Source organism: Pristis pectinata, chromosome 29 (genome assembly GCF_009764475.1).
Source record: "Pristis pectinata isolate sPriPec2 chromosome 29, sPriPec2.1.pri, whole genome shotgun sequence".
Taxonomy (NCBI): domain Eukaryota; kingdom Metazoa; phylum Chordata; class Chondrichthyes; order Rhinopristiformes; family Pristidae; genus Pristis; species Pristis pectinata.
Window position 1 is genome coordinate 6798323 of NC_067433.1, and position 144179 is coordinate 6942501.

Sequence of the window (144179 nt, forward strand, 5' to 3'; positions counted from 1 at the left end):
TGCTCTGCTGTCACCCCTTCCAATCAACTTCGGCCAGCTCCTCTCTCATGCTTCAGTAGTTGCTTTTACTCAAATGTAATACTGATATTTCCGATTTTAGCTTCTCTCCCTCAAATTGCAGGATGAATTCTGTCATATTATGATCACTGCCTCCGAAGGGCTCCTTTACCTTAAGCTCCCTAATCAAATCTGGTTCATTGCACAACACCAAATCCAGAATTGTCTTTTCCCTAGTGGGCTTGACCACAAGCTGCTCTAAAAATCCATCTTGTAGGCATTCTGCAAACTCCTTCCCTTGGGATCCAGCACCAACCTGACTTTCCCAATCTACCTGCATATTGACACCCCCCATGACCACCATAACATTGCCCTTTCTAACTTCTGTCATAATTTGTACCCCACATCCTGGCTACTGTTCGGAGGCCTGTATGTAACTCCCACCAGGGTCTTTTTACCCTTGCAGTTTTTTAACTTTACACACAAGGATTCTACATCTTGTGATCCCATGTCACTACTTGCTAAGGATTTGATTTCATTTGTTACCAACAGAGCCACCCCACCCCCTCTGCCCACCTGCCTGTTTTTTAGATAGGATGTGCAGTACAATAGAACTATAGGGTTAGAAATAGAGTCATACCGCATGGAAATAGGCCCTTCATCTCACTGAGTCTACGCCAACCATCAACCACCCATTTACACTAAAGCTACACCAATCCCATTTCATTTCCCCCCACATTCTCATCATCTACCTCCAGATTTTACGAGCCACATACACACTAGGGGCAATTTACAGTGGACTATTAACCTTCCAACCTGCATGCCTTTGGGCTGTGGGAGGAATCTGGAACACTAAGAGGAAAGCCATGTGGTTACAGGGAGAACATGCAAACTCCACACACAAAGCATCAAAGGTCGGGATTGAACCCTATTAGCTGTGTCACTGTTTCACCCCCTAAGTAGTTTGGTAAGCCACTCAGTTTGTGGGTAATTGCGGAGGGGCAATAAGCATTGGCCCGGTCTGTAATACTCAAGTCCGATGAATGAATAAATTAAAAAAAAAGTTGTCTCAATGTGCAGATGAGACAATTTTTTAAAATTTCTCTGTAGCACATGACCAGAGCTTAGCCTTGCACTTTTTTAGTGGTCAGCCACTGTCTTAAATTTAAAAATTCTTCCTCTTATTTCCAAATCCCTTCATGCCCTGAATTTCAGAAGCCTTCTCCAGTGCTGCAAGCCTTTAATGTCTCTGTTCTCTTCCAATTCTGGTCTCTCATTCATCCACGATGTAAATTGATCTGCCAGCAGCAATTGCCCGGGCCCTAAGTTCTGGAATGTCCCTAAACATCTTTACCTCACCTTCCCACGTTTAAAATGCTCTTTAAAGCTTTTGACTTAGCTTTTGTCTGCCTATCTGTTTGACAATATACAGTGCTTGTGGCTTGTCAAACTTTGGATAGAAACCAATGAAGACCTGTAAAACCAAAGTAATTAAGTTCACGTGGAAGGTTTTGAGTTGTGTAATTTGAAAAGCAGCATGGATATTAATGAAATATTACTCAGTGGAATGTCATGGGTTTAGCTCAAGGTTTTGGGAATGGAGAGAAAATGCGTATCAAAATTGTAATGGTAGAAAAGGAGGGTGTTTATCATGAATAGGAGGAGATTTGAAGCTCAATTTATGGTTATCTAAGATAAAGATCACATACGTGCATGCTCACATTTGAAATGTTTGTGCAGAAGGTAATTCTGCTGCCTCACATCTACCATGATCCAGGTTTAATCCTGACTTGGATAGGTTTAATCCTGACTTGGATAGGCGGTGTTGTGGATAGTGTGGAGGGCTGTTGGAGTTTACAGAGGGATATTGATAGGATGCAGAGCTGGGCTGACAAGTGGCAGATGGAGTTCAATCCGGAGAAGTGTGAGGTGGTACACTTTGGAAGGACAAACTCCAGGGCAGAGTACTGGGTAAATGGCAAGGTACTTGGCAGTGTGGAGGAGCAGAGGGATCTGGGGGTTCATATTCACAGTTCATTGAAAGTTGCCTCACAGGTGGAAAGAGCAGTTAAGAAGGCCAATGGGATGTTGGCTTTCATAAATCGCGGGATTGAGTTTAAGAGCCGCGAGGTGATGATGCAGCTTTACAAAACTCTAGTTAGGCCACACTTGGAGTACTGTGTTCAGTTCTGGTTGCCTCATTATAGGAAGGATGTGGAGGCATTGGAGAGGGTGCAGAGGAGATTTACCAGGATGCTGCCTGGATTAGAGAGTATTGAATATGAGGAGAGGCTTAAGGTGCTAGGGCTTTATTCACTGGAAAGGAGGAGGATGAGAGGAGACATGATAGAGGTATATAAAATATTGAGAAGAATAGATAGAGTAGACAGTCAGCACCTCCTTCCCAGGGCACCAATGCTCAAGACGAGAGGACATGGCATTAAGGTTATGGGTGGGAGGTTCAGGGGAGATGTCAGGGGGAGGTTTTTCACCCAGAGAGTGGTTGGTGCATGGAATGCACTGCCTGGGGTGGTGGAGGAGGCAGATACATTGGACAGATTCAAGAGCTTGTTGGATAGGCATATGGAGGAGTGTGAGATGGGGGGATATGCAGGAGGAAGGGGTTAGGTAGTGTGAGGGTGGTTTGATGGCACAACATGGTGGGCCAAAGGGCCTGTTTTGTGCTGTATGGTTCTATGGTTCTAGTGCTATTTGTGCAGAGTTCTGGTTGTACTTACATTTTTTGAGTGTACTTTGTATAATACTAGTGGCAAATACTGCCTGACCTGGTGAATTATGTCAAAAAATGATTTGACAATAACCTGGATTTGGAAAGCACGGTGAAACAACTGCTCTGAAAGAAACTTCCCAATGGGATCTAGCATGTCTGCTGCATGAGTTTTACCTTTACTGACACAGGCTGACATGGGGAGGTTTGAGAAGATCATGGCAAACAGTAACAGTGGAGTCATCAAGCTGGTTCAGCAGCCCATCCCATCAAAAAGTTGTGCTTTTTTGCCTTCAACTCTTTACAGGTTAGGAATAAATACTGGAACCTGAGATTTAATATCAGGTTGAAATCTACCTCTTTAATTTTAACATGTGTTCTCTTTTGAAAATCAAAATAAAAGCTGCAGTTGTTGAAACTCTAAAATAAAAACAGGAAATCCTGATAATAGTTAGTCAAGCTGCATCTGTGGGAAGAGAAACAGGGTTATGTTTCAGGTCAAAGACCTTTTATTGGGGACCTAACCTGCTATTTCCAGCATTTTCTATTTTTATTCTATTTTGTAATATATTCCATGGAATTAGAGCACAAAGATGTAATTTTGATCACAAATAAATATCTACTTTTGTCATCAGTACATTAACATCTTGCAGTTAATGTAGTAATTCTCAACTAACAAAGGACTTGCGCAAAAGGATGTATTTCACTGTGTTTCCATGTACATGTGAGTAATAAAGATATCTTATCAGTTTACCATATTTGAAAATAAAACTGAAGGAGGCTGGAAAACAGTTTGAGTGAGCATAGTTCCTCTGACATTAAATGTGAAAATCCAAATATTGATTGTAATCATGTGATAATTTGACAATGCAATGATGCCAAATGCTAATATCAGAATCAGGTTTGTTATCACTGACGTATGTTGTGAAATGTGTTGTTTTACAGCAGCAGTACAGTGCAAGACATAAAAATCATTATAAGTTACAAAATAAATAGTGCAAAAGAGGAATAACAGGGTAGTGTTCATGGGTTCATGGACCATTCAGAAATCTGATGGTGGAGGGGAAGAGGCTGTTTCTAAAATGTTAAGTGAGGGTCTTCAGGCTCCTGTACCTCCTCCCCAATGGTAGTAATGTGAAGAGGGCATGTCCTGGATGGTGAGGGTCCTTAGTGATGGTTGCTGCCTTCTTGAGGCACCGCCTCTTGAAGATGTCTTCAGCGAGGAGGGTTGTGCCTGTGATAGAGCTAGCTAAGTCTACAACTCTCTGCAGCCTCTTTTGATGCTGCACATTGAAGCCTCCATACCAGGCGGTGATGCAACCAGTTAGAATGCTTTCCACCATATATCTGTAGAAATTTGCAAGAGGCTTTGGTGACGTACCAAATCTCCTCAAGCTTATCTTCATTGGAAGTAGAATTGCTGGCATGCCATCTTCGTGATTGTATCAATGTGTTGGGCCCAAGATGGATACTCTGAGATGCTGACACCCAGGAACTTGAAGCTGCTCACCCTTTCCACCACTGACCCCTCAATGAGGACTGGTGTGTCTTCTCCTGACTTCCCCTTCCTGAAGTCCACAATCAAATCCTTGGTCTTGCTGATGTTGAGTGCGAGGTTGTTGTTGCAACACCACTCAACCAGCCGATCTATCTCACTCCTGTACACCACCTTGTCGCCATCTGATATTCTGCCAACGACAGTGGTGTCATCGGTGAATTTATAGATGGCGTTTGAGGTGTGCCTGTTTAGACAGAATAGAGCAGTGGACTAAGCACACTGAGTATTGATATAATTGCAATATTTTGCAATCATCATCTGCCACCCTTCAGTTACCCCAGCCCCATACTGTGTCTTTTTAGCTTTCTCTTGTATATCTGTCATCTGTATATCTATCTTTCTCTCCCTTCCACACCCCCCCCCCCCCCCCCCCCACCACCGACCATGCTCCCTCCTGCAGAAGAACTTTGGAACAGAAATAGCCTATTTGCATAAACAAAATGAACTGTGGATGTTGTAAATATGAAATCAAACCAGAAAACAATGACAATGCTCAGCAGATCAAGCAACATCTGTGGAGAGTGAAACAATTACTGTTTCAGGCCATTGGCCTTTCATCAGAACTGTTTGCTTAGCCCCGCAAGCCATTGCACCTAATGGACATGATCATTCCTGATGTGTGACTGAGCTGCATGATTTGCTTTGTTTAAGTTAAATCTGTCAACCTCAAGTTTAAGTTGAACAGGTGACCTAGTATCGCTTGTTGTTTCCAAAATAACTTTTCAAATTTCTACCACTTTCTGCAGATAGAAGTGTCTCGACTTCATACCTGAGGGTGGCACAGTGGCACAGCGCCAGAGACCCAGGTTCAATCCTAACCTCACCTGTGCAGACTTTACACGTTCTCCCTGTGACTGGGTGCGTGGGTTTCCTCTGGGTGCTCCGGTTTTCTCCCACATCCCAAAAACATGCAGGTTGTTAGGCTAATTGGCAGCTGTAATTTGCCCCTTAAGTGGTAGAATCTGGTAGAAGTTTCGGGAATGTAGGGAGAATAAAAAGGGGTTAGTGCAGGATTGCTGTAAATAGGTGCTTGTTGATCAGTGTAGATTTGTGGGCTGAAGGGCCTGTTTCTGTGCTCTTCGGCTCTGTGACTCTACCTGAAGAGTCTGGATCTAATGTTTAGTCCATGCTCGATCAGTAAAAGCAGCAGCATCCTTTCGCCACCTCTCGCTCTCCTCCCCATACTCACCCTCTCCTTCCTCCCTATCTCCCTCTTTTCTCTCTGTCCATTCCCTGTCTCCTCCCTCTCCATTGCACACCCCCTTCTCCCTCACCCACACTGCTGGATTGGTCTTCAACCTTGATTTTGTAACATATCAATAATGATAATAATAATAAGGCCTAGAGGGAGTGAGGAACTAAATCTCTGTCACTAGAGAAGAAGTACTCAGTAAACCCAGACACACCTTCATGGTCCATGAGTCTGACTTTGACTTAGACTTGCAAACTCCCACCAACGACAGTGTGACAATGTCCGGTACATTAGCAGGTTTGGTGAGTGTTTAAGTAAGGGATAATTCTTGTTAGAACACCCTTCTCTTAGAAAAGTGCCATGAAATTCTTTTGCATTTACTTGAGGGAGCAAATGGAACCTCAGTTTAATGTTACATTTAGAAGAAGACACGTCCAACAATGCAACATAGCAGTTTAATATGGAATCTCAGCCTCAAAAAAAAAACGGAACCCTTCTTTGAAGCAGTGATATGGATTCAATCCACTAACGTTTTCCAAGGTTTTAGAACACACTGGTCCTGATCTTGAAGCCCTTCAAGAATGATTCAATGCATTGTTACTTCCCCTTTAAGATAGAATAATGTTACTTAATATTGGGATATTTAATAAGATGGAAGTAAGAACTACATACTACCTGTATTTAGATAATTTGAAACCTGGACTCCCTGTAGCAGGCATCTTAACACAGATGAAAAAACCCATGAAAACTGTCTCTGCAAAATCTTCCAGATTCGTTAGATAAGTGAACCAATGTCCGTGACCTGCCCCTCCTGACTGCCGCTCTTTCCTTGTTGGCCCTCATTTATTCTTCTCCTGAAATTCTGCCTTTCCCTACTTGCACGACCCTCTCTCCCTGTTCTCCTCAACGTCCCTCACCCCCTTCTCCACATCTTTCCCTTAACCCTTCTCCCTCCCTCCCTCCCTCCCCCCCCCTCCCTCCCTCCCCCTCCCTCCCTCCCTCCCTCCCTCCCTCCCCCTCCCTCCCTCCCTCCCTCCCCCTCCCTCCCTCCCTCCCTCCCCCTCCCTCCCTCCCTCCCCCTCCCTCCCTCCCCCTCCCTCCCTCCCTCCCTCCCTCCCTCCCTCCCTCCCTCCCTCTCTCCCTCTCTCCCTCCCTCCCTCCCTCCCTCCCTCCCTCCCTCCCTCCCTCCCTCCCTCCCTCCCTCCCTCCCTCTCTCTCTCCCTCTCTCCCTCTCTCCCTCCCTCCCTCTCTCCCTCCCTCTCTCCCTCTTACTTCTCCCTTATTCCCATTTCCATCCTTCCCCCACCCCCCACAGCCTCCCCTTTCATCTCCCATTTTAAAGTTTCCCCTCTTCCCCCCTCAGTCCCTCCCACCTTCCCCTCCCACCTTCCCCCCCCACCCTTTCCCCCCCCACCCTTCCCCTCCCCCTCCACCTCCACCCCCCCGTTCACTCTCCCCCCTCCCCCCAACACTTTTTGCCCCCCTCGCTCTCCACCATCTCCTTCGTACTCCTTCCGATCCGTCCAAAACACATCATTTTTTTGGTGTGGTTCAGTGTTGCCGTTTATAAAGAACCGTGGATTTTAATCAGGTTTTGTCTGCCTATGCCCTTATGAATGTGCAATGTAGCTAGCTAGTAAATACGGGTAATTTAGGTGCTCCAAACGTTTGCGGAAACAGCCGTCGGCATTTAACATTGACGTTTCCTTGGTTGAGATATTTTTGCTTTACGCGTGAGTTCAGCTGCAGGGTGATTCTTCCGGCCCTCAGCCTGTCTGGGTCCCCAACTCATTGCGGGTACATCTGTCAGGCGTGCTGCTACAGCACCGTGCCCTTGCGTTCAGAGGGCAGTTAATTATACGATGTTTAACCGTTTAGTTGCCAGGAAACCACAGGAATAAATAATAGAGCAGAAAGAGCACTATCTCCCCTCTAATCATTCAGTCTAGATTAAGGGTGTCGATTCCAAACGTCAACTGTCCATTTTCCCACACAGATGTTGCCTGACCTGCTGAGTTTCTCCAGCAACTGCAGTCTCTTGTATCTCCTAAATACCTTTCTCCGCCACCCAAGGTCCAACCTCTAAGTTCCCACCCTTTCCAAATCGACTCTGGTTACCGTCTTCTGACGTTCCCTAATCAACCTGTTATCCACGGGCTACAATTTACACCTTAACCCCCGCAAATCAAGTCTTTGAGGGACTATTTGATTTCCCCGTGCGGAATAGAACGAGCGGGGCGGGGTGCTATCTTGTCGGAGCAACCTGGTAACAATGGGCCGTGTGGCGCAATTTTGCAAAGTCACACGACGCTGTATAATTGAGAAACTTTATAGATTGAGACTACGTGCCTGTTCGCACCATTTCCCCAAATGTCGACAGTTTCTCACTTTCCAGTTCCCTCTTCTGAGTATTAAACATTAACTGGAAAAATAATACTGGAAATTACGTATGACCAATTTGACAGCAGATCTTAATCGTCCGTGAACCAAACCACATTGATCACACCTTATTCAAGCAGAATAACAGCAAAATAAGGCAAGAATTCTCCCCGCCTCCGTAATGTCTTCAGACCGAGACCAAATTGGAGTTACATTTCTAAGAGGGCGAGAGAACAATGTTATTCCAATTCCGGATAACAGCTGGCGAAATGATTCGTCTGACTAACGCTACAAGCGAAGCTAGTATCCTGGGAATGACTGCTAGAGCCTTTTCCTAACATTCCAGCATTCTTGATCTCGGAGAATAACTCAAGGGAAATAAAAACACAAAATGCTGGGGATAGTCAATAGATCGGATGATATCTGTGAGGAGAGAAACAGGGCTAAAGTTTCAAGTCAGTGACCCGTTGTCAAAATGGAAAAGTGAGGGAATAGGTGTGCAGGAAGGGGTGAAGAGAACAATGCCCTACTGAGGTCGTCCTGATAACACTGTTGCTTTTTCTGCTGTGCTGTCTAAGAGGGGAATATAGTTCATCATAACTGATCTGCCAGGAGGACAGAAAGTTGAAGAAGGGCAATTCCACAAAGAAAACATGCTGGAGTATGAAATGCAGAGTTGTAAAGTGGGAAGCACAGTGCAAGCTCTCACCTACAATATAATGCATAACAATGTTCAGAACATTGGCATGCTTGTTGAGTGTTTAAGTAAGGGATAATTATTGTTAGAACACCAGAGACAACACCCCTCTCTTTGAAAACGCCATGAAATCCTTTTGCATTTACTTGAGGGAGCAAATGGAACCTTACTTTAGCATCACAGGTAAACAAAGGCACCTCCAACAGTGCAACAGCTGAGTGTAAGGTGGAATGTCGGCCTTAATAGAAATTGGAGTTCACAATTCTTTGAAACAGTGATATGAATTCAGTCCACTGACATTAACCAAAGTTTTAGAACACACTGGTCCTGATCTTGAAGCCCTCCAAGAATGAACCCAATGCATTGTTACTTCCCCTTTAAGATGGCGTAATGTTACTGAAGATTGGGATATTTAGCAAGATAGCAGTAAGAATTGCATTCTACCTGTATTTAGATAATCTCCTCCCCAAAATCCACAAGGTGGACTGTCCCGGCAGACCTATTGTCTCCACATGCCCTTCCCCCACGGAGCTCGTATCCTCGTACCTGGACACTATCCTGTCCCCCCCGTCCAATCCCTTCCTGCCTACGTCTGTGACAAATCACACACTCTCCAACTCTTCCATAGCTTTAAGTTTTCCGTCACACACAACCTCATCTTCACCATGGACGTCCAGTTCCTATACACCTCCATTCCCCATCATGATGGCCTCACTGCCCTCCGCTTCTTTCTTGACCAGAGACAGAACCAGTCCCCTTCCTACTAACACTCTCCTCCGCCTGGCTGAACTTGTCCTCACCCTAAACAACTTCATTTTTGATTCCTCTCACTTTCTACAGACTAAGGGTGTAGCTATGGGCACTCGCATGGGCCCCAGCTACGCCTGCCTCTTCGATGGCTATGTTGAACAGTCTCTGTTCCAAGCCTACTCCGACTCCATCCCTCAATTCTTTCTCCGCTATATCGACGACTGCATTGGTGCCACCTCTTGCACCCATGCAGGACTCAAGAGTTTCATAAATTTCGCCACAAATTTTCACCCTGCTCCCCAATTCACTTGGACTATCTCTGACACCTCTCCCTCCTTCCTCGATCTTTCCATCTCCATCTCAGGAGATTCCCCATCCACTGACATCTTCTACAAACCCACTGATGCCCACAGCTGCCTCGATTACAGCTCCTCCCGCCCTGTCTCTTTCAAGGATGCTATCCCATTTTCTCAATTTCTTCGCCTCTGCCACATCTGTTCCCACGATGAGGCTTTCCACTCCAGGACATCCGAGATGTCCAGCTTCTTTACTAACCGTGGCTTCCCCCCTACTGTGGTCGAGAGAGCTCGCACCCACATCTCTGCCATTTCCCGCACCTCTGCTCTCACCCCCAACCCACCCACTCCAAGACCCAACAGGGATAGAGTCCCCCTTGTCCTCGCATTTCATCCCACCAGCCTACACATCATTTTCCGCCGCTTCCACCATCTCCAACGGGACCCCACTACCAAGCATATCTTCCCCTCCCCACCCCCGTCTGCCTTTCGCAGGGACCACTCTCTCTGCGACTCTGTAGTTCACTCCTCCCCCCCCACCCCCACCCATTCCACTCCCACCCCGGGATCTTTCCACTGCCCCTGCCATGGGTGCAACACCTGCCCCTGCACCAACTCCATCCAGGGACCCAAACAGTCCTTTCGGGTGAGACAGAGATTCACCTGCACTTCCCTTAATATCATCTACTGCGTTTGGTGCTCCAAGTGTGGCCTCCTCTACATTGGCCAGACCAAATGCAGACTAGGTCACCGTTTCGTAGAACACCTGCGCTCTGTCTGTAACCATGACCTGCATCTCCCTATTGCCAGTCACTTCAACTCCCCTTCGCAGTCCATCACAGATATATCAGTCCTCGGCCTCCATCACTGCCAGGAGAATTCCAAGTGCAAAATGGAAGAACAGCACCTCATTTTCTGTCTTGGGACCTTTGCAGCCTATTGGCCTGAACATTGAATCCTCCCACTTTAAGTAATCCCCACAACCCCTCTCCCCCTACACTCCAACCCCCTTCCCTACCATGCCTCTTTTGTGCCCTTTCCTAGCTGATCTCTCTTTTTTTCTACCCCCCTTTTTTCCACCTTGCCTTTGACCCATCCCCCGGTGGATCTACTCTCCCCTCTTCCCCCGCACCTGCCTATCACCATCTCTTACCTGCATCTACCTATCACCACCTTGTGGCCACCCCGCCTCCTCTCTTTTGTCCACCTATCACTGCTCTGCTTTTCCCTCCTATATATTGGGCTTCCCCTTTCCCTATTCTCCTATCTTCAGTTCTGAAGAAGGATTCTGACCCAAAACGTTGACCGCCTGTTTCTCTCCACGGATGCTGCCTGGCCTGCTGAGTTCCTCCAGCATCATCGTGTTTTTCATCTAGATTCCAGCATCTGCAGTCCTTTTGTTTCTCAGGTACGAGATATACTTTTGAAGAGTGATCACTGTTTTGTAGACAAATATAACAGTCTGTAACAGCAACGAGATAAACGGTAAACAGGACTTCCTGTTCTTTTACAGAGAAACACTGTTTTGATTTAACATAACATGTCAATAGTAGCACTTCTGCCAATGCTGTAGTCTGTCAATCATCACTGCTGTGAAGCATTGGCTATGATAATGTGCTGATAGCTTAAAGTGGAGCTTGGAACTGCAACCTACTGCCACTAACTGATTTAATGCAGTATTATTGGTAACAACAGTATCAAAACATACTGAGGGCCAAATTTAATACCTGTCTGTTTTAGTTAATAGATTTTATTTTCTTGAGATTTGTTCAATTTACATTCCCTGAATGTCTGAACTTTTTCTTGATTTCTCAACACATTAAATTATTTGGAATAAGATTATTGTTATGTGTTTGATACTATTGAATTATGTCAACCAGGACTTTGTGGTAATCAATTGCTGGCTTACTGTTCAATAAACCCTCAGTGATCATGTCTCCATTATTCATTCGTCAGCGCTATCATTCAACATCAGCTGCCACCTTTAGACCAAACTAGTTCTGTACCCCACTGATTATTGATGCAAGGTCAGAGGTGATGAGCTGCTGCTTTCACGGTAATACTTATCGATGTCATTAAACCAATTACATTACCTGAGTAACTTCTCTGTATTTAGATAATTTGAGACCTGGACTCCCTACAGCAGGCACCTTAATGCAGATGAAAGGTCCCATCAAAGCTGTCTCTGCAAAATCTTCCAAATTCATTGGAAGAATAAGTGAAGCAATGTCAGTGACCTCTCCCTCCTCACTGCCACTCTTTCTTGCTGGCCCTCCCCATCCATTGCTCCTTCTGAACTTCTGCCCCTCCCTGCTTTCCCTCCTTACCTGTTCTACTCCACCTACCTCGCTCCATTCTCCGTATATCACTCTTCTCTTTCCCCACCCCTCACCCTTCTCCACCTCTTCTCCCTTGCTTTTTCCTCCCTCATTTCCACCTTCCACCTGTCCCTCCCCTCCAGCCTCCCTATTCATCTCCCATTTCATTTCTCCCCCCCCCTCTCTCTGCCTCCTCCAATCCATCCAAAGTATCTATTTTTCTGATGTTGTTCAGTATTGCAGTTTATGAGGAACTGTTGATTTTTAATCAGTTCTTGTTTCTATGCCCTTAAGAATGTACTATGCTCTGTAGGTAGGTGGTAAATATTATTAATTTCAATGCTCCAAATGTTGGTGGAAACAGCTGCCGGCATTTAACATTGACATTTCCCTGAGATATTTTTGCGCTTTATACTGTCTATCACCCCTCTATCTTTCAGTCCAGATGAAGGGTCTCAACCTGAAATGTCCACTGTCCATTTCGCCCCACAGATGCTGCCTGACTCGCTGAATTCCTCCAGCGTTTTGCACCTAGTTGCTGACGTCCCCCAATCAGCTTGTTATCCGTGAGGTATAGGTTGCACTTAAACCGCAGCAAATTAAGTTTCTGCGGCACTGTTTGATTTCCCCATGCAGAATATAACGAGGGGGGCGGGGTGCTATCTTGTCGGAGCAACCCGGCCGCTCCTGCCCACGTAACAATGGGCCGTGTGGCACAACTTTGAAAAATCTTAGGACGCCGTATCATTGAGAAACTTTGTAGATTGAGGCTACGTGCCTGTTTGCACCATTTCCCCAAATATCGACAGTTTCTCATGTTCCAATTCCCTTTTCTGAGAATTAGTTACTAGCTGGAAAAATAATGCCGTAAAATATGTATGAGCAATTTGATAGCAGATTTTAATCGTCACACTGTTCCCAAGTATAGTGGGTGTAAAATTAGGCAGGAACTTTGAACACAATTTCTCTGGTATTCTGCCTGTCTTTGCAATGTCTTAGGACAGAGACCAAATCACAGTTACACTTCCAAGAGGATGAGAGCTTGAGCAATATTATTCCAGTTCCCGGGTAAGAGCTGGCAAAATAATTCCACTGACTAACACAACAAGCTACACTAGTGTCCTAGGGGAACCTTCTCCTGACCTTCCAGCATTCTTGATCTAGTAGGATACTTAAAGGAAATAGAAACACAAAATGCTCGGGATACTCAACAGGGCAGATAGTCTCTGTGTAGCGAGAAACAGAGCTAGCCTTTCAGGTCAATTATCAGAACTGGAAAAGTGAGGTAATAAGTGTGTGGGGGTGGGGTAGGCGGCAAGAACAATGTCGCGATAGGGTGGAGACCAAGGTTGTCCTTGTGATACTGTTGCTTTGTCTGCTGTGCTGTTCAAGAGGGGAAATGTTCATCACGACTGATCTGTCAGGAGCAGAGAGATGAATGAGGGAAGCTTCAAAAGTAAAACAACATGCTGGACTAGGAACAAACAGGAAAAACTGGTTCTATGGAATTGTTGAAATCAGTATTGAGTCCTGGGGGTTGCAACATGCTGATCAGTTTATTTAATGTAATTGGAATAGTGTAAGAAGTCAAAGACAGAGAAGTCAAAGTGTTGGAGAATTAAAGTGACAAACTCAAGCTTTGGATCACCCTTACAGACTGAACAGAGGTGTTCTGCAAAATGGGAACCATGACTGGCAGACAAAGTTCTCTTAATTCAAATCTAACTCGGTCCCAGTTGATGAAGTAATGTCCTGTAATAAATTTGGAACTGCTCATTTAGATAATAGAAATAGAGCACAGAACAAGCACAGGAACAGGCCCTTCGGTCCATGATGTCTGTGCCAATCATGATGCCAAATTAAAGTAAACCTATCTATCTGCAAATGATCTATATTCCTCCATTTCTTGCCGGTTCATGTGCCTGTCTAAATGCCTCTTAGATGCCACTATCACGTCTGCTTCAACCACCACCCCTGGTGGCGTGTTCCAGGCACCTAGGACTCTCCATGCAAAAAAAACTTACCCTGCACATCTCCTTTAAACTTTCCCACTCTCACCTTAAAGCTATATCCTGTAGTAATTGACATTTCTACCCTGGGAAAGAGACCCTGACTATCTACCCTATCTATGCCCTCATAATTTTATAGACCTCTATCACATCTCTCCTCCGCCTCCAATGCTCCACAGAAACCAGTCCAACTTTGTCCATCCTCTTCTTATACCTAATACCCTCTAATCCAGCTAGCATCCTGGTGAACCTCTTCTGTACCCTCTTCAAAGCCTCCACATCCTCCCTGTAATGGGGTGACCAGAATAGCACACAATTTTAATTTTGTCCCTCCACTGCAGAAGAGACCACATTGTGAATGCAGTACACTAAACTGGAAGCAGTGCAAATGAATTGCTGCTTCGCCGAGAATGATTGCTTAGGTCCCCCTGAATGGTCGGAAGGGAAAAGGTAAAAGTGCAAGTGTTTCACATGGGGAGTGGTTGGTGGAGGTGAAAGTCATGGAAGAATTGACTCCTTTGGAAAAGGGATGGCATGGGAAAATAGGTCTGCTGGTGGAATCACCTCGGAAAAGCTAAGTGTTTCTTTTATCTTTTTTAGTGGGTTTTAAGTGTAGAGCTTAGTTTTTAAGAGGGGTGTAGTTTACTAGGGTTAGTTTGTTGTTTTAAGGTGCTTTTAGTAGGGTTGTAAAAGTTTTTAAGTGCTTGAGTGGGGGGGCTGGACTGCGCAGGCACGGGGCGGGCAGCTTAAAAGGCAAACAGCCTCTAGAGCGGGCAGCGTCGGAGCGGGCGGCGGAGTGAGAGGGAAGCAGAGTGGTCGGGCTTTGGCACAAGGGGCTTCGGCACACAGGGACTTCGCTAAGAGGAAGCCGGTAAGCCTGAGTACGTGCTGCTGAGATATAAGGTGAGGTCTGGTGGGTACTTTTTATCTTGATTTGTTGTAACTAATCTGGGAGCAGGATATGGGGGAGACAGTTAGAGCAGGGATGTGCTCCGTATGCAGTATGTGGGAGGTCAGGGTCAGCACAGTTGTCCCTGATGACCACACCTGCAATAGGTGCGTCCAGCTGCGGCTCCTAGCAGACTGAGTTAGGGAATTGGAGCAGCAGCTGGACGAACTACGGATCATTCGGGAGTTGGAGGCAGAGGTAGATAAGAGTTATCGGGGAGATAGACACACTGATAAGACAGGAGGAGAGTAACTGGGTAACTGTCAGGAGAGGGAAAGGGAGCAGGCAGAGAAAGCAGAGCACCCCTGTGGCTGTCCCCATCAATAATAGGTATACCGCTTTGGATACTGTTGGTAGGGATGACCTACCAGGAACTAGTTGCGGAGGTCTGGTCTCTGGCACCAAGGGTGGACCCTCAACTCAGAAGGGGAAGAAGGAAGAGAGGAGAGTGGTAGTGATAGGGGATTCTATAGTCAGGGGGATAGATGGGATTTCTGTGGGGATGATCGGGAATTCCGGATGGTCTGTTGCCTCCCTGGTGCCAGGGTCTGGGATACCTCAGATCGGGTTCAGGTTATTCTCAGGAGGGAGGGCGTGAACCCAGATGTTGTGATCCATGTAGGGACTAACGATGTGGGCAGGAAAAGAGAGGAGGTCCTGCGTAAGGAGTTCAGGGAGTTAGGTGCTAAGTTGAGGGGCAGGACATCCAGGGTAACAATCTCAGGATTGCTACCTGTGCCACATGCGAGTGAGGAGAGGAATAGGAAGATTAGGCAGATTAATACGTGACTGAGGGGATGGTGCGAGAGGGAGGGCTTCAGGTTTATGGATAATTGGGATTTGTTCCAGGGAAGATGGGATCTGTTCCAACGGGACGGTTTACACCTGAACTGGAGGGGTACTGACATTCTTGCAGGAAGGTTTGCTAATGCTGCTCGGGGGGGTTTAAACTAAATTTGCAGGGGGAGGGGATCCAGAATGAGAGAGAGGATAGCAAGATGGAGGGTAGAGGACAGGTAGGAACGACACAATTTTGGAACATTAATACGAATGGAGAGAGGAGAAATGGGTTAAAAATCCTATATCTGAATGTACGGAGTGTCAGGAATAAGGTAGGCGAGCTTGAAGCTCAGATACGAATGGGTAAGTATGATGTTGTTGGGATAACAGAGACATGGCTGCAAGGAGATCAGACCTGGGAAATGAATTTTCAAGGGTATACATGCTATCGTAAGGACAGGAAGGTGGGCAGAGGGGGTGGGGTGGCCCTGTTGGTGAGGAATGAGATTCAGTCCCTTGCAAGGGGGGACACTGAATCAGCAGAAGTAGAGTCAGTGTGGATAGAACTGAGGAACTGTAAGGGCAAAAAGACCCTAATGGGTGTTATCTACAGGCCTCCAAACGGTGGCATGGATATTGGGTGCAAGCTGAATAGTGAGTTAATGTTGGCATATGGCAAGGGTAATGTCACAGTAGTTATGGGGGATTTCAATATGCAAGTGGACTGGGAAAATCAAGCAGGTACTGGACCCCAGGAAAGGGAGTTTATAGAGTGCCTCCGGGATGCATTCTTGGAGCAGCTGGTACGAGAGCTGACCAGGGAGAGCGCTATGCTGGATTTAGTGCTGTGTAATGAGCAGGATTTGATAAGAGAACTTGAAGTAAAGGAGCCATTGGGAGGTAGTGACCATAACATGATAAGTTTTTATCTGCAATTAGCGAGGGAAAAGGGCAAATCAGAAGGGTCAATTTTGCAGTTGAACAAAGGAGCCTATGGAGCCATGAGGGAGGAGCTGGCTGAAGTTGACTGGGCGGGCATCCTAGCAGAATTGTCAGTGGAACAGCAATGGCCGGTATTCTTGGGAATAATGCACAAGGTGCAGGATCAGTTTATTCCCCAGAGAAGGAAAGACTCAAAGAGGGGAAAGGGGCCACCGTGGCTGACAAAGGCAGTCAGAGATAGCATTGTGTTAAAAAGGAAGAAGTATAGCAGAGCCAAGCTGAGTGGGAAGATAGAAGATTGGGAAATTTTTAAGGTGCAGCAGAATTTAACAAAAAAGGTAATTCAGGAAGAAAAAATGAGGTAGAAGGCAAGCTAGCCAGGAATATTAAGGATAGCAAAAGCTTTTTTAGGTATGTGAAGGGAAAGAAGTTAGTTAGGAACAATGTTGGGCCCTTGAAGACCGAATCGGGTGAAATTATTACGGGAAACAGGGAGATGGCAGTCAAATTTAATAAGTACTTTGGATCTATCTTCACCGGGGAAGACGTAAGAAATCTCCCAGAAGTAAGGATGGACAAAAGGCAGAGGGTGACAGAGGAACTGAAGTGGATTGACATTAGGAAAGAGATGGTGATGGGTAGACTAATGGGGCTGAAGACTGACAAATCCCCAGGTCCAGATGGTCTGCATCCCAGGGTACTAAAGGAGGTGGCTCTAGAAATTGTGGATGCATTGGTGATCATTTTCTGATGTTCCTTAGATTCGGGGACAGTTCCTGAGGATTGGAGAATGGCTAATGTTATCCCACTTTTTAAGAAAGGAGGGAGGGAGAAAACGGGGAACTATCGTCCAGTTAGCCTAACATCTGTGGTGGGGAAGATGCTAGAGTCCATTATTAAGGATGAAGTAGCGGCATATTTGGATAGCAATGATAGGATCGGGTCGAGTCAACATGGATTTACCAAGGGCAAATCATGCTTGACTAATCTACTGGAGTTTTTTGAGGATGTAACCAGGAAAATAAACGAGGGAGATTCAGTGGATGTTGTATACCTCGACTTTCAGAAGGCATTTGATAAAGTGCCGCACAGGAGATTGGTGGGTAAAATTAGGGCTCATGGAATTGGGGGGCGGGTATTAACATAAATAGAAAACTGGTTGGCGGATAGGAAACAAAGGGTAGGGGTGAATGGATGTTTCTCAGAATGGCAGGCCGTGACTAGTGGGGTGCCACAGGGCTCGGTGCTGGGACCAGAGCTGTTTACGATCTATGTTGATGATTTAGATGAAGGCATTGTGAATAACATTAGCAAGTTTGCTAATGATACAAAGTTGGGTGGCAGTGCGACATGTGTAGAGGAAGTTAGGAGAATTCAAGGTGATTTGGATAGGTTGGGTAAGTGGGCAGATACTTGGCAGATAAAGTTTAATGTGGATAAGTGTGAGGTTATCCACTTTGGGAGCAGGAACAGGAAGGCGGATTATTATCTGAATGGTGTGGGGTTAGGTAAAGGGGAAATACAAAGGCATCTAGGAGTCCTTGTTCATCAGTCACTGAAAGTGAATGAGCAAGTGCAGCAGGCAGTGATGAAGGCTAATGGAATGTTGGCCTGTATTACAGGGGGAATTGAGTACAAAAGCAAAGACGTTCTTTTGCATTTGTACAGGGCCCTGGTGAGACCACTCCTGGAGTATTGTGTACAGTTTTGGTCTCCAGGGTTAAGGAAGGATATCCTGGCTGTAGAGGGCATGCAGCGTAGGTTTACGAGGTTAATTCCGGGGATGTTGGGACTGTCTTATGCTGAGAGGATGAAGAGATTGGGATTGTACACGCTGGAATTGAGAAGATTGAGAGGGGATCTGATTGAAACATACAGGATTATTAAGGGATTGGACAAGATAGAGACAGGAAATATGTTCCAGATGTTGGGGAAGTCCAGGACCAGGGGACATGATTTAAGAATAAGGGCTAGGCCATTTAGGACAGAGGTGAGGAAAAACGTCTTCTCCCAGAGGGTCGTGAATTTGTGGAATGCACTGCCTCAGAGGGCAGTGGAGGCCAATTCTCTGGGCACTTTCAAGAAGGAGCTAGATAGGTTTCTTATAGATAGGGGAATCAAGGGATATGGGGACAAGGCAGGAACAGGATATTAATTGTTGAGGATAAGCCATGATCTCAAAATGGCGGTGCAGACGCGAAGGGCCGAATGGTCTACTTCTGCTCCTATTGTCTATTGTCTATTGAATCTCATTAAATGTGGTAGAATTTACATGGGATAATCCATTGAATGTGGAGACTGGTGGGGTGGACATGAGGACAAGTACGCTGGTTGGAGGAAAGGTGGTGAGGGCAGAAGAACCACTGTTGAGAGCTGGTCAACCATGGTGTGGTTAAGGAAGAGGAAGACAGCACTGCTGTAGAAAGTCTCACCATCTGAACATATACAATGGAGATGGAGAAACTGGGAGGATGGAATGCAGTCCTTACAGGAAGCAGGATGGGAGGAGGTGCGAATATAGCCGTGGGAGTTCTCTTCCAGTTTAGTGCTATGCATTCTGTGCCTTTAATGGAATTTCCTCTATGTTAGAGGAATCAAATGCGGATTGGATTTGGATTTGCACAAGGGTGACTCTGAGCTACCAGTCACTTGCCACTTCAATTCTCCATTTCACTCCCGATCTGATTACTCTGTCTTTGAAATTCTAGGCTGTTCCAACAAAGCCCAACATATAGTTGGTGAACTGCCTCGCATCTTCCATCCAGGCACATTGAGCCATTGGGACTCAATTCAACAATTTCAGAAAACCAGCATTTCCTGTTTTTGTCGGAACTAGTCACTTCTGTTGCACAATAATCAACCTGCAACAGTAATGAAAACAAAAACTCAGTTTAGAACATAGAACGTAGAACAATTACAGCAGAATTCAGGCCCTTCGGCCCACAAAGCTGTGCCGAACATGTCCCTACCTTAGAAATTACTAGGCTTACCCACAGCCCTCTATTTTACTCAGGTCCATGTACCTATCTAACAGTCTCTTGAAAGACCCAATCCTATCAGCCTCCACCACCATTTCCGGCAGCCCATTCCATGCACTCACCACTCTCTGAGTAAAAAACTTACCCCTGACATCTCCTCTGTACCTACTCCCCAGCACCTTAAACCTATGTCCTCTTGTGGCCACCAATTCAGCCCTGGGGAAAAGCCTCTGACTATCTACCCTATCAATACCTCTCTTCATCTTATACACCTCAATCAGGTCCCCCCTCATCCTCCATCTCTCTGTTTCTGCCTGTATTGGAACAGGTCAGTCCCTCTGTGATACTGGCTCATTTTCTCACTCTTCATTAGCATAGCCTGACCTGCAGGGCATGTCCTACAGCTCTGTATTTCACAACGTTTACTTTCCTTTAGTTGTACCCGCATTCTCTATCTATTATGGTTTTATTGTGCCTTTATCCAGATTCGCCCTCTCTAACTGCCCCATTAACCCATAGATTGGGTGTCCTTGTTTATCCCCACAGTAATCATCAAAGATGTTGCAATTATATTTTGCTTCCCTCCCCACCTGCCATAAAACAACTTATTTTTTCTTTCCCAGCTCTGACACCACAAGGTCTTTGACCTGAAAAGTCTGTTTTTTCTCTCCACAGATGCTTCCTGACTTCCTCAGTGTTTCCAGCATTTTCTGTTTTTAAGCCACCTGATCTGCTGAGTATTTCCTGCATTCTCATTTATTTCATGTTTCTAAAACCACTTCGTTCTGCAGCTTACAGTTCCAGCCTGTTGCTCTCATACTATTTCCTAATTTACCTACATTTCTATACAGAAGGAGGCCATTCAACCCAACAGGTGCAGCAGAGCAATCCCATCAGTCCAACTCACCCTCTCCTGTGTTACCCCTAGCGCTACAATGTTTTCCACTCTCACTTGCCTATTAAGTTCCCTTTGATTCTTTGTTTGCCACCAAGCACTAACTTACAGTAACCTGTTAATCTACTGACATACCTTTGTGGTGTGGGAGGAAATTGCTGGGAATCCACATGTACATGGGCAGAAAGTGCAAACTCCACACAGACCGCACCTGTGGCTGGATCGAACTTGGAGCTTTGGAACTGCACCCTGTTCTTTTTTTCTCTTGAACTGGTCTCCTTCACCTTCCTCTATTTACTCTCCTCTAGATAAAACAAATATGAATTTGTTTTCTTCTTGTAGACGGCACTGAAAGTAATTGGTTTCACCCTGGCACAGTCAGTTCCTTTGTTCTCTCCACCCTCCCCCTCTCTGCAACTTAAAACATGTTTGGTTTCTCACTTTTCCATTTATGATAAAGGATCATTAACCTGAAATATTAACTCTGTTATTCCCTCCATAGGCACTGCCTCACCTGCTGAGTCACCCCAGCATTCTGTGCTTTTATTTCCAGCATTCCATTTTGTTTTGGCTTTTCAGTAATATAATGGGGAAATCATTGCTGGGTTGTGACGTATGAAGGCATAGAAGCAACCAACGATTCTTGGGATGAGGGACCCCAGTAACAAGGATAGATTGGAGAGGGTCTTTGACAGAGGGGTTGAGGGCTAGAGATCACAGTTTGAAAATAATGGGGAAGAGAATTAAGAGTGACATGAGGAAAAGCATTTTTTAAGCAGCACATGTTTGGAATCTGGAATGGACTGCCTGTAGATGTGAAGGAGGCAGGTTCCACTGTGGTCTTCAAGGGGGAGTTGTACGGTGAAAAAAGTTACAATGCCATGGAGAAAGGGCTGAGCCTGGAGCTAGAGAGTTGGTTCAGTAGAGAGTAGGTGCAAACATGATGGACCAAATGACCTCCTTCTGTGCTGTAACCATTCTGTGATTCAGTACACTTGTCTAAGTACAGGCCAAACTCCAAGGCATTATTGACTTGTTCATTGAGGCATATGAGAGAATGGGCTTTACATGCTAAACAACCGCAAAACAAGTGTCCTCTTCCAATCTGTCCCTGGCTACACAATCCGAATTCCGCTTGGACAATAGAAGTCCAAGATGAGACCCTGGAAAATATGGACCACTTGCCACATCTTGGGAACCATTTCTCAGCAAAGGCAGACTTTGATGATGAAATTCCCCACAGCCATAGGCGTGTGGCCTAGCCATTAGTCATCTGTGGGAAAATGTGTTTTCACATCAAGACCTCAAACCCAGCACTGAGCTCATGGTCTACTGGACAGCAGTGATGCTAGCCCTTGTACAGAGACAGATTAGCAACAGTGGACATCTCAAGGCATGGAGAGCTTCCACCAAAATCCTCCAAATCCATTGGCAGGATAGACAAACCAATATCAGCATCTCCTCCAGATCAACATCCCCAGCATTGAGGCACTCAGCTTTTGTGTTGGCTACGTATTCCATATGTGGGACATCAGTTCTGTCATGGCAAGAGATTATTACCAGGAGGACCAAGTAACCCACACAATAATGTTCACAAAGCCTCCTTGAGAAAATGCAATATCTTCCTGCTGGTTGGAATCCCTGGCATGTGACAGTTTAAAGGAGAGAAAGAACATTCAGGATAGTATTGAGAATCCCGACTCCTTGCATTGGGAACTCACAGAATTGGTGGAAGGAATACACCACCTCATAAACTAAGTCAAGCACCTCCTGCCCCATCTGGGTAAATATCTGTGTTTTATCATTGGTCTGACCATAGAACCCACGGAATTAGAATGCAAGCAAGTCATTTCCAATCCCAAAAGACTGCCTGAGAAAAGGTAGACTAGTTTTCTAGAACACAATGTGTGCTGACTTCTTTTGAAATCCTTGCATTCCCAGAATCCTTGCTGTTCCTGCAAGTACTTAGTTGCTGCTGTGGTGATTTAAGTTAGCTGAACGAAGGGATCAGTGAATGTATTAAGCTCAGCTGATCCTTTATAAAGGAAGGCTCCAGGATGGTTTGTCTCTCTGTCTTTATTTCACATGTGTATTAACATGATCAGGCCTGGCTATGGGTGATGTTCTAATGCAGCTGCTCCCAGCCACAGCATCCTCACGCTTTGCATCACAAAACTGAGCTGCTTGCATTGGGGCACCCACATGGTATTCACCATTTTACAAATCAATTTAAACTGTGTGGCCAAGTTAATGAAGATGGAGAGCTAGGTAACAGATTAAAGAGCAGGCTCTTTAAGGTTGTACTCTCTGTATTACATCCAGTACCGCATGCTAGTGATATCTCAATTGGAGGTCAGGTGAATGTGTAGCTAAAAAGATAGTGTAAGAGGGAGGGCTTTAGACTTCTGGATGACTGGCCCTGTTTTGAGGAAAGAGGGACCTGCATAAACTGGACGGGTTGCACCTGAACTGGAACAGGTCCAACATCCTTGTGAGGAAGTTTCTGGTGCTATTGGGGTTTAAACTAATTTGTCAGGGGAATGTTTTTGGTGGGGTGGGGAGAAATGCAGTCAAATGTAGAAGGAAAAGTGTCAGCCCAGTAAGTAGAGTATACACAGGCAAGAAAAGGCACTTAGGAGGAATGCAGGGCTCAATTACATCTATTCTAAAGCAAGGAGTGTCGATTGGCACATGGACATAATATTGTTGCTATTACAGAGACGTAGCTGAAAGAAGGGCGGGACCTGCAACTCAACATTGCAGGGTTTAAAATCTTGAGCTGTGATGGGGGCAGGGGATGGGGAAATGTAAATGAGAAGGTGACATTGCAATATCGATTAAGGAATCTGTTACTGCAGTAAAGATAGAGGATATCAGAGGAGGCTTTTCAAATGAGGCCATGTAGGTAGAGCTTGGATACAAAAGTGGGCAGTCACTTTGTTGGGGCAGTACTACAGGCCTTCAAACAACCAGCAGAGAACAGAGAATCAGATATCTAGGCAAATCAATAGCGTAGTGGTTAGCGCGATGCTATTACAGCGCCAGCAATCGGGGTTCGATTCCCGTCGCTGTCTGTAAGGAGGTTGTACGTTCTCCCGTGTCTGCGTGGGTTTCCGCCGGGTGCTCCGGTTTCCTCCCACATTCTAAAGATGTACAGGTAGGTTAATTTGGGGTTTAAAATGGGTGGCGCGGACTTGTTGGGTGGGAAAGGCCTGTTACCACGCTGTAACTAAAATTTTTTAAAAAATTTAAATTTAAAAAGATTAGACTAGTGGGGGGGGGGTGGGGGGGAGGCGATTTCAACTTCCTCAGTATTAACTGAGATCACAGAGTGAAAGGCTTAGGGTAGAATTTTTAAAGTGCATCCAGGAGAGACTTTTGGGCCAATATAGGGATAGTCCCACTGGAGAAGTGGTGATGCTGGATCTAATCTTAGGGAATATAACCAGCCAAATGGCTGGAGTGTCAGTGGGAGAGCATTTTGAAGATAGTGACCATATCTCTGTAAGTTTTTTATGGGACAGGATAAGGATGGATTAGAAATTATTAAACTACAGAATCGGGGAAGGCTGATTTCAAGATTATGAGACAGCACCAGGCAGAAGTAGACTGAGAGCTGCTACCTGCAGGTAACTCTACATTTCCACAGGTGGGGATTATTCAAAAGTGAAATAGTGAGTCAATGTGTTCCCATTAGGGTGAAGGGTAAGGACAGAAAGTCCGAGCAACTCTGGGTGTCACTGTAGTGTAGCGGTTAGCGTAACGCTTTACAGCGCCAGCAACCCGGGTTCAATTCCGGCCACTGTCTGTAAGGAGTTTGAACGTTCTCCCCGTGTTTGTGTGGGTTTCCTCCAGGTGCTCCGGTTTCCTCCCACATTCCAAAGATGTACGGGTTAGGAAGTTGTGGGTGTGCTATGTTGGCGCTGGAAGTGTGGTGACACTTGTGGGCTGCCCCCAGAACACTCGACACAAAAGCTGCATTTCACTGTGTCTTTCGATGTAAATGTGATTAATAAAGATATCTTATGTTATCTAATATCACTGAAAACAGGCGAGATCTTCGGGAGTATAGAAAATATAGGAGGTACTTGAAAAAGAAGTTAGGAGGGCAAAGAGGAGCATGAAATATCGCATGCAGACAAGAGAAAAGAAATTCCTAAAGGCATTTTCTAAAGGCAAGAGGAGAACCAGAGGAAGAAAAGGGACCATTAGAGACAAAGGAGCAATCTCTGCAAGAGCCAGAAGATGTATAAATGAAATTTTTCTCATCTGTGTTCACTAAGGAGAAAGACATTGTAGTTTGAGAAGTTGGCAGGAGTTGGGGGGGGGGGGGGGGGGGCGCGGTGGAAACAGCGAATTCTAGAACAAGTTACCATTAACAAGGGAGAAGTGCTAGGTCTCTTAGCAGGATTGATGTTGGACGGATCTCCGGGGCCTGATGAGACTATCTCGGGATGCCATGGGAGGGCAAAGGGAGCAGTTGGTGGGATTATGACACTGGCCACAAGTGAGGTTCCAGGTGATTGGAGGACAGCAAAAATAGTAATCTGATAAAAGCAGGGAGGATAAACCAGGTAATTGCAGGTCTGTTAAGCCATAGATGGAGCGGCGTGTGCAGTTCTGGTCCCCACATCATAGGGAGGGTGTGATTGCAGTGGAGAGGGTGCAGAGGGAGATTCACCAAGATGTTGCCGAGGGTGGAGTGGTTTCGGTTATAAGGAGAGATGGATAGGTTGAGTTGTGTCTGCTTAGAGCAGCAGAGGCTGAGGGTGAACTAACAGAGGAGTACAAAATTACCGGGCAGTTACTGGGTAGAGAGTAGGAAATGTTTCCCTCAGGCAGAGCTGTCTAAAACTAGAGAGAATATGTTTTGGGGAAGGGAGGGGGTGTTGAGGGGATCTGAGTGAATCTGGAACCCTGCCTGAGACGCTAGTGGAGACAGTACTTATCCCAACACTCGTATCACTGAGGCAAAGAAGGCTGCAGATCAAGTGCTGGCACGTGGGATTAGTATGTAAAGGACATAGAACAGTACAGGAACAGGCCCTTCGATCCACAATGTCTGTACTGACCATGATGCCAAATGAAATTAAACCTGTCTGCCTGTACATGATCCACACCCCTCCATCCCCTGCACATTCATTTCCCAATCTAAAAGTCTCTTCAACACCACTATGGTATCTGCTTCCACCACTATCCTCGGCAGCCTGTTCCAGGCACCCACCACTCTGTGTAACAAGAGAACTTGCCCCGCACATCTCCTTTAAACAGCCCCCTTCGCACCTTAAATGCATTTCTACTTGGGAAAAAGGTTCTGACTGTCTACCCTATCTATGCCTCTCACAATCTTACAAACCTCCATCAGGTCTCCCCTCAGCCGCTGATGCTCCAGAGAAAACAACCTCAGTTTGTCCAACCTCTCTTTATAGCACATGCCCTCTAATCCAGGCAGCATCCTGGTGAACCTCTTCCGCACCCTCTCCAAAGCCTCAACATCCTTCATCTACACAATACTCCGAGTAGGGGTGGGTGGGAGTAGACAGGGTAGAACAAGGGCCTGTTTTTATGCTGTATGACTCTATGCCTCTAATAAGGTCCAGCACTAAATGTTGTTACAGCGGGTGGACGTGCAGTACGTGATATTGCGCGGACTCGCTCATTTAATCCCTGGGGATTTACTATAAATGGAATCACATCTCTGCGCCACTTTTACTTGGGAGGAAGCAATATCAGCAGCTACGGTTTAATTACCAGCTCTTTTATTTGATAGGATGCTTTTAGTACAAACTTGGAGGGTCAGAATGCAAAGAATCGTGGAATAGATTTTCCGATCGGCGAAACGTGTCTCGAAGCACTTGCTGACTGGACATTGCAATCGCTCGGATGTGCCGGCTCTTTATCATTGAGCCGGATCCACAACCATCCGGGCCAACGGGTTTATGAATCAAATTAAGATTCTAGAAGAAATATTAGCTACAGTGTCTATCTCAAGGCCAACGAGTTGACACGATAACCGCTCTCTTCTCCACAGACTCGGCCTGAGCTGCACGTCCTCAGCATTTTATGTTTGCACATGTTCTGATGCAAATTTCTACAGCCGGCGCGCCAAGTCAAAACTCCGCCAGCGTGTTTTGAATCTTAAACCTGATTAATTTGAATTTCTAGCACTTGCAAGCTTAATTTTAACCGTTTAATACCCGGCCAGTCTCCCCCCCCCCCCCCCCCCCACAGGCTGATTCTGCATTCTTTCCTCAAATGTTTAACAAGGTCAGGTCCAATTTTGATCGTTCGCTGTACATTTTATATTAAAACAATGTGGTAGGAAGGTTGCTCTATTTCGATGCTTTGCGTACTGCGCTTCAGCATACACGTGACAAGCAGCCTCGGTCACTTTCCTAAGGTGGACCCTCGAGTCAAGTCTATTGTCATATGCACGGGTACCATGAGATAAAGGTACAATGAAAGGCTTGCTTGCAACAGCAGTATCACAGGCAAGTAGATTCAGACAACAGACAAAGCATAAATTATACTAGAGAATGAAGAAAAAACTGGAAAAAAGACACTAGTGCAAACCTCCCAATCAGAGTTAAGTCTATGGTAGCCCAAGAGGTGGTCCGTAGTGTTCGGTTGCTGAGGGAGGGTTGGGGTTGTGCGGGTCGGTTCAAGAACCTGATGGTTGCAAGAAAGTAGCTGTTCCTGAACCTGGTGGTGTGGGGACTTCAGGCTTCTGTACCTACTGCCCAACAGTAGCAGCGAGAAGAGGGCATGACCTGGATGGTGGGAATGATAGATGCTGCCTTCTTGAGGTAGCACTTCATGTAGATGCTGTCAGTGGTGGGGAGGGCCGTGCCCGTGATGGACTGGGCTGTGTCCACTCCTCTCTGCAGCCTCAGGGGTCAGGAGGACCTTCCAAGCTTCAGTGGGTTCTGAGGAGGGTGGTTTGGCCAAAGTGGGAACCGCAGATAGAACATAGAACAGTACAGCACAGTACAGGCCCTTCGGCCCGCAATGTCGTGCTGACATTTTATCCTGCTCTAAGATCTATATAACCCTTCCCTCCCACATAGCCCCCTATTTTTCTATCATTCATGTGTCTATCTAAGAGTCTCTTAAAATGTCCCTAATGTATCTGCGACAGGGAGAACAGGAGGTGGCTACAGGGAGATGCTGCCACAAGGAGAACAGGAGATGGTTGATGGGAGGGATGGGCTGTCTCCTTCTGGGCCTCCGTGTGCTTGGGACAAAGAAACTGGAAGTTCACAGAGCTATCCTAGATGTTCCACCCTCTTCAATTTGAATGGTCACATATCAAGGATTCCCATGTTAGTGGGGATGTTACATTTTTTCATAAGGAAGAAAATTTCTGGGAGCATTTTGAAAGGGATCTGAGGAGGATTCTTTTTTCCCACCCAGAGGGTGATTTGAATCTGGAACCCTGCCTGGGGGGCTGGTGGAGACAGATACTCAGCAGCAAAACTTGAACCACCAAGGCACAGAAGGGACATTTTTTCCGAGTGTCAATCAGTCATTTCCCCTAGTAACCTCATGCCATGATGGACCTCAGCGGAGTGTGTGTTCAGGAGTCTGGTGTCGGGAACATGAACCATGTGGCCTGACCATTGGAGATGGCCAAGTGTAGTTATAGCCTCAATTCTGGGGATATTGGGCAGTGCCCAGTAATGTCTCACTTATCCTGCTAGTGGGTTTGGAAACCTTTGTGGAGACGGTATTGATGGTGAGTCTCCAGTGCTTCGAGTTAGCTTACGTTTCCAAAGCATGCAGTTGGGGATCACTACTGCCTGATCACGTGGCATTTGGGGCCTTCCATCTTCGAAAACTCTTTTCGTCAGGCTCTGCTGGAGAACTGGATTCAGTGCTGAGTCTCATCATTGATTTGCTGCCTTCATTGAGAGGTAGGGTGAGGTCCTGAATGTGATCCACATCCATCAGGATCACGTCGTAGGCACTTATTATTGGGGCAGTGCTTGCAAGTTGGTTTTGTGGATGTCTAGTGCAAGACGCATTCTCTTGTATGCTTCAGTGAGTAAGTCAATGATGATCCGGTAATGCTAATGTAAAGGCAGCTGGTTGCTAACATCGCCCAGTAAGGTTCTATAAAGGGGGACAGTAAAATTCCCAAATGTACATGTTGCAAAACACGTACTTAGAATATAGATCTAACAGAATGTCATTGGTGCACATTGCCATGGCAACACCGTGGCAACGGCCCAGGAGGCTATTTGATTGGTCTGCTGCTTCCAGCTGTACTGCAGCAGCATTTGTGAGCATCTGTCTCGTGACTGCGTGGCAGATGCTGGCACATGTTTGTCTGAATGAGCTGGTATGCATAACATCCTCCTGTTACCTTAAGGCAGGTTTTCAGAAGACATAATCATTTGCCAGCAAAGTGCAGTGAGTGCAGAATGGTTTCCTAACACCAACTGTATACATAAAATCAATCCCATTTGCTTACAACATCGATTGCTCAGGGAATTACTCATTCACCTCCGTTCTGCTCATTGCTGTCAGTATAAATACCCTTAACTATACCTCTCAATTTATTCTTAACTATTTAATAGAAAGCAGGATTAAAAAAAACTTTATAGCTTATGTGGGGAAGAGTAACCCAACATGTCAGACTTTTGCAGAAGCATGGAGAAACACAGAAATCTGAAGCTAGCTGGCACATGCTGCTGTGTTTTACCTGCACAGCTGCTCTACTCACCACTGAAACCAACAGTGAGGCGGTGATTCACTGAAGACTCAGGTGCACTTCACAGCCACGCCTCAGCTTCTTGTAAAGAGGGCAGGCATATGAACAGCAACCTCATTCAATTGAATGGGGATTTTGACTTTATGGAAAAAGACAAACATTGAGTAATTTTATTTTACTTCACAGATTTAAATTATTTATTAGCAATTTACTCTATTTTAATTGCATTTTTTTATCATTTCAATCTATTTCAATAGTATTTAAATGTCTCTGACTTACTGACTAACTGGCAAGAAGTCAACTACTGTGATAGTGTTCAGGGTACTATTGCCAAAGTCTGTCACCGCTTGGAACCTGGTTCACCTTCTGGGTGCCACTTGGGTGATGAAGGTTGGCTTGCCCAGTTCCCTGGGTCTGGAAATAGTATGTGCAGATGGGAAGAACAACAGATAGTGAGGGTTGGATCCAGGACTATACATCCCAATGGGTTTCTATATCAAATTAGCACATTTAAGGAATAAAACAGAGAAAGCTGGGAAGACTCGGCAGATCAGCTGACATCTATGAAGATAGGAAGAGTTAAAGATACAGATTGATGAACAGAGAGTTGGTGTCGAAGTCCATAGGCCCCTATAGATGGCAGCACAGGTAGATAAAGTGGTGAAGAGGCAATATGGGATATTCACCTTCATTAGCCGAGGCATAGAATATAGATGCAGGAAAGTGACAGTACCACTGTATAAAACTTTGGTTAGGCCAAAGTTGGAGTACTGTGTGCATTTCTGGTTGCTACAGTATAGGAAAGACATGATTCCACTTGAGAGAGTGCAGAGGAGATAAAACAGGAGGATGCCTGGGATGGAGTGCTTCATTTATGAGGAAAGGCTGGATAGGCTGCGCTTGCTTTCCTTGGAGCAGAGAAGGCTGAGTGGAGACCTGATAGAGGTGTACAAAAACATGAGGGGCACGGTAGTGTAACAGTTAGCATAATGCTATAACAGCACCAGCAATCGGGGTTTAATTCCCACCACTGGCCGTAAGGAGTTTGTACATTCTTCCTGTGACTGTGCGGGTTTCCTCTGGGTGCTCCAGTTTCCTCCCACATTCCAAAGACGTACGGGTTAGTTGGTTAACATGGGTGTAATTGGGCGGTGCGGGCTTGTTGGGCTGGAAGTGCCTGTTACCATGCTGAACAAATAAAGTTTAGAGATAGAACTAATAGCAGGAAACTTTTCCCCTTAGCAGAAATGTCAATAACCAGAGGGTGTAGGCTTAGGGTTAGGGGTAAGTTTAGAAGGGATCTAAAGAAGAATATTTTCATCCAGAGGCCTGAGGCAGTGACTCTCACAACATTTAAGAGATACCTGGACAAGCACTTGGCACAAAATGCTGCTGGTAAATGGGATTATTATAGATTGGTTCTTAATGACCAGCATTGATATGAACATAAGAAATAGGAGCAGGAGGAGGCCATCTGGCCCATCGAGCCTGCTCCGCCATTCAATAAGATCTTGGCTGATCTGGCCGTGGACTTAGCTCCACCTCCATGCCTTTTGTTCATAACCCTTAATTCCCCTACTATGCAAAAATCGATCTAACTGTGTCTTAAATATATTTAATGAGGTAGCCTCCACTGCATCCCTGGGCAGAGAATTCCACAGATTCAGTGCTCTCTGGGAAAAGCAGTTCCTCCTTATCTGCGTCCTAAATCTACTCCCTCAGATCTTGAGGCTATGTCCCCTAGTCCTAGTCTCATGGTGGGTCAAAGGTCCTGTTTTGTGCTGTACAAGTCTATGAGGTAGAAATAGATGAGTGAGAACCGAGGAGAAGGAAAAATGTGCTGGAACGGGAGGTACAAAACACTGTTGTTGCTGGAAATCTGATATAAAAGCAGCTATGGAGGGAAATGAACAGTTGATGTTTCGGGCCGGGACCCTTTCATCAGGAAAAGGAAGAGGGCAGAAGCCGAAACGTCAGTTGTTTATTTCCCTCCAGATACGTGCTGAGTTCCTCCAGCATCTTGTGTGTGTTACTCCTGCATCCCAGCATCTGCAGTCTTCCTTGTGTCTGGAAATATATGAAAATGTTGAATTCATTGTTGAGTCCTAAGGGCTGTAGTGTGCCTTGTGGGAAGATGAGATGCTTTCTGATTATCTACATCATTATTTCAAGGTCTTGAAATTGTTTTCCTCAGTTTGAATGGTGGGAAAATGAGTTTGGGAAGGAGGTGATTGTTGACCTTAAGCTAATATTGTAGCATCAAACATACTTATTGCAACTCATCAGTCCCTGTGCCATCACTTTACATGCCTGATAATGGGTGAAGAGAACATATATCACTTTACATGCCTGATAATGGGTGAAGAGAACATATTTGTGGCTGTATAAATATCTTCAACCTGATTAAACAATCTGCTTTCTGTCCTGGATTGGCAGTACCATTCTGGGACAGTATGGACTTGATTGAGGACTTTCCCCATCAACAGTCCTTAAAGTAAAATAAGAATAATATCAGCCAGGATTTGTAACTGGCCTTTGCTGATTTATCGCAATCAATAGTTTGTATAAAATTTTTGAAAGATAATCCTCAATGTCACATTGCATGTTTACACATTTAAGAACAAAGTATATAGAAAACAATTAATTGGTGCTACATTGCTGGGATTTTTATTGCTTCACCAGTGGTGATCATGCCTTCTTCTGTCTAGGCCTTAAGTTCTGAAATGTCCTCTCCAAATCTCCCCGTCTCTCTAATTTCTTTTTTTCTCTTTTAAAATATTCATTAAAATCTACCTCTTTAGCGAAGGCTTCAATCTGACCTAATATCCTCTTGTGATTCAGGGTCAAGTGAGCAGAAGAGTCAAGTGACTATTCTTCATTGCTTGAAATCTGATGCAAAAGTAGAAAGTGCTGAAAAATCTCAGCTGGTCAAGCAACATGTGGAAAGAGGAACAGAGTTAATGTTTCCGTTTGAAGATTCCTTGTTAGAGCAAGAAGGGAAGTAATTCCATCCGGATTAGGGCCTTGTATGTGATGGTGGGGATGGCAGGAAGTGACTCATTCACCACAGCTTCAGTTGAAATGACATTATTTTGCCTGGTCCAGCTGACTTTCTGGTCAATGGCAAAACCAAGGATGCTATAGGTGATATGTCGATCAGATCATAGAGTCATAGAGATATACAGCACAGAAACAGGCCCTTAGGCCCAACTGGTCCATGCTGACCAAGATTCCCATCTAAGCTAGTCCCATTTGCCCTCATTTGGCCCATATCCCTCTAAACCTTTCCTATCCATGTACCTGTCCAAGTACCTTTTAAACGTTGTTAATGTACTTCCCTCAACCACTTCCTCTGGCAGCTCGTTCAATATACTGACCACCCTCTGTGTAAAAAAAAAGTTGCCCCTCAGGTTCCTATTAAATCTCTCCCCTCTCACCTTAAACCTTTGCCCTCTAGCTCTTGATTCCCCAACACTGGGAGAAAGACTGTGCGCATTCATGCTGTCTGTGCCCCTTGTAATTTTATACATCTCTATAAGATCACGCCTCATTCTTCTGCATTCCAGTGAAAACAGTCCCAACCTGCTCAACCTCTCCTCAATCATTTATGGTGGCTGTTTCCTTTCTCTGAAGAATAATTGGAGGTACTTGAAATCTATGAGAGCTTTATCATTTACTTCATATGCCAGATTTACTTACTTTAGTTTCCCAGTTTGCCATGGTTTAACCCCTGGATTGCTAATCCACTTTCTTAACCATTACTCTGAAACTGCTGGTGCAAATCATTTGATAAAACTTGAAAATCCAAACCATTGCAGTTGCTGGGACCTTATGAACTTATAAACATGAAAGATTTCAGCTGTTTCTCTTTACCTAGATACTGCCTGACCTGCTGACTGTTTCCAGCATTTTCTGCTTTCATTTGATGGATCTTGCTGTGCACTATTTGAACCACTGCCCTAGGCAGAAGAAAATGTGATCTGTAATAAACCATGTCCTGGCGAACATAATTGTTGCTGAATTATGGCTGGCAAAGCCATTCATTATAATGCAGTGAGCAAGTTGGAATCTGCATTTATTTCTGCACTCGTGTTCCCCAGAGTTGTGAAGCCCTTCAGGATGTCCAAGAGCAATGGAGGTGTAAGGTCTTCTGCTGTTGCCTCTTTTGCTTCTGGAGATGCCAGGCACCTGAACAAATCTATTTTGTCCAGTTCAGTACAAGGAACAGATCATTCAATGCTGATCTAACTCTGGAACGCAACGTACACTTGTTCAGATGACTGATTTGCTTCTAAGGCCAATGAAATTCTTTCACCTTGTTGATAACTAAATTTCTTGTAGTGTGCTGCAGCCAGTATTTTACTGATCTTTCCCTTTTGAGAGTGTGTACACTCATTTAGATAGAGGTCAGTAACTGTGCCATAGCTTATCCAAGTGCCTATTCTTGAATCTGGACAAAGAGAGGCAGGCAAACTCCTTGTTTGGTTACTTGTGCTGATCTGCTCCAGATGTCATTGATTCTCAAGTTCAACATGAGTCAGTTGGTCACAATCAGGATTGGGACCCACAGCTAATCTTTTTCTCTCAGCTGCCGCCTTCCCTCCCACCTGATCTCAAGCACCCTGAAATTAATTGCGTGCTTAAATAACAGAGTTCAAGTTTGAGATTCCTTTGGCAAAACATAAAAGATATGCTCTGGTCTGTTGCTTTATTTCAAACATAATCTTTAAAGAAATAAGTTCATAATACACAAAAATATGTAATAAATGAGGTGAAGGATACTAGATTAAAGATGAAGGTTATAATGTTGTCAACTAGAGTTGTAAGTCTAAGGTTTTGGAAGAGTTTTATAAAGCAGTAACAGAAAACTAAAAAATCAATAACATGAAGATGGAATATGAGAATAAATTAGTAAGATAAATAGAAAATTGTAAGAGCTTCCACAACTACGTAAAAGGGAAATGAGTGGGAAAATTGAATGTAAATCTGTGAAGATAATGACGAGCAAGATGACAATGGAGAATAAAGAGATGGTTGAGGCACTGAATGAATATTTCCATATGCCTTCAATGTAGAAAGCACAATAAATGAAGCAGAAACAGTTGGGAACTGGAGGCTGATTGATCGTGAGGAACTTTAGGTGATCAACAGGTTTTAAGAGAAAGGGGATGAATTATTGATGACCTTTCAAACTTTGTCACATTTGGGAGCAGTCTCAGTAAATTGTAAGAAATGAATTGTCACTGAGTCATAGAGAAGTGCAGCCCTTCAATCCACTGCATCTGCCCTGACCATCGACTACCCATTTACGCTCATCCTATTATATTCTCTCCATACTCCCATCAACTCCCCCCAGAGTCTAACATGAATCTACATTGCAGGGGAAATTTATAGCGGACAATTAACTGACCAACACTTTTGGGATAGAGTCATAGATCAATGCAGCACGGTTACAGGCCCTTTGGCCCAACCAGTCCATGCTGACCATGGTGCCCACCCAGCTAGTCCCAATTTCCTGTGTTTGGCCCATATCCCTCTAAGCCCTGCCCCTCCATGTACCTATCCAAGTGCTTCTTAAATGATACTATTGTACCTGCCTCACCCACTTCCTCTGGCAGCTTGTTCCATATACTCGTCACCCTCTGTGTGGAAAAAGTTGCCCCTCAGGTCCCTTTTAAATCTTTCCCCTCTCACCCTAAACCTATGCCCCTTAGTTTTAGACTTCCCTACCCTGGGGGAAAGACTGTTACCATTCACCTTACCTATGCCTCTCATAATTTTAAACACTTCTATCAGGTCGCCCCCTCATTCTCCTGGGTGTGGAAGAAAATTGGAGCACCCTGAGGAAGCCCACGCGGTCACAGGGGGAAAGTGTAGACCCCACACCTGAGGTCAGGACTGACCCAGAGAGGAGGCAGCTCAACTAATTGCACCACTGTGCCAGAATTATAATGTTCTTTTAATTTCTTTAGTCTCCTGCCCTCTCTTTAAATTACATTTCCTCCATCTCTGCACAGACAGCGCCAGAGGTCAGGATTGAACCCGTATTGCTGGAGCTGTCATTCAAAAAAGGACAGAGAGGGGAAATAAGAGAACTACAGTTCAGTTGGACTGACATCACTTGTTAAAATAACAGAATCGTTATTAAGGACATATTAACACGGGAAATCACAATGAGGTTAGGTAGAGGCTGCATGGTTTATTAAAGGACAAATGTGTTGACAAATTCAATGTAATTTTTCTAATAGGTACCAGTGTATGCATTTGGATTCTCAAAATATCTGAGGATGTATCATTACGTAAAATAGAGACTCAAGCCAGCAGATCAGGCACTTCATTCATTCCAAGCATAACTAGTTTTTCCGTTACAACCACCAATCTCCCATCTGTTGCCATCTCTGTATTTTGTCAAATATAATTACCAACACAGAGTCACAGAGTCACACAGCATGGAAACAGGCCCTTCGGCCCAACTTGTCCATGCCAACCAAGTTGTCTACTTTTACTAGTCCTATTTGCCTGCATTTGGCCTATATCCCTCTAATCCTTTCCTATCCTGCACCTGCTTTAACATTTAAAAGTGCCTTTTAAATGTTTTTAATATACCTGCCTCAACCACTTCCTTTAGCAGCTCATTCCATATACCAGACGATACTCTGGATGAAAAGGTTGCCCCTCAGGTTCCTGTTAAATCTCTCCCCTCTCACCTTAAACTTATGCCCTGGTTCCTAATTCCTCAATCCTGGGAAAAAGACCGTGTGCATTCACTCTATCTATGCCCCTCATGATTTTTTTTACTTCCATAAGATCACCCCTCGTTCTCCTATGCTCCAATGAATAAACTCCTAGACTGCTGTCTCTATAACCCAGTCCTTAAGAGTCCTGGCAACATCCTCATAAATCTTTTCTGCATTCTTTCCAGCTTAATGATAGCTTCCCTATAAGTGCCGGGAGGGTCCTCAGTGGGGAGGGACAAGTGGACAAGGGAGTCGCGGAGAGAACGATCCCTACAGAAAGCGGAGAGAGGGCGGAGGGGAGGTGGTGGGATCCCATTGGAGGTGGCGGAAATTGCAGAGAATGATGTGTTGGATGTGGCGGCTCATGGGGTGGTAGGTGAGGACAAGGGTACCATTTCCCTGTTATGTCAGTGGGGGTATGGGTGAGGGCAGGTGTACGGGAAATGGAGGAGATGCGGTTTAGGGCTGCATTGATGGTGGTGGAAGGAAACCCCGTTTACTGAAAAATGAGGACATCTCTGATGACCTGGACTGGAAAGCCTCATTATGGGAACAGATGAGGCGGAGGCGAAGGCAGAGGAACTGGGAGAAGGGGACAGCATCCTTGCAAGTGACAGGGTGGGAAGAGGTGTAGTCAAGGTAACTGTGGGAGTCAGTAGGTTTGTAGAAGATGTCTGTGGTTAATCTGTCTCTGGAGATGGAGACAGAGAGATCCAGAAAGGGGAGAGATGCGTCAGAGATGGACCAAGTAAATTTCAGGCCAGGGTGGAAGTTGGAGCAAAGTTGATGAAATTGACGAGCTCAGCATGGGTGCAGGAAGCAGCACCAATGCAGTCGTCAATGTAGCACAGCTGGGGCCCATGCGAGTGCCCATGGATACACCTTTGGTTTGGAGAAAGTGGGAGGTGCCGAAAGGGTAGTCGTTGAGGGTGAGTACCAGTTCTGCCAGAGAGGAGGGTGGCAGTGGAGGGGAACTGGTTGGGTCCGTTGTCGAGAAAGAAGCAGAGAACCTTAAGGTATTCCTGATGAGGGATGGAAGTGTACAGGGTCTCAACGTCCAAGGTGAAAATAAGGCGGTCAGGGCCAGGGAACTGAAAGTTGTTGAAGTGATGGAGGGTATGTGGTGTCACGGGCGTAGGTGGGAAGGGACTAGACCAAGAGGGACAAAATGGGAGTTAAGATATGAGGGCAGGAGTTCAGTGGGGCAGGAGCAGGCAGAAACAATGGGCCTACCGGGGTTTCTGAAGTTAGGTTTGTGGATCTTGGGTAGGAGGTAGAAACAGGCAGTGCGGGGTAGGGGAGCTATGAGGTTGGCAGCTGTAGAGGGGAGATCTCCAGAAGTGATGAGGTCAGTGATAGTGCGGGAGACAATGGCCTGATACTCCTTGGTGAGGCGGAACATTCTGTCCTTAGCCGGGGCTTTACCTTTGTCCCCCTGCACCCACACCTCAACGTGCTCCGCGCCTGCCATGACACCGAACTCTTCTTCTGTCGCCTTTGTCTCTGGGCCTACTTCTTTGACAAGGATTCCCATCCCTGCAACCGTACAAGGTGCTACACCTGCCCCTACGCCTCCTCCCTCACCACCATTCAGGGCCCCAGACAGTCCTTCCAGGTGAGGCAGCGCTTCACTTGTGAACCTGAGGGTGTAATTTATCGCATCCGGTGCTCCTAGTGCGACCTCCTGTACATCGGTGAGACCCGACGCGGATTGAGTGACCACTTCGCCGAGCACCTTCGCTCCATCCGTTACAAAAGCAAACATCTCCCGGTGGCGGTCCACTTCAATTCCACACCCCACTCCCATACTGACATGTCTATCCACGGCCTCCTCTACAGCCACGCTGAGGCCAGACGCAGGTTGGAGGAACAACACCTCATATTCCGCCTTGGTAGTCTCCAACCTGATGGCCTCAAAGTCGATTTCTGTAACTTCTGGTAACCGCTCCCCTCTTACCCTCCCAACTTTTTCTCTCCCCCCCCCCTTTGTTTTCCCTCATTCCTGTGGCCCTCTCACCATCCCTCTTTCCCCTTCCCCCACCGTCACGACCTGCCCATCTATTCCCCACCTCCTTCCCTTTATTCCATGGTCTACTGTCCTCTCCTACCAGATTCCTCCTCCTTCAGGCCTTTGCCTCTTCTACCTATCACCTCTCAGCTTCTTACATCACTCCCTTTCATCGTCCCTCCTCCACCCACCTACCTTCCCCCATCACCTGCCAGCCTGTTCTCCTCCCCCTCCCCTGTTCTTATTATTCTGGCTTCTGCCCTCTTCCTTTCCAGTCCTGATGAAGGGTCTCGTCCCGAAACATCGACTGTTCATTTCCCTCCATAGATGCTGCCTGACCTACTGAGTTCCTCCAGCATTTTGTGTGCGTTACAACATTAGTGCAACTTCTGTATTATGGAGTAGATTATCTCTGTGAATTAAGGGAAGGAATAATTTGAAAACACTAATGGAACAAAGGACTCTTGTAACTTATTAATCAGGTCTGGTATTATAAGGTACTGCTGTAATGATAATAGAGGATATTATCTGTGACTGTAATGATCTTCTGACAAAGGCATAATAAAGATGATATGGTGGATAGGACGGTACATTGCCCACAGAGTTATAAAAGGATAAGACAGAGCTTAATCATGCCTTTTGAAGTACAAGGGAAAACAAAAATCTGATCTGAGATCAGATAGTTCTATTTTCCTTGCGACACAGTGCAAAGGCATTTTGGCAAATCTTTCTCCTTCTCAGAGTGCCACAGATTCACAGAGGTGTAGATCCTGGCCTTCTGCCCATCCTCTTCATGCTGGCCATTAAGTACCCATTTTCACTACCAGTGCTCGGTCTATAGCAATCTTTGCCTTGCTAATTGAAGTACTCGTCGAGATAAATGTTGTCACAGTATCTTCCTCCACCATTCCCTCAGGCAGTGGGTTCTGGATTCCAACCACCCTCGGGGTGAAAATAAGTTCCTCCTCAGATGCCCTATAAACTTCCCAACTTTACACGAATCCTATGCCCACTAGTTTTGGACACTTCTGCTGGAGGGAAAGTCTCCCCTATCTATGCCCCTCAAAATTGTGCATACTTCTGTCTTCTCCACTGCTAGGCTATCCAGTCTTTCCTCATAACTGAAATGTTCCACCCCAGCCAATGTTCTGGTATAATTACTCTTCATCCTCTTCAGTGCAATCAGATCCTTCCTGTAGTGTGGTGTCTAGAACTGCACACAGTACTCCAGCTATGGTCATATTCCATGGCCCAACTAATGAATGCAAATATCCCACACGCATTCCTAACAACCTTATCTTCTCTACCTGTGCTTCCACCTTCAGGAATCTGTGGACTTGTATACCAAGGTCCCTATGTTTTTCAGTATCGTCTGTGGTCATACCATTCACTGTGTTTGTCCAACCCTTATTTGCCCTCCCAAAGTGAATAACTTTGCACTTGTCAGGGTTAAATTCCATCTGCCACTATTCTGCCCATCTTACCAATTGATCAGTATTGTCCTGTATCCAAAGACTATTCTTTCCACTATCAACACCACCACAAAGTTTTGTGTCATCTGCAAACTTACTTATCCTACCTCCTATATTCACAACCAAATTGTTAATGTTTATACAAAAAGGGTCTCAGCACTGATCCCTATGGTACAGGCTTTCAATCACAAAAACAACTCTCTGTTGTCACCCCCTTCCTCCTATTACCAAGCCAATTTTGGATCCAATTTGCCACTTGCCTTGGATCCCAAGGGCTGTAACTCTGAGGACCAGTTTCGCATGTGGGATCTTGTCAAAGGCCTTACTGAAGTCTATGTAGACAACATTAATTGTACCAGACTCATCAATACATTTTGTTACCTCTGAAAAATTAAATCAAATTGGTCAGACATGACCGTCTCCTGACAAAACCATGCTGATTGGTCTGAGTGAGTCTGTGTGTTCTGATGCACAATTTATAAAAAGCTGGTATGCAGATACAACAAGTAATAAGGAAAGCTTTCTGAATGTTATCACTTACTGCAAGGTGAATTGAATACAGGAGCAGGGACTTCATGCTTCAGTTACATAAGGTGTTGGTGAGACCAGATCTGGAGTAGAGTAATTGATAATTGGTTTATTATTGTCACATGTACTGAGGTACAGTGGAAAACTTTGTTTTGCATGCCATCCATACAGATCATATCATTGCATCAGTACGCTGAGGTAGTACAAGGGAAAAGCAATAACAGAATGTTATTGTTACAGTTACAGAGAAAGTGCAGTGCAGGCAGTCAATAAGATGCAAGGCCATGATGAGGTAGATTGTGAGCTCGAGAGTCCATCTTAACATACAAGAGGTCTGTTCAATAGTCTTATTGGATAGACGCTGTCTTTGAGCCTGGCGGTACGTGCTTTCAGGCTTTTGTATCTTCTGCCCGATTGGGCGGGTGGGGGGGTGGTGGGGTGGTGGATAGAAGAGAGAATGTCCAGGGTGCGAGAGTCGTAGAGCACGGAAACAGGCCCTTTGGCCCAACTCGTCGAAACTGACCAAGGTGCCCATCTAAGCCAGTCCCATTTGCCCGCATTTGCCTGTATCCCACTAAACCTTTCCTGTCCATGTACCTGTTCAAGTGTCATTTAAATGTTGTTATTGTACCCGCTTCAACCACTTCCTCTGGCAGCTCATTCCATTGCCCACTGCGTACTGTGTACAGAATTAGTCTCCTTACTGAAGGAAGGATATTAATGTGTTGGAAGCAGCTCATAGAAGGTTTACCAGGCTAATACTTGGAATGGGCGTTTTGTTTCGTGACACAAAGTTGCTCAGGTTAGATAATGACAATTAGGGGAGTGAGACAGGACTTGATTGAAACATACTTGAACCTGAGGGGTCTTCACAGACTGGATATGGAGAGAAGTGTTCCTCTGGTGACAAAATCTAGAACCAGGGATCACTGTTTAAAAGTAAGGGTTGACCCAGTAAAGATAGGGGAGAGGGACTTTTTCTCGCTCAGGGGTTTGTGAGTCTTTGGAATGCTTTCCCAGCAGTGGAACAGAGTCTTTGACTGTTTTTAAGATAAATAGATATGTGGTGAGGAAGAAGAGATAAATACATACATGGTGAGGAAGGAGAGATAGATAGGTGGTGAGAAAGGAGGTGAAAACTTTCTGTTGGTGGGCAGCCATGTAGAGCTGAGATTACAGTCCGATCTGCCATGGTCTTGTTGTTTGGCATAGAATCAGAATCGGGTTTATTATCACTGAGATATGTCATAAAATTTGTTGTTTTGCGGCAGCAGTACATGCAAACATAAAGACATAAAATTACTATAAATTACAAAAATAAATAAATAGTGCAAAAGAGGAATAATGAGGTAGTGTTCATGGGTTCATGGACCGTTCAGAAATCTGATGGTGGAGGGGAAGAAGCTGTTCCTGAAACATTGAGTGTGGGTCTTCAGGCTCCTGTACCTCGTCCCCGATGTAGTAACATGCCCTCTTCATGTTATCCAGGGTAGAAGGCTCAAGGGGCTGATTGGCATCTTCCTGCTCCAAATACTTGTTGAACACAAAGCAAAATCCTGTGCTCTCTTTCCCATGGTATGAAATCTACCCATTGGGCTCTGGATTACTGTCTCTTGTGATCCAGCGCTCCCACAATGCTGGAGGAACTCAGCAGGTCAGGCAGCATCTATGGAGGGAAATCGACAGTCGACGTTTCTTTCCCTCCACAGATGCTGCCTGACCTGCTGAGGCCACACCATTTTGTGTGTGTTGCTGAAAGTTTGAGGGAGATATGTGGGATGTTTTTTTTTACACAGAGCGTGGTAGGTGCCTGGAACGGGCCGCCAGGGGAAGTGGTGGAAGCAGATACGATAGTGGCCGATAAGAGACATTTAGACAGGCACATGGATCTGCAGGGAGTGGAGGGATATGGATCATGTGCAGGCCGATGGGGTTAATTCAATTTGGAATCATTTTCGGCACAAACATTGTGCTAAAGGGCCTGTTCCTGTGCTGTACTGTTCCATGTCTATTATGTCAATGCACAGCAACGATTTTATTAGGGGCAGCGACTTCATCAACTGAATCGAGTTTCGTTTGAATTAAGAGATCTTCGTCCTCCAATGATATTGTATTTCCTCAGCAGGGAGGCAAACCTCAGAAGGTGGATGGTATTTGCGGGGAACGCTGGAAAAACGAGCTGCTCTGGTCTCTCGGGGGGGGGGGGGGGGGGGGGGGGGGGGGGGGGGGGGGGGGGGGTGGGGGGGGGGGGGGGGGGGGGGGGGGGGGGGGGGGGGGACTTGCCTACAAGGGGGCGGTGCGCCTTTAATAGCGGCATCCTGTCCCTGGCAGCGGCGGTGTGGGGACCGACCCTTCCCCCTCGCAGTCAAATCGAGAGGCGAGAAGTGTCGGTGTCACAGGCACACCCACAGCATTCGGCCAATGACAGCAGGAGGAGGAACAGGATGCCAAACGTCACCAAAGAAGCCGGTTTCTGCTGGAGAGAGATTCTCCAACATCACATTGTGAGCAGCAAACTCCTGTACGGGCACCTTTCTCGGTAGCGGTGCTCCCTTCTCACCGCCGGGAATCACCCCACGGTTTCTGCAGTGGAACAGAACGGACAGGCGGCCTCAACAGTATAAAGTTACAACAAACAAAAAACCGCCACGTTACTTCCAAGAATCCTCCCAAGATGATAGCTTCTCACCTTCTGGCGTATTACTTCACAGAAATGAAACATGACCAAGTACAAAAGGTATGAAATTGCTTTACATGTTGGATGAATTCTCTTTCACTTTTTCTATGGCATCGTTGGGCCTTAAAGAACATCGTAAAAAAAAACTTTCCCCCTCGTCAGAGCAACGTTTCCGCGTTTTGCTAAGAATTTTCCTTAAAATAATTTATTTCAGCCTCTCGATAATGATAATATGTGGCGTTATTTCCAACAACTGGGGACTTCTCATCTGCTGAATTGTCTTGGAATTCACATTGGTGTGTGTGAGATGTTGGGGGTTTCGAGGTGGTGGTGACGATGTTCTAACTTTAAAAGGTTTCTTTAAACTCTTAACACGTTGCTCACTGAGGCAAATGTGTCGTTTCAGGAGGTGTCCAGAACGCGGAACTGCTAGCGCGCTGATTCATTCCTGGGAAATGAATGAGTTGAACATTTCCTGATCTTTCATTGTTAACAGCTTTTAATTTGCCATGTGCTGAAGTGTCTTTGTGAAGCAAACAGTGCGAATCAGAAACGTTGAGATTAGTTGAAACTTCCTAGGGCAAAACTGTGATTCTGAAGGAGGCCCGTTCCTCCTTTGTTTCCCTTCTATAGATGAAGTAATTTTAACCCGATTTAGTTTATTTTAGCCATGGGGACATGTATTTTCATGAGCGGTTCGTTGTCAGGAAGTGGGAGTCTTCAGAAACAATGTTCCTCCAACAAGAAACAAGGCCGATCAGCGCTGGAGATCCCAGATCTTCAGGAGAAGGATCGCCGAACGAATTGTAGCAGGATCTGGGTGGCTTTCTTTTGCGGGCACTAAATGTTGCCTAATTGGAATTTTCAGAAGGCGTTGAAATAAGCAAGGACTGGTTAGTCCGTTCCTTGGAAACAGCAACAAAGTAAAGCCAAGCAAAGTAATAGACAGTAATGATTTACGGTTCATTAAGACACCTCGCACGCGTCTTTTCGCAGCAGTGTTCCTGGTTATCAACAGACAGGAGGAAAGTTGTGTCATGATCCCAAATCACTGGGCTGTTAATATTACACCTGGTACTTATTGGCAGTGAACCTGGCAGAAGTACCTTAGGTTTCCGTGGTTCCTTTACTTTTTCAAGCAGTTCTTGCCCCTCAGCTTTTACACTGGTTGTCTCCCCACCGTCTTTCAGTCTGGCTGAAGCGTCGACCCGAGACATCGACTGCCCATTTCCCTCCACAGATGCTGCCTGACCCGCCGAGTTCCTCCAGCATCTTGCTTGATGCTCTTTTCTTGCCCAGGCCGGAGTTACCAAAGTGCCCGTCCCGAGTTACCGCCTCATTTCTGGGACGGAGGCTGTGTGAACCGTCTCTCTGGGAAGTATTCTGCCCCCTCCGAGCTCCTGCCTTCGTAAACTGCATTCAACTCAGGATGCAGCATGACTAGCTGTTTCACAACCGCCTCTGCTTTATACCAGCAGACATGCAAAGGACAGGTACTCTATCCCGACCTCACCTAGTGTGCGCATCTTCAACACAGCAGCACATTTTCGGAAAGCTAGTCAAATTTAATTTGCGAAAAATATTAGCTGTGGATTAGATCAACTATCGACTGGGCTCTAGACCTCCCAGTGTAATAAAGGGATAAATATACGAAAAATATTTCCCCTCCGAACAAAACACTGGTGGGAGTCACGCGTCTACCAGGGCTATTTTTCTGCTCTTTCGGTAAATGTGACAATTTGAACGAATGTCTGTAAAAGAAGCCTCTTCCCCCCCACCCCTTTCCTTTCCCCTGTGTTTTCTGTTGCTTGCTGTTACCAGGAGATCCGTTGCACCTTGAGTGTAGACCCAGTGAACCCTGACTTTGTCCCTGTCAGAATCAGGGCTTGCTGACTCCGATGTGGATTCTTCTCTGAAATCCATGGGTGTTTGAGATGTAATGGTCGGTACAGTACGGCACAGAAGGAGATCCGAGTCTGCAGCACCTCTTTGCAAGAGCAATCCATTTAGTCCTAGTTCCTGGCTAGAATCAGTTCCAGGGTGAAATACCCTGTCCTTGCAATTTTTTTCAGGTATTTGATAATTTCTCTTCTGAAAGCTACTGTTGACAGTACCAACCACCCTGCTCTCCAAATTGTAACTGCTCACGGTATCCCCACTCCTTCCATCAACCAGCTTCATGATTTATTTGTCTACCAGCATTCACTATATTCTGCATTCTGCCTTCCTTTTTACTACCTCGACCTAATTAGTTCTGGCATGGTCTGTCTGGATGGCACACATTTCACTACACAAGTGACAATAATAAACAAATTCCAATTCCAATTCTGACCCCTTCAACTGCTGTCTAATTCCTTCATGAGCTTACATGTCTCTTACCAATGAGTATCAGTAAAATTAAAACTACTAGAAAAGCTAATGAGCCTGAAAACTGATTAATCCCCAGCACCTAATGATCTACATTGCAGAGCTTTGAAAGAGGTGGCTATTGAAAGATAGTGGATATCATCTTCCAAGATTCGATAGATTCTGGAATGCTTTCTGAAGATTGGAGGGTGGTAAATGTGACCCATCTTTTTCAGAAAGAAGGAGAAAATGGGGAGCTAATTGGGAGAAAATTTGTTGGCCCGATATCAGGAATGGGGAATAGGTTGGAATCAATTATTAAGGATATGGTATCAAGAGACGTAGAAAATAATATTAGGATTGAGCAGAGTCAGCATGGATTTGTGAAAAGCATATCAAGTTTGACTAATTATTAGGGTTCTGTGAAGATGTAGCTAGTGGAGTGGATGAGGGGAAAACCAATGGATGTGGTACATTTGGATATTCAACTTGTCCATCCCACACAAGAGTTTGATGAATAAGGTTAGAACACATAGAGTTGGCGTAATATACCAACATGGATCAGGAGTTGGCGAGCAAATAGAAAACAAAGAGTAGGAATAAACAGGGCCCAGTTTGGTAGGTTAGTGGGGTATTGCAGGAATCAATGCTTGGATCCAACTATTGATAATCTAGGGTCAATGATTTAGCTGAGGGCTCCCAATGTAACAAGTTTGCTGATGACACAAAACTAAGTGGGAATATGAGTAGTTATGAGGATTCAAGGAGGAGGTTTTTGCCAACTTGAGTGATTGGGAAATCATATGGCAGATGGAGCACAATGTGGAAGAATGTGAGGTTATAGACCGGTTGAAAAAGAACATAAGTGTTGAGTATTTTCTAAACGATGATAGTTTGGGAAATGATGTTTAGTGTGACCTGGGTGTGTTGGGATGACTCATGGAAAGGTCAGTGAAAATGAACCTTGCAGGTAGAGCAGGTGATGAGGAATAAATAGCAGTCCAAATGAAGGGTCTCGACCCAGAATGTTGTCTGTCCATTTCCCTCCACACAAGCTCCCTGACTCAGAGTTCCTGCAGTATTTTGTTTTTTGCTCTAGATTTGGACGTACATGGATAGCAAAGGTTTAGAGGGATATGGGCCAAATGCTGGCAAATGGGACCAGCTTAGGTGGACAGCTTGGTTGGCATGGACAAGTTGGGCCGAAGGGCCTGTTTCTGTGCAATATTACTCTGACTCTTAGACTGTATGATTCCACAGGTTCATCTCCCTCTGGAAGAATAAATTGTTCCTCATTTCAGTCCTGCATGGCTTTGCCCTTGTCCTTAGATAATGGCCTCTGCCCCTGGACTCCTTTGGCACAGAGAACATCCTTCCTGTATTTAGTTTGTCCAGTTCTGTTGGAATCGTGCAGGTTTTTATAAGATCCTGTCCCAATTTTCTGAAATCCAGTGAATAAAAGCCCAGTTGACCTTTTCTCTCTTTTTGTGTCAGTCCTGCCATTTGGGAATCAGTTTGATGAACCAATGCTGCAATCCCCTCATACCAAGAACATCCCTCATCAGATGAGAGGACCGAAGCCGCTCACAGTGTGGTCTTCCCAAGGCCCTGTACAATTGTAACAAAGCATCCTTGCTCCTGTATTTGAATTCTCTTGCCACGAAGGCCAATTACCATTTGCCTTTTTAACTGCTGCATGCTTACATTCAGTGACTGGTACACAAGGACACCTCCCCTTTCCCAATCTACTGCCATTCAAATAATAACCTACTTTCCTGTTTTGCCATCAAAGTGGATAACCTCACAATTATCCCCACATTACACTGCATCTGCCATTCATTTGCCACTCTCTCAACTTGTCCAAATCACTTGGAGCCTTCTGGATGAAAGGACATCTCATTGAAACCTTTGGGATACTGGAAGGCCTAGATAGAGTGGACATGGAGAGGATGCTTCCTATAGTAGGAGAGTCTAGGATCCAAGGATCATTACGTCTCTGTCCCCTTCTCAGTAATGACCCTGCAAAAGTTACGCGCTGCTTGGAATAAAGAGTGTTACAATCTCACCATATTAGTGCACAACTAAAATCCTCCTCCACCCAAGTACTTATACAGGCCATCCCAGCCAATGAATGGGTTCCACTTTTACTGACGTTCATATGCAATTTTGTTTGTAAGTTGGACAATCACTTGATATGGTAACCAAACCGCCAACGGTATTGTCATGAATGGCATCCAAAGTACGTAAGACTGGGAAGAAAGAGCAACTACTAAAAGTGGAGAGAGAGACAGGAAACTAGTTCTGCTGGTTGTAGAAATGAACATATGTATGTATGCTGGACTTCTGAATTTAATAATATTATGGGAGCACGATCGTATGTAGGGGTGGCCATAAGACGGGTGTCCATAAGATGGGTGTTCATGACCCGGGAGAGCCTCTAATCTGTTTTGGGACTGCTTCAATTTTAATGTTGTTTATTCCTTGACTCAAGTCATTGAATCTCGTAATGCAGTCAGATGAAGTTTAGTGTTGGTGAATCACTTGCAAAAACATGCAAGAGCACTTTATAACCTAAATAACCACACATATTTAAAACTTGGTCATAAGCTAATTATTTCTGAAGGTTGCCATGTATCCTCCAAACACATTTCAATTTCTCTGTCTGAAAGTGAACTTTTCCCTACATTACAAATTCAGTACCACTATGAAAAATGTTGTATAAAAGTGTAATTAAAATACCAGTTTGTCTTGCAATATCCAGGAATTGTAGGTTAGTCTTGTGGAAACTATCCAAGAAGATGGTAAATAAACAAACATTTATTTTCTTTGAACATTTGGAGGAGGAGGAAAGATCAAGCCTGAAAAATGGGGCAGGGAGGTTGGAGGCAGGATGTCATGTCATGAAATCTCCAGGAAGAAATCCAATCAGAGTCAGCAGTCCTACTTTAAACTGCTGAGTTGTCCATATCAAGTTAACCAGCACGGTGTGTGCTGGAAATACATACATTCACAATCTAATTTGTTGCTTTAGCGGCAAGCAGGCTAGAATTGGATTCATAGAGTGATAGAGAGATACAGCATGGAAACAGGCCATTCGACCCACCGAGTCCGTGCTGACCATCAAGCACCTATTTACACCAATCCTACTTTAATCCCACTTTAATCTCCAGATTCTACCACTCACCTACACTCTAGGAACAATTTACAGCGGCTAACTAACCTACTAACCTGCATGTCTTTGGGATGTGGGAGAAAACCGGACCACCCGGAGGAAACTCACACGGCCACAGGGAGAACATGGGAACTCCACACAGACAGCATTGGAGGTCAGGATTGAACCCTGGTCTCTGGCACTGTGAGGCCAGGGCTCTACCAGTAACCCAACTGTACTGCCCTAAACTTCCTTATAAGCTATAAAGTCTAAGTTTCCTTTCTTCAGAATGCAGATCAGGAGTGATTCTGTCCCTCGGACACTGCATTGGTTGCAAGTGTGTGTCGGTTTTTTTGGAAGGATGCTTATTTTGTCTGTTTTCTACCAGGTTGAGTTTGGTTGTCATCAGTAGTTCCCCCATGAAAACCACATTCTTTGCTTTTAATCATAGTCCTTCAGCACAGAACAGGCCCTTCAGCCCATCATGTGAATTTGACCATCATGTTTTTCACGGACCACCTCAAACTATTCAATAGATTAATGAGTATTGGCAGTTGTGCCTTCAGATGCTTGGGCGGCAAGTACTGGGATTTTTTCTTCATCTCTCTGTCTCTCTCTTAAGATGCTCCTTAAACCTACCAGCTGACTAAGCTTTTGATCACCCATTTCAGCATTTCCTTTCATAGCACGATGTCAAATTTTGTGTGAAATCCCTCGGGATGTATTGCTTTATTAAAGGTGCTATGTAAATATGGGCTGCATTCATTGGGGGAGTTAAAAGAACAGCGTCATGCTTTAGTAGAAGATTTCTAAATTGTTTGTGTATTCTCCTGCTTCTCATCACCTGAGTCAGGATGTCGTATGCAGCTCTTTGTCCAGATTCAGGGGATTTTTCTACTTGGCCTCATTCACTTCTCTGCTCATGATTTACAGATCTATTTTATTTCCCATGCCAGCTACTTCAATCATATCAGATTAATGCTAAACTGCAAACTAACAAGGAGGTTATTATTTTATGAATGTGTTACTGTACAAGGAAACAAGTCAGGCATGAAGGATCTGTTAACGAGCGGGTGACTGATTTTGGAAACAATGACAGGTACTGTCCCAGATTTAGGTTAACGTTGTTGCATCACCTTGGAAGGGTACTTTTTCAGTACATTGTGGAGTTTTGGATGACACTGGTGTATATTGCCATTAGCATTGATCTCTGCTGATATACTGTGCTTTGCTTGCTTTCAAACATGCTGGCAGAAGGCAGACTTGCAGTCTCTCATCCTCCGGGAGCTGATGGTGTGGCCCTTGTTGTATTAGGCTATTGGGAAGCTTTACCCGTAAGGAATGCACCGTAAGACAGAAATTCATCTTCGTTTGATTGAAATAATGCACTTGGTGTGGTTCAGTGGAGGTGAGAAAGCAGTCCTGAATTATGCTGGGCCACCTTAAAGGCATCGTTTGGATAACTTCTGAACTGGTGAGTGCTGTCCTCAGTGCTTCAGGCTTTTCACGAGTAGCACATTGCTCAGAACCACTAGCTTGTAATAACTTTACCAATACAATTTTTTTTAAAAGCCAGACTAGTAGTACTCCTGAATAGGAGTTAAAATTCTGAATGAGCTCAGCCAGTATTTAATTAACTGAAATTACATACTGTAATCTTCCAATCAGCAGAATAATACATGCTGGTGCTTCTGTCACGAAGAATCAGTGCAAGATCTGACCCTCAATCAACTTCCAACCTATGCAATTGCCTCAACAAATGGTTAAACTCGTTGCACTTATTTGGCAGCTATTTAAACTTTTGGTGTTGAAGCTAACATTAACAGTAGTAAGATGATTATAGTATCCACAGGCTTAGACCAATTATCTGGAGAAAATTAGTTCAAATTCCACCCTTAGGTGTGAATGGAAAATTCAGGTTTAAAACTTATGGAAAATAAAAGCTGGGATTTGTTTAAATGACCGTGAATCTTTTGAGTCATGCTAAAGATCAAAACTGGCAGAGTAACGTCTGGAAGGAAACCAGTCTTTGTTATCTGATTGGATGCGTCCCTGACAAGCACGGTCAACTATTCTTAAAATGGAAAATACAGATATTCTAAATCTGCTATAAAAACAGAATATGTTGGAAATATTCAGCAGGTCAGACAGTGTCTGTGGAGAGAGTAACTGAGTAAATATTTCAGATCAATGACCCTTTGTCAGAACTGTGAGCAACCCTCTGTGGTGGTCAGCTCCGAGAGTTATACAGCTCGTCCATGACAACCAATGTGCCTTCCTGAACTAGTCTCATTGCCTGCATTTGGCTCATATTCCTCCAAACGTTTCCTATCCATGTACCTGCCCAAATAACATTTAAATGTTGCGATTGTACCCGGCTCTACCACTTCCTCTGGCAGATTGTTGCACATACCCACTACCCTCTGTGTGAAAAACCTGCCTCACAGGTCCCGTTTAAATCTTACCCCTCTCATTTTAAATTTATGCAGCTTGGCAGTCCATCATCCACCAGCTTCTCAAGGATTCCAACTGAAATTCCACCCTTCATGTTTCAGATCCATGATCACAGATATGTTCAAGATATTCATTGTTTCTTTTAGTGCTATTCTCCCTGCATTTGAGATCCACGCTTAATGCCCATGCACTGGGACTGCATGCTTGTGACCTCTGTGTTCAGCAGCACCAACTCATTCTGCCTCAAACCTGACCTGAGCTGCACTTCCACTTCATCCCTTTGGTGCTTCAACAGAGACTTTCCTTCCTTTTGGGCATCAAAGATTGCAAATCTTCCCTCTCTGATCCCGAACGGTTGTCCTTGGCAGATGCTCGGCATCATCCTCCAGGATCCCCATCTCAAGGAATTCCAGGCCGATGTTGATGTTGATGTTGAGCTTTCCTTCTGCTGTCTTCCTCCCTATGCCCATTTCCTTGGCTAGGAGTCCTCACCCCAGCAACACACAGGATGCCGGAGGAACTCAGTGGGTCAGGGAGGGAAATGGACAGTCGACATTTTGGGTTGACTCCAGATTTCCAGCAGCTACTGTCTTTCTTGCGAGTCTTCACCCCAGACTGTGAATTGACAACTGTACTGGTGTCACTTCCTGCTCTCGTACAAAACTAGGGTTTCATCACCACTGCCAATTTCCCCCTTGTTCTCACTTTCATGTGATCTTTATCTGACTCTTCTCTTCCCTTCCCTTCCCCCACTTCTCCATCTCCACCTCATCTGGTCCATTTCCTGCACTTCTCTCACCCCTATTCCCACCCAGAGTACAGATGGGGGTACCATTCGTCCTCACATTCCACCCCACCAGCCTCCGCAATCGATGGATCATCCCCTATAATTTCTACCACTTTCAGTATGAAGCTACCACAAGACGTGGAAGGAAAGGTTCTCATTCTGACTCCCTCTATCCCTCTTCCATCGCCAACAAACACTCTCCTTCTCGCATCACCTTCCCATGCAGCCTCAGGAGATGCAACACCTGCCCTTGGACCTCTTCCATTCCCCACCATTCTGGGACCTAAATAGTCCTGCAATATGAAGCAGCAGTTCACTTTCGCTTCTGCCAATCTAATATATTCAGTGATTGCAATGTACCCTTCACTGCTTTGAAGAAACTGAATGCAGATTGGTTGATTGCTCTAAAGTCTGAAGTAAAGAAGTCCAAAGTCAAGTTTCTTGTCATATGAACAAACACACGTATGCACAGGTGCAATGAAAAACCTACTTGCAGCAACATCATAACTCCTTTCAGTCTGCAAGGGCAACCTCAAGCTCCTAGTCACCTGCTGCTTTAACTCACCATCCCACTCTTACTCTGACCTCTTTGGTCTTCAAACAATATCGACAAAGCCCAATGTAAGCTCAAGGAACAGGAACTCCTCTTCCGACTAGGCACGTTACAACCTTGGGACTCAACATCTAATTCAATAATTTCAGATAAGCAGCCTTCCCAGTTTGTATCAGAGCTGGCCTGCTGTCATGTCAGCTCAGTGTTTCTCTCTCCACAGATGCTGCATGACCTACTGGGTATTTCTGGCATGGCCTTTTATTTCAGAGTTTCACAGTTCCGGCATGTTTTTCTCTCTCCTCCTTTATCTCCTCTATTTACATCAACACGTTTTGGTCAGTCTCCAAAATAAAACAAAAACACAGAAAGTGCTGGAAGTACTCTGTAGGTCAGGCAGCGTCTGTGGGAAGAAAAATCGGGTTAGCATTTCAGGTCAAAGACCCTTCATCAGAAATATAAACCGTTTTTCTCTCTCTACAGATGCTGTCTGACCAGCTGAGTGTTTCCAACATTTTCTGTTCTCATTTATGTTTTCCAATAACTGCATTTTAAAAAAATTATCATTTTCTCTTGGTCTCCACCACAACACAGGCCTTTTTTTGTTTTCTCTCCAGTCCATCCCTCTCTGCAACTTCAGTTTTCTAACTTTTCCCAGTTCTAATTGACCTGAAACATTATATCTGTTTCTCTCTCCACTGATACTACCTGACCCTGCCTTTTCTGTTTTATTTTAGAACTCCAGCAATTTTTTTGCCTTTGAACTTATTCCCTGTAAATAAGATGGGCAATAAATGTCAGTGTTGTCAGTGACGCCCACATACTGATATTGATACCCTGAACTCAAGTACACCCCAGAGCAGAATGCCAGACTTTGAAATACAGGGTTTAACAGTCCATATAAAATAAAGCTTAATTTTGGTGCATTAATATTAAAAGTAGCAATTGCACCAGGTCTGTTTAAAGAACATAGCCTGAAATAGCCTTAGAGAGATACAGCGCGGAAATAGGTGCCTTGGCCAACCGTGTCCACACAGAACATCAACCACCCATTTACACAAATCCGACATTAATCCCATTTGTTTATTCTCTCTGCATTCTCTTCAATTCCCCCCAGATTCTACCACTTACCTACATACGAGGGGTAATTTACAGTGGCCAGTTAACCTACCAACCCGAAATATGTTCTCTGACCATCACTGATCTTTCGCCCAAAGTAATGGGCTGTGATGCATGTCACCTGCCAATCTGTGTCTCTGGGCATTTTCTCCTATTACAAATATACCCCAAATGCAATCCACATGGCAAAGCTCATTTGGTACAGTTTATTCAGAATTCTGTAATAGTCACATTCCGCAACAATGTTAAGGGCTGAAAGCTTCTTTACACTTGGTTTCGAGCGCAGAAATTATTTTTATTAATCAGTCTGTTTTAACACAATCACTGCCATGGTTATTCCTGGGAAAGAAAGACTGGCGCTGCCAGCCATTCATGGTTAATTAAGCTTCTAATTAATGCATTCTGATTAAATGAACATTACTATTTCATACTTGAGCTCAGTTTGACAATGAGCTGCTTTCAAACTCTCATTACAATCATCCTGCCTCTATTCAGACATGATAACTTGGGCAGATTAACACTGGATTCCTTCTTTCACTACCGCCCCTCACCGCAATTGGTTCATGTCTCACAACACGTACCACAGCAGCCCATTCTGCACACCAGCCCACTCTCCTGCTCCGTCTTCCCTGAGGGGACTTCCCACAAATAGTTGTTCTAAATTTAACATTCTGCCTCTGAATGCTTTCAGGATTTCTATTATGAATGACAGTGCCCATCTGAGGATTCTCTGCTCACTATAATCCCATAGTATGCAGTGCTTATATTTCAACATGATTTGCAGAATCTAAACTATAAAGGAAGGTTTTGGAGGCTTTATTCAGGCTGGTTAACCACTCTTTGCACCTCTTTGACTTTGTCTTTGTAATTTAAAAAGGTTAACCCATCTCCCTCTCACTGCAACTGATGAGTCACTTGTACTGGCAACTGGTTTCTATTGATGGGATTGATTTTTATTTTTAGTCTGTGGAATAGTTGGGAGATTCCCTGAACTGTTAGTAATGGTTTGCAGCTAATAGACAGCAGGAGAACCAAGAGCATGGAGACTACAATTTGAATTGGTGCATACTTGCAGAGTTATAGAGTTATAGAGTCATATAGCACGGAAATAGGCCCTTTGGCCCAACCTGTCCATGCAGTCAGGTGGGCTTTGGACAGTGACGGAACGAACAGTCTCTTCCTGCTACTGGGGAGTAGCCTTATTGGTTGGAACCATTGGTTGGACCGTCCTATCAGCTGTGATGCCAGGTGAGGGTTAATTTGTGCAACTAGTCTGTCAGAAGAATCATTTAAAAAACAAATGAATTTCTTACTGAAGAATTTAGAAACTTACAGTAATTGTTTCAGTTGTGTTGAATATTAAATGCAACCCAACGTATTTAATATTCTAGTTGGCATCTTTTCCACCTTTACTTCAGCAACTTTATCCTTTCCCCCACAGTGAGTAACTACTCACCCCATCAGGTATTACTGGAAACATAAGGACATAGGAAATAGGTTCAGGGAGAGGTCATTTGGTCGCTGGGCCATCTCCACCAAACTCTAAGATCATGACTGATCTTCTGTTTCAAACCCAACCTTCTTGCAGTGACCCCATGTTCCTCGACTTATCTCAAATCCAAAAATCTTTCAATCTTTGCCTTGGATGAATTCAGTGACTGATCTTCCACAACCCTCCATGGCAGAGAACTCCAGAAGTTCATCAACCTTTGTGTGAAGAAATTTATCCTCATCTCAGTCGTAAATGGCTTACCCATTTATCATCTAAGAATTTTGCATGTTTGAATGAGGTCACTTCTCATTCTTCTAAACTTAAGAGAAAAGATGTTTAGCCTACCTAATCTCTCCACACATTTTGGAACCATCATCCCAGAAACCAATCTTAGCCTTCTGAGCTCCACAGAATGCAACTGTAGTTTATTTTGTCTTATTATGAGTTACTTCAGCTGTTTTGCTGGTAAATTTGAACTGTTCTCCCTCCAAGACCAATATTTCCTCCCTGAAGAAGGAAACATTTCAAAAAGACATCTAAATGGACCAATTTGGTAATTTTATGGCTATCATTACTGAAAGTCCCTCATTATTACTTGATTTTTTTAATTGAATTATTAACTTAATTTCCCATGATGGTATTTGAACACCCCCAGGCAGTCTAGATCTTTGAAATACTATTCCAGTAACATAACTATTATACTAGTTACAGAGTCACTGTGTTACAGTATACTAATTTAGTTTTTTATTTTGCTTTAGGCTATAGTGCTCGCACTGCAGTGAAAATCAAAAAAAGATGCAGATGCTGGAAATCTAAAATAAAGACAGGAATGCTGGAAATACTCAGTAGGTCAGACTGCATCTTTGGGAAGAGAAAGAGAGTTAACTTTCAGGTTCCCAGTTCTGATGAAGGGTCTTTGACCTGAAACATTAACTCTGTTTCACATCCCACAGATGCAGTCTGATGAGCTAAGTAATTCCAGCATTTTCAGTTTTTATTATATTGTTTGCAATGTAGCATAATCTTCTATTGTCCGTCTAACCTGGGTGTATGGCTTTCTATCTCATCACCTCAGTTGTCAATAAATACAGTGAATAGTTGTGTCCCCGACATTAATGCTTGTGAGCCATTTCTAGTCAACTGCTACCAATTAGAGGAGCTGTCCACCATCCCCACTATCTTGATGCTCAGCCAAGTTCCAATACAGGTCAATAATTCCATATTTCTTCTGAGGGACTTTATCTAATGTCTTTTGGAGGTTTCTATAAATAACATCCATAGACATTCCCCTAATCTCCTCCAGAAAAATCAGTCACCTACAATGGGGTTGACACTTGCATGCTTGCATTAAACAGTCGCTGTGTGGCGGGGTGACAAAGGTTATGTCCGTGGGTCCTCCACTTAGAAATTCAATGGTGCACGAGACCAGTGGAAAGGAAATTCGTTAGGTAGGGTTTGAGAGTCACAGGGAAGAGAGGCCTGGAGAGTAAGGGATGGGATCAGTGAGAGGCTGTGGTGAGGATTGGCTGCTGGGGGTTGGTGGTGAGGAGGAGGGCTGCGACCTTCAGTTCGGGATGAGCCAAGGAATAGATGAGCTAAGGAATAGATGAGCTGTGATTATTGGTCAGGGGTGGATGTGGTAGGCAAGGGGTTTCTGGTTGGTGTTTGGGAATTGAAGTCAGGTATTGTGTTTGTCAGGTGGGAGTTTAGTGGTTGGGGAAGTGGAGGTGCTTTGGTAAAGATCAGGAGTGTAGGGGAGAGTCTGGCAAGTAAATTGATTGAAGGGGACTTACCTAAATGGGGTTCCCGATACTCAGGGAGGCCCAAGCTGTGCAGAAGCAGGTTCCAAAGGCACTTGCTGCAGCTGCTATAGCATGGATTGTATGGCAGTGTTCGATGCCACTGAGTGTGTGTGGGCTCGTTTCCACAGACAGATAACCCTGGAAAAGAAACCATGGACCGTCAGGTAGGCCCCGGGTTTCGATGATTAGGTTCATGAATTTACATTAGAACTATCCAGTTCTGAAACAAACAGGAAAGGCTGGCTATCTGTTCATGTTGAATTCACAACTGAGTCCTAAAAATTGAAATGCTTTTCCTTGAGCTTACAGTGGACTTCATTGGAAAAGTGTAGGCGACAAAAAATCTATGGGGCAGTTCCAATATTCTGTTTTCATAGAGCCAGGCAACAAGAAAACAGTCCCTTTGGCCCACCAAGCCTGTACTGATCATCAAACATCCATTCATACGAAGTCCATTTTATTCTCCCCACATTCCCATCAACTGCTGCCATACTCTACCACGCACCTACACATGAAGGGTGATTTACAGTGACCAATTAACCTACCAACCTAGACGTCTTCAGGATGTGGGAGGAAACCGGAGCACCTGCGGTCACGGGAAGAACGTGCAAACTCCACACAGACAGCATCGGAGGTCAGAATTGAACCCGGGTCACTGGAGCTGTGATGTAATACCTCTGCTAGCTGTCCCACACTGCTGTTCAAATGTGAACCATGCTGGTGGTGGGATTCGAACCCAAGTTCACACAGAGACTGAAGCCTAAATCCAGCATCTTAAACAGCTCAGACACATTATACCATTTTTATTTCAGATTTCCCGTGTCTAGTTGTTCTGCACCTCAGAGTTCCAGCATGATTTTTTTCTCTCCTCTGTCATAGGTCACCTCCTTTTATTTCTCCAGCTGTGATTAATAAGCCTCATCACCCTCTCTTATACAGCATGTGTGTCATCTGGATTCTCTTGGTCTCCCTGTACCAAAGATATTCCCTTTGTTCTCTTCACCCCTTAAAGCATACTTGTTTTCCCACCTTTCCAGTACTGAAGAAAGATTATTGACCTGAAAGGTTAACTCTGTTTCTCCGTCTACAAATGCTGCCTGACTTACATATGAATAAAGAGCATGAGGAGGCCATTCAGCCCTCGAGCCTGCTCCAGCATTTAACAAGATCTGATCGTAACCTCAACTCTGCATCCTATCTACCCATGTTAATCTTTTACCTCTTTCATTGGAGTCTACCTACCACTGTTTTAAAAATATTCTGCTTCCACCGTCCTCTTGAGGAAGAAAGTTTCAAAGACTCACTTAAAGAAAATATTTCACCTCATCTCTGTCTGAAATGGGTGGCCCCTTATTTTTAAACAATGATATCTTGTTCAATATTCTGCCACAGGATGAAACATACTCTCCACATCCACCTCAGGATTTTGTATGTTAGCTTCATGTCCACCCTCAGTTTTCTAAACTGTGACTGCAAACCTTGCCTGTCCATGTTTTCCTCATACAATAACCTTCCCATTCCTGTTATTAGGCTAGTAAACCTTCTGTGAATGGCTTCAAATGGATCAACATCCTCCCTTAAATAAGAAGACCAGTACTGTTCATAGTACTCCAGACTATGTGGCCCTGTTCCACCCAGTGAGTAATGAGTAGTTGGAATACACTGTCTGACAAACTAGTGGAAGCTGAATGGCTGACAGCATTTAAAGAGTGTCCAGATGAATACTTGAATCGTTCAGGCATAGAAGGCTTATTTTCACAAGTGCAGGAAGATGGAATTAGTAGGGATGAGTGCCACTAGTCAGCATGGATGTGATGGGCTGAATGGCCTGTTTCCCTGCTGTATGAGCCTATTTAACTGTAGAAAATCCTCCCTGCTTTTATATTCGATGCCCCAGCAATATACAATGAGATTCTGTTAGCTTTGTCGATGATGTAGGCGAGGACTGCAATTATTGATGTAAGGTTGGGCAAGCTAAGATGGTGAGTTGTGATAATCGATCACGGTGGGTATTTTCAGCACTTGTTGGTTTATCTAGTAAATAAATTATTTATTGAAGATATATGTGCAATGTGTCATGTGCTCTCCCTCCAGCAGTCAGCTTTGAGTAACACTGCTGATGCAACTCTGAGGTAACGATAGGAAGGGAAACTGGTTTGCTGAGAAATGAATGACTCATCCAGTAGAATCACACTGCAGCATTATCATGGTTGCTGTGATGAAGGGCATGGGGATTTCTGTGAATCAGTCACATAAGTAGTGAAGTAGGAATATTGATTGCTCTCGATTTAAGTAGTCAGAATTCTTATGCTTGTTTTCCTCCCCTAAGATAGCCTCCTTTCTTCAGGAAAGGAGAGCAGTTCAACTGGGTTAACTACTGTGGGCTCTCCCCTCCTGTACACTACAGGGAAAGTTGTTGGTGGGGTCTTCCTCTCAGTGGCTAAAGAGCTGAAGATTAAGAAGGTTGGCATGTCACCAAACACTCTAACAAACTTCTATTGATATACTGTTGAAAGTATCCCGACTGGTATATTCATAGTCTGGTACGGCAATTCGAATGTGCAGGAACACAAGAAGCTGCAGAGAGTAGTGGACTCAGCCAGTACATCACGGGCACATCCCTCCTCACCATCGAAAGTACCTACATGAGATGCTGCCTCAATAAGGTGACATCTATCATCAAAGATCCCCACCGTCCAGGCCATGCCATGTTCTTGCAGCTACCATCAGGCAAGAGGTACAGAGGCCTGAAGTCCCACACCAAGGGGTTTAAGAACAGCTACTTCCCTTCAGCCATTCAGTTCTTGAAGCAACCTGCACAACCCTAATCACTACCTCAGTAGAGCAGCACTATGACCACTTTGCACTACAATGGACTTTGTCTTTTTTGTTCTAATTGTGTTCTTTCTTGCATAATTTTGTATAATTTATGTTTAATTTATGTGTCTCTTGTGAATATTGTGCCTCTGATGCTATGTGCCTGTGATGCTGCTGCAAGTAAGTTTTTCATTGCACTTGTGCACACATGTACTTGTGCATATCACAATAAACTCCACTTTGACTTTGCTCAGAGTATGGATTCTGTCCATCTAAAGGCACGGTGGACATGATTTTCATTGTGTAACACCTGCAGGAAAAAGCAGGGAGCAGCATCAGCCACTATTCATGACCTTTCTCGATGGAGTCAAAGGGTTTGGCTCCATTTGCGGACTGTGGAACACTCTCCTCAAATTTGACTGCCCATGGAAATTTGTCTCCATCTGATGCTTGCTCCACATGGTGCAAAAGCCCTGATAGTATCTAACTGGTCTGCAACACAGCCATTCTCGATTAAAAATTGGAGTCAAACAAGGCTGTGCCATTGTCCTAACACACTTTTCTGTCTTTCTTGCCACAATGTTTCATTTTACCTCCAACAAACTTTCTGCAGGAGCAGAGCTAATCTCAAGAATAAGTGGGAAACTGTTCAACCCATGGCCCGTAAACACCATAACCAAGGTTACCCAAAGCTCGATAGTTGAGCTGCAGCATGCAGGCGATGCCTTGTGCCCATTCAGAGGCTGAGCCCTGAGCCTTTGTCACTGAAGCATATGAGGGTAGGCTTTGCACTCAATGTCACAAGACAAACCTATCCCAGTTGCACCACACTGCCCTCCAACATTAAATATTCATAGTGAGACCCTGAAAAACGTGAAACATATCTTGGGAGTTACTTGTTTGCAAAATTGGATGTCGATGATGAGATTTACCACTCCCTGCAAAGCACCGGTAAAGTCTTAAGACTATTGAGGAAAAGGGTATTTGAAGATCAAGACCTCAGACCTGGCGCAAAATTCACGGTCTACTGGGCAGCAGTGATTTATGCTTTTATGCTTCAAAGACCTGGACTACCTGCACCAGGCATCTCAAGATGCTGCCTGGGCAAAATGTTCCAAATACACTGGGCAGGCCACACCATTCATTTGCCCAACACCAGATTCCCCATTTGACACTGTAGGCCCTGTTAAGGGAAGAGGTTACCAGCTGGATAGAGGAAAAGGTTCAAAGATGTGCTCAAAGTCTTGCTACATCTCCACTTGATTCCTGGGAATCTCTGGCCTAGAACACTAGAGAAGGAGCATTCGGGATTGAGACTGGCAGTGAGCCCTGTGTCAGGGCACACAGATACTGAAATAGGACACCATTTCACAAACTACCCTCACGCCTGCCTTGTCAGCTACCAGCTGCTCTCTCTGCGGCGGAATCTGCATCTCCCGCTTTGGCCTCAACAACCATCTCTGAACCCACAAGACCGGAGTGAAAGTAAGTCAGCCTCAATCCCAAGGGAAGGCAAAAGATAGCAGTCTTCAAGAAATTCTGTTCTGATCTGAAAGCCAAACTCTGTTTCTCTTTGCACAGGTGCAGTCTGACCTGTGGAATATTTCCAGTACCTTATTATTTTAGTTGCTGTATTTCCTGTTTGAGTTTCATTAAGAACAGGTGTGGTGCCTTTTATTGTTTGCTTTGAGATATTTGGAATTTACAATGTCATTTGGCCAACTGGTTTATGCTGCCTCATAATGTCCTTTTAATTTTGTCCTTTTAGTATATCTGTCTATTCATTTCTCCCTCAAGTATCTATTGGCCAGAGAACCAGGACAAACCCCCTTGCTCTTCATCAGACCTTTTCACATCAGACCTGAATGATTAGCGTGTAGTAAACTGAGTACTTCTAATTGCTCTTTCTGGATTCACAGCCAAAGCAGCGACATATACATGTCAAATTATTCCCTCTCCCTAGAGGAAGGCAGGGTTGGGACTGGTGGTGGTAACACCCTAAGCCTGGTAGATCATGCACTTTCACCTGGAGAAACTGACTCTTGCACCTTTGATTCCAGGTCGACAGATACCTCTATCATATGCGGCTGTCCGATGAAGTACTGCATGAAATATCTGACCGCTTTCTAACGGAGATGAAACAAGGTCTTGGGAAAGATACCAATCCAACATCATCTGTCAAGATGTTGCCTAGCTTTGTTAGGTCAACTCCTGATGGGACAGGTAAGGCCAAATTTTGGACGATCTAGCACAAGTACTCATGGGCCCTTCCTTGGTGACAGTTTCCCTTAAGCCAATAGCCCAAATCCATTCTTCCAGATTGAATTCTGTGTAACATGAGCTGGGTAAACAGCCAACTCGTGCTGCCTGTCAAATTAGTGAGGATGTTCACCCAAGAATAGCCAATGTCCATCAAAAGAATGCAGAGTAGGCAGATCATGATCAGTTTGTGTGCAGCACATCATATTGGAACTCATTTAACAGTGCTCCATTTAACGGTTAGTTAATGTCACACAGCTAAACATGTGTTTGGCAGCAGGAAGAACACCCACCATCAGCTCTGTTAAAAGGAATTATCTATACTTGTGAGTTTATGACTGGTTGATTTCCATTGACTTTTGAAGCAAATCACAAATGTAGAGTTTGTTAAAACTCCTAAACTTCACAAGAAGAAATGTGCCTGGTGCCAGTCTTGACGGCACAAACCAATTGGTCCCAGATATAAAAACGGTGGTGTACAGAACAACAGGATGAACGAGCACAGGTTGCAGGATGGAAGAACGAAAGAAGGTTCAGCAAGAGGCCATACCCATCCAGGGCATCAAAGGGTAATTCTCCAACCTGGACTTCAGTGTGCGAGACATCTATCAAGTAAGGATGTCCTTGTAGCTCCTTGCCATCCTCTCTATTCACAGTTGCAGGGTGAAGATCACATCGCCAGTGGGCTTTCCTGGTCCCGCTAGACATACACTTGATGGATACTGGGCTATGGGAGCTGTCTATTCACACCATGGCTGAAGAATATGTTGCACAACAGCACACACGCGTGCACACACAAGTGCACATATGTACAAAGAGTTCAAACAATAATTCTGCTCCCTTGATTGCTCTGGAAGAGCCCTGCAGTATCCAGCACAGCGGAGGACAGTCTTCTGGTGTTTTATTGCACGTTGCTCCATGTAGTGAGCAGGAACAAGGGAGAAGGCAACCTCGACAGCTTCTTTCTGGACTGTCACCAGTGAACAACTCATCTGACTACAAGATACAAGAGACTACTGATGCTGAGATCTGGAGCAAAAAACAAGCTGCTGGAGGAACTCAGTTGGTCAGGCAGCATCTGTAGAGGCAAAGGGATAGTTGACGTTTGAGGTCAAGACCCAACACAGTCCTGATGCAGGGTCTCAACTCAAAACATAGACCATCCCTTTGCCTCTACAGATGCTGTCTGTTCATCCGACTACGATACCAGCAAACATTGTAGTTAGTACTGCTGATTCATTACTCACACAAGTAATCCAAACTAAATTATAAAACACAACTGGCCACTGTGCATGGCAACATTAACTAATCATGGTTACCTGCTTCCGAGGTGACTGTCTGCCAGTCTTTGCCTGTCCTGGTGCTGCTACACTGTGCTGCCCCTGTGGCTGCGACAAGACTGGGGGAAGGCTGATTTCTTCCAGTGCAGGAGGAACGGATAACCTTGGATGATGACCTCAAGGGATCTGGACCTAGAACACCTAGTTTTACACTGCAACCACATGTCATAAGGCATAAGTGGCTTGCAGGTACTAGGAGGGTCTGATGAAATGGCAGTGGTGTTCCAAGACACAACGCCAGAGTTCATGCTCTGTTATTGTTACTCCACTTTCATGCTCTGTTATTGTTACTCCACAGACACAGCAACGTTAGGAAACGACAGATTGCCAGACTGTAAGACCCTTTGGAACACTGAACCTCTTATACCCATGATGGCAGTCGCTTCAGCTTCATATCAGGTGGTGATCTTCCACAGCTGAAGTGTGAGTGCTGCCCAGGGTGAAACATGACCATCAAATACCGCATTACAGTTGGGTTCTCAGATGGGCTAGATGAGTTGCCCACCATTTCCTTGCTGGATAGGAAGGACTTCAGGCCTGTTTGGGTGTTGGAGTCTTGACACTGATTTTCAGAAAGGCTGCCAAAGTCCTAAAGCCTTAACAATTAATAACCATTGGCCTTTTTCTGTAGGTTAATGTTCTCAGAGTCCTCTAGTGCAGAACCCGTGTGTAACCTCTAGTCCTGTGCTTTCATCTTGACTTTTTCCTTGTTCACCTTTATAGCAGTGGCCTTGTATAAAAGTTGTGACAGATCAGTGTCTGTTCCTTGGCCATTCAGAGAAAAAGACAGAAGCACTTCTAGCCCCTCCCCTTACAGCTGGCAACCTCCAAGGTGGTTGTTTTCATTGCTGCAGATGTACAATGGAACATGGAATGTTAGACACTATTTCCAAATTCCTGATGGCAATAGTTAAAAACACAACACTGTGATGTCCTTGGCAAGTTTGGAGACAGAATATCACAGATACACCTGGTCCAGTCTAGATCCAGACCTGGTCTATCTGCTCACAGATAGACTTCCTCTTTGTCTCACTGAAGCTCAAGGTGAGAGCCACCAATGTCAAGCCCATGTTTTTCTCCAGTGATTGCCAGCTACTGTCAGCCACTGGGGGACCAGCAAGTGGGCAAGGCAAAATGAAAGCTGTAAGAAAGGCTGCTGACTCCAGAGAATGTAGGTGAAATCAGGGGAGAACTTAAAAGGGATTAGTGCAGGATCAGTGTAAATGGGTGCCTGATGATTAATGTGGAATCAGAGCGCCAAAGATCCTGCTTCCATGTTGTATGACCCTATAATACTGTGAACTAAACATGTATTACACATGTTGGAGGATCATGAACCCCCTCTTTGACTCTACAGCACACTGCCAACAAACGATTCAGACCAAAAATGAGGTATTTGAAAATCAAAAAGAAAGTGCAAGTGCTGTAACTCTGAAATAAAGTGCTGGAAACACTCGGCAGGTCAGGCAGCATCTATGGAAAGAGAAACAGAGCTGTTTCAGGTCGAGGATCTTGGGCTTGACTCATGTCATTGACTGTAGGACTATATGCTCCCATGCTTTCTGAGCAGACATCTGGAGCATACAGCTCTCCTACCTTTCACCTCCACCAATGCTCCAGAGACTGAAAATCATGGAGCCAGCTCTCTGCTGTGTTTTTTCATTCTTCATTGTCTTCCATCTTCACACTGGACTGCTTCAGTCAAATGCAACATCTCATAAGGAATATAAGCTAGTTTTAAATGGTATTGGCCACTCACGGTGTGATCAACCAACGAATGGCAAAATAAGTTCTGGCCTCAACTATGGAAATAGACAAGCAGCACAAAGTTAGTGTGTTGGCTGCATTGGAAATAACAGGCACAGGTTACTTGTGCTTTGTAATTTTCCAAGCCTATTGGGATCTACGGAAGTTGTATGAACTATTGGTACGGTAATGATTACCATTAGGAAATCACATTATATTCTGGTGCTTGTGCAACACTTGCTGTAACTGTATGTTGCAAGTAGATGACCTGACTAGTTGAGTAACTCTAGCACTTGTTTTTATTTCAGATTTCCTGCATCTGCAGGATTTGTTTTTGCTTTTCAGTTACTGTTATAATGAGTAATTAGCTGCACAAAACCTGTGACGAAGAAATGTGTAAGATGGAGAGTCTGCACTGATAACATTATTACACTTCAATGCAAAAGGAGGTCTTTCATTCATCATTATTCATTTGGGAATCTACACAAGATTGCTTTGATTATAAACCCCTCAGTAGCCCTTGTGAAGAACAGCAACTAGGGTGCAGTAACATAGGTGGACAGGTGCTGATGGAACTGTATCCCATTGTGAGGCAGCAATTTCGGGAAAGAAGTGAAAATTGCATGAAGAAACTGACAAAAAGATACATTGCAAAGTAAATGGAAGGTCTGAATTTGTCTTTGACATTCTTTATTCCAAATAATCAAAATTAACCAAAGCTCTTCAGTGGAACGCTGGATTAATTGGCAAGCATGAAATTTATATCTACCTCCTTGTTAAATATAATTAATGACTGGGCCTCCACTGTCTTCTGTGGTAGGGAATTTCATCAGTTCACCATTGGGTGAAGAAATTTCTCCTGATCTTGGCTATAAATTGCTTACCTTGTATCCTAAGGCTGTGACCCCAGTTTCTAGATTCTTCAGCCATTGGGAACACCCTTCTTGTATCTATTGTGTTTCGAAACTAAGTTTCTACATTCCTCAGTTTTAAATGACTGACCCCTTATCTTGAAACTATGCTCCCTTGTTCGAGACTCCCCCACCAGTGAAAAAACATCTTGACATCTATTCTGTTGTGTCCCTTTAGAACTTGATATATTTGAATAAGATCACCCTTCATTCTTCTAAATTTTGAAGAATGCAGACCCAACCTCTTTAGCATTTCGTCTGTATTTCGTCTGAATTTTATGTTTCTATGAGATCCCCTCTCATTCTTCTAAGCTCCAGTGAATATAGGTAGGTCCAATTGACCCTATCTCTCCTCAGATGTTAGTCTTGCCTTCTCAGGAAATGGTCTGCTAAACCTTTGATGCACTCCCTCCACGGCAAGAACATCTTTCTTCAGATAAGGAGATGAAAACCCCACGTAAACTCCAGATGGGGACTCAGCAAAATCTGTTTATTCCTATGTTCTGTTTCTTGTTGGCCGACCAGTTCTCTGTCTACATCACTATCTTCCCCCAATCCCACATGCCTTGATTTTGCATGTTATTTGCATGTTAATTTTGCATTTTGCATGTCCTATATCTTATGGTCTATGGTTAACTTTTTACCAACAACCTTCTGAAAATCCAAATACACATGCACTTGTTTTCTCTCATCTACTCTGCCGGTTACATTCTCAAAAAATTCCAGTAGATTTCTCTTTAATAAAACCATGTTGTCTTTGTCCAATTCCATTAGTCTTCTCCATGTGCTCTGCTATTGTATTTTTATAATAAACTCTAGCATTTTCCCCACTACTGATTTCAGACCAACGTCTTTAATTCTGTTTTCTCTCTCTCTCCTTTCATAAATGGTTACATTAGTCATTCTCCAATTGGTAGCACCTAATCCAAACGCTAATGATTGTTGGAAAATGAGCACCAACATATTAACTATTTTAAGAGTCACTCCCCTTTAAACTACTCAGGGATGCAGATTATCAGGCCGTGGAGAATCCTATCAATTTTTCTACAACCGTTTCCCTACCAATACTGATTTCATCTAGTTCGCCTCTGTCACTAAACCCTAGGCCACCTAACATTTCTGGGAGGTTATTTGTGAAGACAAACCAAAGTTTTGGTTAATTTGTCATCCATTTGTCTTGATATATCAACCTACATTTGTCTCTTGGTATGTCTCTCTACATCATCTAAGCTAATATCCTGCCTCACTATTGCATTAATTGCCTCTTTAACCAGGAGCGCTCCCCACCGCCTTTTTCCTTTCACTAGTCTTTCTTAATTATTGGATGCTGCTGGATGTTCAGATCCTTGGTCTCCTTGCAGCCATGTCTCTGTGATCCCAATTATATCAAACCCATTTACATTTATCTGTGTGATTAATTCATCCACCTTACTGTGGTAATGCTCTGCACATTAAGACATTAATCCTTTAAGCGTTATTTTGCCCTGCTTTATTTTTGTCCTTGATTTCTCTGTCTTCCACCTTGGATTTTGCTCTTCCTATCCTTTGTTTCTATCCTAGTTTTGCCTTTCTCCGGCTCCCTGCAGAGATTCCCATCCTCCTGCCATCTTAACTTAAACTCTCCCAGTTTAACGACAGATTTGTCTGCCATGCTTTGATTCCAATTTATCTGGGCCAGATCAGTTCTCATTGGGGATCATTCTTGGTCTTTCTCGGTTGAACCTTTTCTGAAGCCACTATATCACTCACCACATGACAGGACAAAAGTAGGAGCAACACTTAAAATGGAGGACGACTCATGCCCTCTTCAGTGACAGAATGGTTCTTGTAATGGAACCCAACAGCTTGTTTGCTTGAGGTAAAAAGACCTATTTTGTCTCATTAGCTGGAAAATTACATTTTGTACCGTCACTACATTCTATCTTCTAAATGGACAACATCAATTGATCCTGTTGGGTTATTATGTTAAGCCACTTGTTGTCCAGCCCAGGTTTCAGCATTGTCTCAAGTGAAAGGAGGTGGGCAACCTTGATCAATTTCTCAGACCCAACTGTACATTTTGCTCGTGAATTGGAATCTCATTCAGAGAGGCTGTTCAAAATTTTTAGTGTTTAATATGGTACAGTAATTTGAGGCTGCATTTTGAAGCTGTGATTCATTCTATTTCTCTGTCCCGTATTTCAATAACATTCAAAAGTAACTCATTGCTTGTGAAGCACTTGGATGTCCTGACAACATAGTAAGAGCTTAAATATGCATGTTCATTTGTGTGGTGTAGAAGAGTGAAGGACAGGATAAGTAATGATTAAGCTTCAATGTCCTTCTTCTTTAGCTTCAATTTTTTGGAGTTGTTTCTGTAAAATCTTTTACTCATTCACAAAACACACAACTACTGTGAGTCACACACGTAGTTGAGCTAGACGGAATTTAATGGTTGTACTGATCCATAATTATGCATCTCACTGGATAGTTTAGTGGCTTGAATAAAAGAGATCAATATCTCAAATGTCTCAAACCAGGGTCAGAACGGCTGCTGCCAACCATGCTAAACATTCTAGCCAGTGCTAAGTGGTTTAGCAGTAATTGGTAGTTGATGTCTGAGGAAAAGTTATTCGTTGAATGAGTCAATGGAGGGTCAGAATATAAAATCTCACAACTTATTCACATAACATAAATTTAGATTCAAAGAAAGTTTTCACAATTTCTGCCAGTTCCAAAAACATTCCACCACCATGCACATCTTCCCCTCCACTCCCCTTCCAGCATTTCAAAGGGATCGCTCTCTTCATGACTCCTCACTTGGCTTTTCCACCTGCACCAGCCACTGCCTGTGTTATGGTAATTGGTAGCTGGTTTACTATTATCACATGTACCAAGACACAGCCATTCAGACAGATCATCCCAAACATAAGTACATCGAGGTAGTACAAAAGGCAAAGCAAAAACAGAATGCAGAAAGTGCAGTTCAGCCTCTCTGAATGAGATTCCAATTCACGAGCAAAATGTGCAATTGGGTCTGAGAAATTGATCAAGGTTGCCCACCTCCTTTCACTTGAGACAATGCTGAAACCTGGGCTGGACAATAAAATGCGAGGGGCATGACAAGGTAGATTGATAGAACAAGAGTTCATCTTTATCATACAAGAGATCCCTTCAAGAGCCTTATAACAGCGGGATAGCAGCTGTCCTTGAGCCCGGTTGTGCGTGTTTTCAAGCTTTTAGGAAGGGGGGGAGAAGAAAGAATGACCAGGATGGGAGGGGTCGTTGATCATGTTGGCTGCTTTTCTGAGGCAGCAGGATGTGTAGACAGAGTCCATGGAGGGGAGGCTGGTTTTCATGATAGCAAGCACAGGAGGTGCATCATTTGTCTTTTTACCTTTTCCATTCCCACCAAACAGGGATCCAAACAGTCAGGTTCAAGTGATTCACTTGAACTTCTTCTAATCTAGTGTACTGCATTTGGTGTTCATAATGTGGCCTCTTCTACAGCGGAGAAACCAAATGTAAATTGGGTGACCACTTTGTGAAGCACCTACATACAATCTGCAGTGGAGAACCTGAGCTTTTGGTTACCTGGCACTTTAATTCCTCATCCCACTCCCACTCTGATCTATCTGTCCATGGCTTCCTGCACTGCTCCAACAAGACCCAAAGCAAACTTGAAGAACAACACCTCAAATCCCTTCTGAGAATGTTGCAACCTTCTGGACTCAATATTGAATTCTATGACTTTAGATAACTCACTTTTTCTTTCTGTCTGTATCAGAACAGCCCATGCCTGCCATTCATGTGATATTGCTTCAGTTTTTCTCTGTGACTCTTTGACTCTCCATTAGCACAGTCTAATCTGCTGGGAATGTCCCACAGCCCTGCTCTTCATAACACGTAAAGCAGCAATGAAGCATAACCAGCTTCTAACTGCCCTATTAATGCATTTGACTTGGTCTCACTCTTTCACAGATACTTCCTTTGTCCTATCCATTCCTTTTGCGAACTTTTCTGGGATCGCAGGAATGTTTTTCATCTCTCTTTCCCAGTCTGATGAAGGGTCTCAGAATTGCATCCCTTTCCATTGACGCTGTCTGACCTGCTGAGCGTTTCCTGCATTTTTTGTTTTTATTTCAGATTTCTGGCTTCTGCAGTATTTTTTGATTTTCAAAGAAAGCTTTCAGTTCTCTCAAGTGGGAGTTGTAAAGAGGTTAAAGGGAATTATTGGAAAACCATACCATGGAAGCAGACCATTTTGCTCAAACAATGTATCTGGTATTGATCTTGCATGATAGCAGTGTAGTTCCATGTTCCCGAATTGTTCCCTTAATCTCACTTTCCCTCATCCGTCCATTTAATCTATTCATCAGTGTGCATTTAACCTCTTCAGTCACTAAATGCTCTGCTACATTGTAAATCCGTACAACCCCCACTATATAAAGGATTCTCCTGATCACTGTACTAAATCTCCATTTAATCTTCTACCAATGTCTTCTTGTCCTTGGCAGCTGAAGGTGGCTTGTTGTGATGAAGCGCATGTTTAAAAAGTGCAGCTGACAATTGCAAACTCCGAGCTTCAAAACATGATTTTCTATCCAAGGGCATCCTGAAAGTCAACAGAACAGAATACATTGCAAACTACCATCTGCTCAGAGACAGTCTGGAGGGTGCATCTGTGGAGCTTTGTGGTTGTTTAGTCTCGCATAGCTTCCATATTATCAGAAAGTCTAAAATCGTGTTTTGAATGTTGTGAACGTAACTGTTATCTGGGCATTGATAATATCCTATTTTGTATTATGTTGCCAAAATTCCAGATACAAACCAAGGCTTTTATTCTTGCTTTTTGTTGGAGGGAGATAACTGACCTTGCAAAGTTAGGTTTGAATATTGGAAAGTCTGTTGGTTTTCCTCGGCAGGCAAAAAACCTTTTGGGTTTTCAAAGCTTTTTATCAGAAGGTGACAATTTACAGTTCCATTATTGATGAGGCTGGTGTATGGTTCCAGTGCTTAAGATGCTTGAATACTGTTTTATGCACACATACACCCAGCTTCTGTATATTCTCCCTCCCCCTCCCGCTTGGTGGCTTATGCATATAGCATGACAGCTCTTCCTGCTTCTTGTCATTTATCTCCCTTTTATCTTTTCCACATCTTCTTGTGTCTGAAGTCTCATAGCTTTCCTGTACCTGCAATGGTTGGGTTGTCTTATGAGGAAAGGTTGAACAGATCTGCCTTGCATCTGCTGGAGTTCAGAAGAGTCAGAGGTGACCTGATTGAAACATACATGACCCTGAGGGATCTTGACAGAGTGAATGTGGAGAGGGTGTTTCCTCGTGATAGAATCTAGAACTAGGGACAATGTTTAAAAATAAGAGATTGCATTTTTCAGACAGAGATGAGATGATTTTTTTTTCTCTAAGAGGTGCTGAGCTTTTGGAACTCATTCCCCAAAGGTTGGTGGAAGGAAGGTTAAGGCAGAGGTAGATGGATACTTGATAAGTAAGGGGTTGAAAGGTTGCTGTGGGTAGGCAGGAACATGGAGAGTACAATCAGGTCAACTAGGAGCTTGTTAAATGGCAGAGCAGGCTTGAGGGGCTGAATGGCCTACCCCTGCTTCTAATTTGTTCCATTAATGGGTAGAAAGGAAAGTACTTGAGTTAGCAGCAAGATCTGGGCAGCCTTGGGTGATGGGCAAACAAAAGCTGCTATGGCGTTCTCTCTCTCACTCAGATACACACACACACACACACACCACACACACACAACACACACACACACACACACACACACACACACACACACACACACACAGCTGCTGGTCTTGGGCGCTGCAGCCCAGCCCAATTTCACTGCACCAGCTCTGGACCGGCTGACTGGTGGAAGGTTGGGGACTTCGGTGCTCAGTTCTCCCTCCATCCCCACGGACAGCAGCACCACCACCTCCATGCCCACACTGACCCCACTGTCAGCGTCTGTAGGTCATGCCTGTAGGTCATGCCTGTCCCAGCCTTCGGGGATGAGGGGAGCAGGAGCCAATTACAATGAGAGCAAACATACATTTTAACACTAAATCCGCATTGTTTTAATATCAAAACTCAACAGGCAGCAAGCTCCTCCTGTATTTGAACATGACGACCACCTTTCCTGATCTTTAGCACTCCCACCCTTTCGTGCTGTTTACTGATACTTTGCTTACAGTTCCACATGCTGTCTGACAGGACATTGACTGGGCCTTTGCTGTTGGGTGCAGAAATGCCCCTTCAGCACAGTGGAAACTAAATACATGAAATGTGCTGTGTGTGATAGTTTTGTGACAATCACGTTCCCTCCTGTGAGCACAGTCACACAAAGGAATTGCTGTAATCAAAAAGCAGATGTAATCGAGCTGAGGCCAGTATGCTGAAGGTCTCAATAAAGCTCAACTACAGTAACATTTTCCTTCCTTAAACTTGTGCATTAATGCATTCTGTGAAGTCAAATAGGGGGAGGATATATACAGTAAATGGTAGGGTGCTGAGGAATGGTGATGAACAGAGCAATTCAAGTTCATGGTTCGTTGAAAGTGGCCACACAGGTAGGTAGGGTGGTGAAGGAAGTAAATTGCCTTCATAGGTCAGGGCCTAAAATACAAATGTTGGAATGTTATACTGCAACTTTATAAAACAGCTGGCTGGACCTCACTTGGTGTCACACTATCGGAAGGATGTGATTGCGCTGGAGACCACGCAGAGGAGGTTCACCAGGATGTTGCCTGCATTGGAGGACTTTAGTTATGGGGAGGGGTTGGATAGGATGGGCTTGTTTTCCCAGAGCAAGAGGCTGAGGTATAACCTGACAGAAGTATACAAAATTATAAGAGCCTAGGAAGGATACATAGTCAGAATTTTTTTCACGTGGTAGGGGTATCAAAATCAAGAGGGCATAGGTTTAAGATGAGAGGAAGGATTTTTAAAAGGGAATTGAGGGGAAAGTTTGCTATCTGGAACTCGCTCCCAGGTGGAGTCAGATACAATCACTACATTTAAGAGACATTTAAATAGGCAAAGCATGTAAGGATACAGACCTTATGCAGGCAAGTGGGATTAGTGTCAATGGGCAAAAAGGTTGGTACGGATGTGGTGGGCCAAAGAGCCTGTTTCTGTGCTGTACCACTTGATGATTCTATGACACTATGACTATTTCACCAAACTTGGCAGCAAGGAGATGTGCAATATTAATTATAATCAATGGGAATCAAGGAGAAAATTCTCCATTGACTGAAGCCAAACAGAAAATAAGATCAGGAGTAGGCCATTTGGCTCTTCGAGCCTGCTTTGCCTTTCAATATGATCATAGCTGATCATTCAAATTCAGTACCCTACTCCAGCTTCGTCCTCATATCTCTTGATCCTTCTCGCCTAAGAACAATTCCTAACTCCTTCTTGATTATATTTAGTGATTTCTCTTTGACTACTTTCTGTGGTAGAGAATTTCACAGATTCGCCACTCACCAAAGAAATTTCTCCCCAATTCAGTCTTAAATGACTTACACCTTATCCTTAGACCCTGGGCCTGGACTCCCTGGCCATCAGGAACATCCTTCCTGCATCTAATCCGTAATACAATGGAAGATGCTTGTGGCCAATTGAGGACAGTCATCAGAGCCCCAAGATATCATTGCAGGAACACTCCATTCCTGACCATCTTCAGCTGCTGCATCCCACTGTTCAACTCCATTCGCAGCTTTCCAAATAACGAGGCAATTCATGTGCACGTGCTACATGACTTGGGCAACATTCATGCGTGGGATAGTTAAAGTCAAGTGAAGTTTGTGCTATACAAAAGCTATACAATGACAATCTCCAAGGAAGTGTGACCACTTTTTTTGACACCCCAGTGGTATTTTAGCAGCATCTGTGTCTGTGGTGGTGGCAGCATTAACCAGACGAGCCTCATGAGCACAATGTCTACTAAAGCACCCCAAAGGCTGGGTATTTTATAGTGAGCAAGGAGGTGGTTGGTCATCATTTACTACTGACAAGAAATGTATCAAAATCAGCTGTATGTAAACCCTGGCTACAGGGATAGGCTGGCTATCCTGTTGCAGATGACTCAACTTTGGACTCTTAAAACTTTCCATTAGCTCCTGGGAATCTCTGGCCAACAATTACTCAACGTGGAGGAGGAATATCGGGGGTGTGATGGAATGCCTGGATGGGAACACCCAATGACATATATAGTATTTGCATTCATTCCAAGGCAGGCAATAGCAGTCTTGGTGACTGGTGGCTGCTCACAGAACCAGCTGTTGAATTTGGTCGTAGGCACTCTTCCACTGTGTGGAGCATGGTTTGGTTATCTCAGAGTCTTCAAAGGCAGTGGAAACAGCTGGGAAAGATCCAATGACGATGTGGCAGGTGGAATCTAACTTCTGGGGTCCTTAATGGAATCAGCTGGGATTGTTAAAAGGATTGTAGTGGTGTCAGGCGAACCAATGTTAGTGTTCTCTCCCAGGCCAACATCCCCATCACTAAGGCCCTACTTACACTCAGATGTTTCCGCTGCCAGGTCACGTCTTTGTGTGCCCTATCCATACTCCCGGAACACTATTCTGGGTTCTGTCATGGGGAGAGATTGCCAAGTGGACGGAGAAAAAGATTCAAGGATGTGCTCAGAGCCTCCTGGAAAAAAAACCCTTGGGAATTACTGGCCCATGACCACTGAAAGCCGACAAGGAATGCTGGGGATGGCACTCAGAGCTTCAAGTCCGTGAGCATACAAAAGCCAGAAATAAAAGGAAGAAGGAATGCAAAGCCTCCCAAACTACCTCCCTGGCCATCCCACCAGGCACCTTCTGCACAGCTCTTGAAGAGTCTGTGAGTCACGCATTAGCCTCAGCTCTGATCCAATGACTCCCAGAAGCTAGTCATCCTGGATCCCAAGGGATTACCTAAGAAAAAAAGGGAGTGGTTCAGAAAGGTAATTCCCCATCACTGTCTCGAATGTAATTGTGAATGGTGGGTCTTATGTTTAAATTAATGAATACATAAGAAAGAATATGGTGGTTGTTTGGCATTAGTTTGTATGAATCTGGTGTTGTGTTGTTAGAATGAAATGTTCTCTTTTGAAACTACTAACTCAGTTTGGGGTGCAATGGAAGACTGCTGTCTGCATTCCTGTACCTCTCTCAGGTGTGTGTGAATTTAGTCGGGGAATGTTGGCTGACTGCCTGACTTTGGATGGATCACGGATTAGCTTTGTCATCATTAATGATCCAACAAACGCAGTTTCTGTCAGGAATCATCGCAGGGTGCTCAAGTACAAATAATAGCTCGCGACACTGCCTCTCTGCAGTGAGACATTGACATCAGTTCTTGTGTTCATGGTGCTCGTTTGAATAAGATTTGCTAACCTGGCAAAGACCAGAGATTGAGATACTTCTGATTTTGTGGCAGGTTATTTAATATTGAATGTGAATTTTGAAGCATTGTTCATTGAGCTTTGTTACAATAACTGCTGCTGTGAATCAAACGCGTAAGCCTTTCACAGATGATTGAGGTCAGTGTTGACTTTCGGCAGTGAGCTGCTGCTTAAATAGTCATTACTCTGACAAGTATGCAAAAGCCTCTTTGCTGGAAGGTAGCAACAAGAATAAATTCTCTCTGTAAAGCTGGCTGCTTGCCAAGAAATACAGATGGGTTGTTGTGTCCATAGTTATGTTAGTAAGCATGGTTTCTTGTTCAGTAAGGGCCCTAGATCAACTGAATATTTCCTTAGTGTTGAGAACTTAGTAGGGTGGGAGGAGCAAATGGATTTGGATGTCCACTGAGCAACACACAAGAAGGTACCCTTATGTAGTGTTGTAAAGAGGATAATGTCCATGGTGCTTCATTAAGAGATAATCAAAGCTTCTTCGACCTGAAGCATTAACTTTGCTCCTCCTTTACAGATGCTGCCTGGCCTGCTGGGTGTTTCCAGTGCTTTCTGTTTTTGTTTCACTTTTCCAGCATTTGATGTTTTATCTTCATTTCATTTAATATGGAAATAGCAGTTATGGAGTCATAAAGTTATACAGCACAGAAACAGGCCCTTCAGCCCAACTTATCCATGCTGATCAAGTTGTCTACTTGAACTAATCCCATTTTCCTCATGTTTGGCCCATGTCCCTCTGAACCTTTCCTATCCGTGTACTGGTCTAAATGCCTTTTAAGCATTGTAATTGTACCAGCCTCTACCACTTCCTCCGGCAGCTCGTTCCATATACCCACCACCCTCTGTGTGAACAAGTTACTCCTCGGGTCCCTTTTAAATCTTTCCCCTCTCACCTTAAACCTATGCTCTCTGGTTTTAGATTCCCCTGCTCTGGGGAGAAAAACTGTGACCACTCACCTTATCTGTGTCCTTCATGATTTTATAAACCTCTGTAAGGTCACCCCTTAGCTTCCGATGGGACTTTTTTCTCCAAGGAAAAATGTCCCAGCTTATCCAGTCTCTCCTTATGGCTCAAGGCTTCCAGTCCCCATAACAATGATTCTGGGCAACATATTGAACCAAATTATTTGATCCTCTTTCTCGTTGCAGGTTGTGGTAACTTGCTGTGCTCATATTTGATGTGAAATATTTTGGTTCTGAGTTCACTTTGGTCTATTTTCAACTTTGCTACCCTTATTCCAATTTATTTCCTTCCCTTTCTTTCTCTATCTCTTCCCCGCCTCTTCTTCCACTTCTGGTGAAAGGTCAATGAGATGAAATGTAAACTCTTTCTCTCACCACTGATACATTCTGGATATTTTACAGGATTTTCTGATCTCAGTTCAGGTTTCCAGAATTCAGTGCATTTTTCTTTTATTGTATGAGAGAATAGGCTCCCTGTCCTCACAGTCTCCGAAACGAGACATTGAGAACAGAATAACACCAGAGCTTAAAAGCTTAAAGTGTGAGGATAGATTGCATAAATGTGGTTTGTGTGCTCTGATTTTATAAAGCTGAGGGATCTTAAAATCTAGATGATTAAAATGATGGAGATTCAATTGTAGTTACTTAATATTCAGGTGGGGGGGATTTGGAATAAGGCTGTATAATATTAATGTTGGGATGCAGTTTCCTCAGAAAGGTCAGTGGAAATTTATGTCTTTCCCACAAAGGCCAAGGATACGGGAGGTAAATGTTCGATACCACGATTACTTTTAAGCAAGGGCAATGCATGGAGTTGAGAGCAACAGACAATCTGCTGGAGGAACTCAGTGGGTCAAGCAGCATCTGTGGGGTGGAAAGGAATTGTTGACATTTGGAATTGTCCAGCAGATTGTTTGTTGCTCCAGATTCTAGGACTTGCAGTCTCTTGTGACTACATGGAGTTGAGATGCAGGTTAGCACTGGTGAAACGGGCTCGGGAGACTGGATGACCTCTTCTCTGTCTCATGACAATTATTTAATCCATGTTTCTTTCAGATCAATTAATGAGTTCACAATGAATTAGTTATGCTCAGTATGGTGAGCTGGGGAAGTTGCAGTGGTTAACAACATCGTTTTTGTCTTAAATAATTTTAAATCAAAATTACTGTGAAGATTCACAAGTAAGGGTTAAAATGGTATATCAGTAAATAAACATTACCTCCGTTTCTATTTCTGAGAAATCAGAACCCTGTAACACTTTATTCTGCATTCTGTTATTGTTTTACCTTGTACTATCTCAAAGAACTATTGATTCATTAGTATGCAAGATAAGGTAAGGTATAGAAGATCAGTCTTTCACTGTACCTTGGTACATATGACAATAATAAACCAATTTACCAATTTTATCATTGAACGTTGGTACAAATTCAGCAAGTTCACTGCCCTTAGATCATTGTGTTCCTGAAAATTAAACTGAGCAACATCACAAATGAGTGACTTGAGTCCTTCGATACCTGATCCAATCCTAGAATCATGTTCACTACCACCTGCTGGATCAGTCCAATCCACTAGCTCAGGAGGCCAAAGGCTGTATCGCAGAGACATTAAGCTTAAAATGCCATTAAGCTGGAAAGAGTGCAGAAAAGATTTGTCAGTAAATAAACATTACCACAGTTTCTAGCTTCTGAGAAATCAGCTTATTTCAACCAAACTAATGTTGGGGTCAGTCTCAGTTCCCGAATCATTACTTCTTGTTTTGCTTTCTACTTCAGTGTAGTTTCTTGGGCAAGATTTCTACTGCTTCTGTTCTCATGTTTAATGCAACATTGACTGGTAAAGAGTGACCTTTGTGCTAACTTCAGAGCCACCATCACTGTTCTCTGGCCGAGTGGCTCTGACCACTCCAAATCAGTACCAACTTCTCCATCCGGAGTCTGCTTGTGCAGCCCGATATCTAATCATGTGAAAACATAACCTGAGGGAAGTAACAACGATGCAGCCCTCTTGTCATTGCGCATTCCCTCACATTCAGTACAGTTAAAACGTAGAGCAGTACAGCACAGGAAAAGGCCCTTCAGGCCACAATGTCTGTGCCGACCATGTTACCAACTTAACCTGAACTTCTGCCTGCACGTGGTCTATATCACTCAATAAGTGGGTGTTTAAATATCAATTATAATCAAAACTGCCTTGTTTGTGTTACATGCAAAAATGGATTTAAAAGCACTGTCCCAGTTAGTATGCTAATTTGGAGATGGAAGCATTTAGTTTGACTCACTGTTTGATAGCAGGCCAATGATTGATTGTAGCAACAAATAAAATGCTGGAGGAACTCAGCGGGTCAGGAAGCATCTGTGGAGAGAAGTGGACAGTTATCGTTTTGGGACGAGACTTTTCACCTGGACTGAAAGGCAGAGGGGAGACAGCCAGTATAAAGAGTTGAGGGGGAGGGGTGGAGCAAGGGCTGGCAAGTGGTAGGTGGATCCAGGTGAGGAGGGGCAATAGGCAGATGGAGGACAAGTATTGAGGAAGGACACATGGTCTTGGTAGCAAGTCTGGGTGAGAATGTAGTCGAAGAGCAGCAGAAATCATAGAGGGAGAGCAGTAAGAGAGGTTCTCTCAGAGCTTCTGTCAAAGAGGGGAGGAAGACTTCAAAATGGGCATATCCTGAAGAGACTTTGCAGTGGGGTAGCAAACTGGAGACACAAGAGACTACAGATGCTGGACTGATTGATTGTATCTCTTTCAATTGACCATTTAGACTTAACGAGCCTTTTATATGGGCTTCAAAGGCAGGAAATGCTTAGGCTCTTTCACCAGAGGTTGAGCACACTGCCTAGGCTGGAAAGTTTGGTGGAGCAGTGAGTCTCTGTCTTCTCTGTCAGATGGGATAAAAGATCCCTTGCCACTCCTGAGAAAGGAGACCTGGAAACCATTGAACCAAATTATTTGACCCGTTATCTCATTGCGGGTTCTGGGTAACTTGCTGGGCTCAAAGTGCGTGTGAAATACTTTGGTCCCGAGTTCAAGAAGGGTGATCCATTGTCATCTTTGCCACCCCCACTTCAATCCTGCAGGCTACAATATTTCCTTCCTCCTCTTCATCCATCTCTTTCCCCCCTCTGGACCATATTAACCTCTTCTTGCACTTCTGATGAAAGGTCATTGACCAGAAATGTTAAACCTGTCCCTCACAGTTGATATCTGCTGGGTATTTTATCTGGTTTTCCAATCTCAGTTTTGAATTTTCAGAATTCACCATATTTTTCTTTTATCCTATGAGAGAATAGGTTCCCTGTCCTCACTGTATCCTCTAAGAACAGTCAAAGAAGCTCAGCATTTACTTGCTCAGCCAGATAATGTTGTCTTGCTGCATTGTGAATTGTCATCTAGAATGAGCTATCAGAAATCCCCTAATGTAGCATAGTGTCCCTGGAGTGCTTTAGCATGCTCTGCTATGTGAAGTACAAGTTGTTGCTTTAGTGAAGGTCTGATCCCATAGAGATTTCAGGTCTTCAGGTCAATTAAAAGCTTAAAAACTGAGATTTTTAGGCAAGAATGTTGAGGTTTACAGAACCAAGTCAGATGTCAACAAAACAAAAGAACTGGTCATTGACTTCAGGAAGGGGAGGCAGTGCACATGCTCCTGTTTACATCAATGGTGCTGAGGTTGAAAGGGTTGAGAGCTTCAAGTTCCTAGGAGTGAACATCACCAATAGCCTGTCCTGGTCCAATCATGTTGAAGCCACAGCCAAGAAAGCTCACCAGCGCCTCTACTTGCTTAGGAGGCTAAAGAAATTTGGCATGTCCCCTTTGACCTTCACCAATTTTTATCAATGCACCACAGAAAGCATCCGATTAGGATGCATCACAGCTTGGTATGGCAACTGCTCTGCCCGTGACCACAAGAAACTGCAGAGGGCTGTGAACACAGCTCAGCATAACACAGAAACCAGCCTCCCCTCCATAGACTCTGTCTACACTTATCCATGCCTCAGTAAAGCAGCCAGTGTAATCAAAGACCTCACCCACCCCGGATGTTCTCTCTTCTCCTCCCTTCCATTGGGCAAAAGATACAAAAGCCTGAAAGCATATACCACAAGTCTCAAGGACAGCTTCTATCCCGCTGTTATAAGACTACCTTAGATCATTGTGTTCCTGAAAATTAAACTGTACAACATCACAAATGAATGACTTGAGTCCTTCGATACCTGATCCAATCCTAGAATCATGTTCACTACCACCTGCTGGATCAGTCCAATCCACTAGCTCAGGAGGCCAAAGGCTGTATCGCAGAGACATTAAGCTTAAAATGCCATTAAGCTGGAAAGAGTGCAGAAAAGATTTATAAGGATGTTGCCAGGACTGAAGGGAATGGGTTATAGGGAGAGGTTGGGCAGGCTGGGAATTTATCCCTTGGAGCGCAGGAGACTGAGGGGTGAGATTATAGAGGTGTATAAAATCATGAGGGGCATAGATAGGGTGAATGCGCACAGTCTTCTCCCCAGTGTTGGGGAATCAAGAACTAGAGGGCATAGGTTTAAGGTGAGAGGGAAAAGATTTAATAGGAACCTGAGGAGTAACTTTTTCACACAGAGAGTGGTCTGTACATGGAACGAGCTGCCAGAGGAAGTGGTTGAGGGTGATACAACAACAGCACTGAAAAGACATTTGGACAGATAAATGGATAGGAAAGGCTTAGAAGGATATGGGTCAAACGCTGGCAAATGGGACTAGCTTAGATGGGCATCCTGGTCGGCATGGATGAGTTGGGCCGAAGGGCCTGTTTCTGTGCTGTTGACTCTATGAGAACCATAGTTATTTATCATGCACAAATCTTGCAATATTGGTGCAAGATTAAAATTGAATGTTTCATCTCCGTATGCTTTATGGAGTAAAAATTTAAGAAAAATCATTAATATTAGTGAGTTGTGCACATATACTCTCAGGGTATATACTCTCAGTACAGATATGGACACACACACACACACACACACACACACACACACACACACACACACACACACACACACACACACACACACACACACACACACACACAAAGTGGTCTAAGCTGTTTTACTGACACCATCTTAATTACCTTTACAGAGAGTGGAGACTTCCTGGCTCTTGACTTAGGAGGGACTAACTTCCGCGTGTTGAGAGTGAAGGTTTCGGACAATGGCAAGCAAAAGGTGGAGATTGAGAATCAGATTTGTGCCATTCCTGAGGACATCATGCATGGCACCGGCACACAGGTGGGAGCCCTCGCTGTTGTTGCTTTAGGGCCCTGGCAAGCTTCCCATCCTCCCTAAACTTCAGCCTATCCAAGTGTTTGTCTACCCTTCACCAAATGTTATTTCTTCATCAATCTCACATCCTGGCCTATATTAACTTCTGGTGTCCCGACACCTTAGATGTTCAATTCCTACGCCTGTGTTTAAGTCCCTTTGTGGTATTAACAATCTCCGACACTATATCTTTAACATGTGCCCCCAATCCAACAAGTTTCTCTGTTCCTTTAACTTTGGTCATCTGTGTTATAATCCTTCTGCCTCAACTCTGTTCCCCATTGGTGGCTGGTCCTTCAGACTCTAAGCTCTGGATTTGTCTCTCTAAACACCTGCTTTGTCAACCCCACAACCCACTTCCTCCTTTATGCTCCTCTTTATACCCTCCTGTCTTTAACCAAGCTTTTGGTCACCTTTATTTTGATGTCCATTTTCATTAGATTACATATAAATGAAACACCTTGGGATGTTTTCTGTACGAAGGGCACTATTCAACAAATTAATGTACATCATACTTAGCTTATTGCTACCAGTTAAAAGAGGATAAAATATCTACTTGCACTAAAACACTTAAATGTGAGTTCCAATATACTTCTGTCCTCTTCAGTATCTCATGCACCCCAACATTACATCAGCATGACATTTAGAAAGTCTATATACCTTAAAGGAGGATCTCCGAAGGCGCTGAGAGAGAATCTTTGTTTGGAACATAGAAACCCAAACACTGTCTGCCCCCTTGTGGTACAGTCTGCAAATTTCACTTTGGCCTCACAAGCCTCTTCAGCATCCACTCTTGACTCTGAAGGGTTGTCTGAGAAATAGAGAGAGACAGAATTTGTAGTTAAAATGGTTGCAATGATCATTCCTCCTCCACAAGTTTTCTGCAAATTTAGCACTGATGTCCTAGCAGTGAGTAACATGCAACTCTTGTGCAGAAGAGTCATCATAAATTTCAGTTGTGTGGAGAGTATTTTGCCATTAGGAACTCTAAGTAAAATGGGACGTTATATGTAAATTGGAAAAATAGGACAATAGAGGGCATGTGAATGGAAAAACCTTGGCGTTACTAATTGTCTAGATGCCATCCTTCCCTTAACAACACACCATTGTCAAAGGCTTTTAAAATTGGAAAGTGCAGGAAAAGGCAGGTGACTTCATGAGTCAGCCAGAACTGAGTTGAAAAGAGTGCCATAGAAAGTGAGTTAATTTGACTAAACTAGATCTTCCTTCCTGTGTTCTTAGCTTGGAAATCATCAATTAGGGGAACCTTAGAAATAGAATTAGGAGGAAATCATTTGGTCTCCTGAGCTGTATAATAAAAGCTGAAGTGCTACGTCAATTTCCTTCCCTATCTGATGTCCCTTGACCTCCTCATAGTGCTGACAAATATGCTCATCAACTGAACATCCATATGGCCCTCCGGTGGAGAATTCCAAAGATTCACAACACTCTGAGTGGTCATTTCACCCATTCCCAATCTTATATATCCAACCCCTTATCCCAACATTATGGTCCTTGGTTCTGGACTTGCTAGTCAGGAGAAACAACCTCTCAGCATCAACCTACCCTGTCGCTCCCCTAAATAACTTTATATCTGTCATTCAGATTACTTCTTGTACTTCCAACTCCAGCGTATATTACTTTTCAAATGTGATGATTCCTTTCTCTCTCTGTCTCCAAATTACAGGATCGGTGTTATTGTAATAACTGCTGCAGATTATCTTGAACCTGGTATTTGCTTTTTAAAAGTAGCAGATCTGGATGCTCATGATAAATTCACACTTGGGGATCGAATATCAATGTTCAGCATGGTAGAATACTAGGAGCTTCAAAACAAGCTGTACTTTATTAATATAATATTATTATATCAAGAATATATGCTTTATTCTGGACTAACAGTAACAAGAGGAGACATGATGGTCATGATGATGTCGTTACTCCTTCTGCCCACACAAATTATTTACAAATATATAATTACGTGGGATTCAACAGCTGTAAGACATTGTACTAACAGGTACTTCAATTTCCTTAAGTGAATTTATTTTACTCTTTTATATTTAAGTTAAGGACCTAAGGATAGTATTAAATGCAAAGGTAAATCATACAAAGTTGCCAGAAAAGTGGGAGCAGTTTAGAATTCAGCAAAAAGTGACCAAGAAAGTGATTCAGAACAAAAATAGATTGAGGAATATTGATGTACAAAGGATCTCAATGTCTTTGTGCTCCAGTAACAGATGCAGCCTTCATAGGGTTGTTCAGCACAGAAACAGGCCTTTCGGCCTAACTTGTCCATGCTGACCAAGATCCATATCTGCGCAAATCCCATTTAGAACATAAAACAGTACAGCACAGGAACTGGCCCTTCGGCCCAAAATGTTGTGCCGAACTAATTAAACTAGTAATTAGATACCTAATTAAACTAATCCCTTCTGCCTACACAATGTCCATATCCCTCCATTCTCTGCACATTCATCTGCCTATCTAGGGTCCTCTTGAATGCTACTATCATATTTGCCTCCACTACCACCCCTGGCAGCGCATTCCAGGCACCCACCACTCTCTGTGTAAAAAAAAATCTTGCCCCCACATATTTCCTTTGAACTTACCCCCTCTGACCTTAAATGCATGTCCTCTAGTATCAGACATTTCGACTCTGGGAAAAAGATACCAGCTGTCTACTCATAATCTTATAAACTTCTATCAGGTCTTCCCTCAGCCTCCACCGCTCCAGAGAAAACAACCCAAGGTTTTCTGACCTCTCCTTATAGGACATACCCTCTAATCCAGGCAGCATCCTGGTAAACCTCTTCTGCATCTTCTTCAAAGCCTCCACATCTTTCCTATAATGGGGCGACCAGAATTGAATGCAATACCTTCAGTTAAAAAAGGCATCTGGTAAGGTGGCTTCTGTTGTAAGAGGTTTTGATAAAGGCACAAAGATTTCTTACTGCAATTATGCAGGACACTACAATATTAATCAAAGAGTCACTTACTGCAGTAAGGAGGAAGGAAATCTTAGAAGGTTCTTCAAATGAGGCCACAAGGGTGGAAATTAGAAACAAAAACATGGGCGATCACTTTCGTTGAGGGTGTACTGTAGGCCTCCAAACAGTCAGTGGAAGATAGAGGAGCAGATACATGGACAAATCACAAGCAAGTGCAAAACAAAAAGGAAAACAATGACAAGGGATTTCAACTACCCAAGTATTAACTGGGATTACCTTAGTGTGAAAGGCTTAGAGGGGTACAATTTTTTGTGCACCTAGGAGAGGTATGAACCTGTCTAATATATATATCCTGCTAGACAAGGGGTAGTACTAGACCTAATCTTAAAAAATGTACCCAGGTAAGTGAAGAGAGTGTCAGTGGGAGAGTATTTCAGAGATAGTGACCTTCTCTGTAAGCTTTCAGGTTTGTTATGGAGAAGGTCAAGTTGAGATTGGAAATTAAGGTCCTGAATTAGAGAAAGGCTGATTTAAATTTGATAAAACAGGACCTGGCAAAAGTGGACGGGGAGCAGCTACTTGCAGGTAAGTCTACAAGTGACCAAATCCAAAATGAAATAGGGAGAGTTCAAGGTCAGTGTGTTCCCATAATGGTGAAAGGTGAGGGCAGCAAGGACGTCAAGGGATAATGAGGGTTGGGAAATGAAAAAAAAACACTTCTGGCAAGGATAAAGAACTAAAAGCAGGAGAGGTGCTACAGGAGCACAGAACGTGATGGAAGATCTCAACCAGGTAGGTCACACTAGACAGAGAAAATCAAAAAGCTGCAGATACTGGAAATTCTAAATAAAATTTAGAAGATGCTGGAAACACCCAGTAGGTCAAGCAGAACCTGTGGAAGGAGAAACAGTTAACATTTCAGGTCCAGGAAATGCTAACTGTTTCCCTCTCCACAGATGCTGCCTGACCTGCTAAGTGTTTCCAGCATTTTCTGTTTTTAGGTCACACCGGACGGTTTGCTGTTGCCAAACATAGCATCATCTTCTATTGCTTCCCTCATGCTCCTACATATGTAACTGTTATCTTCATTTTGTAGCTGTTTGATCACATTGCTAACTGCCTGGCAGATGTGATGGGAGAACTGGACATCAAGGATAAAAAGCTTCCTCTGGGCTTCACATTTTCCTTTCCCTGCCGACAATCCAAGCTTGATGAGGTGAGCTCATTCTTTTACCCTCTGCAAGCAGCAAATGAACACTGTATATGCTCTTATTCCACATTGTGCAACAGGCTTCCTCTGAGAGTCTATGAGTCTCCAAGGACAACTCCAGTGATCAGCAGCTCCATTAGGCTGACAAACATAATGACACTTGAGCTGTTTCTAGTGACGCAGAATCAAGGGTAATGAATGCAGAACAACTAGGAAGATCAGGATGATTGCAGATACCAAGGCCAAAATGGGACCTGCCACTTCTTCATGAAGTTGTTCCGTATGCTTGTTAAGCAGAGTATTTACCTGACTGTCAACTGCTTATTTTAGTCATGTTGTTGGCATCAATGGCAAGACCAGCATTAACTGCTCAGCTTCTTTGCCCTTGAACAGAATGGTTTGCTACGCCATTTCAGAGGGTAGTTAACAGCCGACACATCGCGATGGGTATGGAGTTACATATATGTCAGCAACTTTCATCTCATAAATAACATCAGTAAACTAGAAGAGTTTTTATTACAATCTGACAGTTTTGTGGTTACTAATATTAGCTTTTTGGTGCCAAGTCAGTGTAATTAATTTAGCTTGATTTGCTCATCTGCCATTTCAGCTCATAACTCCTGATCAATATTTGAGGCCTCTGTATTACTAGTACAATTATATAACTGCTCTGCTACCATATCCCTGAACTAGGAACAATTTAGTTATTCTGATTGCATATAAAGGTTAAGCATGCAAAGAATAAAAATTCTGCATATTATTCCAGGCATTATGCACACTCATAGAGAGCCAGGGTTCCTGTTCATCCCTACTTCCCATCCCATTGAATTCCCAGCAGATTCCTGGAGGGACATGACCAAGATTTTGGTCATCTATCTCAATATGTGACCCAGTGTCAAATTTCCTTGAAAAGCTTTGGATATTTTGCAATGTTAAAGCTGCTATCAAAACATCAATAAAAACAGAAAATATTGGTCAGGCAGCATCTGTGGGGAGAGAAACAGAGCTGACATTTCAGGTTTAATGTTTTGATTGTCATTGCTGTGTTACAGACTCATTGACCTAAAACAAGAATACTTATTTCTCTAATCTTCTGAGTATATACAGCAATCTGAAACATAGAACACAGAACAGTACAGCACTAGACAGGCCATTTGGCCAACGATGTTGTGCTGATCATGATACCAACTTATTCTAAATGTCCTCCTCCTGTGTATCATCCACATCCCTCCATTCCCTTCATATTCATGTGTCCATCTAAAAGCCTCTTAAACTCCACCAAACTGCCTGCTTCCACTACTACCCCTGGTAACCCATTCCAGGCACCTACCACTCTTGCCTCTCACGTTGCCTTTCAACATTCCCCCCTCTAACCTTAAAAGCATGTCCTCTGGTGTTTGACATTTCTACCCTGGGGAAAAGATTCTGACTGTCTACCCTATCTATGCCTTTTGTACTTTTAAAAACATCTATCAGGTCTCCCGTCAGCCTCCGACTCCCTAGGGGGAACAATCCAAATTTGTCCAAGCTTTCCTTATTGCTTTCTCTAATGAAATACAAGTTGCTGATGGAGGTTCATTGAAGGAGCATCAGTTACCACATCAACTGAGATTTTGCTTCGTTATTCATTGGAGTTTGCAACAGCAATTGCAGCAATTACCTTGCCTTCCTTATCAGTTCAGGAAAAGTGAGAGGAAAATGTGTGAGAAAAGTAATCAAAGATTTTGAATCCTAAAATAGGTAACACAAATCTGTTGGTGGAGACTTTGTTTCAGGTCAAACTTTATGATTTATACCCTTATCTTGGCATATTTTGTATGATCTAACTTCCTTTCCCTATTTTCTGCTCCAGAGCATTTTGGTTAATTGGACTAAAGGGTTCAAGGCAAGCAGTGTAGAGGGACGAGACGTGGTCGGACTACTGCGTCAAGCTATCCAGAGGCGAGGGGTATGTATTAGAAAATGAGAGATTTTCCTAAAATATGGGGAAATGTAGTTGGCCTCACATGTCTGTGAGCCGGCCTTCCAGGGAAAGCATTGACCTGTCTGTTCTTTTTGTTGTTTGGACAGGATTTTGATATCGATATTGTTGCTGTGGTGAATGACACAGTGGGGACCATGATGTCTTGTGGTTATGATGACCACAACTGTGAGATAGGACTAATTGTTGGTAGGTTGACTTGTTTCTTGTTAGCTGGGTGCTTGTTTGTGGTTGAATGTGACTTTGCATTTGCAGGGGGCTGTGAGGAAGCAGTTCTGTCAAAACTCTAACTCCAGTTTCTGTGTGTATGATGTGAAGAGGAACAATGCAAATAAAACCAATTCAATCAATTTGTTCTTACTCTTGAATAACAAAGCTGGACGAGACCACATGGTTCATGGTCTGTTCACTGAAAGAGCTGTATAATTAGCCATATTCCTCTGCTCTTTAACTACATCTTGCAAATTTATCTCCTATATGTAATTATTTGTTGCATTTCAAAATTATCTTTGAACTTGTCGTTATCATTATTGACAGCCTTCACAATTATTAAAACACATTGCCTCATTATAAGATAAGATATCTTTATTAAGCACATGTACATTGAAACACATAGTGAAATGCATCTTTGCGTAGAGTGTTCTGGGGGCAAGTGTCACCATGCTTTCGGCACCAACACAGCATGCCCACAACTTCCTAACCTGTACGTCTTTGGAATGTGGGAGGAAACCGGAGCACCCGGAAGAAACCCACGCAGACACAGGGCGAATGTACAAACTCCTTGCAGACAGCAGCCGAAATTGAACCTGGGTCAATGACGCTGTAAGAGCATTATGCCAACTGCTACGCTACCATGCCTGCCTTCTCAACTCTCACCTGCTTCTTTTGAGCTCCTATTTTCATTGCTTTATGAATTTTCTTCATGACATTGAGTTGGTGCATAAAAAGTATTATTGTTACTAACCTGGTTACCACTTCACTGTTGGTTTGTCATAGAGTCACACAGCACAGAAACAGACGTTTTGGCTCAACTGGTCCATGCTGACCATCAAGTACTTACCTATATTAATCCCATTTACCAACACTTGGTCCATTGCCTTCTAAGCCCAGGCGATTCAAGTGCTTCACTAGACACTTCTAAAATGTCGTGAGAGTACCTGACTCCATCACCCACTCAGGCAGTGTGTTCCAGATTCCAACCATCTTCTAAGTGGAATAGTTCTTCCCTCTAAAACTTGCCCTTTACCCTACAATTATGCCTCCAGTTTTAGATACTTCTTCCATGGGGAGAAGTTTCCTATTATTTACCCAGTCCATGCCTCTCATAATTTTGAATATCTCTGTCAGGTCCCCCTTCAGCCTCCTCCGCTCCAAGGAAAGCAAACTCAACCTAGCCAGTCTCTCTACTTAAGTGAAATGATCCACCCCAGGCAACATCCTGGTGAATCTCCTTTGCATCCTCTCCAGTGCAATCACATCCTTCCCATAGTGTGTCAACCAGAACTGTACACAGTACTCCAGCTCTGACCTAATCAACATTTTATGAAGTTGCACCATTATCTCCCTGCTATTGTATTCTGTGCCCTGGCTAATGAATGCAAGTATTCCATATGCCTTCTTCATCACATTACCTACCTATGCTGCCACCTTCAGGCAACATTGGACGTACACCATCAGGGATCCTTTCTTTTGATTTTAGAGCATTTTAGTTTTTTAATATCCAAGCATATCTTCAGTACTACAACCAAAATGTCTGGTCCTGTAGCCTTTGATGTAGCCAGTTTCTTTTTGTCACATGAAGTGAATTGAATTGGCTGTGAAATGGCTTCTGTGACGGTGTGGATCTTGGCAGGAAGCTGAGATGAATACTCTAATGGACACTTATGGTTGAACATGGTTGCCAATGTTCCAGCCTTGCCTTTGACTCCCATGTACTTGGTCCCAGTATCACTGTGGACAGGGATGTTCTTAGAGTCTCCTCCTCCCACTGGCTAATTGTCTACCACCATTCATGGATAGATGTGACAAGACTGCAGAGCTTTGATCTGACCTGTTGGCTGAGTGATACTTTAGCTTTGCCAATTGCATGCTGGTTACTGCTATATTCTATTCCAAATAACATAATGGTAATGTCATATAACACAATGGAGGTGTCCTCAGCATGAAGGTGAGTTTTAGCTTCACTTGTTGGCACCTAGTTTATTTTTGGATTCAGCTGATGTTCTTCCTGGGCTTATTGCATCAAGCTTAACCCACAAGCTTGCTACTAGTAGTAGAATGAGGGATGTGTGGGCCATGAAGTTAGATTATGGTGGTATATATTTCTGTCTTCGCTAATCATCCAGAATGCCCCATGGCTGCCCATTTTTAAGCTGCCAGGTATATGCTGAGTCTGTTCCATTTAACAGGATGGCAGTGCCACATAATACAATGGAAGGTTTCCTCAGCTTGAAGGTGTGTTTTAGCCTCTACAAGGACTGTGCGGTGGTCATTGCTACCAGTGCTGTTATGCCACAGGTGAGGACAAGGTTTATACCAGATATTGGTTCACTCACTACCTGCTGCAGACACAGTCTGGTAACTCTTGTTCTTCAGGACTCAGCCAGCTTGGTTAGTGGGTGCCTGAAGCTACTCGGTGATGGACATTGATGCCTCCCACCCAGAGTACCTCCTGTCCCTTTGCTACTTTCAGTGCTTTTTCAAATGTTGATCAATGTGGCAGAGTATTGATCATCAGTTGAGGGGAGGTGGCAGGTGATAATCAGCGGGAGGCTTCCATGCTTGTGTCTGACCTGATGCCATGAAATTTCATGGATTTGGCATCAACACTGCTTGCTCCTATCTGTATACAGTCCCACTAGTGGGATTGTAATGGATGAATCTGGCACATTGAGTAGAAGGTATAAGTCTATAAGCACAGCCACGCCAGGCTATTGGGACAGTTCTTTCAATGTAGACACCACCACCTGCGGGTTCTCCCCAAGTCACATACCATCTTGACCTGCCAGTCCTTCATCATCACTATATTTAAACCCTGAGATTCCATCCTCAACAGCGCTGTGGGGATACCTGTGAGTCTAGAGCCAGATCTGGGCCAGACTGGGTGGGGATGGTAGTTATCCTCCTCTGAAGGACATGAGTGAACCAGATAATTATAATAGTCCTGAGGGCTGTGGAGCTCAGGCCCTGATTGCGTTCAAAACAGATCAATACATTTCTGGATCTTAAAGAACCTTTTTGGCTCTAAATTTCTTTCTCTGCCTTTCAGATTACATGGGGAAGTGGGTAAAGAAGTGGGGTTGTGGGACAGGAAGGGTACAGTGATAATAATGAAGTAGGTTTTCATGATTATGGACACTTTGGGAACAGCTGGTCTTTTCTTACTCAGCAGTTTCCTGTTTATATTAATTGCAAGTATGACTCTTATTGGGAGTAAAGCGGGAAATCATGGTCAGGTAGCTCGCCTTTGCTCTTGTTGAATGATGTAGCAGACTCAGGGGGCAGAATATTCATCTGCTGCTCCTGTTTTTTTACCTTCTTATGTCTTGCACCACTATCCCTAATTCTTTTTCTTTAAGTTCTTTGAATTTCAGGTGGTTTTTGACTGAATTTAAATTCAGTAGGTACATTGCCGGGATTTAAAATAATTTCTCTGAAACTTCTGGTACTAGTCTGGTATCTTAATCACTGCACCATCACTGTACCCCAGGACCTTGTTAAATTGTGTTTAGAATTGTGAGCTGTGTTACTTTCTTTGTGTAACTCTGTTGCCTGTGTTTCTGTAGGTACTGGCACAAATGCTTGTTACATGGAAGAGATGCAGCACATTGATTTGGTGGAAGGAGACGAAGGGAGGATGTGTATCAATATGGAGTGGGGCGCATTTGGTGACCTGGGAGAACTGGATGACATTAGAACAGATTTTGACAGAGAGATTGACAGTGGGTCCATCAATCCTGGGAAACAGCTGTAAGTCACTGAATGCAGGGAAGGAGACATTTTTGGAATGTGGTTTGGACGAATGTCACAGAGGTCCATGCAATGAATGTGTCCTTTTGTTGGTAGTAATGAGGAATAGGATTTTGATGCAGGGACAATGAAGCAGGCAATGTGATCCAAGTCTGCATGGTGTGATTTGAAAGGCAGGCTTAATATCAGCAGTAATTTCTATTGTTCCATTGACCTGCTCTCTGCTTTCCATTACCTTGATCACCACTTGATTTTGTGAGAAACTGAATGAAATCTGTGGAGAATGACCTAATATCATCAGCGCTGATGTAGGTATCCTCTCTGTACCTCTGAATGATGGTTCACTTGACAGATTTCTCTACTGATGCCACCTGAGATATGTCCAGAGGTAGATGGACTTAGCGCTCCTATCTCCATCATGGAATAATCTGCTGACATCCACTGTCTAGACTTGCACATGAATATTAACTGATTCGATGGAGTGTCAGAGTTGCTGGTGTCTGTCAAAATGCACCTCTGCACCCAGGGAATAATGAGGCTGACTGCATAATTTAAATAAGACTGTAAGTTAAAAGTTAAATCTGATTCTTACCAAATGGTTGCACACAGTATGAAGCACTTTTTAAATGCTATGATTCACATGGAATATTTAATACATGGAACATCACAGAGCTCATGTTAAGTGAACCTGGTCAATGGACTGGTTTTAATTGTCTGGGATAGTCCAAGAGGAATTAGCCCCATTTTTGTTTTCTTTTTTGCCTTTCTTTTGGTGGAGTGAGTAAAGAAGTGAGGATGTGGGACAGGAAGGGCGCAGTTATAATCATGATGTGGCTTTTCATGAATAAAGCTAGGCTTATTGGAACAGCTAGTCTCTTCCTAGTTGGCATTTTCCTGTTTATATTAATTGCAAATATGACAACATGACTCTTGTTATGAACTTTTAAAGAATTGGATGGATAGCCAGAACAAACATACAGCATGTTTTCAAGCCGTCTTATTTTTGCAGGTTTGAGAAGATGATCAGTGGAATGTATATGGGCGAGCTTGTTCGTGTTATCTTAGTGAAGATGGCAAAGGAGGGACTGCTGTTTGGGGGAAAGATCACACCAGAACTACTCATCAAAGGCCACTTTGAAACCAAATATGTCTCAGCAATTGAAAAGTAAGCGGAAAGTTTCATGTAGTCAGGTATCAGATGGTAAGGGTGAGGAACTATATGCCAGATGCTTCATAGACACAGAAGGCAATGCTTTTACATAGATTGAAAAGGGATTACCAAGACCAATTTGGACAAAATTTTATGGGAAATGTTATCAAAAAATGACATGGTTTTAAAATAAAATAGAGAAATAAGATAGAATTTTTAAAATCTAAATCAATAACTGATTTGTAGAAAGGTCATCACAGATAACTATTAAAATATGAAATATGTTAGTGTTAGATGAATTTGAAGAAATTATGCCAATAGTGCATGTCACTGGTAGGTCCAGCATTTTTAAGATATCTTTATTAGTCACATGTACATCAAAACACACAGTGAAATGCATCTTTTGCATAGAGTGTTCTGGGGGCAGTCCGCAAGTGTTGCCACAATTCCTGCGCCAACATAGCATGCCCACAACTTCCTAACCCGTACGTCTTTGAGATGTGGGAGGAAACCGAACACCCCTGGAGGAAATCCAAGCAGACATGGGGAGAACGTACAAACTCCTTACAGACAGTGGCCGGAATTGAACCTGGGTCACTGGTGCTGTAATAGCATTACGCTAACTGCTACACTAGCGTGCCTGCCCTACTACTGTGACTGCCCTTTAATTTAATGCCCATTCCTAGCTACCATTGCCACTTCAGAGGTTATTGTAGTCAGACATGGTAGGATAGGTGTCACACATAGGCCAGACCAGGGAGAGGTGACAGGTTTCCTTCTCCAGAGGACTGTAATGAACCTAATGAATTTTCCAAATTTTGAAAACTATTTGAATTCAGATTCTTAATCACATTATCAATTAGGATTTGAATCTACATTCTCTGAATCGGACTAGTAATGTCACTAATATGTAACCACATGCAATTCTGAAGAGAGAACACATTGAGGGTGAGGTGAGAGGCAAGATGCACTGTTCCCAAAAATCTTAAGTGGAATATGATTCATTAAATACTTTAATTTGTAGAATTAAAACTTAAAATATTGTGAGTAAGGAAAATTTAACAGCTTCTTTTCTGCCTAAAACTTCAGGGACAGTGATGGACTGCAGAAGGCAAAAGATATTCTAACCAAATTGGGTCTGGAGCCAACATCAGATGACTGTGTAGCAACACAACGGATTTGTACCATTGTATCCACCCGATCATCAAACCTCTGCGCTGCCACACTTGCTGCTGTCCTGAGACGCATCAAAGAAAACAAAGGGGTCCAGAGACTGCGGACTACGATTGGTGTGGATGGATCTGTGTACAAGAAACACCCTCAGTAAGAAACTAATAGTTTATACCTACTTTAGGCAACACTATGAACCTTAAAAAATATTGAAAGGAATGGACTGAGTTTCAACACTTACAGCGGCATATTTTAATATACCATCATGTAGTGAGAGCATTGTCCCCTTTCAACAGGTTTGCCAGACGGCTGCACAAGGCAGTGAGAAGGTTGGTCCCTAACTGTGACGTTCGTTTCCTACCCTCTGAAGATGGCAGTGGAAAGGGTGCGGCTATGGTAACGGCAGTGGCCTACAGACTAGCTAAGCAACAAAAGATGAGGGAGGAGATTTTGTCTGCCTTTAAGTTGAGCGATGAACAACTACTGGAAGTGAAGAGAAGGATGAAGGTGGAAATGGAACGTGGCCTGAAGAAAGAAACTCACCACACGGCAACTGTAAAAATGTTGGCAACTTACGTGCGGTCTACACCAGATGGAACAGGTACAGAGTTCGAAAAGGCTGAATTGTATAGTGGTTGAGTGTACTGTCCTCAGGTTTTGACCCAAAGTCCATCTATGCTAGATGGTAGGATATAATTCCCAACTTTCTGTTGGCTATAAATGTCATAATTTGAATCACTTTAGTTTAATTGTTCATTGTGGTGGCAGTGGGGGGGGGGGGACAGATGGAAGAGCTGCTGTCACAGTGGAAATGTTCCAACTCTCTGTTATTATTCCAGAATGCAGGGAGTTTTGGAAGTTTACAATCAATGCATCCACTATCTTGGTAGCCACAGGCTCAATGTCAGCTTCTATCCCGCTGTTATAAGACTATTAAAAGGTCCCCTTGTATGATAAGTTGGACTCCTGACCTCACAGTCTACCCTGTTATAGCCGTGCAGCTTATTGTCTGTCTGCACTGCACTTTCCATGTAACTGAAACACTTTATAATGTATTCTGTTTTTGTTTTTCCCTTGTAACACTTTATTCTGCATTCTGTTATTGTTATCTCTTGTACTACCTCAATGCACTGAAGTGATGAAATGATCTGTATGGACGGCATGCAAGACAAAGTTTTTCACTGTACCTTGGTACATATGACAATAATAAACCAATTTACTTAGATTTGTAGAGTCATTAGGCACAGAAACAAGCCCTTCAGCTCATTATGCCCATGTCAACCATCAAGTACCCATCTATACTAATTCCATTTACCAACACTTGGTCCGTAGCCTTCATGCCTTGGCAATTTGAGGGCATGTTGAGATACTTCTTAAATATTGTGAGAGTACTTGCCTCCACCACTTCTCAGGCAGTGTGTTCCAGACCTCAACCACCCTCTGGGTGAAAAAAATTCTTACTCAGAACCCCTCTAAACCCTTTGATTCTCACCTTGAACCTATGCCCTCTGGTTTGGACATATCTGCTCTGGGGAAAACTTTCTTATCATCTACCTATCTATGCCTCTCATAATTTTGTGTACTTCTAGAACACAAGCCATTTAGGTCAGGGAACTTATCAGTCTTTAGAACCAGTAGTATTCCTAATATCAATTCTCCAGTGATGCTGATCGCATTTAAATCTTCCCCAGCATTATTCAGTCTTCAGTTGTAATTTGTCTATGAACCTTCAATTCCAGACATCTCTGCAACCATCTTATCAAATATTTTCCTAATTTTTAAAGACCTCTACAGGTCCTCACCTGGTTACGACAGGGTTCCGTCCCTGTGAACTGTTCATAGCCCGAACAGTTCGCAAGTCGGAAATGCGGCCACCTGGCAATATATTTAAATCAATCATAAGCCAACCAAGGGCAACATGTAGTTTAACTCAACCATTCAGATATTGGTGTTTAACAACCATTCAGATATTGCCTCGAACCTAGTTCCCAGGCAATAGAAGGTAGCTGCAGCCCCGCAACAGCCAGCAAATCCATCCTGCCGGTCTCCCAAACGTGTTCATTTATATGGGCTGTATATAAGTCAGGCATTTGTAATCATGGGAAGATTAACAGTCCTCTCTTTGTTAGGTAATATAAGCCTAGCTTATGAACTGGAAATGGTGCCCAAGTAGTAGTTTTCTGTGATTGAAATAAAATATAATGACTCCAAATAAAACAACAATCAGTGCATGAGAGAGATCTCCATTTCAATGATGGTAGGACAATACAAAGGGACCTTTGTGGTATACTTTACCAGTACTCTGCTATGGGAATGTTTGGGAATAGTGCACATAAGTACTTTTCCCCATTCTTGATCCAGATTGCATTTAAAAAAAAGTAAATTTTTCTCTTTTCCAGAAAAGGGTGATTTCTTGGCACTGGATCTCGGTGGTACAAATTTCCGTGTGCTGCTTGTGAAGGTTCGTGGTGGGAAACGCCGTGCTGTGGAAATGCACAACAAGATCTACACCATTCCTATGGATGCTATGGAAGGAACAGGGGAGGAGGTGAGCAGAACACAAGGCCGCTGTGGGTAACAAGTACTCCAGGGATGGAGGGTTTGTTGTATGAGGGGAGATTGACTAGACCAGGACTATATTTTCTAGAGTTTAAAATAATGAGAGGTGATCTCATCAAAACATAAAAAAAATTCTTAAAGGGCTTGACTGGCTAGACACAGGGAGGATGTTTCCCAGGGCTGAGGAGTCTAGGACCACCAGCACAGTTTCAGAATAAGGGACAGTCCATTTAGGACTGAAATGGGGAGAAATTCCTTCATTCTGAATGGTGAAGCTTTATAATTCTCTGTGCCAGAGGGCACGGAGGCTCAGTTGCATTTGTTCATTTTGTTGGTTAATTGGCCACTGTAAGTTGTCCCAGTGTGCAGGTGAGAGGTAGAATCTGGTGAGAGTTGATGGGATTTTGTCCTGAGCCATTTGAATCAGCAACATCTGTGGGTAAAATCTGACAAAATATAACTTCCTGCTTTGTGTAAAGTCTGACTTTCAAGTTGTGTGTTGTGGTGGGGGATGGGGACAGAGGCAGTGGAGTGCTGAGGGAAAGAAGTGAAATAATGGAACCAACTGAAGTGCTTTGAATATTAAGAGTTTTAGGCCATTCAGCCCCTCAGATATTTGATTAGATAATGGCTAATCTCTACCTTAACTGCATTTTACTTTCTTTTGATCAGTATTGGTATCAGTGAATATCCTTAATTAAAAAATCTTCTGACCCCATTCTGTAAATTTAAGTTTGTGCATGCATCCAGCCTCTTGGGTGGAAAAATTCTAGCTTTCTACAACCAGTACAGTGGCACAGCTGGTAGAGCTGCTGCCTTGCAGCGCCGGAGATGTAGGTTCAATCCTGACCTCGGGTGCTGCCTATACGGAGTTTGCACATTTTCTCTGTGACTGTGTTTATTTCCTCTGTTTTCTCCAACGTCCCAAAGATGTGCAGGTCAACAGATTAATTGCCCAGTGCAAATTGCCCCTATTGTGTCGGTCAGTGGTAGAATCTAAGGGGAGTGGATAGAATGGAGGGAGAATGGGATTATTGCAGGATGGGTGGATGGTCACTATGGACTCAATGGGCCGAAGGGCCTGTTTCCATGCTGTATCTCTCTATTACTGAATGTGGGGAGAATAAAATGGTATTAGTATAGGTTTAATATAGCGTGCTGGATCCTCGGCACAGACTCACTGGGCAGAAGGTCCTGTTTCCATTCTGTATGACTGTACATTAGTTGCTGCAGTTCCTACAGTACAGCTGTGACTACATTCTATTGTATTTCAATAAAATCTGTTGGAATGTCCCAAGGCTATGAAATATGCTTTCAAAACACTAGGCTGGAAGAGTATAAGTTCAGATGGTTTATTGGAGAATTGACCATAAGTGCATTCAATCCCTAATACTTTTTGGCTGTTGTTTGTTCAATAGCTCTTTGATCACATCGTTCACTGTATTGCTGATTTCCTGGAGTATATGGGGATGAAGGACTGTATGCTTCCATTGGGCTTCACTTTCTCTTTCCCGTGTGAGCAGAGGAACCTGGATGAGGTCAGTAATGCAGGCAATGCACCCAGGCGTGATCTGTACAGCCAGATTATCTCAGAGTAGTTGAGGACCAAATAAGCAAATCAATTACTACTTTTTTGGTCCTGTCAGCCCCAAAGGAACTGGGCAGCACAGACATTCCACGCACTGGATGTTCTCATCTATTACATTTTGGTTTAATTTATTACATTTTGGTTTAAATCCAAATTAATAAATTAAAATGTTCTATTTTCTACATGGTTTTATGTGAAATGAGTTTGAGAAATTGCAGTCTAATTAAAAGTGCTCTACAAAAAAACTATCCAGAATTCAACAGTTGGTTATCACACTCAAGATGGAGAATTCTGTGGTAAATCCTGACTTGGGAGAAAGCTGAAATATGTTTTTGATGAGATTTTGTGTTTTTGCTTGAGGTAGGGTAGAGTTTTACTCAACTTCTGATCCAAAGTTGATATGAAAGTGGTGGACTGGAAACATGGGTCAATTCTCAACACAGTCATTCCTCTTCTGAATAAAAAGTATCTCTATTAACACATCTCGAACCATGGCCAGTATCAGTATAATCTTGAGATTAATGATTCAATTGAAAATGATCATTTGAAGGCAGTAAGTTTGAGTGCGAGGGGGTGGGAGAACACAGAACACATGGATTCATCCATGATCAGTCAAAGCTGGAACTTCTAAAGCAAAATGTCTGCTTGGGGCATGTGAAGGTCACATGGGCATGTAATCTGTAAATGGATAGCTGGCCATGCACTGATGTTTGTATGTTTACATCCTGCAGGGAATTCTTTTAAAATGGACCAAAGGATTTAAAGCTTCTGGTTGTGAAGGTGAAGATGTTGTTGACCTCCTTCGAGAAGCCATCAAGAGGAGAGAGGTAAGAAAATGTCAGTTTGAGTGCAGCCTGTCTGCATTTGGCTGCTGCTTAGAGTGCTTGCAGTCTGAAGACCCAACAAAAATAGGTTCACTAAATACAGTGCGGTAAATGGGAGTAGGGGAGGACATTTCACTGATCCACCTCATCTATCTACCTGTCTTGGCTCCACATCCTTTGCCTAAAACAAATCTATCCATGCCATTTCAATTTTTTAGTTGGCCCCCAACATCCACAGGATTTGGAGTAGGGAGTTGCATACCCACTCCCCTTGTGTACAAAGCTCTTCTCAACTTCACCTCTGAATAGTTCTCATTCAGAGAATCATAAAGTATTTGCATCATGGAAAGAGGACATTGGGCCCATCGAGACCACACTAGCTCTATATAAAGTCAATCCATCTAGTTGCACTCTCTGATCCTCATCCTTTAGCTCCCTTCTGAGCACTACAATTGAACTTGTCTCCACTGCTCCCCCGGGAGTGCATTCCAGCCCCAAGCCAAGTGGTTATTGAAAATTCTTTCCACTTGTCAATTTTGGTTCTTTTGCCATTCACCTTCATTCTGTGTCCCCTAGTTCTTGACTTCTTTGCCAATGAGAACACTTAAGTCATCAGTCTTTACCTATCATGATTTTAAAAACTTCTAAAAGATTCCTTGAAACCTTCCAAGGAAAACAACTCCAGCTTCTCTAGTCTAAACATAACTAAAGTCCCTCAACCATGGAACCATTTTGGTAAGTCTCTTCTGCGTCTCCAAAACATTCACCTCTTCCTTAAAGTGTGGGTCCCAGATCTGGACACTATTTGTAGCTGAACCCGTGTTATAACGGTTTGCCGTGACTTCCTTGCTCTTGCACTCTGATCTGTGATCTTTCTGAGCTTTTATACATGCATTCTGATGGCCATGAGTTGCAGTGCAAATGATTTTGTTTTATTATCCCATCCAGGAGTTTGACTTAGATGTTGTGGCAATCGTTAATGACACAGTTGGAACAATGATGTCCTGTGGCTATGATGATCCCTTTTGCGAAGTTGGCCTCATTGTGGGTGAGTACTTGACAGGAGCAAAATTTCCAGTTACAACTCTTGGGGAAATAAAGTGACCATGACCTCAGATTGAATCAAAGAAATGAACATTTCCTGGTGTTTAACTTTAGAAAATCATAATCACATTGATTTGTCTTTCTTTTCATTTTACCCTTGTTCACTGCACTATGACTAGCTAAAGCATCAGGCATATGACTAGGGAACCTTGAGCCATTTAAAGCATTTGCTGCATCATGTGCTTTGGTCAGTTATCTGTTCTGTGTTCTGTCAATAAATGTTGGATGGTTTATGTGAATCTTTTGCAGCCCATCAGCTCAATATCACACACGTGACTGAATCCCAGGAAAACACACCTGGTTCAGGTTCAGATTAAAAGCCAGTTATTCTGCTGATCAGCGCCATTTTCTGCTTTAAATCTGATCAAGAGAGCAGTTCTACTGTGGTTATATTGCTGGTGCACCATTCCAGAACCCAAGACATGAGTTGAGATTGCACTTTGGCAAGTGGTCAATCTAAACCCAAGGAAATAAATAAACTGAACATAAAAGTTTTCAACAATAATGGTGGCTGTGAAACAACCAGCTTGTTGAAACAATTCACCTAATATTTTATGGGGTGGGGGGGGGGAATCTGTCATCCTTTGACATTGAGCCTTTTGTCATCTGTGGCCTTGGTTATTCCAATACCAGCGTCTCTGATTCTTCTCTCGATAAACTTGAGGCCACTCCAAACTCCATGGCCCTGTATCTTAGCTTGGTTCACATTATTTGTTTTTTCTTTTCTGCAGGAACTGGGTGCAATGCCTGTTACATGGAGGAAATGAGGAATGTGGAGATGGTTGAAGGAGACGAAGGAAGGATGTGTGTTAATATGGAGTGGGGAGCATTTGGTGACAATGGCTGCTTGGATGACCTCAGGACTGAATTTGATGTGGAAGTGGATAAACTTTCACTGAATCCTGGGAAGCAGAGGTATTGTATGGTGATTGTCAGGGAACAGAAACCTCTAACGACTGTGTGGGTGGTGGGACAACATATAAATTGTAGCTCTATGAGAATAAGAGAAACCAGCTGCTGGGGGGGAGGTGTATGATTTGGAGTGGACACGGATGGGTGACTCGAGGATTCCTGGTTACGATCCAGTAAATAATCGAAAAACATGGAATATGTGGATGTCACATGGTTGGGTTCAGTTATCTGTTGACACAGTCCACATCTTCTGCATGAAGAATAGTTACTTGGGGTGTGGTATTGTAAGGACACTGCAAGGAAGGAAAATGGGAGAAGGTTTTAAAATGGCAAGCGGTCAATTGCTTCACAGTTACTTGGGCTGAAATTCAACTACTGTGCTCTGAGAAGGCGCTTTAATGTAAAGTACAGCATTGAGTGTCAGGATTGATGATGACCTCTGTCCGCTCTAGTTCAGTTTGGTATCACTGTTGTTTGTTATTTGTGATTTCACAGTATGAACAGTGCTTAACTTACGAATAATGATATTGGCAATTCCAAACTCGACAGGATGTTGAGCTTTCCTTCCTCTGCATTCCCATTTCTTTGGCCAGGAGTCCTCATCCCAGACTGTGGATTCTTTGTCCTGTCTTCAGAATTCTCCTCCTTCTGGCCCCTTGCACTCTCCAGATCTATTCGTTGCTAACTGACAGTGTGACATTGGCTATCTCAATTTTCCACTGCTATTACTTATTCTAACATATCCCTTCCTCTGAACTTGAGGCAACCTGCTCACTAAGGACCAATCCCAACATTATTATCAAACCTGGTGACAAGGGTGATGCTTTTGTTGTTTGGTAAGCTGGCCCCCTAGTTCCCAGAGGTTGAATGTCAGTGAACAGGCAGGGTAATGGAGATGAGCTGTGCATGTTACAGGAAATTTACACAACACTTTTTTTCAACAGTATTTGTGCAATTTCTCTTTCTTGGTGATATTAATAGCTATCTGATTTTGATTGATTCTCTAGATATGAAAAGATGATCAGTGGAATGTATTTGGGAGAGATTGTCCGTAACATCTTAATCAACTTCACAAAGCAAGGTCTGCTGTTTCGAGGGAAGATCTCAGAAAGGCTCAAGACACGAGGCATTTTTGAAACCAAATACCTGTCTCAGATTGAGAGGTATGTAAGATGTGAACAATTATATCATTGTCACAAAATGTACCATTGTCAACCAAATATCACTTTCACCATCAGGACACAAGAGACTCCAGATGCTGGAATCTGGAACAAACAATCTACTGGAGGAACTTAGCAGGTTGAGCAGTATTTGTGGGGGGAAAGAAATTGTTGGTGTTTCAGGTCAGAACCCTGCGTCAGGACCTGCTGAATTCATCTGCCAGATTATTTGTTGCTTCATTTTCAATATCAGTGGTTCAATTCCTAAAGCCCAGCCATGAGGACTGTAATTATATGAATATTAACACCAGCAAATTGTGCTTAGAAGAAAATAGATGAGGGGCAGCAGAAAGAGATAAGTGGATTGTATGAACACCATCACTCAGTTCCACTTATAACAGTTAGGAACAGGAACTTCTGTCAAAATGTTTCTTACCAAATCCAGATGTCAACCCTTACTCCCTGCCCTACTCCCAACCAGCTGAGATCACGTAACTTGGTACAGATTGAGAGTTCTTGAGTATCACTGTTCAATTGGAGACTTAAAAAAATTGATAGACAGCTTTGGTTCTTTTTGGTCTTGAATCATTTTTCATTCAGTCCTAAGTGTTTACACCCAGAAGCCCATGCTCTTATGGCATCTTTCCGGCCCAGCATTCGTCTGCTCTGTCCTTCTTTCAGAGGCATGGTCCCTTATTCTCCTCCCTAGCTCTGGGTAATCTGCCTGCAAGACATCTTCCTTCTTTCTATCCATGTCATTGGCTTTGATATGGACCACTACCTCTGCCTGTTTGTCCTCCCTCCCTCAGTCACTCAGTAACATCCTTGACCCTAATGCTTGAGAAGGCAACACACCATCCCAGAATCATGTCTGTGTCTGTGGCCACCACCCCCACCCCCCCAAATATCAAGTTCCCTATCACTGTTCTTCCTATGCACTCTGTATTAATTCAACCCTTTTTTCTTAAGTATTAAACAGCATCCTACATTCCTGCCTCACCCAAATCCCACACTTTACCTTCTGTAGAAGCCAAAGGTGGGGTTTATATGTGCATACCTGGATTGTTAGTTTAGGTTTCTGGATCAGTAGTGGATTCTGGATTACTACTACTAGAATACCAATAATTTAACCAGTGAACCAGCACTGTACTTCCCCCCCCCACCCCCCCATGGAGGAAATCTACCATCCTTACTCAGTCTTTGTGACTCTAGACCCACTGCAATAAGGTTGACTCTTAACCGTCCTTCGAAATAGCTTAGCAAGCTACTTAGTTGTATCACTACAGCTGTGCGAAAGCAGAAAATGGATGAAAGCAGATGGATCACTCAAAGTAGCTACTATACTATCTTACAAAGACCTCCTCACAAACAGCAGGCCACTGATGTCTAAATTGTGAGAGCTGTCCCACACACCAGTCAAGCAACAACCTGACATAGTTGTACTCACAAAATTATTGCTTGGCGGCAATGTGCCAGACTGCTCCATCACAATCTCATGGCATCAGGTAAAAAATGGGCAAGGAAACCTGCCCCTGCTTCCCACCTACTGTCCTCCCTGTTGTATAACACTTAGAAGAAGCACTAAAGGTAGCAAGAGCACTGAACGCACTCTGTTTGAGGGTCCATCAACCAGAATAGGTTGGTAATATCACCACAGGCTGAGCTAGCTGAATCTTGTAGGACAGATGTGTTCGACCTGAAAGGTAAACTCGACTTCTCTTCCCACAGATAGAATGCTGGAAATGCTGGAAATGCTGAGCATTTCCAGCATTTTCTGTTTTTATTTTAGATTTCCAGTATCTGCAGTGTTTTTGATTTTCACATTCTAGTGTTTCTATGGTTTGGTCATGTTTCCCTTTCCACAGCAATCAATGGCCTAAAAGTGAAAAAAATGTTTTATCATTTATAAAACATCCTTCATCACCTCAGGATTTCCTAAAGAAAGTGCTTCACAACCAGAAACACAACTTTTGTCCAACTAAGGATTTATAAATTTGTGAAGTAACTTCTTTGACTTTCAAATTTACCTTGTAAGAAATTAATCCCAGTGTTTTATTCCTTTACTTTATGGAATTATTAATCTATATTACTACTTTTGTTGCATATGAGCATAGGAGTCTGAAGACCCATATTCAACAATTTAGGAACAGCTTCTTTCCCTCCGCTATCAGATTTCTGAATGGTCCATGAACCCATGAACACTACCCTATTATTCCTTTCATTTTGCACTATTTATTTATTTTTGTAATTTATAGTAATTTTTATGTCTTTGCACTGCACTGCTGCCACAAAACAACAATTTCATTGTCAGTGATAGTAAACCTGATTCTGATATACTATATTGGTCTGTATCCTCTAGCTTCCTATGTTCCTTCTTCCGAGGCCCTTATTATGGATTCATTATTCTTATTAAAATGCACTATCCACGCTGGTCACTGTTGTCATTTGTCTGCCAGTTAACGCCTTCACTCTGCCTTTCTGTCTTTTGCAGCGATCGACTGGCATTGCTTCAGGTCCGTGCCATCTTGCAACAGTTGGGCCTGCAGAGCACCTGCGATGACAGCATCATTGTCAAGGAGGTGTGTGGGGTGGTCTCCCGTAGAGCAGCTCAGCTTTGCGGTGCTGGATTGGCGGCTGTCGTTGACAAGATCAGGGAGAACCGTAACCTGGACCACCTGAAGGTCACTGTTGGACTGGATGGGACACTGTACAAACTGCATCCACAGTAAGTCCGCCTGGAGGTCTTTGTGTATGGACTTCTTGATAGGATCAGTCTCAGATGGCCAATCTATCCTGCCCCTCAACTCAGGATCTACTTGTTCCACACAGATTTTTTTATTTGCAACACTAACATTTGACCTTAAGTTAATATTGCTCACAATCCCTGGCTCTCCCCAGAGGTACATGAGGGCAGCTCTAAGTTTCTGACATTCCAATTTCATTTCCTTTTATGTGGCAAACGAATGGCATCCACTTGAGGCTCCTCCAGCGGATAAACTTACTCGGATGGTGAAATGAACAATTCAATCCTTTGGGTAACAGGATGATCTATGAATGCTTTGAAAATTTGAAAAGCCAAGAAAATCAGTGTTGCAAAGTGAAGAAGAGAATAAGTAGGTCTGTGACATCCATTCAGTATTGGGGGTGAGATTTGAAATAAGTCAGAAATTGGAAGTATATGAATAGTTGATTCTATTTTTTGATTTTGTTTGAGAGACAGTTTGGTACAGTTTTAAAAAGTATAATATGTCTGAAACAAAAGCCCAAGTGGAAAAGAAAACATAGAAAGGTAGGAAATAGGAGTACTTTGCCCCTTCAAGCCTGCTATGCTGTCCAATATGACCATGGCTGATCATCCAAATTCAGCATAGTGTTCTAGCTTTCTCCAATATCCCTTGATTTTTCTAGCTCTAAGAAAAATATTCAACTCCTTCTTGAATATATTTAATCATTTAGCTTCAACTGCTTTCTGTGGAAAAGAATTCCACAGGTTGACCACTCAAGCAATTTCTCATCTTAGTCCTAAATGGCTTATTCCTTATCCTTAAGGCTGTGATCCCTGCTTCTAGATTTCCCTGGCCATCAAAAACATCCTGCATCTAATTTGTTCAGTCCTGTTGGATTTTTGTTGGTTTCTATCAGATTCCCTCTCAATCTTCCACTCTCTGGTGAATATAAGCCTAAATGGTCCAATTTCTCTTCATACATTCATCCCACCATCCCTGGAATCAGTTTGCTGAAGTTTCTCTGAACTCCCTCCATGGTAAGAACATTGATCCTCAGAAAAGGTAGTCAAATCTGCTTACAATATGCAAGGTGTGGTTTCATCAAGGTCCTGTACATTTGCAGTAATACATCCCTGCTCCTATAATCAATTCCTCTTGCTATCACGGCCAGCATACAGTTTCCAATACGGTTGCAATGGCACAGCTTTACCCTGTAAATAGCTGCTTCACAAGTGAAAGGCTTAATGATTTAATTGACATTCTATATTACATTCTGATGTTCTAACTTCATTTCCCAAAAACGTAACATTTGAGATAAGAGTGTAACTGCTTTAATTCTTCTCTATTGTTATGCTATTTCTTGGTACACAAGTTGGTCACTAAATTTACACTATACAATTGTAGCAGTTCATATGGGTTGTATTCTGTAGATTGGGAACAACAGGTATCTAAATTGAATGTCCATTTAATGCATCCATAAAAAGGGACATTTTAATGCAGATGGTTTGGAAATGCCTGGCCCAATTTATCTTTAATTGTCATCTTGCAGGTCCTTGTCTAATTGATGTCTTTTTCTCTTGTTTGCAGCTTCTCTACGATAATGCATGAGACTGTCGAGCGCCTGTCCCCCAGGTGTAAGGTGACATTCCTGCAGTCAGAAGATGGCAGCGGCAAGGGAGCGGCTCTGATCACTGCGGTTGCCTGTCGCATCCGAGAGGCTGGCCAGCACTAGAAGTAAATGCTGTGACATTTTCTCTTCCATCCACACTAGGAACCTCCCCTCCTTTTCCCTAACCCATGTGTATTAAAATATTCCTGAGAGCTTTTGAGGTGTGCGGCTTCTCCCATATTTCGGAATGGAATTGTGATTGCTGGTGTCATTCTCATACGCAAGTCAACATCTGGGCAAATGAGGGATGCTGATTGGAAGCTGCTACCTCCCATAGCTTAACCTCCACCAAGATGTCAATACCGATTCCATTTTGACCTTTAGCCTTCTCTCTTTGCAGTGAAGAGCTGAACATGATCATGACATTGCAGTTGCTACTTTTAACTGAACAGAACTAGTTTTGTAAAATAAGTTATTAATATTTCAGATGTACACGTGAAAGGGAAAGGGTGGATGAAGGAAAATGATAGTGGGAAGTGTGGTAATAGGACCATGTTCTGGAGAAGCCAATGCTGGAGTTTAAGAACATTACTAAGGTAGTCTTTTTTGAAAGTAAAGCGTTCATAAGTTATGAAATTGTATTGTAGTTCCTGCTGCTGCACATTTGTTGTGAATGTAAACAGCGGCATCTGCAGGTTCAGTGGATTAGGGAGCATTTTTGGACATGCACTCAAGTTGCAATCCGTTTCCTCTGTTGTTGGGCCAGAGGAGAAGATTTATCTCCTAGATTTATCCCATTCTTACTTGTTTACATTAGCAACTTATTGTCTTGAGTATTTGCCCACTCGGCTCCATCTTTGCAGACTCTATCAGATTATATCAGATATTGCCATTAAGCCGGATATCAGCTGGTCACATTGGGCATGTTTGAGCTTTTTTACTTCACACCAGCAGTGAGAGAGTTTACATTGTTGGCAACAGGAGTGATTAATATTGCACAGACTCATCTGCAGAGGTCACCAATGTTTACAAAATTATTGACTCACACACCTTTGAATATGTCACCACGCAAAAAAAATGGTGGGGACAAATGTTTTTTGTGCCACCCTGGCATTTTCTGTTGAGGTAGGGTTAGAAGTTCAAGCATATTTGCAAACTTGGTACAAATCTACAAATAAAGGGGATGAGCACTCTTCAAAATATTACTTATTATATCTTCAGAAAATGTGGAACATGTGTATGGAGAACCAAGCTTGGAAAATAATCACCATCAGCTTGGCTCAAATTTCTCTTGAGCTTCTCTGTTCCAACCACAGTAACTTTCCATGCAATTGCAGCTAATGCAGAGGGACTTAGATTGTGCCTGTATATGCAGTGCGTTATCACTGACTCACTCGTTGAATTTGAGCATTGCACCTTTTCAATTCTAGTGAACTGTTTCTGGGTCCAAAGGGTGTCCCAGCTATACAAGGCTTCCGTGTGGAATTGGTTTCTACCATTATGACCAATTGACTTTTGATATTTGGTGATGTATTGAAAGCATTTTGGAATTTCAAGGACCTGATTTTTAAAAGAAAGGAGAAAAAAGTATACATGTATTTTTTATACCAAAGCAAAAACATTGTTAATTCCTTGCATGGAACTTGTATGAGGTATGGTACTGAAATATTATCACTGGAGCCAGCTGTAGTTGACCTTGGTGAAAACTCCGTGAAGTTCGTACACTGTTATTTAAGTAAAATCCAGTTTACATGTAGGAACTCAGCACACACAATACTACCCGCATGGGAAAGATTTCATCCTTGTGAAAACTTGGTAATAATTCCAATCAATTAAATTTTGTTTTTTTAATCTGGTGCTGGCTGTGGGTACAAAGTAGATGCAGGTTACTGAGCAGATATTGATTCAACCCTGGTCAGTTTGTCTGTCCAAGGAATCCTGGTATATTTATTTAATACAAATGGGATAGGAGACATCCACCATTTGTATAAGAAACAATATCTGTTGGTAGTGAAGAGACTGTTCAAGGTACAAGATGATTAAATTCAACCTCCTATCATTGTCAAACTTCTCTTGAGCTTCTCTGCATCAATGGGTCTGCACAACCACAATAACTTTCTGTGCTGCAGCTAATGCAGAAGCATTGAGACTGTGCTAGTGTACAGGAGGTGATGCTGAGATTCATGGCCCCACATGCTGTATTTCCATCTGTATAAATCATGGCCACTCAGGAGTGCAGTCAGTGAATTCTAAATGTTAATTTGATTGATACATTGGATTGCATTGGAGATAAAAACCTGACAAGTTCTTTCCACCCTTGATCTCTTTGCTTTTCTTCCTGACCTACTGCTCAACAATTTATGCCCAAAAAATGTACCCCTATTTGTATCACCACCATTTCAAATACTTAAAACCAAAGATTGTTCAAAAGATTGAAATGAAACTTGTCATTTGAAATGCATGTAATTTTGATATGTGTATGACGAACAAAATCAGCAGGTCTTCCACCCCCTGATATCCATCTTGAGGTACTTTTACTCTATTATTTTGCTCCAAGAACTTTTTCATTGATTTTAAGGTTGTCTGGCAGATGGCTGATAATGTGTTTTTGTCATTTTTTGATTGAACTGAAACAGCACCACCTTCTCTGGTTACACCTGTTGAATCTTGAAGAGGAATAAAAAATTCCCCTCATTAGAATTCATACTACTGCATCATCACAGGAGAGTAACAGTGGGAGAGCAGGTCTTGAGTGCTGTTACATATCTTTTAAGCCCCTTGTAAGTAGCACTATCCTAAACGTATTGTTTCAATTGCAATCCTACCCACTGCTTGTGAGTCATTGGAGTCTAATGCAGGGAAAGAAACAAAGGCAGAAGTAAACAAGTTTCTTGAATTAAGTGGATGCTGGAAGTTTCAAATTTAGTAATACATTATTCCATGAGAGAAGACGGAGAGAACCTTTCCATAGATACAATTGTTGTGGATACAATTGTTGTGGAATGTAATGGTCATCCACTTTGGTAAAAAAAAGTTTTTAACCTGCTGAGTTCCTTCAGCAGATTGTTGCTTCAGAGACACAGAGATTATACAGATGCTGGAATCTGGAGCAACAAACAATCTGCTGAAGGAACTCAGCTGGTCAAGCAGCATCTGTGGGAGGAAAGGAATTGTCATCATTTTGGGTCGAAACTGTTCATCAGGACTGAGTGTGGAGGGGTGAGATGACCAGTATAAAGAGAAGGGGAGTGATGAGAAAAGAGTCCTTGAGGTGACTGGTGGACCGAGGAGGGGTGTAAGGTGACAGGCGGGTTGCACCAGGTAGGGGAGGGGAGCGGGCGGTGGAGTTGGGAGAAAATGGTAGGTGAATGAGAGATGGAGGAAGACAAAGGGAGGGAAATAAAAACTGAGAAGCCGATGGCGCAAGGTAGGGGGAGGGGAATGTGACGGTTGGAGAGTAATGGTCCCACTTGCTAAACTCCCCTCGAACAGGGTAACCTAGACGTTCCCCCCTACGGAGGGAGATAAGCAGGAACACTATGAGTTTTTAGTTCAATAGTGAGAGATTGAAGAAGGTTGTTATTCCAGGAGACCTGAGTGTCCTTTGATACAGATCACTTGAAATTAACATCCAGGTACAGCAAGTAATTACAGGAGCAAACAGTGTGTTGGCCTTTTTTGCAAGAGTATTTGATTGCAAGAGCAGAGAAGTCTGGTTCATTTTATGTCGGACAGAGGTGATACTGTATCTAGAATACTGTGCACAGCTCTGATCTACGTAAGGAAGGATATACTGAGATAGAGGGAGTGCACTGAAGATTCACCAGATCGACTTCATTGAAAAGTACAAAATTCTTTCAGAATTAGATGCAAGATTGATGTTTTCTCTGGCTTAGGTGATTAGAATACAGGTCATCCCCAGGTTATGAATGCCTGACTTCTATCTGCCTGTACATACAAGTAAGCATTTGGGAGACCAGTGGGATGGATTTGCCAGCTGCTGTGGGGTTGCAGGTATCTTCTGTCATGTGGGAACTCAGTTCGTGGCAATATCTGAATGGTAAAGTTAAATGCCTTGGTCTAACTACACAATGCCCTTGGTTAGCCCATGTTTTTGTTTAAATATATTGCTAGCAGGCCGCATTTCCGACTTTCGAACTGTTCGGGTTACGAGCAATTTAACATATGCTCTACTCTTCTGTTATGTTCACCACAGTGGATAACTTAATTTTTTTTACATTATATTCCATCTGCTATGTTTTTACCCACTCGGCTTGTCCACGTTCTTTTTACATCTTCCTCTGTACTCACTATCTCAGCTCGTTTAATATTGTCAGCAGCCGTGGTCTCCTCAGCCGAATTGCTGATGTGGACTGTGAAAAGCTGGGACCCAAGCACTAATCTCAGTGATACCCCTCTAATTCACAGGCTGTCAACCTGAGAATGATCTGTTTATTCCCACCCTTTGCTTTCTGAGAACCAATTCTCAATACATGACCCCTAATTCCCTGTGCTCTAACTTTGTTGATCAACCTCCTTTACAGAACTTTATGGAACAGCTTCTGAAAATCCAAATATACCACATCTAGTGCCCCCCGTTTCTCTCCCCCCCCCCCCCCCCCACTGCCCTTAACTATTCCACTCATCATATCCTCAAAGAACTGCAGCAAATGAGTCAAACATGATTTTTCTCTTCAAAAATCCACTTTGGCTCAGCTCCATCCTATCATTCTTTGCAAGGAGTTTTGTTATTGCATTCTTCATTATAGATTCTAGCATTTTTCCCACCCTACTGCTAGTTCTGCATCTTAGTGAATACATTTTGTAACTCCAACTATTCTATATCACTAGTTTCCTGTTATATACGCTGTTAGATACATCTTCCAAAACTGGATTTGTCAATTATACATCGTTGGATCTCTCTGTTCTTGCACTCCCTTTTAAAACGGTATCATTCCTTAAATTGGCCCTCCTTGTTCTCCCTACTAAAATGTGTCACAGCAGACTTTATTGTACTGAAATTTCATCTGTCACGTGTCTGCTGTTTCACCAACGGTTTTGATCATAATTTTTATCATGAAGATACTGAACCTGAAACTGTAACCAATCTTTCTATGTCAAGTTTTGTGAAGCTGCTGTTTATCTTATGTTTTTTTCACTTGAATTTATTGAGCCATTATGTGACCAAAGCACCATTGTGATCTGTCTGGTGAAGGAACATACCTCATTGTTTTATGTTGTCTAACTGTTTTTCTATGATAATGTAAGCCCAGGTTTCTAATCCTCTTTGAGAGCTTTTAATTTAAAAAAAATAAGACTGAGTATGCACATATTACCACAGACTACCTTCCTACTCTAAACTATGGCAATTGCCTCAAACAGTACTGCCAGAAATTGGCAGTCAAGAAATAATGAACTGTGCTGGTGTTCAATTGAAGGTGCATAGAAAGTAATTAATATTCAACTTTATATCTCATCACTTGTTGAAAGTGATATTTTAATTCATAAAAATTATTTTTTGAGCAACGTTAGGTAATATCGCAAATTGCAACCACTTATTACAGTTGGCCAATTACCTTTGGTTGTTTAGGTAGGAAGTACAGTGATGCCTCAGCAGTTAAATACAGGACTGGTAATCCAGAGACCTGGACTAACAATCCAGAGATCTGAGTTCAAATCCCATCACAGTAGTGTTGGAATTTAAATTTATTATTAATAATCTGGAATCTGGAAAAATAACAACCGTTCATTGTAAATGCAAACTGCCAAGAAAAGTAATTGTTATGTTGTAAAGTCCCATCTAGTTTATAAATCCTCTTCAGGGAAGAAAATTGGCCATCCTTACCCGATCTGGCCTATATATGACTGCAGATCCACGTCATGTGGTTGACTCTTATATGGCCTGGCAATCTACTTAGTTGAGGCCAGCTCATCAACATCTCCTTGAGGGCAATTAGCGAGGGACAATAAATACTGGCCTGCCAGTTACGCCCTGATCCTGAAAAAAAAATATTTTCAGTGCATTAAATCTTGTGAAATTATTTCCTGTGATTAATCTTCATAACATTGAAGTGAACATTAAGGCTTACACAGTATTGGCACCCCTTTTGCTTCCTAATTCTGAGATGTTGGGCACAGAATGATTTTATGAAGACCTCCCAAGGACTAGCTAGCTTCTATAGCATTGTGATACAATTACTTTCTAAATTGATTTTAATTGTTTGATTTACTGTTCCTTCTTTAGTGCTAATTAATTTATGAAATGTGACCATTGGATTCAAACTGATTTCACCTGAAACAAGGTCTGGGAAGATACCATCGGGTCTATTTAAAAGTTTCCCATTGAAAATACTGTCCATAATGAGTACAGTTTGGCACATTCACTCTAATGACCACAAGCACATAGCAACAGCGGGAAATGGAAATGGCTAAGTGGGTGTAGTTATTTTTGAATTTGGAATTGGTGCAAGTGTCAAGGTCTGCTTCCAGCTTGTGCTTTAGCTCAGTAATGGAGTGAATGGGTGTAAATAAATATGAGACAGCACCTTGGATAGCATAACATTCAGAACCATACAAAGATGCAAGCTGCTGTGGCATAAAGAATATGCCTAAATTAAAAGTGGCTCATTCTATAGAGTCATTGAAACAGGATATGCCCTTTGGCCCTTCATGTCTGTGCTGACTACCATCTATACTAATCCTATTTACCAGAACCTGGTCCATGGTCTTTTAATGCCCTGGTGATTATGCTCATTGAGCTACTTTGTAAACATTGAGAGTCTCTGTCTCCAACACCCCCTCAGGCAGTGCATTCCAGATTCCAACCATCCTCTGGGTGAGGAAATTCCTCCTCAGATCCCCTCTAAACCTATGCCCACTGGTTTTAGACTCCTCTGCTTTGTGGATAAGTTTCTTACAATCCACCCTATCTGACCAAGGATTTAGCAATAATTGGTGGAGAAGCTGAGCAAGGCCATTTTGTATGTAGTCAAATCCACCATAACAGAGGTATGCATTAGGGTGAATCATCTTTAACTCTAAACTAACCATTAACTTCTAAAAGTTGTGTTGATAATCCTGTTTTAACACAAATTTATGAAACAAGTAATTAAAGCAGTATATTTCATATTGGATGAGTTGCAATGATTGCTCTAAATTAATGAGGCATCCATCAGAAATACAGGAATCCTGATGAGCCAAACAAGACCATCTGACTGCATTTTAGTTGTACTTTCCAAGCTCAGACTGCTCCCAGACAGCAAGGACTATTGAGAGGCAGTGATTTCTAGCATCAGTAATCACGAGGGATTGAGAGCTGACATGATGCTGCGTGTATCTACTGTAGCATTGTGTCTGTATATGTAGATAACTTGTCCTCAGTTGTCACCCCATCTTCTGTTAATCAGGTTCTTGCTTTTTCCCCTCTCACCTCCCTGCATCCCCATTGGTTGAGTACAATTATGGGAGTACTCAGCAGGCCAGGCAACTATGGAGAAATAGATTTACCTTTCTTTTTCCACAGGTGCTGCCTAACCAACTGAGGGTGCCTTATTTTATTTCAGAATTTCAGCATCTGCAGCAATATTCTTTTCAGATATTAGCAGTAACCTGCTGATCAGGTAGCACATAAAAGGTCGTCGACTTGAAACGCGAGCTTGGTTTCTCTCTACAGAGCCTGATTGACCGGCCAAGTACTTCCAGGTTTCTCCGTTCTTATTTAAGATTTTGTGTCTGCCATGCTTTATTCTCCTCTAATGTGCTGGTACTCCTTTTGCTTTGGGTGTTGCAAACATTAAGCTCGTCTCCTTGAATCTAGGTGCATCTTAAACACCTGAAAATTTCTGTAGAAATAACTATTTTAAAGAAGCTATTTTTTTTGGTAAATCAAACCCATGTGAATAGACTTATAATGTAATAATACTTAATTGTGTTTTTTAAACCCAAATCTTTGCTTTATTTCATTACCAATAATAGATGCTTTCACAAAATCACTGCTCCTTCCTGGAATTAAATGGCACATTTAAACCACATCCACTGCCTAGCCTCTTTAGAAGCAATAAATGATTGCATCTCAGGCCTGGATGATGTTCTGTGAGCTCTAACTGGGTGTGGAGTCACAACACAAACCAGCTGGAGATTGTGCAATAGACTCGAGCCATGCATTGCAAATCATTAAATGTCGTTAGGCAGCACTGTTATTTATTAACATTTATTTATTTTGATTGCTAATGCAATAGATCAAGTCTGTTATTTTTATATAGGGTCTGGGCTGTTTCTAAGGCTGCTATTACTGTTAAATTGGGTATTTACTCTTTTCTGGATGAATGTTTAGATGCAAATTAAATATATTTCCCATAAAAAAAATTACACTGTTGTTTCTTGTCATCAATTTCATTGTAGCAGACCACAACACTTTAGAAATGTTCAGCCATATATGTGAAGCATTTAACCAAGTCCGATTTTACAGTCACTAAAGGCAGATTGAGAAACTGCATAGATGAGCATTCTTTGCCACCCCATTAAAGAACCAACTGTATTTACCTACACCTTTTGGAGTAAATCCTAAAGTGTTTCATTACCGATAAGGTGCTTGTGAAGCGGAAACTATTTTAATCTAAGAACTACAGTATCAAACTGTGTACAGTTAGATCCCAGAAAAAGCAATGAGCTAAATGACTCAATTATCTATTGGTTGAAGAATATCTGTTGGTCAAGGCACTGGGAAACCCCCTCTAAGAATGAATAATCGTCCAGTGTTGGGAGGTGGGGGAGGAGAGATATTGAAGAATGAACTTGTGCGAATTTATAGCCTTCACACAAAAATTGACCAAGCTTCATAATTCAGCATAGCGTGTGGAACCACATGGGTTTTAAATAAATTTTTAGAACAGGCTGTGACCTGAAGGAAGTGCTGGAAGAACTATTTAGAGTCTCTTACAGATGTATTTTACACTAGCCTATGAAAATATTTGGACCACACAGTAACATGTTTGTTTAAATCTAATTGTCTGTCTTTTCTGAAACTCTGTGGGTGGTCTAGTTGTCCACAAGACTTACAACTTCACATGGAAGTAACAATCGTGCTGTCACCAAGTCTGCATTCATCCCCCAAAGCCTTCGATAAGCCAAAAACAAAAAAATCTTTGCATGATAATAGGCGAATGTCAAAATGGGTAACATCCCCTGAGGGCACCACAGACTAATTCATGGACACAGGAGTGAGAAGGAACCATTCTATAGATTTACAGCAGACACAATTGAGATTAAGATGGTATAATCAAAGGATTGGTTGCATTAATCCAATTATCACATGTATAATTTGAGTAGTATATAAAAGGACTCAGGGCAAACTTTAGCAACTTGCAGAGGAACTGCAGACATGTTTGCTTGTCTATGACACAGGAGCAGACATGTCTGAGTTATCGCGGTTAGAGTAGTATGTAGAGTTAAAAGGAAACAACCCATTAAAGGGAATAGTAGATTATTATTTTAAAAGTATTCACAAATTAATTGTACCTCTTTGTAAACCTTGACCAGTTTTACTCCACCTGGATGGGTGCAGCTCAAATTCAGGAATTAAGCTACCAGAGGTGAGGGGAGGTTTACCAACCTAAAAGATAGGATAACGAGGATAAAGAGAAAGAAACATAACCCAGAAAAATCAGAAACAAAGATTGGAAAATAAATTGGGGAATGTGACTGATAGAAATACTCACTGGGGCTTAGGACTTCCTGCTGTGTAGTGAAGAGTAGAGTAGGGGCAGAAAACCAAGGCCATCAGATAGCATTGGTAATGTAGGAAATTGTACAATGTCAAGAAATTAAAGGCACATGTAAAAAGAAGGTAACAGAATAATCATGGGAGAGCTCAGTCTACCTATAGACTGGGAAAACCAGGTTAGCAGTCATAGCATGAACGTCAAAGTCATGCAGTGCAGACTAGAGGTTTGATAGATCTTTATGCAGTGCAATGAGAAAGTGTTAATGAATAGTCTTGCCCTTAAGGGAATATTAGGGGAAAGTGATCATAATATGATATTATATTAAGATTTTAAGTAGTTTTTTCGATCAGTGCAATTGGGCTTAACTACAAATGTACAGGACATGAATTGTCTATGGTAGTTCAAAAAGCATTGAAGTATGTGTCTGTAAACAAGCAGTGGCTCACATTTAATGAATTAGTAGTGTATCATATCAAGCCACAAAAATCCAATAGGAAATCTGGTCCAACTGTGGCAAACAAGAAAAGTCAAATATACTATTAGATCCAGGGAAAGGCTTTTAATATTACCAAAAATGTGAGCCAATGGGGAAATTTCAGAATTCGGCAAAGGGGTACTAAGACATTGATAATGAAAACATAACTAGAATATGAGAATAATCTACTGAGAAGCATGAAAAATCAGATGTCATAAAAAGGACAAGATTAAGTTAACATCATTTCCTTTCAGACTGAGACGGGAAATTATACTGGGGAATAAGAAAATTCCAGAGGGCTGTGGATAACCAATTGCTGAGTACATTCAATGCAGATAGCTAGATTTTTGGATGCTAAACAATCAAGTGATAATGAAGTTAGTATAGAAAAGCTCTGCCAAGGAAAAAGATCAATCACGATCACACTGAATGGCAGAGGAAGTACAAGGGGCCAAATGACCCAATCCTGATTCCATTTCTTGTATTCTATCACATTGGAAGTAACGTATTGCATGGATATAATTGAAAAAGCCTTCAGTAGTGAGGCCTCATCTATGTACAATCTATGTTAATGATTTAGGTGAAGGAACTGAGTACTTAGATCTGATGTCATTTTAAGAATAGGTGGGAGAGCAAGTTGTGAAAAGGATGCAAAGACTTTCAGAAAAAATAAGGTAAAGCCAGGGTTAAACGTGGAACACGGAATGCCGTTGCTCAGAGATCTAAGTGTTTTTGTACATTAAACACAGAAACTTACCATGCAGCTGCAGCAAGTAATTAGGAACTGGAACGTTGGCCTCAATTGCGAAGTGGATAAGTCACGTCCAGGGCATTGCTAAGAAGATACCCAGGGTACTGCACAGAATTTTGGTGTCATTATTTACAGAGGAATGTATTTCCATTGGAGACAGTCCAGAGAATATTTGCTAGGTTGATTCTTGGGATGAAGGTTTTGACTTATGAAAGGTTGAGCAAACTGGGCCTACATTCACTATAGTTTTAAATAATGATAGATGATCTTATTGAACCCCATGTATGATTCTGAAGGGGGCTGACAGGGTAGATGCTGAGGAATGTTTCCTCTCATGGGAGAACCTAGAACTAAAGGCATAGTTTCAGAATAAGGGGTCACCCATTGAAGATGGAGATGATGAGGAATTTCTTCTATCAGAGGGTGGTCAATCTTTTAAATCCTTTATCCCAGAAGCTCTGGAGAGAGAATCATTGAATATGTTCAAGGCTGAAATGTATTTTTGCCCTATAGAGGAACCAAACATTATGGGAACAGGTTAGAAAATGAAGCTGAAGCCAAGATCCTGCTCTGCCATTCAATAACTTCAGACACAATGTCATTGAATGGTAGAGCAGGCTCAAAGACCTGTATGGTCTATTCCCGCTTCTATTTTCTGGTGTTCTTTGCATTTATTTGGATGTGAAGTCAAAGAGAAGTGTCTTGCAAGAGAAAAAAAAATTGAGGTCTAACAATCTGAGCTAATTATCCTTCCATGCCTGCCCCCCATTCTTTTGATCCTCTCCTCTCTCTAATGCCCACCTCACTCTTGGGCATCAGAGAGAAAAAAAAATCACAGATTCATAGAATTGTTAAGGCACAAAATGAGGCTTTCAGCTTATTGCTACTGAACTAGCTCCTTGTACATCAAAGCTGTCAGGTCTGTTCCTTTGCTCTTCCTCCACGGTTCCACAAATTGATAACTTGAAAAAAATATAGGGGCATTATTAATGCTATACATTGTCCCAAAACCATTACAAAAGCGTCTACATCTCTTAACAGAGAGGGACCACTAGAGAATCCTTCTGAAACTTGGCTGCCTTCAGAAATTCATTATTCTACATTTGCTACATCATGACGTGATTCTAATCAATGGATCCACTACAGGCCCAATCCTTGTGTAAAATGCAAGGCTACAGAATCACTCCAACACTCTTCTCAATTCTCTCCACCCCCCCCCCCCCAAAACTCCAAGTGTGGTCTCAGCAAGGCCAAGTACAATTGTACCAAGACTTCCTGACTTTTAGACTTTTTTCAGTGATTCCCAAACTACCCACCCACCTTCCCCATCAAGCCCTGACTCCACATGTGGTAGAATGTGTGCAGCTAATATCTCAGAGCCTGCAAACTGGAATGAAAATGTCACCCCTAATTTCAATAGGCTGCCTCTGAAGACATTTCATAAAAGGTTCAACATCCCCTTTTCATCTCTTTTTCACTAGAATTACCCCATCACATTCAAACCCTTCCTTTTCCTCCTCCTTCTCATCCCTCTGTTCACTCATTTTCCCATTCTCGTCCACCTTTTCCTTTTAATGTCCTCTTCCTCACAACTTCTCACCCCTTTGTTCACTCATTTGCCTCTCTTTCCCCCTCTTGTCTACCTTTTCCTTTCAATTTCCTCTACTAATGTCATTATGTTTATTTTGTTATGTAAATTATGTATAATTTATCTCAAGTTAAGTTTATGTTAATTTATGTTTGTAATGTACTGTGCTGCTGCTGCAAAAAAGGGCAGCACAGTAGCGTAGCAGTTAGCATAACACTATTACACCACCAGCGACTCCAGAGTTCAATTCTGGCCACCGTCTGCAGGGAGTTTGTACGTTCTCCTTGTGTCTGCGTAAGTTTCCTCCGGGTGCTCCGGTTTCCTCCCACATTCCAAAGATATATGGGTTAGGAGCTGTGGGTATGCTACATTGGCTCCGGAGGCGTGGCGACACTCGTGGGCTGCCCCCAGAACACTCTACGCTAAAAGATGCATTTCACTGTGTGTTTCAATGTACTGGTGACTAATAAAGAAATCTTATCTTTAAAAAAAAAGCTAATTTTCATGGCATTTATATCCTGGATGAGCATACCCATAACAATAAACTTGAACTCCTTTTCTTCACTGCTTCCTCCCATTCATTTTCTCCCCTCCTATTACTTTACCTCTTTTCTATTCAATCCTCAACCTCTAGCTTTCAATATGTTTCTCCCTCATACTTAATCCCCTGCCCATTCTTTCCATCAGAGTGACCTCTTCCCTCACCCTCAAACCCTTCCCTTCCCACTCCACTCCATACCTCTCCTCAGTCCCGCACCAACACCGGTACCGCGCCTGCACTCCGGGGCCAATTTCACTGCGGGCGCACATCAGGCCGGCGTGGGCGGGGTTTCCAAGGGAACGTCGCTCCGATTGGTCCATCCCCGCGCCGATGATCCGGCGGGCTTCGGCTCTCATTCGCCAGTACATGCGAGGGAGAGGCGGGATTTCCGGAGCTCAGGCGCGTTGCTAACGCCGTGCCCTTTGCGCCGACTTGGGCGGGAGGGAAGGCGGGATTTCCGGCGTAGCGGACGCTGGTTTCAAGACCGCTGGACGAAAATAAAACGGTCGCTGTGTTCGTGCTCGGAGGCGGGAGGGATGTCGGAGCCGCGGGCGCCGAGGTTCAGTGATGCGGCGCTGAAGGTGTTGGTGGAGCAGGTGAGGGCCCACAAGGAGGTTCTCTTCCCCTCAGATGGGAGGAAGATGCCTCGGCAGACGCTGCGCCAGGCCTGGAGGGAAGTGGCACTCTATGTCAACCTCAAGAGTATTACTCCCAGGACCTGGCTGCAGTGCCGCAAGAAGTTCAACGACCTAACCCGCACTGCACGGGTGAGTATCACACTCTGCCGCCAAAAAAAAACCCCAAATTTGCAGCCATTCGGCTCAAAGCTGCCATGCTGGTACTCATTCTCCAATGAACCCCCCTCCCGTCACTCCTATCAGTTCAGCATTCTGTTTGCTTCTCCTTTACTTTTTGGGGCTCTGCCCTAAAATACTCTTCAACGTAGATGCTCCCTGTGTTAAGGACAGAAAATGTTGGAAATCATTGGCAGGTCAGGCAGCATCTGTGGAGAGGCATGGAGTTGGTGTCTCAGGTTGGTGGCCTTTCATCAGATTTCCCTCTCTGGTATCATGTTTTGAATTCCCACCATACTTTGGGTAAAATAACTTTGCTGATATCTTGGGCTGACATTTTTTTGTCTAGTTTGTATGTCAACCTCAAGAATATTACTTTGATTGCTCTTCTCCACAACTGGGGAAAATAATAGCTTAATCTATTAATTCATTTTATATCTTTGAGTATAACCTTGTTCTGGTGTCAATTGATTTTACCATTTCCAGTGCCTATGTGTCCCATTTGTAATATGGAGGCCAAATGTAGGTACACCATGTGTTTGCTCAGAACTTTTCTATAATATTGAGAAACAAGAGACTGCAGATGCTGGAATCTGAAGCAGCAAACAAGATGTTGGAAGAACTTGGTGGGTCAGGTGGCATCTATGGAGGGAAATGGACAGGCAGTATTTTGGGTGGAGACCTTTCATCTGGACTCCAGATGAAGGGTCTTGACATGAAACATTGACAGTCTATTTCCCTCCACAGATGCTGCCTGACCTGCTGAGTTCCTCCAGCATCTTGTTTGTTTCTCTATAATATTATTCTGCCTAACCACTAGAGTTGACTTATTGTGTTGAATATAGAAGTTTTATTTTCATGGGCTTCCAGAGGGATTTAATAAAATTTACTTATAAGAGACTTTGACAAAAATGAGGTATGTAGAATTTGAATATGTAGGCATCACTTTTTTTTTGACTGGCATGGACACAAGGGACCAAATGGCTTCTTTCTGTGCTGTAAATTTCAATGATTTGCATTGATAATGAATTAGTTCAAAGGTATCAGAAAGAAAGTATGAATAATTAGTTGGAGGTTTCCAGTGGTCCACCACTTTCCAACCCTACTCCCACCAGCACACTAGTCTTTGCTGTGTTTCAGCCTTTCAAATTTTAAAAAATAATTTGGGTAAATCAATAGAAATCTGTGTATTCAAATTTGCTGTGGGCATCAGGTCGGATTACAGAACATTCTGGTTCAAGTAAAATTATTACTGTATGCAAAGAAAAGAGTCTGAACATCTTGAAGCAAAAACATTACAGCTTTGAGGCCAATCTACTCATTTCGTGTTTCACAGACACTGATCCAATCACAGTATGCATTTATATGCTCCACTAGGTATGTTACTGACATTTGGAAGGATGGCATATATTCTGTGCATGGTCCATCTTAACACTTATGTGACTTCATGATTACGGAATGGAGAAATGAACTGTGGTTTCAGAGTGCCAAACACTTTATTTGTGTTGGGAGGCTAGAATATAAAACATGGAACAGTACAGCACAGGAACAGGCCCATTGGCCCACCACATCTGCAATGATAATGATGCACAGTATTGTAGTGGTTAGCATAAAACTATTACGGTGCCAGCGACCTGGGTTTAATTCCGGCCACTGTCTGTATGGAGTTAGTACGTTCTCCCTGCGTGGGTTTCCTCCCACATTCCAAAGACATATGGGCATGCTTTGCTGGCTCCAGAAGTGTGGCCTCACTTGTGGGCTGAGCCCAGAAACCTCTACGCAAAAGATGAATTTTACTTTGTGTTTCAATGTACATGTGACTAATAAAGATATTTTTACCTAATCCCATCTGCCTGCACATGGCCTGTATCCCACTATTCCCTGCCTATTCATTTTGTCTGCATAAATGCCTCCTGAGTATTGCAATTGTGTCCGCTCCTACCACCTCCTCTGGCACTACTTACCAGGTACCCACTATTCTCTGTAGTACTATATACAAATATATATGAGGGGACAAAAAACAACTTGCCTTGCAAATCTCTTAAACTTCTCACTTTAAACCTATGCCCTCTATTATTTGACATTTTCCCCTCTCTGAAAATTGCTCTATCTGCCCTATCTATTCCTCTCATTATTTTATAAACCTATATCAGTTTGCTCCTCAGCCTCTGTCACTGCAGAGAAAACAATCCAAAGTTTATCCAGCCTCTCCTTGTAAGCTAATATACTTTAATCCAGGCATCATCCTGGTGAAGCTTTCTTGCACCTTCTTCAAAGCCTCCACATCCTTCCTGTAGTGTGGTGACAAGAACTGTGCACACTGCTCCAAAAGTGGTCTGACCAAAGTTTTATACAGTTGCAACATGACCTCCCAACATTTATGCCCAATGCCCCAACCGATTAAAAGCAAATATGTTGTACATCTTCTTTACCACTCTATCCACTTGTGTTGCCACTTTCAGAGAGCAATGACTTGCACCCCAAGATCCCTCTGTAGATCAATGATCCTAATGGTCCTGCCATTTACTGTTTATTTTCTTTTTGCATTTGACTTTCCAAAATGCATCACCTCACACTTGTCCAGATTAAGCTCCATCTGCTATTTCTCCACTCAAGTTTCTACCTGATCTGTATCCTTTGATAACCTTCCTTGCTATCCATGACTCCACCAATTTTTGTGTCATCTGCAAACTTACTAATCAGGCTGCCTGCATTTTCATCCAAGTTCTTATATAACAAACAACAGCACTGATCCTTGCGGAACACCATGGTCACAGACCTCCAGTCAGGAAAATGAACTTCTACCACTAAACTCTGTCTTCTTTGGCCAAGCCAATTTTGTATCCAATTTACCAACTTGCTATGGATCCCATGTGAATCTTTTGGACCAGCCTACTATGAGGGACCTTGTCAAATGCCTTACTAAAGTTGATGTAGATAATGTCCACTGTTCTCATCAATTCAATCAAACTTGTGAGACAGGACCTCCCCTGCACAAAGCCATGTTGACTATCCCTAAGCAAAAAAAAACTTCTGGAGGAACCCAACAGGTCAGGCAGTATCTGTAAAGGTAGGGAGATAGTCAACATTTCGGGTCAAGGTCCTTCATCAGGACTGAGACTGCAGCAGGAAGAGACTCTGTGTTTTTAAGCGAAAAACACTTGCCTAGCAAATCTTCTTTAAACTTTCCCCCTCTCACCTTAAACCTATGAGCCCGAGAGCCCTCCAGATTACAGCATCTGCAGTGTCTTGTGTCTCCCCGACTATCTATAATAAGTCCAGACTTTTCCAAATACAAGCAACTCCCATCCCTAATCTTCGGTAATTTCCTACCACTGACGTAAGCTTGGCGGCTAATGATTTCCTGGTTTCTCCTTGTGGCCCTTCTTAAATAAAGGAACAACATTCGCTATTCTTCAGTTTTCTAGCACCTTGCCAGTCACTAAAATAGGATACAAAATCTCCATCAAGGCCCCAGCAATTTTGTCCCTTGCTTTCCTCAGTATCCTGGGATAAATCCCATCAGGCCCTGGGGATTTATCCACCTTAATGTCTTTTAAGATGCCCATCACCACCCCCTCCTTAATATTGACATGCCCTAGAATATCAACATATGCCTCCCTAATCTCACCATCATCCATGTCCCTCTCATTGATGAATACCAATGCAAAGTGCTCATTAAGGATGTCACCCATTTCCTCTGGCTCCACGCATGCATTCTGTCCTAGAGTGGACCTACCCTTTCACTAGTTGCCCTCTTACTAAAAGATAAAAAGCCCAGGATTGTAGGAGGAAACCACAAGATCTCAATCAAAAGCAAAAATTATTAAAGGCTAGTGGAAGAAATTCAAAAATTCTATTTTGCTGTGTAATTTTTTTTCTTCTTGATGTCTGGAATACAAGTTATTTTACAGCTGAAGAGATCTGGTTAGACCATGTCTGGGTAACTGTGATCAGTTCTGGGCACTCCTGCTTAGGTGGCATAAACTGGCCTTGGAGAGAGTGTAGTACAGATTCATAACTTTTTTACATGGGGTTAAATTATAAAACTGTTTGCTTAAATAAGTTGTCGCATATGGAAAATCGAGGCATTATTTAAATAATTTGTTTAAATTGATAAAAGATTTTCATTCAATTAACAGAAACTATTTTCTATTGACGGGAAAGTACACAACAAGCATGTACAATCTTGCAATGAGAACCAGACCTGCAAGGGGTCATGATAATCCAACCACAATAAGCTTTTGAAGTTAGCAGTCATCTGTGGCTCAGTAGGTAGCACTCTTGCACTGGAGATTGTGGGTTTAGAGACTTGAGTGCCAACAGCTGGGCTGACATAGCAGTGCGTGTCATTGATAACATTTTTGTTTGCTTAAGGCATCTAACAAAGGCCAGAAAATGCTGCAAAGATTTAGCAGGTCAAGCAGCATTGGTGGAAAAAGAAACAGTTCATGTTTCAGGTCCAGGAGCAGTCACGAGTTCTGATGAGTATCCACTATTTAATATCTGCAGTCTTTTTGTATTTTCGTTAAATTAAAACCAGTCTGCTCTTCAGGATGATGATATTTTAAACAGCAGCTGAGGTTATAAGAGTAATCACAGTTATCCTGGTCATTGAGCCAAATCAAGCCTCTGTTACACCCTGGACTTGCCCAATTAAACTGAGTGACAGATTCCGATCATTACAGTGAGGAATTTGCTTTTGTGAACCTGTGCTAGCCAGACCTCACATACGGTTGGAATCCTCATTCGTTCCTGCCCTAGGAGGAAAACTTACCTGTTACTTGTTTTACTTCAGTTGCTAATTTTTAATTATTTTGATCTTGATATTTTAATTTTTATTTCACTTTTATCCACAACACTTCTAAAAAATATATATCTAAATATCAGAGACATTTAAAAACTGTTAAAAATACTTCACAGCTTTGACAGGAGATGAAGCTTTCTCTCCAGCATTGCCTCCTGCAAAGACTGCCAGGAGTTCTGATGGAGGGGTTCGGCAGTATATACTGGCTGGCTACTGTTGCAGCCTCTATGTGCTCCGCTGCCCAACTCTCATTCAAGGAAATTCTGCTTTTGGCCCTCTGGATTATTTGCTGGCGAGTGTGGTTAGGTGGCCAGGTTCATTGGCAGTGAGTCCAGGTAGCAGGGCTCGATATTTATTTCTCAGTAGGTGATCTGCTAATGTTCACTTTGCCATTTTGGGGAATTGTTATGTGCACATTGGATGCATTAACTCCATTTCAGAAGTATTTAATTGGCTATGAAGTGCCTTGGGATGAGCTGATGTCATGAATGGTACTGTATAAATACACATCTCTCTTTCAACTAACAATTTCAAAACTGAGATTTGTAACTTTTTGAATGGCAGTGAATAGATGGAGTTAAAATTCAGATCAGTCATGAACCAATTGAATACAGAACAGACTAGAATGATCTACACCTGTACCCCTGTGTTGTTCTCCCTCCATCCACATCTTTCCTACAATCACTGCATTCACTCTCCTCCTTGGTCTAATTGCAAACTCACCTAACACCTTCACCACAGGCATAAAGCAGCTTTGATCTGGCAACTGGAAAACTCTTCATGAGTTAATTGTTTTTGCATGTCTGCCTGCAAACAATTTGTGCTCTTCAAACCTTGCTCCATCCATCTGATGTGAAGCTGCTTCACACCTCTCCATAATTATTACAGTAACCAGATGCTAACTCATTGCCACTTTTTCAACAGGACAAGTTGGCACACAAACCAAGGAATCCGACTTGTAGTGGGGAACGGCCAGCCTCCATTCAAGCCACCACTCAGATGGAGCAGGAAGCTCTGGACATCGTTGAGATATACAGCAGGAGAAGCATTGAGAATGGCGAGGCTGGAGGCCAAGTACCACAGGGTGTCTGGCAATTTCCCTCATCTACTCTGTTCTTAAGCATCACCCAAGCAATGGGATCACTCTGGAATAAAAAGAGAAAATGCTGGAAACATTCAGATGTCAGACAGCATCTGTGTGGAGAAAGAGAAAATAGTTGAAGTTTCAGGATGGTGTTCTTTCATTGGAACTGGGGAAAATTTCAATGTGATGCCATTCCTAAGCCCATCTATCTTTTTTTTAATATTCCTTTATGGAACATTGGTTTTGTTATCAAGGTCGGCATTTATTGCTGGAGTATAGTGGTTTGATACAACTGAGTAGCTTGCCACTCCAGCTCCAAGAGCAATTGAGAGTCAACCACACTTAGAATCATAGAAATATACAGCACAAAAATGGATTCTTCAGCCTAACTCATCCATGCTGACTGTAATATCCATTTACACTAGTCCCATTTGCCTGCATCGCCCTACTGCTTTTCTATCCAAATATCTTTTAAATGTTGTAATGGTATCTGGCTCTGACAGCTCATTCCTTATAACAGTCATACAACATGGAAATAGGTCCTTTGGCCCCACTTGTCCATACCGACTGAGATGCCTATCAACGCTGATCTCATTTTCCTGAATATGGCCCACATTCCTCTATTCCTTTCCTATCCATGTACCAGTCCAAATACGTTTTAAACACTGTGATTGTACCTGCCTCTACCACCTCCTCGGGCAGCTTGTTCCATGTGCCCACCAACCTCTGTGTGAAGATAACTTGCCCCTCAGATCTCCTTTAAATACTTTCCCTCTCAGCTTAAACCTATGTCCTCTGGTTTTAGATTCCCCTACCCTTGGAAAAAGACTGTAACTATTTACCCTATCTATGCCCCTCTTAATTTTATAAACCTCTATAAAGTCACCCCTCAGCCTTTTGCACTCCAGTGAGAACAGTCCAAGCCTATGCAATCTCTCCTTGTAACTAAGGCCCTCCATTCCAGTCGATGTCCTGGTGAATCTCTTCTGCACTCTTTCTTGCACTACCACATCCTTTCTAGAGTGTGGTGATCAGAAATGCACACAATATTCCAAGTGTGTTATAACCAATGTCTTGTACAACTGCAACGTGATGTCCCAACTCTTATATTCCATATCCTTGCCTATGAAGGCAAGCAACCTAAACACTTTCTTCCCTATCCTCTCCACCTATGTTGCCATTTTCAGGGATCTATGAACTTGCACTGCAAGGTCCTTATGTACATCAATTCTTCTCAGGTCTGTGCCATTTACTGTATATGTTCTGCCAGTATTGAACAACCCAAAATGCATTAATTTGCATTTATCTGGATTAAGTTTCATCTGCCACTGCTCTGCCCAACTTTCTGTGATCTATGTCCCTCTATATCCTTGGTTAACCATCTTTGCCATCTACAACTCCTCCAATCTTCATGTTTCAACAAACTTATCAGACCACAGACATCCTCATCCAAGTCATTTATGTATGTATGTTAACAACAACAAAGGCCCCAGTACTGATTCCTGCAGTAAACCACTGGTTACAGACTTCCAGTCAGAAAAACAACACTCCACCACCACCATCTGCCTCCTATCACCAAGCTAATTTTGGATCCAATTTGCCAAAACATCTTGAATCATGTGCCCTAACTTTCTGGAGCAGCCTACCATGTGGGACCTTAATGGGGGTAAGACTCTATGTACCTTATCTATGTCTCTTATAAACCTTTATAAGGTCACCCCTCAGCCTCTAATGCTTCAGTGAGACCAAAGCCAGCCAATTCAATCTCTCCTTGCAACTAAAGCCCTCTAATTTCAATCACCATCCTGGTGAATCTCTTCTACACTCTTTCTAATGCTACACATCCTTCCTGTTGTGTGGTGACCAGAACTGTATACAATATTCTAAGCATGGCTTAATCAACAGTTTGTACAATTGTAACATGATGTCCCAAGTCTTACACTCAATACTTTGGCCTATGAAAGTGGGTCTGGAGTCAACAGCAAGTCAGTCTGGCAAATATCCTTGAAATACTTTACTGAATGAGATGTTTTTGAAGACAATTTAGTAATTGTGCAGTCACCATTTCTGAGACCAACTTTTTAAAATAAGAATTCCAGGTTATTAACTGAATTAACTGGTGGGAAAGTTACTGGATGAGATTCTGAAGGATAGGATTTATTAGCATTTGGAAAGACAAGGACTGATTAGGGATGGTCATTATGGCTTTGTTCATGGGAGATCATTTCTGACAAAGTTGACTGAGTTTTTTGAGGAGGTGACCAGAAGAATTGATGAGGCAGCACAGTGGACATTGCCTGCATAGGTCTTTGGCAATGTCCTGCATGGCAGGCTGGTCCAGAAGGTTAGAATAGGATCCAGAGTGAGATAGCAAATTGGATACGAAATTGGAGTAACAAAGGACTGCAGATGCTGGAATCTGGATGAGAAACATGATGATGCTGGAGGAACTAGAAGGGTCCCGACCCAAAACGTTGACCGCCTGCTTTTCTCCACGGATGCTGCCTGGCCTGCTGAGTTCCTCCAGCATCATCGTGGATACGAAATTGGCCTAGTGACGGGAGACAGGGGGTTGTAGTGGAGAGTTGCTTTTCAGATTGGAGACCTGTAACCAGTGGTGTGCCACAGGGATTGGTGCTCAGTTCTTTATTGTTCATCGTATATATTAATGATTTGGAATTGGTGGTATAGTAGACAGTGAAGAAGGTTGTCTAAGGCTAGATCAGCCAGGGAAATGGGCAAGGGAAGGACAGATGGAATTTAATTTGGATGTGTGAAATGATGCATTTTGGGAAATTAAACCAGACCAGAACATATACAGTGAAAAGAAGGGCCCGGACAAATGTTATTGAACAGCGAGACCTTGTGGTACAAATATGTAGTTCCCTGAAAGTGGCAACTTAGGTAGACAGAATGGAGATGATATATGGTATGCTTGCCTTTATTAGCTGAGGCATTGAGTATAGAAGTTGGGAATGTAATGTTACATTTATGCAAACTGCAACATTGGAATATTGTATGCAGTTCTGGTCTCTACATTATAGGAAGGAGTCAGGAAAAATTCAGCTAGAGAGGGTGCAGAAAATATACCCAAGAATTTTGCTTGAACTGGAAGGTTTGAGTTATAAGGTGAGACTGGATAGGCTGGGACTGTTTTCCCTGGGGTGAATGAAGCTGATGGGTGATCTTAAAAAAGTTTATAGAACTATGAGGAGCATATATAGAGTAAATGGTCGCAGTCTCTTTCTCAGCGTAGGACATAGATTTAACATAAGAGGGGAAGGATTGGTATGTTATAGTCATTGCCCAAGATGTAATCTCTTCTACACTGGAGAGACCAAACAGATCAGGCGATCACTTGCACATTACCTCCATTTGCTTCCCTTTGTACTCAGCCCTTCTAAATTGGTTAATTGGATTATTTCATGGAAACGTCAAAAACTGAGAGCATAGCTTTAAGGTAAGGGGGAAAGATTAAAGGAAGTTTACATAGCAAGGTTTTTACATAGAGAGTAGTAAGTAATTGGAACAGGATTTCAGGGGAGGTGGTGGAAGCAGATACGATAGCAATGTGTAAGAGGCATTTAGATGGGCACATGAGCAGGCAGGGAATGGAGGGATATGAACTACTTGCAGGCAGCTGTGCAGTTTAAATTGGCATCATGGTCAGCATAGACACTGGGGAGACAGAGGGCCCGTTCCTGTGCTGAACTCTTCTATGTTAAGCTTAATGTAAGCAGAAGAAACACGTTTTTGAGCATATTTGCATAGAGATTGGCCCTGTGTTTTTTTTCGCGTATATAAAAATCAATTTGTACATGTTAATTTTTGCCCTTATTTACAGTGGAAGTACTGTCCATCATAGAATTGGACCAGACACTTTTAGACACGACACACGCTGGTGAGCAGGTGTCATTTTTTTTTTCAGTGTCATTCATGCTTGTGAATATCTGAAATTGGTGCAAAAATGTACAAGGAGCAAAACCCACATTACATGTTAATCATACATGAATTAAGCTGTACCCTGTTTTAATGGTTGACATTTTGGTCTGTGGGCAGCACAGTGGTGTAGATAGTAGATTCGCTGCTTCACAGTGTCATATACACGGGTTCAATCCTCATCCTCATTGCTGTTGGTGTAGAGATTGCGCATTTTCCCTGTGACTGCATAGGATTTGTCCCACGTCCCAAAGATGTTCGCTCTGTAACCAATGCGGCCTGCATAATGCCAGTAGTGTTCCTGAGTCCATCGATTGCATTATTATCAATTTGTGTTATGGAAATACGTGTTATAGCAGAACCACCTGTAATTGCAGTTTTCTGCTTTCTCAGTTTTGACAAAAAAGACAGAAAATATATTCACAAGAGTTAGGTTTCTATTTTAGACTTAAATTTTCGACGTACGAGAGGGAATCTCAGTCAAATGTACAAAATTTCTGACAGGGCGTGACGGACTGCATGTGGGGTGGATGTTTGTCTTGGCTGGTGGGGATCTAGAATGGGGAGTGGTGGTCGTTGTCTCCAAGATAACTAACACAGAGACGAGCAGAAATTTCTTCACTCAGGATGGTGAACCTATGGACATTTTAAAGGACAGTTGGACAGGTACATGGGTGGAAAGATTTAGAGGGATATGGGCCAAATGCAGGGAAATGGGGCTAGCTTAGGTCTGCATCTTGGTCTGCATGGATTGGTTGGGCTGAAGGGCCTGTTTCCGTGCTGTATTACTCTATGTGCAGGTTGATGGGTTAATTGGCCACTGTAAATTGCCCGTAGTCTGTAGATGAATGGTAGAATTGGGTGGGGGAGTTAATGAGAATGTGAATAAAAAAAATTAATGTAGGATAAGTGTAAATGATTTGCGTGGATTCAGTGGACCAATGGGCCTGCTTCCATGCTTTATCTCTCCATGATTGATTGACTATCGGTATGCCTTATTGAGTGATTGCTGCAGTCCTACAGCTGAAGATCCTTCCTTTCTATCTGACTACCTGCAGCGGCTTTTCACTGCAAGGGTCAATGTTTTAATCCCTGCCTCCGCAATGAAAATGTTGTGCAATGACCTGCGGCCATTTACAGCACAAGAATTAATGCACAGTATGAAATTACAAACAGGTTTGTGGCTAAACATTTGCCCCCATTCCCTATGCTTTTTCCCTCCTCTCCATGACATCTTTAATTCAGTTACTGTGGCTTGCTTCTAGTGTGTCTTTCAAGGCTGAGACACGTTTCTCCTGAACAAAACTGCAGCTGTGATGTTTGCAAGGAGTTACAATTGGGAATCATACAGGTTGTATTTCAGTGCATCAAAATGGGGCAAGTCCAATTTCTAGGCAGTTACATCTTCCATTCTCAGTGTTGAAATGAACAATTTCAGAGAATGAGCATTTCCAGCATTTTCTGATTTTATTTCAGATGTCCAGCACTTGGTGAACTTTCCTTTGAACGTAATTTCAGATAATGTCACCATTTTTTAGCATTTACATTTCTTGCAGAAAGATTTTGTTTTACTTGTCCCATTACTGCCTTGTGCTATCATCTTTCGTTAATCAATCAGCTCTCTAACCTTTTGTTACCTCCTCTCCTTACCTCTTTTGACTGCATCTTAAAACTTGTTTATTAGCCTTCCCATTTTGATGAAGGATCATTGACCTGAAACATTAATTTTGTCCATCCACAGATGCCATCTGACCTTCTGAATACTTCCAACATTTTCTATTTTTATGTCAGATTTCCAGCAACCACAGGATTTAGATTTTGTGATTCTGTGGATTAATATCTACCATTGTTCCCTGCTCTTTCCAGAAGTGGCTGACCTTTACCCTCTTTATTCCACCCCCCCCCCCCCCCCCAGATATATCCCATTACTTGGGCCTTTCTGGGCAGGAGATGGAGGAGGACCACCTGACTGAAGATGCATTGTCACCAGCTCCATCCTACCAATACACCACTGAACTCAACGTTTCCAGTGTGAGAGATGGGACAGATGGATCAGCTCGAAGTGAATTATTCAGCAGTAGTGAGCAAGATCTGGCCATGGTGGAAAGGACAGTACAGGAGACAGATGACCGAAGGGCAAGCTCCGAATCGAGCTACACAGAGGAACACAGAGACATGGATTTGAGTGGTCCAGCATTTAAAAGAAAAATCTTCCATGTTCATCATCAGTTACTTGAAGCTTTGGACAGTCTGTCTAGGAGCTGCCTAACACTGTCAGAGAGTGTAGAAGAGTCTGCTTCCATACTGTGTGGTGTTCTGCCGCAAGGCCTCACTACTCTGCAGAATACCATGGAGAATGTGGCCAACGCTTTGGATGCTACAGTGAAGCCCTCTGTTCAGGAGTCAGTGAGCCCTGAATTAGCATCATTGATTGAGGCTCAGACTGGTGCCATTCAGGCTCTGACCTGCACCATTTCCTCTGGCCTGGAAAAGTTGGGGGGATGTATTGATAGGGGTTTTAATCATGTCACAGAACTCCTACAGTCTACTTTCCCACATGTCGGTGATAATGTTGAATCACAGTCCCGTGGTAATGGCACAATGGGAGAGGCATATACTGCTGTTTCTCGTAACAATAGTGTGCCTGCTCCTTTGCCCTGCCCTCAATTCCAGGCTCCTCCAGTGACAGGAACAACACTACAGTCAATGGTTAGGCCCCCTCGTGCTCAAACCCTGAGAGATCGACGATCATGAACATTTCAGAAGCTCTGACTGAGGCACAGTAGCCTTTCACCACATAAGCTGAAACCACTGGGGAATCCATGTAAAAGAGTAGCAAGGAAATCACTTAAAGCATGTAGGATGGCACTAGAGTGCTCATGTAGGTTCCATGGTATCAATAAAGTGCAAAATACTTTGCAGTTTTAACTTTGATAGGTGGTTATATTTTAACTAAACTGCAGGGTCAGTTATCAGATAATTCAGTGTTAGTCAGTGGTTGGAATATTTCACTGGAATTTGAAGGATTGTTAGACATGTTCTTTAGGATTGTTGATAGGGTGTAGCATTCCCTGATCCAGGATTTAAAAATAGGACAAAGGCAGAAATATGTCCATAAGTTTTTTTTATAAAGTGTCTTGTATGACTTTTAATCACAACTGTTTTTACCAGAAAGAACATAATAACTTTGCATACAGTTTTAACCTATCCTGATGAAGGAAACTCCAAAACAAAGGAGCAATGAGTTCCTTCTCTAATTCTCTTTCCACAGACGCTGCCTGACTTGCTGAGTGTTTCCAGCATTTTCTGTTTTGATTTCAGACTTCCAGCATAGGTAGTTTGGATTTGATTTTCAATCAGGTATTTCTCTTTGGTGATGCTCAGAAATGGCATATGCTTCTCCAGAGAAATTACTGACAGCCTTGCTTCTCTTTTTAAAATTATTATTGGGCCATCAAACCATTAATGAATTTGCTGTGCCCCGAGTCCCTATGGCCCACAACGTAGCCACCTTAATTCTGACATTTGTCTACCTCTCGCTGTTAGCTGGCAAATTGCTTCAGATTGACACAGCCTTTTACAAGGTAGATTAATAGAGTTGTAATCTTTTTGATCTTCCTCGTTGCTCTTTATTCTTCATGTTTTGAGTTTGGCAAAGTTCTTTGCTGCAGCAGTGTTTTTATTAATTCCTTGTTGGAGAAACACAAATTCACCTCTAGTTGTGCTTCAGTTGTATATTGACTACATGTACTTTCTTCAATATCTGTTCACAGCTTTTAATTCATCTTGCAACTTGCCATGTAATCACCCTATTGGTCCAGGAGTTCCTGGATGAGGTGTGCTTGACTCTGCTCTCTTGCAGATCAGGCACCAAACAATTCATATCAGAGTGCTCAAAGTCTATCAAAAGCAATCTGAGGATCAGAGGAAAGAGCAGTTCAAGTGGAATTCTGTCCAATTAATTGTTCTTGAAGATTGAAGTAAGAGAGTAGAGAGGTTGTTCATCACAGCAGAGAGTTTCATCCATCCCCTACCATTGTTAAGACCTCCACAGAGGTATAGATTAATACGTTGTCATCTTCAAAAATCCCGTAGATTCCAGAATGGTTCCCATAGATTGGAAGGTAACAAATGTAACTTCACTGTTTACGAAAGGAGGAAGAGAGAAAACAGTCATAATCCATGAGGAAAATGCTAAAAATCTGATATTAAGCAAGTGATAACGGGTCACAAAGTAATAAGTGGCCTGGGATCAATGTAAGAAATCATTTTTTTTAAAAAATCAATTTTTTTGAGGCTTTGGAGTTAGATCAAGGAAAAATGTTATTAAGACAAAATTGAAGTCTCTTTACCAGAGTGCATGCAGTATTCACAACAATATAGTTGTCTCAATTGAAAATAAATGGGTGTGATCCAATAGCTATTACAGAGATGTGGGTGTATAATGATCAAAGAAGGGAAATAAATGTTGCAAGATACTTTTGAAAGTTTTGCAAAATGAAAAAGAGGGACATAAAAGGATGGGATAAAGTCATTGAGGTGAAAGGATCTTGGCGAGGAAAATTAAGTAGAATCATTTTAGGTGAAGCTAAGAAACAGCAAGGGTGGAAAATATGGTGGGAGTTGTCCATAGGCCCCAACTGTAGTGGTAGTGTATGGCATAGTGTAAAGCAGAAAATAGAGACACATTTTCCATGAGTAATAAAATAATCGTGGGGGTCTTTACATATGCTGGGATTTTTTTTATTACACAATACTAGATTTAATAATCTTGTAATTAAGTGGGCTTTAAATGTGTTGCATCTACCTTCTTGGAAGGTAATACAGAAAATGTTGCAGATTATTGAACAAAACGCTAAAGACAAAGCTGAAAGAAATTAACATTGGCTGGAAAATACTATTGGAAATTAATGGGACTGAAGAGCAATAACTCCCTAAGACCTGATTTGCATTTTAAGGTGTTGAAAGAGGTGGCTATGGAGATGATGCTGTTTGTCATCTTCCAAAATTCTGTGGATTCGAGATTGGAAGGTAGCAAGTAAAAGCCCACTACTTAATATAGAGTGGACAGAGACTGATCATGGGGAACTACTGGCCACCAGTAGCTACGGAAATACTAGAATCTTCATTAACAAAATGTTGACAGGGTATTTAAAAATAATAGCAGGGAATTGGCAGCAGGGATCAATCAATGAAAGACAAATCATGTTTGACTAATCCATTACTTTTTTGTGGTTGGAACTGGCAGAATAGGTAATGGGCAGCAAGGAGGACTTTCAGTAGGTCTTCAACATGATGCAATAAAATAAATTATTCGACTGAATTGGAGCATATCTGACTTGGGTGATATACCTGTGCAGATGATGGGCAGATAGAAACCAGGGATTAAATGGGTTATTTTTGGGTTTGGAGGAAGTGACAAGTGGGGTGCTGCAGGGATTGATGTTGGGATCCCAGCTGTTCACAATCCCTGTCAATTACTTGGATGATGAGACCAAGTTTAATATTTGCAGATCATGCAAAATTGGATGGCAGTGTGAATTGTGAAGAAAATGCAGAAAAGCTTCAAGGGGAGATAGGCTAATTGGGCTAAGACATGCCAGAGCAACAAAATAGAAGCACTAAGTTTTTTTTAAATGAAGAAAAGTTGTTGGTGTTTAGAGGAATATGTATACTTTGTACAGAAATCACAGCAGATTGATATGCAGGTGCAGCAAACAGTATGTTGGACTTTATGTGAGGATGCAAGGAAGATGGTATAGATGGAAGCATGAAATTACAAGGGCATTTAAGTGAACAAAATATGACAAACAAAGAGTTGTGTGTGCAGTTGTGAAATTATCCAACTTGGACCAGAAGGGTTATAACAGTCTACTTTCTCAATGATGAAAAGCTAAATGTGAGTGCACGGATCAATAAAATGTCAGAGAAACAATCATTAAAACTAATTGGTATTCAATTTTGGTCTTCAAAGAGTAAATTACAAGTGGATAATACACAAATTGGGTTTGTATGCCCTGGAATTTATAAGGTTAAGGATTGACGATTGAAGTGCTCAAGATATTCAGGGACTGCTTGACAATGATTCTAGTGGTTTTGTGCCCATCCAGGGAGTGGGGGTTTTCCCCAGAGTCATGAGTCCATGTACCCATGGAAGATTTGAAGTGTGTAACTGCCACAGCATGTGAACATAATGATGCTTTCCTGGTAAATGCTCAGAGATCTGGTGTTTATTCACTGAAGGGGAGTGAACTTTTCAGCTGCTTTGATATATGAAGTCACAGAGCAGTTTCTGAGGGGTTGTATGACTGGTCATTAAGCTGTAGCTCAACTCCTGGCCAACAGAGCCTGAGAATAGGGCAAGAAACTCTGAGCTTCCCTTCTCCTTTCATGACACCTGACTGCTCCAGTTGGAATTCTAGGAGATTTACTCACATGCTATTACTGCTCCACTTCCCCAAACAGTTTACCGAAGATCATTACTACTTCCTTTGCATAGCTAAGAGCTCTGAAGGCTTTAGAGACTGTCATAGTAAGAATGCAATGATGAACAAGGCCGACAAAATCGCCAACAATGAAATAAAATGTTCTCCCAGCTGCTCGTATTGAAGTTTTAGCTGGTGTCTTTTCCTAAAGGATGAAGATGGTAAATTTCTATGTGCAGTATCAAATATTATCGAAGAGTGAACTATGAAGTTTAACAGGATGATTATTGATACTTTACTGGAAGATAAGAGAATGGGATGAGATATTTGATCTGCAACATACTAATGTTGAGTTATTACAGTACATTTCTTTGAAGGATATTATTTAGACTCAAAGTTCTGATAATGTTGATTGTTTATAAGCTTCATACTGCAATTTGCCCATTACACAGAACATTTTTTTCTAAGTGCAAAAACACTTCTATGTAATAAACAATGTGGATGACATCGGTTGAAGGGGTGGGAGAGGAAATGTGCAGACATGTGACAGTGCACTAAGTTTTGAAAGCTGCCAGACAAATTGAGAAAGTTGTAAAGCTTAGTTTTATGAATGTAGAAGACAAAGTAAGGTAGTTATGTTAAACCTATACAGCCCACAAGTTAGAGAATTGCATTCAATTTTTAGCAGCACACAAATTGTATCAAGATTTTAGAGTGGGTGCAGAGAAGTTGATTAGGGATGAGAGGCTTCACTTCAAACTAAAAAAAGTACATAAAATAGACAGCTAAGCCATCTCACAATCAATGGATCAGATCATAGCTCTGCAGTGCTAACACATCTAGTCATCAGGCAACTGACAGGAGGAGGCTCCAAGAACATCCTCATCCTCAACCATGGTGGGGCTCAACATGTGAGTGTTATAGGCAGAAGCATTCATAACTGTATTCAGTGAGAAGTGTTGAATAGATGATCCATCCTGAATTCCTCATGAGATCACAGAAGCCAGTCTTTAGCCAATTTGGTTCATTCCATGTGATATCAAGAAGTGGCTTAGAGCACTGGATATAGCAAAGGCAATAGGACTTGACAACGTCCCTGGTGTAATACTAATGACCTGTGCTCCAAGACTAGCTACACCATGAGCCAAGATGTTCCAGTACAGTTACAACACTGCTATCTGTCTGACAATGTGGAAATTTGCTCAGGTATGTTCACAAAAAGGACTATTCCAACCCAGCTAATTACTGCCCTATCAGCCTACTCACAATTGAAATGATAGAAGCAGTCAATGACAGTGCTAATAAGCGTCACAATGATCTACTCACCAATGCCCAGTTTGGGTATTGCAAGAACCACTCAGTTTTTGACCTCATCACAGTCTTGGTCCAAACCAGGACGAGAGAGCTGAATTCTAGCGGTGAGGCAAAAATGACTATCTCTAATATCAAGGCAGAAGATGCTGCCTGACCTGTGTATATCCAAAATTCTCTTCTGTTTTTTGACTTCGAGCGATTGTTGTGTTCTGCATCTGATTATTCCAACATTTGTTCTTCTTTCCATCTGTTTTTATTCATCACAGAAATCCTCTTTGCTCTATCCACCGCTCATGCTTTCTGTAGGTTAAAACAATTCTTTTCACTGTTCCATTTCTGATGAATGGCCATTGATCTTAACTCAGTTTTTATCTCCATGGATACTGACTGGTCTGCTGATCATTTCCAGCACTTTCCCTTTTTATTTCAAATTTCCAGCATCTGTAGTTCTTTAGCTTTTCATGATCCCTCCCCCCACTATAGCCCCACTTGCTGGGCTTGCTACATGCTGAGTGCAATTTGGGATTAATATTCCCTCGGTATCTTTTATATTGATTATGTTCTAGTTAACATTAAAGTATTCTCCCACCTTTACTGTCTATTATGCATTGTTCAGAAATTTGCCTCTACATTTGCTCTTCTATCTCTCTTGAATTGTTTAGAGGCCAATACAGGTCCCCCCTCCCCTCCCCCAGTTTACAAACATCTGATTTATGTACAGTTTGTACATACGGACGAGCATGTCTGCTCCCCTGATCATAGTATCTGATGTAACTATTGCTGTCTTAATGCTTCTCCTCTCTCCCTGTATTGTTGAGCCACCTATGGTGCTATGATGTTGCCTAACACTTCCCGGGGAATTCTCTCCCATTTACCAGTTAGAGAGTAAGAACTCTTCAGAGATCCCCTGAACTGTTTGCCTGCTGCCCTTTGCCTGAGATGCAGAAGACCACTTCCTGAAACATGTTATCCTGTTACAATCTCCAGAACCTACAGCTGATGACACTTTCTGCAGCCAACCAGGACATGTGAAACAGTCTGAAGTTCCCTAGGGCCCAGGATGTGCATTCCACAGGTACAAGCTGATCCACCACACCTCTATTTGTTATATTAACTCACAGATGCAAAGTAAACTATCTGAACAACACATCCCCACTCACCAAGGTTCTGAATGTCATACCCTATGGAATCGCTATTCTGTGGAAATATACCCCATGCTACCTTTGGTTTTGCTAATGAAGATTTACAAAACCCATTGACTTCTGATTGACAAGTGTCTTTTTTATGTCATACATAATGAAGTGGCAATTGATATCAAAAGCAGTCACTCCCACCCTGCCTTTGGAAGTCAGCTCTTTTGTCCAAGTATGGTCCAAGGCTCCATTAGATCTGAAGGTGAAAAGGTCCTGATGGAAACCAAACTGAGTATTGATGAGCAGGCTATTGGCGAGTGCCACTTGACAGCACTATTATACTGTTGATAGCACCTTCCATTAGTCTGTGTAAGTTTGACGATGTAACTGATTGGATTTGTCCTACTTTATGAGACCATATCTCTTAATTCTCTCTTGCAGATCAGATGTGACCATTGCGTTTAAATAATTTGGTCAGGCTTGATTCAGGGTAAGTGCTTCATTCTGAAAGGCATCACAGTGATCGGACATGGTTCTATACACGCAATTAGTAAGGTGTTCACAATGCCAGTAGACAACCTATTGTTCAGTGTGATTTTAATTGAATGTGGCGTTCATTGGGGTCAGTCAATGTGGGACAGAAGGGGACACGAGACTGCAAATGCTAGAATCTGGAGCAAAAAAAAACAAGATGCTGGGGGAACTCAGCAGATCAGGCAGCATCTGTGGAGGCAAATGGTCAGTCAATGTTTTGGGTTGAAACCATTCATCTGGACTGAAAGATAGAGGGGAGATAGCACCTACAGAAAGGTGAGGGGAAGGGATGGATCAAGGATGAGGAGGGGTGATAGGCAATTGGAGGAGGGAGAGTGGAAATAGTGACAGAAGCTGGGAGGCGATAGATGGAGCCCTGTTTCCACTCTCCCCTCCTCCCTCTGCCTTTCAGCCGTCCTTACCTGGACCACCTACCACTTTCCAGCTCTTGCTCCACCCCTTCGCCTCACCTCTTTATACTGGCTATCTCCCCTCTATCTTTCAGTCCAGATGAAGTGTGGCAACCTGAAGTGTCGACTAACCATTGCCCTCCACAGATGCTGCTTGACCCGCCAAATTCCTCCCTCTTGCCTTTTGATTGGGACAGAAAGAATCCATGTTGCTAATTAGGTCCATTCACATAGAGCAAATGTGACCAGCTGTTTGGTATGCATTGTTCTTGAATTGTTTCCTTTGCCCAGAAACGTCCTAATGTCTGGTGCACCTTAAATATTAAGACTTCACAATGTCAGCAGAAGCTCCAGAAGGTAGGTTACAAAGTGTTTCAGCCCAATCAGACGCAGTCCAATGTACATTATGAAATGATTCACTTTACCTGATGCTTGCATTAATTCTAAATTCAGAATTTGATCAAGAGTGACCAATGTGGATCAGATGTGAAGCTGTATACATTACAGGTGACCCCTGCTTTACAACCATTCGGATAATGGAAATTCACCCTTGTAGACTTCACAAATTGTTACCCAAAAAATTGAGATACGGAATAAAATTTACTCTCACGGAATTTATGTGAAGAAAAAGTCAATAAATAAACATAAAATCTATATTTTTAAGCTCCCACTTCCTGACACATGCACAGATGATGTGGCTTCGTGTTATGGAAAATTGTGATGCAGACTGTTTTCTAAGAATGCAACTCCACCTACCCCGTAATGCGTGGGTCGCCTGTATTAATAAAGATTTCATATAGCCCAAGCTGTTCTGCGGATACTATTATTGAATGTTTCATATTGACCAGCTGTGACCTATCATCCACTGTGCAATATACTTCAATGCTATAAACCGATAAATGCTCAGCATAGTGAATCAGTGTACATTGTTATCCAGTGGTGTGGGATGACCTGTACAATGACCAAAATATACATCAATAACAACGCTCTGGACAATGGTGGTGGTGGTGGTGGTGGGGGGGGGGGGGGGGGGTTGCAATTCTCCTGTCAACTTCACTTAGTCTTAGAACACAACCTGACAAACTTAGAGTACACCTGAAAAGTCTGTTAACCCTGATCGTTAAGGTGTCTGTCTCGTGGGCTTGTATCCGAGGCATCCTTCTTTACAGCTGTAAGTGCTGAGTCAGGAATTCCAAGTAACTGTAGCAATGAGGTCAATGCAAGCTTTCTAATCCACCTTCCCAGTATGTGGGATAGACCATGGCAAATGAAATAGATTTTCTGTAAATGCAACTGCTAGTAGTTTTGTTTTTAATGGCATCCTTTCTGCTGCCTAATTTCCCTTTTTTTCCACGTTCTATACATCTCCAGACTCCCCTGTGTCAAGTTCTCGGTACCTGAAGTCATTTCCCATTGTTTTGCTTCATCCAGCTCTCTTCATTACTCCACACCTCTGGAGGTCTAGTTGTGGCTGTTCCCCATCCTCCAACTTTTCTTCGAATGAACCTTCATGATCTCCTCTTTGAACACACCGCATTACTTTACATTCAATTGACTACTTTCAGTCCACATTTGCATAATCATATCTCCACCTTGTGATATTACTATTGCTCCAACTTAGAACTTTTACAATGACCTTATTATAAACATAATAATTATGTTCATAATTAATTGCTTATAATCATCCAGGTATTCTGCAATGTCCCTTGGATATGATTGATATGAAATCCTTCCTGTTTACTGGAAACATCTATTTATTCATTATCTGTTCTCGTTTTCTGGTTTAATCAAATAGATAGTGTGTATTTTCTTGTTCCATGTTAATTTACTACCAAAATTAATGAGAGGGTCTGAACCAATTCATTGGATTCTTCTACCAATTTGAATGATTATCTGCTTTCAAACCTTTTTTATTATCTCCCAGTATGGCGAAATAAAAAGAAGCCAAGCTGCAAGCAGAAAAGAACTGTAATATTTTGTATAGCTTTATGTCAGTTGTTTCCTATTTACAGAGTTTCCCATTCAGTGTAACCAGATACTTCACCCCATTTTTCAGCTCCTGTCTGAACTTCCTCTGTGTCAGTCCATAGATGCAAGTGTTGGTGCAGGAACTGAGTAGTTGCAACATGAACCCTGTTTGCTGGTTGATGTATATGGGGTTGCTGTAATACTTGTCTGTATAATTGTAGTTTTTCATTTGCCATTTTAAAGAATGTATAAAATATGGTGTCCAGAGCAGGATGAAGTTCCCTGATAGAGTGAAAAGCAAAATCATGGACTTCTTACGGTTGTCAGTCTCGGTATCATTGCGATTATCCACGTTACTCATAAGCGCCTTACGGATTTTATTGGACTTTATGATATGTTTGACGGTAAGGGCATTGAGCAAAAGGATGAGAAAGATTGGTACCAAAGGATTTAAGATACTGTCGAACCACTCAATGGCCACCCACAGCGGTGAAGTATAATAGGCAGCTGTTTCAATGCAAAAATAAGGGATGTTGTTAATGAAGTATTTGGGTTCATACATAAAGTAATAAGGGATGCTCCTCAAACAGGCCAGTGCGCATGCAATTGCTATAACTACACCTGATGTCCTCTGGGTACAATATCTTGGTCTGAGATTTTGACAGCAAATAGCCACAAAGCGATCAAAGGTAAAAGCGACCGTGAACCAGACAGAGCAGTCGAGGGCTGCGTGTTTTATGACAAGTTTCATGGCACAGACGGGAGTGATGAACAAAACGTTTAACGGCAAATAAATGTTGTTAATTCGCTTCAGTATGACTTCAACGATCACTACCATTAGATCTGCCACTGCCATGGCAACCAAATAGCGAGTAATACATTTGGAGAGTCCGCAATTTCCCTGGCACAGGATTAAGATTGCTACCAAGTTAACTGCAATAGAAGAAAAAGATTATCACTAGACTCTGTAAATAAGACAGTGCCAGGGTAAATAAGATATCTTTCTTAGTCACATGTACATCGAAACACACAGTGAAATGCATCTTTTGCATAGTGTTCTGGGGGCAGCCCGCAAGTGTCGCCACGCTTCTGGCGCCAACATAGCATGCCCACAACTTCCTAACCCGCACCTCCTTTGGAATGTGGGAGGAAACCAGAGCACCCAGAGGAAACCCACGCAGACTCGGGGAGAACGCACAAACTTCTTACAGACAGTGGCCGGAATTGAACCCAGGTCGTTGGCGCTGTAAAGCGTTATGCTAACCACTACACTACGGTTCATGCCATGGAAATTAAAAAATATACTGCAGGTGCTGTAAATTGGAAATAGACAAATGCCTGTAACACCAAACAGGCCAGGCAGCATCTGTGGAGACAGAAATAAATTTAACGTTCACCTTGGAGACTTTTCATCCAAACTGGGGAAAAGTAAACAAGTTGGGTTTAAGTTGCAGGGAGGATAGTGGGTGCAGGAGAAAGGGAGGCCAGGGTTGCATGAAGATAAATGAAGTTATCTAGTGGATGGTTAATGGAGTAAGTGAGAGAGGGAGAAAACACAAAGAAAGGAACATAAAAGCTGTGAAATAAGATGTTAATGAGAATGAGAAAAGAAACAAAGGAAGGCAGAAATTGTAAAATGCAGGGTTGTGGGAGATGCCTGGCAGGTCAGGCTGTCCTGTTGGAGAGAAAAATAACTGAGCTGATATCACAGATAGATTGCCCAGTTCTGCAACAGAAAGACAAAGTAAATTATCTTGGGGTGTAGAATTTGACATTGAGTTCAGAAGGTTGTGATGTGCCCAAATGGAAGATGAATTATTGTTCCTCCAGTTTACATGAGAAGTTGCTATAACAGTGCAGGAAACTACAGACTGATAAGTCAGTGTGGGAGTGGGATAGAGCATTAACGTAGCAAGCAAGGGTTGTTCCCAGACTGAATGCAGGTGCTCTGCAAGGCAGTCACCCATACATGGTTGCTTTCTCCAAGGTAGAAGAGACAATATGGTGAACACTGAATGCAACACATTAGATTGGAAGAAGTAAGTGAATTGCTGCTCCATTTGGAAAGATCATTTGAAACCCTGGATGGAAGAGAAGAGGTAAAAGGGCAGATGTTGGGTCTCCTGTGGATGATGAGAATGTACCTTAAAAAGGTGCAGCAGGGAGAGTGGACCAGAGAATCAGAAATGAAAGGGTTCCTTCAACATGTTGAAATGTTTGTGTTCTCACTCTCCAATTGTCCTCATTTCATACCTTTTGTTCATTTTTTTCTTTTCTCTCTTTAAATGCCCCCATTATCCCATTGGCCACATGACCTTATTTATAGTTTATACACTTGGCAATCCTGATCTCATCATAGATTCTTCTTTTGATGAGATTCATTCCTCCTGCAGCTTTGCTGCAATTTCAACCATCTTGCTTTTACTTTGTCCCATTTCCAACAAATGTTAACTCCGTTTCTCTTTCCTCAGATGTTGCCTGACCAGCTGAGTGGTTCTGATATTTTGTTTTTATTTCTTCTTGCCTGTGCTAATTCACAACATTAATCCTTGGTACTACAGGAATATAATCAAAAAGGAGACATCAACAGCTCTGAAAATCTGAAATTAAAACAGGGTCAACCTTGTGGATGTTTTCTGCAAAATAGAGTCATACAATCATGTAGCACATAAACAGGCCTTCTGGCCCACCAAGTTTGTGCTGATCTCCTTACACTAATCTCAATTTGTTCTCCCTACATTCCCTTCAACTCACCCC

General features: G+C 42.9%; 2 protein-coding genes and 1 long non-coding RNA gene across 7 annotated transcripts; 2 read left to right on the forward strand and 1 right to left on the reverse strand.

Annotated features, from left to right (window-relative positions):
• Positions 1-10987: 10987 nt before the first annotated feature.
• Positions 10988-111784, forward strand: hk2 (hexokinase 2). Of its 4 annotated transcripts, none has more exons than XM_052041226.1 (18): positions 10988-11005; positions 61182-61344; positions 80849-80997; positions 85072-85191; positions 87038-87133; positions 87256-87355; positions 90952-91135; positions 92145-92300; positions 93375-93608; positions 93752-94056; positions 95855-96003; positions 97433-97552; positions 98334-98429; positions 99375-99474; positions 100262-100445; positions 101450-101605; positions 104094-104327; positions 105916-111784. In XM_052041226.1, the coding sequence occupies exons 2-18, from the start codon at positions 61203-61205 to the stop codon at positions 106058-106060; spliced, it is 2670 nt and encodes an 889-aa protein (XP_051897186.1). In that variant the 5' UTR covers positions 10988-11005; positions 61182-61202; the 3' UTR covers positions 106061-111784. The 4 variants fall into 4 exon arrangements, with proteins under 4 accessions (XP_051897186.1, XP_051897185.1, XP_051897183.1 ...); XM_052041225.1 differs by lacking the exon at positions 10988-11005 and adding an exon at positions 23517-23625; XM_052041223.1 differs by lacking the exon at positions 10988-11005 and adding an exon at positions 42430-42663.
• Positions 77246-81781, reverse strand: LOC127584424 (uncharacterized). Its single transcript, XR_007958383.1, has 3 exons — positions 81691-81781; positions 78018-78091; positions 77246-77365 (listed from the first exon to the last, which is right to left on the reverse strand). It is a non-coding gene; the product is annotated as an uncharacterized LOC127584424 (long non-coding RNA).
• Positions 111785-119470: 7686 nt separating the features above from the next.
• Positions 119471-132572, forward strand: LOC127584388 (uncharacterized). Of its 2 annotated transcripts, none has more exons than XM_052041166.1 (3): positions 119471-119781; positions 125540-125699; positions 131554-132572. In XM_052041166.1, exons 1-3 carry the CDS (start codon positions 119551-119553, stop codon positions 132390-132392), a joined length of 1230 nt encoding a protein of 409 aa, XP_051897126.1. In that variant the 5' UTR covers positions 119471-119550; the 3' UTR covers positions 132393-132572. The 2 variants fall into 2 exon arrangements, with proteins under 2 accessions (XP_051897126.1, XP_051897127.1); XM_052041167.1 differs by having other exon boundaries at positions 119471-119610.
• The last annotated feature ends 11607 nt before the right edge of the window (positions 132573-144179 follow it).

Coding starts and splice junctions, on each gene's coding strand:
- hk2 (XM_052041223.1), top strand. CDS start 42,601: ATGATAGCTTCTCACCTTCTGGCGTATTACTTCACAGAAATGAAACAT. Junction 85,192..87,037: donor GACAATCCAAGCTTGATGAG/GTGAGCTCATTC, acceptor TTTCTGCTCCAG/AGCATTTTGGTTAATTGGAC. Junction 92,301..93,374: donor TATGTCTCAGCAATTGAAAA/GTAAGCGGAAAG, acceptor CTAAAACTTCAG/GGACAGTGATGGACTGCAGA.
- LOC127584388 (XM_052041166.1), top strand. CDS start 119,551: ATGTCGGAGCCGCGGGCGCCGAGGTTCAGTGATGCGGCGCTGAAGGTG. Junction 119,782..125,539: donor ACCTAACCCGCACTGCACGG/GTGAGTATCACA, acceptor CTTTTTCAACAG/GACAAGTTGGCACACAAACC. Junction 125,700..131,553: donor TGGAGGCCAAGTACCACAGG/GTGTCTGGCAAT, acceptor CCCCCCCCCCAG/ATATATCCCATTACTTGGGC.